Source organism: Serinus canaria, chromosome 1A (assembly GCF_022539315.1).
Source record: "Serinus canaria isolate serCan28SL12 chromosome 1A, serCan2020, whole genome shotgun sequence".
NCBI classification, from domain to species: domain Eukaryota; kingdom Metazoa; phylum Chordata; class Aves; order Passeriformes; family Fringillidae; genus Serinus; species Serinus canaria.
This window is the reverse complement of record NC_066314.1, coordinates 39,655,766-39,799,944: the sequence shown is the minus strand read 5'-3', so window position 1 is coordinate 39,799,944 and position 144,179 is coordinate 39,655,766.

The window sequence follows — 144,179 nt, the reverse complement described above, 5'->3', positions numbered from 1 at the left end:
TTTGTGACAATCCTGATCCACTAAGCAGATCACCCTGTCATCAAGGTCAGGCAGGTCAAGCAGAATCCTTCTTTTTTAACCCCCCATTGTCTGGGCCTGATTCCCTGATTTTCCTGCACATTCTGTGTGATGGTGTCACTGCAAATGCAGGAAAAATAGAGACTCACCAGCAACATCTTTTCAGTGTTAGGGAATTCAGTAATTACTTTATTCTGGCTAGGATGTGCAATAGAATTTCTTTCATACACACATATCTGGGTTGGGCAGTGAAAATCATTCCATCACACATAGATCTTTATCCTATTTTTCCCATATTTTTACAGACAAAACCCAAAAAACTTTGTTGATCTTACACAGTTCTCAGTATATGATCTCCTGTTGGTTATTGATCCCTTTATCTTTGATGCTAATTTGGTCTTCTTATCAATCTTTTCCCAGACTGGATGTTTCTGATCCCTCCAGGGGGTGGTGTTCCTTAATGGCCATTTATGTCCTCTGTATCTTCTGGCTACTCCCAATCTATAAATCTTGAGCTCACCTCCTAATCTATAGATCTTGAGTTTATCAATCCCACCTGATGAGCAAAGGCTTAGGAAGAGAAGCTTCAATTCCCTTTTCCAGATTCAGAACTATAATCTTGTCCTTTGTCTTCCAACTCAATTTGTGTTTGAATATGAACCACAGACATTCCCTCACCCCTGCTTGCTTGTGCCACATCTCCCTGTTTTTCTGGGAGTGCTGTAGGTCATTTACTGTGCAGGGAAAATACAGCAGCATGGAGTACACAGAGGAGTGGCAACTGCAAATAATGTTGAGGAACCTGACAGATGAGAAATGTTTTTTAGTTGGAAATCACTCTTTTAGATCAGAGCATGTCTTTGTACCACTGCAAAGTAGCAAAACAGCTTTTGATATTTTTCACATTACAGACAACACCTTGCCATCTTGCCTTTGGCTTCTTCATCTTTAGAAGATGGATTTTCATACAAAAAGGTCAAGCATTCAAATGGATTTACTATGTCCAAAATTTTTCAGTGTTATATGTAAATATTTTTTCATAAAATAGAAATGCAGAAATTATATTTTCATACAGATTTTTAAATAAGCCCATAAGTTACATATATCCCAAAATGTATTTACTCATGCAGCAGTGAAAATAGCACTACCTGTCTGAATGCTTTCTGTGTAAAAAATTTATATTTTCATACTTACATGGTAATTTCTAATCTTGCATTTAGTTGGTTCAATACTTACATTAAAAGCAAATGTAAAACACTAAAGTTTGCACCTGATATGGAAAATACAGTGCTTGTAGGAGTGAAAATTATTTTCCTGTGATAAGGAAGCTAACAGTCTCTACAAAATTGCTTTAATTGCTTTATAAAACCAGCTGCTCTTTCCACTGTAATTTTCTCAATGAATGCTACATCCTCTTGCCAGCTACCATTGACAGCATTAACTGCCTTGTCAAAGTGAAAATCTTTTTTTCTTTCCTAACCATCTGGGTCTTCTGGTCCACATAGCTTTCCTCTGTTCTACATTTCAGTGTCTAAATGTAGAATGAAAAAATTGGCAACATATCAAAACCCTCTTCCAAACACAAATAAATCAGTCCTTAGTTCTATAAAAAAAGATTTTCATGGACTTGTCAGTAGTTCAGGAACAAGATAAGGACATTTAAGGAGAATCATCTGGACTCTTTCATCCTTTCTCCAAGTTATTGCTGCAAACACACAAACCCTGTTTTTGTTTTTTTTATCATATCTACGTTTTCAGAGAAATACATTTTCATGTGCATAATAAAAAGTATAGTATAGTATATTCCTTTGAGATGGGTTTCATTCAAAATCGACTATCTTCTGGATTGTGTTGTTGAATCATGTATTCAAGTTCTTTTTCACACCTTTAAAATTTTTTTCTGAAGAGTTTGTTTGGTTTCACAATGAAGAAAAGTCAAATTTATGTAGGTATTCCTTCATTTCCCCCTCTGTACTCTAATTGGTAATAAAAAAGTACTGGTTGAGGCCTGATTTCCATAGTTATACTGGCTTTGCCATACTATGGCTCCATTTACCTCAGCAAGGTTACATTTAATTGGCATCACTGTAATGGAGCTATTCTCATCCAGTCCTTTTCCAAATGTGTATATGGAGCAAATAAACAAGGAGCTGAAAGTCTAGTAACAAGAAGTATGCACTCTTTCACTGTGACATTTTAAAAATTTTATTCAAAGCTGGGGAAAAAGGAAATACATCTTTGGCAGAAGCAGTCTCCACTTACAGCTTATATTCTGTTCTCAAGTCTGAAGGGTCCAGGAGCTGTAACTCCTACATATTTCCCCAGCTGTTTTCTGCTGGGGTACTTGAACTGGCAGCCTGGGCTGCAGTAATGAGATGAGACTCACCACCTGCAGCACTCATGGAGGAAAATCTGCAATCCTCATCTTCATCAGCTTGGGAATCTGTCGTGGGACATATGTTATCCTGAGAAAGGTTAGATAATCGGAGTGCTGTTTATGTCAGGATATATCTTATGTCTGTTCTACAAGCCAGTGCAATCTAAAAATAACCTTAACAGATGTAAAAACTAAATTCAAATCCATTATTATATTGCAATTAAAAATATGAAGATGAATTATTATAAATCCTTAACTATGTGAGTTTTTAAATTCTGTTACTTCAGCAGCAGGTTTTTTTAATGGATTTGTTTCTATGCAAGCAGAGTCTGTTATTTACTAGAAATGGATTAGTTCTGTACTTCCATGTTCAAAGAACCTGCAAGTCAGTCAGAATACCTGGAACGTCCTCATCATGTAAATACCTATGAATTGTTGTGACATTATGGAAAGCTACAAAGGACTTGAGGAGAAGCGATAATGCAGTAGAAGTCTTTTTTCCAAAAGTCCTCCAGACATTTCCACTTAAGCTTAGAGTAAAAAGCAAGTTACTAAATAGCCCTTTAAAATTATTGGTCCATTATCTTGGAAAAAAAAAAATTCCTAGAAGGAAAAAAAAAAAAAAAGAAGTGTCCAAAAGTATACCCATGTCCTCTTTGTCTTCATATATTATCTAATTCTAGCTGATCTGGTCCTTCAAAACATTGATCAAACCTCTTGAATCAGAGAATGCTTCCCATTAGGTCAATAAAAATTAAATCAATAAGATTTCTGTTTATTATTAAATAAAAGTCAAACTTGTTTTCAAAAGTATAACTCAGGATATTAATTTAATGATTAAGCATGCATATCAGGGTTAGTTATATTTATGCTCGTCCCTATTTTGGGGAATTATTTTTTTCTTAGAATTTCCAAATGTTCTAGTCTTTAAAATGTAAAATAAATGAAATAAATTAAATAAACGATAATTGATGATGATGACAGTGATGATGTGATAAATTTGACTTTGGTAATGAGGGAGTGATGGTTTAATTTATATTTGATTTGACTGTTTAAGGTTTTTTGGGGTTATTTTGATGAGTAAGATAACAGTACCTGAACTTAAGAAGAAACACCTGTGTGGAAACCACATATTTTCTCCTCTGAGGAAGAGCATGGGTCATAATAGAAAGCCTGGGTATTAATCTGCTTGATGTGAACCAGGGGAGTACTCCATTTCCCACATTAAGGCCTGAATTTTTTGCTACATCATAATTCCTACTTGGGACAAAGCCCTCCTCAGCCTGTGGTTTCCCTGCAGCAAAACAAGATGTGTATCAGATGCAAAGCATGACTTTAAGCCCCAAACATTTGATCTGAAAAAGGAACCAGCATCCAAGGGTCTTGCATTCCCCATCCCTCATCAGACAGACAGAAGTACACTGTCTCTGGTTTTAAAGTGAATTTGTCAGCACTGCTGCCATTCTTGTTTCACTTTTACAAGTTTACTGATCTAAATGTGATGTAAATGTAAGAGTGAGACAACTTGGCATTCAAAAAAGGATGTGTCTTTGTAAATAATTTTGCAGTTTGTAAACACAGTAATAGTATACTGTATAAACTATATTATATAATATATTTATGGAGGAAGGGAGGGAAGTGGAGAGAAAGGGAGAGGAGGGAACAATCTTTCCTCTCCTCTCTCTTCCTCCTGTTCTCTTCCTTAAGAGAGTATAGAAAGTTTGTTTTTGTTAGGTCTGACTCCTGCAGTGCAGTCACCCAGAGACCACTAAGAAGGCAGTAGGAAATCTAGATTTCATCTTTCACTTGAAGTGCTGTGACCTGCATCTCTCCCTGGACAGAACTGAGTGAATTTGCCTGAAACACTGCGTTCACACCTTCTGTTTCACACCACACACGTAAAATAGTGAAACTCCTGAAACAGAGAGTAGCATATAGTTACCTTACCTTGCAGGTATGTGACAATGATCGTGCCATGTGTGCATCCAAATGTGGCCATGATGAGTACTTGAACTCTCATGTTAGCTGAACTCTTCCCATTTCATATATTTACTTCAATGCCCATTGTGCCAGGAATCAAGGATGTGAGGACGACTGCAGCCTTGCAGTTGGCATCCCAGAACCACAGATTAGCCTGGGCTGGAAAGGACACAGAAGGATGCTGGAGCCCAGCTCTTCAGTGAAGAGCCCAGAGGGGGAGCACACCTGCAGCCTTGCACCGTGCTCTCACCAGAGGAGCCAACCTCAGGGCCAGTGCTCGCCAAAGAACTGAAGCAGCTGCTTTCAATCCATAGTTCTAGAAACTGCTATTTACTCCTCTGGATAATGTTTACTCTTCAGTATTAAGATCAGAGGGAGAATGGCATGGATTCTGGAGTGCACTCTGACCTGATTGATCTCACTGGAAATATGAGATCAGGATTTAAAGAATTGGAATATGGATCAGTACTGTTTCACTGGAGGCCAAGTGCATTGACTTCTTGTTTATAAGGAGATTCCTCCGGCAGTTTTGTAGTGGGTAAAGGGGAAAAAACAATCTCTAAATCTTGTACATTGTTTCATAGTTTAATAAGATGGCTAAATCCATGTTTAGGGGTAAAAAAAAAAATTAATGCTTTATCAAATATATTCAAGATTCCTGAATCATTGCTTTTGAGAGCTCTGCATTTAATTAATTTCCTGCATATTGCCATATTCTTGCATTTCTAAATGATAATTTAATTACATTCAAAGTCAGGGAGCACACCTGCTTCTCAGTTCAGATTCTGTTTCCTTTTTCTTTTTTAAAACTTATTCAGGAGGAATAATAAAACAAATAAACACAGTAAAATTAATAGCTACTCTTTTATTCACCAAATTTGGCAGTGAAGTCTGCACAGTCTAGAGGGATGTATGATTTGGAGTATGAAGCCCACTGGTGACTCACAAAGGGGTTCAAGAGCTTTTATTGATTACAGTGTTTGAATAATTTGAAGATAGATCTGTGTTTGTTTGCTGACACAGAGTACAGAGAAGAACAGAATGATAAAAGTTTTTAAAAAATACTGTTTTCTCCTACCTGGAATTTCTGGTAATTGCTTTAAATACATTAGGAAATCTCTACAGGTAATTCTTACTATATATATATATATATATATATATATATAAAAAAATTATTAATATAAGTATTTTAAACCTAATGGTCTCCTCAGATCCCTTTCAAACAATCAAGCAAATTTTTTCATCTTTTTTGTTTAAAGTAGTGTGCCAGAAAAAAAAAAAGTCAATTGTACATTTTTCAGATCTTATATCAGTATAAATTTCTACAATAAAACCTTTTCTTTTGTGGGTTTTGTAATGCTCTATAAACATCTACAGGAGCAAAGCTATGGAGATCTTATCAAAATACTTGAAAGTGATGTGTACTTCTCTTCTGCAGCTAATATTTATTGAGCAAATAAAATTTAGCAAGCAGATTGCAAAAGTCACTGCTGTCTGTTCAACACAGTACACAGACATCAAATAAACAGGTTCTTCCAAACAGGAGACTGAGGATATTTCATAATTTTGAAAAAAACCCAAATCCAGTTCTGAACTATTTGAATCTATGACAGGTCATTGTCAAAATTGTTCTTTAAGAGGAAGGTGTGAAGAAGCTTAACCACAAAAGAAACTTTAATAAAATCTAGTTACATCAGGAGCTGTTAAAGGATGTGGAAAATCAAAAAGATATGATACAAAAGTAGAAATTAGGCAAATTGTCCAGGAAATAAAGTAAGTGCACAGAGACAAAACCAGAAACCCTGAAATTTAATCTTAGCTTCAATTAGTAAAGAATACAAAAAATAAGCAGGAAAAAATTTCTACTTATATATTAAAAGGAAGATAAAAGTAAAGGCATAGGAAAGTTTAATTAATTACTATGACTCTTCAATTATAACAAATGAATCAAGATGTTTGAAATATTCAAAACATTCATACTTCCACCTTCACAGGAAAGAGAAAACAAGAAAGAAAGGAACAAGGAAGAACACTGGAAGTAACAGACCAGCTGGCAAAACTTTCTCTCCTTCAATACTTTTGGAACAAGTTATTAAACAATTTTCAATTAACAAAACCATTAAGAAATAGTGACAGTAGGACATGGTCAACACAGACTGTTCGAATGTGTTCACTGTGAAACTCCCTACTTCAACCCAATCACTGACATGCTCTAAGGGATAGTCAAGGTTTGCACTAAATCTGAAATATAAAAATAAAGTCTATCACTCACAGGCATAGAAGAAGGACAAGCAAAGTGAAGATGTATTTTAGGTCATGATTAAGTCAACATTTTTGAAAATGTCATAGTTGTTGTAGAAGACAAAAAATTATACTTCTGTGCATCAAACAAGGCTGGTTTTAGAAGGATTGTAAGTAATTGAAGACAGGATCATAATATGATCTTTTAAAATTTAGACTTCAAATTAAAAAAAACCAAAAATACACAACATAAAGGAGAATTTAAAGAGCTATGTTTAAGAATATGAGCTTGAATCAACTAATATGAAGAAGAGAAAATATCTATGTATGTGTAAATAAGACAAAAAACCAGTAGTGTGATACATGAAATCAACTCCATAATGCTACTGGAGAACCTGCATGTACAGAGAGAAGTCTGTAAGTTTTCTCAGGTGTGGTCAACCATGGTGTCTAGTTTTTACCCTTACTGTCCAGATATTTTAAAAAACGGGAAATTTTTGAAAGAAGAGCCAAAAATTTTAAATGACATGGCTTAGTAAAAAATTTTGGAATAAATGCTTTAATTTCAGTTTAGAGATGAAAATAGAGAAGACATTTATTTTAAAGAGCTCTCATATGGTGTTGGTGAAAAAGTGTTCTTGTGGCCTTTGTGAGACTCCTTCCAACCTGTGGTTGTATTCTTAGAGGTCAGAATCCTAGCAGGTTTTATCTGTACACCAGTGCCTCTAGTTCCCTGAATGACATTTTGTAACTTTTCAAGATACAAGATAACATTCCACTAGTTGGAGCAAACCGGTATGGCTCAGATAGTCTGCTTAAATATCATTATAGTGCCCTTTGACTCAAACATTCAAACAGTCTATCTATTTCTCTTCACCTGACATGAAAACCACATTAGGACTTCCTGAGCCTCTGCCAGTTTTATAGTCAGAGAGAAAACACTGGCAAGAAAGAATATTTAGCTGATCATAGGCACTCACTTCCTGGATGTGTTCCACAAGATTTATCTGGAAACTGGCTGGAAGCTCAAGAATGATGTCATCTATGTTTCATGTGTCTTAGTCTATTGCATGGGGAGACCTTTTATATTCCTGATGCCAAATCTTGCAAATGTTCAGTCACGCATTTCACTTCAACATGGAGCAACCAAAAACATCAGATGAAAGTGTCTGTTCTTCAGAACTGAAATATTCACACCTCAATAAGGAGCCAAGATCTGGTACTGGAGCAACATACGAAGGAACTGCACATTATGTCAAATATTCACCAACAGTTTGATCATTTCTTACTGTCTTTTGGCATGCACCTTTGTGAATGGAACAAGAAAGAACCATTATGGAACAGTCTCCAGCTAGTTTTACATTTACAATTCCTAAGCAATTTCATAAACTAGGCCTGGCTGACATGTCCCAGCCACGTCTCTGAAAAGTCACAGAACCACAGAATATTCTGAGTCGGAGGGACCCAAAAGGGATCATCAAGTCTGTCTCATAACTGAACAGCCCAAACTGGGATCAAACACACAACCTTGGCATTATTAGCATCGTGCTCAAGTCATTCTATTAGATCACAACCATGTATCCAAGATTTCAGGAATTTATATGGTCTGTAATACTTGCTTTTGGAAATAAACCCTTCTGATCAATATAAGCATGATGCAAATACCCAGCACATGCCTTCCGATGTATTATTGAATTTTTTTGTTAAATATTTTGCAGAGGAAACTTGCCCATGTTAGAATATTTTTAATTACTCTTATGCCTTTTTTTTTATCATGTTGTACTTCACTATTTCTGGATTATTTTTATATTCTGTATCAGATAAAGATAATACTGCAGAGTTATAGTCAAGTCTATGTATGACAGGGAACCACAGCTGAGCAAATAACACATCTGAAAACTCAGGTCTATACCAAGAAAATTCACTGGAGCTATATATTCAAAATGGATATTGCAGAAATGAAAATCCATAAGAAGACACAGATGGTTCAAAACAAAAAAAATGCTCTGATATGAAGAGAAACTGAATACACTGAGATTCTTCTAAAAGCCTGGGGAAGCGGAGACAAATCTGTGCAAGACATTATGAAAGGCAGATACAATGTGGTGCACTAAGATACAGTGTAAGTTAGCTTTTGAACACAAAAAGAAACACAGGAGCTGGGGAAAAGATTATTTTACTTTAAAAATGAGCAGAAAGGGTCTGATCTGAGGCAAAGAGACTAGGATTACAAAATTGTTTCAGCAGCAAGAATCCTTTTTATACAAAGTATCTAGCTTTGTTCTAAGTATCAGTAAGTGCTATTTTCTCCCTGATACACTTTAGTAACCACTATTGATTTTAACAAAAAAAAAGATGTGCATGAAAAATACTAGTCTTTTCCCAGAAAACAAAATGTGTAGGACATGGTCCCTACTGATTTTGTTTGGGCTTTAATTCGTTTGTTTGTGTGTTTTTGTTTTTTCTCCTGAAACAGAAAAAAATTACATGTAAAATCAGAAAGAAACAAAACAAAAACCCCAGAAAGATACATTTTTAAATTTCACATTATGTTCTTTCCAAGAAAAACATAATCAAACTGTATTTTTCCAGTTTTGTACTTGTTTATATGGGAGGCTTTTATGAGTTTTACGTTCCGTCTATTGCCAAAGAATATGCTATAAAAGCCTTATGACAGGTCAGGTCTGTTGAAGAGGAAGCAGACTTGCTAAAGGAAGGGGAATTTTTTTTCCTTTGTGTTTCAGATTTTCTGCTCTCTATCTTTCCATCAAATTCAGCTGCTTCTTGCCAGTGAGCTGTTTCAGATGGATGACTAATTTAGTTTCTCCTTGCACGCAAATGAAATTTGACAAGCTGGATCCAGGCATCTAGGCAAATTACTACACTGAAAGCCCTGGCAGAATTTTAATCTAGAGTAAAAACATTCTTCTAACCAAACATAATTTCATAATATGAATGGTTTGCCACAAATACTCCTAATTTTTTAACCAAAACAATTCCATGCCCTATGCCTGGCTTTACATTTTGTTTTGACATCTTTTTTTTTTCTTGAATTTATTCCAAAGCCCTTTGTATTAAGGCTTATAATGACAATATCCTTTGACTTTTGAAATCCACAAATACATGTAAGTAGATTTTCAGATTCTTTTGCCATGTTTCATTTAAAAGTCAAAATTATTCCTTGGAATACAAGAGCAGATATTTCTTGTTTTGCTGCCTTTATAGAAGTTGTTTAGAAATCATTTAAAAGCTGAAATCCCCTGGATGACAGACAGCATTTAAAATATTTCACAAAAAGAAATAGACCATGAATTTAAAATTTAAAATTCATGGTGCTATTCTTCTAATTAATTCAAATATAGTGTCTGTGGGTCATCCTCTAGTACTTATTATACAGTGATAGCAGAGAAGGGGAGTGCAGCTCTGCAGCATTATTATGGCTTTTTAAAGTAACTAAGAACACTGCAAAACTGAAGAATAATTTTTGTATTTTACAACACAAACTATGTGATATAATTAGATAACTGAATTTGATACCAAATTTGAACTCATGCCCATGCAGCTACTTTGCTGTGGGTTGTGTGTTCTGGAGAAATCAAAAATCAAAAACCTTAATGTGTGTTTCCATTAGCACTGCTTTCTCATAAAGAAATCAAAAGTGCATAGAATTATGAGGCTGAGGCCCTGATTTACCCAAAACTTTTAGTCAGTCTCACTTCCTTTCAGAGGATTTAAATATTTACTGAGTGCTTTAATCAGTGTTACAGGCCTGCTGCATTGAAAGGAGACAAGCCCTTCGTTCTTTGATCAGTTTGTCCTGACAGTTCCTAAAATCAGATAAAAGAACAAAATTACTGCACACAGGTGTCTGAAATGTTCCATGAGGCACACAGAACACAGTGGCAAACTACTGGAAATTGAACACCTAATGCTAAGGGAACAAATAGAAAACACAGCCTAAAACAGTTCATTGGTGTTAGGAATCAAAACTTAAGAAAAATCAAGACAGAACTATTTGATATATTATCAGGTATCATTAGGTATCAGATACAATATCAGACAAGATATCATATGGAATTTTTTATATATTTAAAGTTCTTAAATATTAATTTTAAACATTTTACAGCACTTAAAGAAGATATAAAAAAATAGACCAGTTCACTTGTGTTAATATTTTCCTCCTCCCAAAAAGCTTGCTTTGAGAAGATGGAAAAATTTAAGTATTTCAGTAAAACAACAAGCTTAGAGATATTTAGGGTTCTTCAGTCTATTGTTAAGGAGAATCACTCAGTATGTCCTCTTAGATCTATTGATTGGGAAGTCCATACAATTTTATTTCATGAAGGAGCCAGAGGTTTATGTCAGTGGTATGGGCAAATACCCTAGTTAGGGAAAAGGAAGGGACATCTCTCCTAACTTCCATTCTTCAAGGAAATTAATGAATGTGCATTCCATTCGTTGACTCCATTTCTAATTTCTTTTCATTGACTTCAAGACAGCAATTCTCCACATCCTTTTAAAAATGGTACTAAAAATATTATATATGTCAGGACAACATGCATTCTGTAAACTGGTTCACATATGTTCCAGATAATGCCAAGAAGAAGTGAAGATTTGAGTCCTTTTTCCCCTTGGAATTAAAAAAAATGTGCCTAAATTAGATGTAAAATTTTAAAACCTAGCCTTCAATCCAATATTGAACTGTCTTTTTTCTCACTTCACACTTACCATCTCAAGTCATATAATAGGGGGCACTTTAAATGCATAGTATGTGAGACTTTTCTTTTGGTTTGGTATCTCCATATTTTCTCTTGGAAATAAAAGAATTTTATATTCATTTGAATGTTTTTAAGGCCTTTATATAATGTAATCATCTGACATGTTTCTAGTGCATTAACTTTCTCCACTTCTCCAATTTCTATCATATAAAGGAAATAATACTCCAGACATAGAATGTGAATTTGATTATTGTTCTGTAGAAATGTATTCACACAAATGAAGAATAAATGGAATAGAAATATAACTAACATATTGATTTCATTGTTTTCAAAGTATATTAAAACAGAATAAAAAAGAAACCTTGAACTTGCAAATATTCCATTAATCAGGCACCATTGATCCCATATGCTTTCCATAAATAACATCACTACTGAAGTAAGAATAGTCAGTGTCATTAATTATACCAGGCAATCATTAATTTATAAGTGAACACCATGCACTAATATTTTCCTACAATAAATATTACTGCATGTGTATTAATATGTGCATAGATATACATACACATGCACACACACACATGTGCTGGTGCTGCCATCTTGGCTTCATTTTTATTCACTTTTTGCTAATATTCAGAGGGATATTAAATGTTGTCCTCACTGGGAGGTATGTTGTCCTTCTTTCATCTTAAGATGAGGAATCTTCTGATTTTGATACCTTCTTTTATCATTACAACTTTTTTAATATATTATGATTGAAGTAGATTACAGTTTGGTAAAGCATAGAAAAAAATTGAATGACGGTTATTAATTTATTTTGGAAGACTTTCTGGCCTGTATCTGGTATTAAGTGAGCTGTAACCTTTATTTATTTATTACGATTTATTAATAAATAAATAGAGAGATTAATTATGAAGAAAAAAAAAACAAGACAGAAACCCATACTTCAAACCACTGACCTTCCATATTGTTATTTATATTTTGTTAAAGCAAACCAGTTCCAAGACAGAGCAGCATATTAGGAAAACAAATTCCTCCCTCAGAAGATCTCAGTTGCTCATCTGTCTATATAACATTCAATATATTTCCAAAAAAAGTGGATGCATCATTGTGACCCCTGATATTCAAAAACTGGCCTCTCAATAAATATCATCCATAAATAGAAACAGAAATGGCACTAGGAAGAACAGGGGCAGATCCTCCACATCTCTTTATGATTGATGGATATTAAGACATTTTTTGATAGATCATCTTCCAACACAGGCATTCACGAGGACAAAATAATTTAGGTTATATTACAAGCAACAGTTCTGTGTGCTACTCCTGGTCTTTTCATGCTTGTTTAAAAAAAAAAAAAAATATATATATATATATATTTCAAGCTGTATAAAAAAATCATTTTTATTTTTACATGATAATAGATGCTCAGTTTTGAAATCAAGCAGCTTGATGATGAAAATCAGAATAGTGTTCTTTTGGGACATTTATAAGCTACTAGAAAGATAATTCCCTATGGGATTATTTTTGCAGACTTTCCACAAAATAATACTCATCATACTAAAACACTGACGGAATGGTTTAAAATGAAGAAAATTAAATGAGTTTAAAGAATCTTTTGGAAGTTTAAACCTCATTGTAATCCTGGAGCAGGGGCTACAGCTTTTAATTTTGATTAATCCTAGTTGTACCTTATGTAAAAGTAGAAAAGTAAAATTAACTTCCTTTCTTTGCAGTGTAAAATGTAAAATCAGCATTATATGTCATGAAGGAAATACAATTTCTCAGGCTTAATATTTAGTAGATTTGGCAGTATAAGATTAATGTTAATATTATGAAAAATTAGATAAATAAAACACTATTGCAGAACTGCAATCTGTATGAGCTTTGCTTTGGTAAAGGCACTGAAATTGCAATTTTTATGAGGTGTGTTCCTGGTTCTTTTCAGTATAGGTACCATGTCATTGCCAAAACTTGAAATGCATGTTTCAAACACATTGTAAGTTACATTTTAATCACTCTTGTTTTATCTCAGAAGATTATTACTGTCCTTTTTATTTTAGTGCAATTTTGCAAAATTCTTAAAGATATTAAAGGATAAGATGAATTCAAAGTTCAATTCGTTGCAAAAGATTCTGGACACATTTAAACATACATAAACTACCCATCTGGTAGCTATAAAAATCATCTTTATTGTTACTGACTGACTAATTATACACTGTTCTCCTACACAGTCATGTCAATGGTCATCAAAATGTTTCAGTAGATAAATTTGCCAACTGTCACTTGTATTACTGAAGAGACAATGGTGATTAAAAAAAGAAGTTGATGGGTGACTTCAGCAGAGTGACAGAGTTTATCTTGCCACCAAACCAGAAAGGCTGCCCTAATGGAAAGGTACGGTTTTGATAAAATCCATTAGTGTCAAAGCCTCCAGGAGGGTAAAGCATGTCCGTGTTGATAAAAAGACCTTTCATGCCAGTCAGATTCAGTAAGTCTTCCTGGGTGGATTCACATTTATACTAAATGGTGTGTAGCTTTTTGGCTAAGCTTAAACATAAGTGACATCAGCCTCTTTAGCCTAGAGTAAGAATGTTCATAAGAGGAATAATAGTTTAAAATCACATGTCACCCGAATAATTTAACTGATGTAACTCAAGTCTGTATAACTTCCCCATATATTTGAAACCTTAAGCAATTTTCCAGGTTTTCAGATTTTAAAAGCTTCAATATGCTCAACAAAAAACTTTCAATAGCACCAAGACAGGAAAAAAAAAGTATTAAATAAATAATGAATAATATTCTGTCTGTCATGAACCCCAAATGCAAAGATACCAGGTAGTTTAACCTAGGTTAGTTATAGTATATTAGTAATATGTCAAATTGACAAGATTTGGTCAACTGTGTTAATGATTTATAATTTCCTTGGTCTTCAACACATACTAATCTTTATCCTCCATGCCACAAATCAAAATATCTTGTACTTTCCAAGTCTGATAAAGAATAGATAAATTTTTAGTTTACAGGGAACACAGGACAGTGAGCAAGAGTCTCAAACTCTAAAGTATTGTCTTTTCCAATATGGATGACACTATTGTTGACCACAGATTTACAGTCACACTGATGAAAGGTGAATATGATTGACTTGATTAGGTAATCCCATAGCAATGCATTAGACTGATATGTCAGAAAATAGCAAACTGATCATGAAAGCCTTGACCTAAATTTTCAATAAAAGAAAATTAGGAATAATTTTAGGTGCCACTATAAATATAGCTCTAAAATCTGGTATGCTGACACCTGGGAGAAAATGCAAATGAAACAAGCAGATGGCCTGGAAACTTAAAAAGGCAACATCAGCTGATTCCTGACAGCAGGGAGGTAGAGATTTGGCAGCTTTTACAACCTCCAGTTGCTGTTTTCATTCTCATTATGAGGGAGGCCAAGTCTTTCTCTCACCACAGGCTGATATGAGACAAGGTTCTATACTGGCACCAGTTCATATTTCATGTGTCATCAGGTCAATAGATAGGTGAACAGGAATTATACATATTGCTGAGTGATTATAAGGTATAGAAGACTGATTGATGTATATACTTGAATTTGCTGACCCCTGAAGGTGGTGCTATGATTGCCTTTTAAAATAAGGGTTTGCTGATACAAAGGCAGGAGGTATGGGTTCAGTAGGCACAAAGACAATGGTCCTTAGCCTGGAGCCAAGGCTGAAAGAACCAAAGAAATGACTGCCAGCTCTTCCCTTCTGCAGAGATATCTGCTCTGTGTCAAAGTAGCATCTTCTTGAACGTGCATTCTCCCTCTGAACCTTTCTGGTATTTTCTTTCCACTCATTCTGCTGATTGCTGACTGCTCTGTGTTTACTGCTGTGTTTATTTATTCTGTAATTCCTCGAGAACAGCACAGGTGATGAACGCTGAAACACAGACTACAGAACCTGCCCTCAGCCATAAAGATGACTGAGGAAGACTCTGCTGTTTGGATGCAAAATTATATAACTATAGTCCTGGGTTTCCTGCTTTGCATGGAAAGAAAATCACACCTGCTACTGAAAAGCAATATAAAAACATGATAATTTAGAAATGAAATTTGTTAAAAGTCAGAGGCTACTGTTCTAAGTTGTTTGATAGAATAGATAAGCATTTTTCTCTCAATTTTTTGAATTTAACAGACTTTATGGGTCCATTAGGGCTGTTCTGTTTTGTTGCATGTGAACAATCTCCTGCAAGCCCAAACCTGAAGAAAATGAAGCCAGGCACCTGTCTCCTCAAATAAATTAGCCAGAGATGAAGAAAAGGCCAGCAAGTCTCCTACCCTACTACCCTGAACATTTTTTTTTCTTGTTTATGACTATTGTTGCTTACCCAGTCAACAAATCAGATATTTTACTTTTAGTTCAGACTCCAAATTAAGTTTTTCCACTCACAGAAAGTTCCAATTTTACGTGGAACACTCAAGAAACCACAAAAGATTATGAAGCCACATCATAGTTTCATTGATTTGCATTGAGATCTGTCACAAAAATAAAGTTTCATTTCCCTTTTATTTTGGTTTATAGGAACTTAATCATATTGTGGGTTCATTTTTTTTTGCTTTGAAGATAATGTCTCTGAAATTGTATTTGAAATCTCTCTTTTGGTTTAATATACATTTTACTGTGTGCATAACTACCTTTTTCTCCTTTTTCCTGCATTTATTTTTCCTGGGATTTTGCTTCTGTTGTTCTCTTTTTCAGTTGATTGTTTTTTTTAATATGCAGACTGATATTGTCACTGAAAGAGATGTATTGTAACATGGCAGTATTAATAGAGAAACAGAGGTACTTTTTAATTAATTCGATAGTTTCAAGGCCAGAATATCAAAGTGGACAAATAAAATATAAATTATTTGCACATTTTGAACTATTAAAGCACAAAGCTCTTTAGGCTTTTCTAATGACAACTGCAGGTTTATTAGCAGTGATCTGTTCTTTTTGCCTTCAAGGAACAGGGAAGCTATGTTATTTGACAAATTTGTTCAGATAGTTTCCAGATTAGCAGGCAATTTCCTTTAAATGAAGTCTTTAAGTAAATTTATATTGTTTACAAGTACTTCTCAGTACTTTACAGGTACTTCTTTAGTGGTCAAAGTAAATATGAATATAAAGTTAATGTTAATATGCATCAACAAATATACCCCAACTTTAATTGCAAAATAAACAATTCTTCTCCAGGAAAGACTCCCTATCTTTGGGAAGGATGAACTTGCCTATCTTTTTCCCATTTCCATGTTAAGTGACATGCCTCAGCACTGTAAACCCAGCTGTTCTGCAGATGCTTTGTTAACTAGCTTTGATTCTTTGCACATTGATTTTTGTTGTAACTGTGATGGTGCTTGCTGAGTTTTGACACTCTTCACACGTCTGCTCCAGATCCTCTTCTCACCTCCTGCCTTTTGAATAGAGGAATTATATGGGATTTCTTGGGGGCTAGTTCTTCAGTTGCTCCTATGTGGTAACTTAAATATTACTGTGTTTTGATTTATTGGATTTCATACTATGACATCATGGCACATTAGATGGCTGTAATGTGTATCTCCAGAGACGTGTTCAGTGTAGCCACACTAACAGGAAACAGGTTCCATCTAAAAATATCCATGGATTTTACTGATCTGCCCAGTTTCTCTCAACAGCATAACTATGGAAGCAGTGGTAAAACAGGGTGAGCAGGGTATTAACAGGGCTGTGTTAGGAGTTAGGGAGTGATTGTGCTATGAAATCTGAGCCATTGTTCACATCTGAGAACAGCTTTTGTGCATAATCAACCCCTTGGGTAAACTAAATACTCCCCACCCTCTTGTGGAGAAGGACAAGTCTGAGCAATCTGAAGTTACCATAAATATTGATTAGGGCTGGCAATGAAGGCCAAGTCACCAAGTCCTTAATATATGAAAATTCCTAACTTAAGTGGGAATTTTACCTGAATTAAAACAGGTGAGCTAAATATAACTAAGAAATAGATAAAGTGGTTTTTGTTTAACAGATAATAATGAGGTGGTGACCTAACTTGTTCTGCTCAAAATAAAAATAGTTCTCCAAGCTATCAGACTTTTCCCAGGCGAAACAACTTATACAAAAGAAACATGAGTATGTATACAATAAAAATGGGGTGCCTTCCCATCTGTTAGCATCTTTCTGTTTTCCTTATTCTAAGCTGTTTTTTATTGTGTCACTAATAAATGGCCTTTTTGTTTTGATAAACCATAATATTCACGTTATAGTATGGTTTAAAGTACTAACCTGAAACTGCTATTAGGGCAAAAGTTCAATTTTAAAGATTCTTAGGGTTCATAAATTTAGGGAGAATTCTGAATTTAAAAAAGTTTCTGAAAAATAGTCCCTTATTAAAACCCAAACCAAAAGAATTTGATTGCAGAAGCAATTTACAAATATATATTACAGGGCAATCAAAGTGCTTTTCTTCAGTTTCAGCATTTTGGTTTGTTATTGCAGTGAAATATAATGCAAAATTAAAAAGAAATCAGGGAAAACAAATTTTGGTTCCAGAAAGGTTCAAATGAAAAGGTTTGTTTGATGTGGTAGCAGAAATTTAAATGCAGTTCCTTATGTTAATGTCATACAGCTTTGTCAATTATAGGTAGGCGTGTGATTCTCCTGAACGAGCGTATCTGTTTCTTACAGATGTTAGTAGAAATCCTTCTCCAAATATTTCTCTGAATAAACACTGGAAAATTTCTGTAAATGAGCTGGATTCAAAAAACCACGTGTGGGACTGTGATAGATAGCAGTCATTCATATGAAGAAAACCTTCTGCAATAGTAATTGAAATAGTAATTAAATTCTGTTTAAAATTCATGTATAATAAGTTTCTGGCAGCTATCAATGGATCACTTTTCCAGTGAAAAAACCACTACATAGTGTTAACATCACAGCTATAGTATCTTCATGCATGCTAATATCATGGTTCTCATATTAAAAAACTGACCTGAAAAAAAGAGCATGTCCAAAATCCTCTCCTCTTTGTATGCAGTCAGCACCAGTTTCAGCACTATTTACTTACATTTGCAGGGCTTCTATTAGGGTGAACTTACTCACGTGAATATTTTGAAATTATAACAAACAACAGGCATTTAAATTTGTGTTTTCTAAAGAAAAAGATTTTGAAAAGCAGGAAACTCAAATTGTAACACAGGATGTTGCCAATCTCTGTCAGCTTAATTTATTTCAGTGCAAAACAACAGATATGTGAAGATATTTCCATCTTTAATGGGCTTTTTATTATACCACTGAGAGGGCTCCATCTTCAATTATCAGTGAGATTCTCTACTCTCAGAATCTGAAACAATCAAGTAGCTCAGGAGATGGCCTTTCCCTGGGACTGAAAACACACAGCTTGCACCATAAACAGACTGACAACCCTTCCTCTGACAAAGGAGAGGTGTTCCATTTTAATCGTTGCATGGTGATTGAAAACAAAAAGAAATATTGACTATTTGACTACTTGGTATGACTTTGAAATGCTCCCCCTTTGGTTTTGAAAGTGTCTCGAGGTATATGTGAGGAGATCAAAATGTCTTCTGAACTCATTAGCCCTAAAGGGCATTTTTTGAAGGATGTGTGAGAGTGACATTTCAAAGGCAGGACTGATCTCACTTGTCTTCTTTCCTAAAACAACTACATATGTAAAACAATGCAGAAAGTCTTTAGGCTTATCTCTTTAAGAGTATTTGTGTTAGCTCTTACATTTTTTTTTTTTTTTTTTATTTCTTTCTATGAGAATTAATTATATTCACAGATCTACAAGAGCTACTTTCCATTATAATTTTGGACAATAATAAAAATTTGCTGTCTAATCAAGGGGAAGACTTTTGGCAGGCTGCCAGTCAAACTCCCAGTACTATGCTTTTTCCATGTTTTTCTCTTATTTATTCAATCACCATAGTTACACACATTAAACTTTTCACACCTGCAAATGATAAAAGGCCAACTTTCTAATTTTTTGGCATCCCTATCTTCAGGAAAACTCTAGGCCAAAATCTGCCATTGACTCCATCTCTATATTGTTTAAGTCAAGAGACCAGATGTTTATGTGTCTGCTTAAATCCTGCTTTACCATTGTCCAAGTTTCTTGATTTCAGAAAACACAAGTTAAATAAAACAAATATTTTTTAATATGTATATGCATGTATTAATAAGAACATAATTTTATTTTATGGTATGTCAAGGCATATAACTTTTTAATACTGCTAAATATTTTGAAACTGTTTGCAGAAGCCTTCAATGGCTCACTAGACAAGATATTTATAATCTCACTTGAGATGTTAAGGGCAGCAATATATAAATGATGATCACATACAGTGTAGGAGTTCCTTGTAGCTAATGATCCACTGACTGAGGTCTAACCATCCTTTTCATAACTCACACGTGAAGACCAAGTTCACCACACAGACTTTGTGGAAGAATATTTCAAGACTACTACATAAATTAGACATTTTGTTTATTGAATTATCACATATTTTCTTTCTGATCAGCAATTTAAGACAAGTTTAAAAAACAACCAAAGCAACCAAAAACCTCCAAACCAAACCAAAACCAAACATATTAAAATTTTTTTCAATCACTTCAGAACTGTTTATCTAAACAGGAAATAGTCTGGCTTTTTTAAAGGAATGGTTTTCCCAAATTTCCCAGTGTTCAAAATTCTCCTTGACCAAGATTTTGGATTAGAGTCCCCTAGACAACATGAAACACTAAAAAAGATATTATTAGAAATGCTGTTTGGTTCTAAGGCATCTGTCTAACTAACTGCATAACAGGATAAGGCAAAAATGGAAAAAAATATTTGATTCCCATCAGACTAGATTTTAGAAAGCTAGTCTGGTATATTTTCTTTGTCTGACCACTTGGATGACCTCCTTCAAGCTGCCTGGAGAGTATTTTTAACAGTCTGTAAAAGACATAACGTGGGGAAAGACAGAAAAGAGAACCTCCAGGGTCTCAATCAAACCTGCTCACTGTAACTGAGTTTTTTTTCTGAAGTGAAAAGATTTTCTTACAGTAAACTTAAGGATTCTCTTAGAGGACTTATAGAATCCTGGAGGAAGAACTCAGCATTGAATAAAGTTGCTCTTTCTGAGAGCACTTTCCAGCTAATAATTTGCAGTCTTAGATATTTCAGAAGGATACCTGAGAGCATCTCACTGAAAAAATAGCTTTTTAAAAGGGTGAGAGTTTTGTATAACAGTATTCAGAGCATACTGGCAATTCGTGAGCAATTCACGAATTTAAATGCACCACCAAAATCACACTTAAGACTAAATATAATTAAAATTAAAATGACTAGAATCTGGGGGTGATTAGAAAGTGTATGTTTTGCTATGGTTTTGATACTGGTTGAAACATTTGAAAACCTGGTGGTCTAGATCCTGATGTTGCTCATTCTCACTGTGCTTTAGATGTCACATGAGAGCAGTTCAGAGGTGTGACCAATAAACTTTGTGCTGTGTGGGGAAGGTCATATTGGAGCTCACATTAGAAGTAATTTCAAAAAAACTCACGGGGAAGAAACACATCCTTATCCATTTCTACTAGCAGACAATGTAGTCTGCTAGTCAGTAGTCTGTAGTCTCTAGTCTCTAGTCTGCTAGTTAGTTTCTATTGGCATAAGATGATAACAGGTTACCTACTTTGGCAAGACAAAGAAAGATTACAGCTGCTCCCTGGAGGAATAAAATATATAACAACTATATAGCTTATTCCTTTTGGTTTACGTTTCCTTCTACTTTAGTCTTCTTTGGTAGCTGTTGATTCTCTGAATAATTTCAGATCAGCACTCCTTTGCAAAATAAATATAATCAGGGAAAGTTTCCTTGTGACCAAAAGAATAAAGATGTTCACAGTAGGTATGGGGCAGTAGTCTACTGGCTAAAACCCAAGAAATGACAATAATACAAATATCAAGCGATTCTCTAATCCCATCTCTCTCCCTCTTTTTTTTTTTTTAACAATCTGATTATTGTCTTTTCTTTCTCATTTTCTTTCTTTTCAGTTGAGCAAAGTCAGCTTGTATATCTTGACAAAAAATCCCAGAAGAAAGGAGGTAATAGCTTCACATAATAATGGAGGCCCAGCTGAAGAGATGTAGGTCAATGGCATTACAGAAAGGAACTTGCAAAAAACAACATTAAAAGACTTTGAAAGAGTATCCTGGAAAAAATAGGAACACTTCCTTCCTTTTTTTTTTTTTTTTTTTTTTTTTTGTGAAAACAAAAAATACTGATCTGAAAAATCAGAGCAAACCCTTGTCATTTTGAGACAGTCAGTATCATTTCCCTGTACTTTTTCCCAGCATGGGTGAAAACACTCCTTTTGTAGTAGGGTCATTCCACTGATGTCAGGTTGTTTTGGTTGCAGCAAATAAACTGTATTTTTCTGTGCAGAACTTAACACATGCTGAATCTTTGTGTGATTATGCTCTACTCCTTGCAGAAAGAAATAGGTGATATGAATAAATGTAAGATTAACCATTATTTACGATAAGATACTGAGTCATTTCATAGTGTTTTTTATTCTTGAGCATGTCTCCAAAAAGAGAAGATTGATCCCCTCCTATGTTTTTACATTTCTTCTTCCACATGGAAAAGAAAACAATTTTGAAAATCTGCTTGGGGAATTGATTTTTTTTTTTTGTTTTTTCTTGTTGTATTTACAAAATTATCTATTTGGATGAGAGTAAAATTCACTTTATATTTAGAAGGTTCTAGATTTTATAAGCTAGTGGGTTGTATGGGCATTATTTCAAAAGTTTCCTTCCTCAGCATTTAAAGACACATCCCAGTGGAAATCCCTCCTATGCAATTAGCTTCCCTGACTGCACTGATGCAGTTTATTATCTGTTTATTTTATATCATATTTTCTAAGAAGCAAATCTTGCCCTTGGATGCACAAATGTGGCTTCCATTAATGTAATGAAAATTGCATGTGTGCATCCAAGGGTCAAATCTTTCCTTAAAAGTGAGATTTATCTTCAAATTAGCTGCTCTGAGAGCCCTGGCTAGGACTTCAACTACATGAATCAATTTTATTAAGAAAAGATGAACTGTACTGGAATTCTTTTTAAACCCTACTTGTTAAAATGTGCAGAGATGAGATTTAGATACCAGCAGAAGTCTAAGTCTATAAACATTTTCTCTGTTGTAAATCTGGATAACTTCCTATGATTCTTTCTGATGCTTTGGCTCTAATGACCTTTAGGTTGGCTGTCCTGGAAAACAATTATCTTGTGTCTTTGCAAAATCCTTTTGAAGTTAATGAGAATCCATGTGCATAAAACTCCCTGTGCAAGATTAGATCCTGAATAACCAAGGAATTTGGATGGGTGTCAAGGACAGTAAAGAAATGAAGATCTAAAATTCTTCTCTAGACATTTCAGTTTCTTTTATACTTCTTGAAGGAGACATACAGTTCTTCATTTGTGAGACATGGCATGTGACTACTTGGTGGGTTTGGGTGGATACTTAAGTACATTTAAATAAATGTTACATATATTTATAAGAGTCAATTCTGCCTATTGAACTGGTTAACACCATTGAATTATAGTTCTTTAGCTTAAAAGAGTAATGATTACTTTAGGAATGGAGCTTATTTTGCAAATTATGTACAGCAAGATCTGCTATTGTCACTAATGATCAGAACAGTTAATTCTGAGCTTACTAAGCTAAAATAAAACTGACTTCCAAATCGTCAAAGTAACCAGATGGTTCACATTTAGAAGTACTTTCAGAAGCATTACTGTGTCTTTTAAATGAAGACTTTTTAAAATCTTTTTCTCTTATGCAGACGGCTTAAGTTATTTTTTATTCTTTCCTGGAATAGTAACACATCATTATGTACAAGCATAGAGAAATTAAAAGGAGTTGAGAGGTGGGTGACTTTTTATAGGTATCTTAGTCAGAAAATTAAATAGTTGTCTTCTGTTTCTGTCCATCAGTACATAATTTACTTCTAGCTTGTTCAAAACAACTTGTACACTAATGTTTATTTTTTACTTCATAAAACTATTACTGACAGCTAAATTTTACAGAGTGCATATAATTCCCATTTTCAGCATAAGTTTACTTCATTCCCCAGTGTTTCAGTGTGTTGAATATTTGGCCTATAGGGAACTCCAGATCTGGTGGTCAGAATACAAGTTTACTTTCTGCTGAGTGCTCAACAGAGATAGGCAGATCCAGTCTCCATCCCACCTTGGATCCTGAGCTGCATCTGAAGACATGTAAATAGAAACACTGCATATGTTAATGACAAAAGCATCCTTGAATTAAGAAGAAAAATTAAAGACTCCCTCTTCTTATAAATTTGACCAGTATTAGATCCTCATCATTCTATTAAATGAACTGTAAATGGAATCCCTGGACATGTGAACAAAGGAAGGAAGTAAAAAGTAAAGTAAAGATACTTTGTTTCATCTTAAATATTATATATATAGTTGGGGATTTATTCCTTTATTGAACATATGCTAAATTCTGCAAAAGAAATTGAAATCTTTATCCTTAAAGCCCAATTTTTAATCACATAATTTCAGTGGATATAAACACATTTGCATAGTTACTGAAGCATATAGGTAATATTCCTGGGCTCTTAATCCTTTAGCAGAAAGGTTCAACTCCCACAGCCTTCAGACTAACAGAATACTGATTTCTAGGGTTAATGATTATGCAGCAGAAATGCAATTTTCAGAAAAATAACAAATTTTAAGTAGGATAAGACAGCTTCTATATTGGTTTTGGTTAGGTTTTTTCCCCCTTCTATCTTTAGTTCTAAATTGAGTAAACATTAAATAAAAATATTTTAAAGAATTCTATGGCTCCAAAAACATTGGTTTAAAAACTAATCTCATTTCCTCCTTCCATCTGTTACTACGTAGTAATTATAGACCAAACTCTTCTTTTCTCTTGAACAGACCCCCTGGTTAGTGTATATATTGTGTGACACTGAAGTCCATTTTTTTCTGACAGAATTACCTATGGTATTTTGGGATAATGTGGCTGTAAGTATAGGAGGGAAATAATAAGGAGATCAGTTTTATAAATGATAAAGAAAGCACTTAGTAACAAAAACTGCAATTTTCATGAAGAAATCTACCCTACCAAAGAGATTGAGTTTGATGAGAGTGACTTAAAAGCCAGTACAATATTAAACAGAGTAGTATAATATCCTTTCTATATTTTTTTATTCTGTCATCGGAATAATTTCCATTGGAAACTAAAAACAATGAAAAATGTTGTTGCAGTATGAACTTTCATTCCATTTCAGGACTATTTCAGCACATGATGATGTACTCAATGTCCCACAAACTTGCAAATTCACACTTTCCAGTTATCTCTGACAGCTGAGAAGACAATCAAAAATAATCTGCTCTTTTACAGACTTGTTCCAGGGCTATTATATTTGAGGGAAGATTATATGTGTCAGATGGTGGGGTGTCAGTGAATCAGAAATAATGACAGCTAAATGTGGATGTCTGCACAGATGTATCTGTGACTGAGCCAGGTTCTTAAGCTCTCCCTGTTCAGTGATCTCAGAGATGTTCAATGTCATTTCGGATGCTCACAGGGTGAATTAATTCTCCACATGGGATTATTTGTGTCAGAGGACCCACATGAGACCAGAGTAGGCTGGAGCAGCAGAAAATTGTGGCACTTTGGGGCATCTCAAGCAGCCCCAGAGCCTGAGTGGTGGCATCAGAATTGCTCTGTTTATAACAGAGTGACTCTTCCACCTACTGACTGCCACGGGATAAATTCAAGGGCAATATGTCCAGCTGAGGATAGGAACAGAATTGGCAGGGATGGACTCTCTAAATCCTGTAACACTAAGCCAGAGAGTTACAGGGGCATAGAAGAGAGATGGACTTCAAACAAAAGCAGCCAGAATTTGATGCTACAAAATGAGTCACTTCCCCTATTAGGCTGCATTAGTACTCCCACCAAGGCCAGGGCACTGGCACAAGTGGATCATTGGTGTAAGCCTGCAGGAAGTTTCCCTTATCAGTGAAATCTTTTTTCAGGGTCTGTCAACTTCACTAACTCAATCTTGAACATATGAGAAAGAGACTTAGTTCACATATAGCTCATATTCACATGAGAACAAATGGGTCTAGATGTCTGAATTTGAAAGTGAATGCCACAGTCCATGGCAGTCAGTAGCTTGGAAGGAGAGAAATAGAACATCCTCCTGCTTTTCTTAAATGAGATTTCTCCATTTGCAGAAAATGTGAAAGATTTCTTTAGAGACATTTCTTGGACAGTGTGTAGTGGCCTCGTTCCTGTGGGACAGACTCTAACTGAAAAGAAGTCCATGAGATGTTTCAGCAGAGGCAGACATGCCCTTTGAGGTTACTGTGTGTTAGAATGGATTTACTTTTTTTTCCCTCCATTTCTCTCTCTTTATAATAACCAAATAATCCCATGCTGTCTGTTATTCACAAATGTTGTTGCCTAATCATGTTAGGGTTTTTTAATGCTACTATAATAATACAAACAGAAATTGCTTTTGCCCTTTCAGAGGTGTATTTTCTGAAATGAAAACTGAGATATCTTTTTTTCTACAACTATGTGATTCTAACCCTTAACTCCCAGTGATAATGCTTACAGAAAATTTCCTGGCACGTTTGTGATTCATTTGTCTCAGAACTCATTTTTATTTAATTTTGACCTGTATTTTTTATTCCATGAAGTCATGTAGTCAAAGACATTCATTCTGCTTTCTCTTCTGAATTCTCTCTGGTACTTTAATAATTTTTAGCCTCATTATGATGTAATTCACATGTATATTTTATTGGACAGGGACATGAAAGTTAGATTCCTATGGTAATTTTCTCTTTTAGGAAAAATTAGATGATAGCTATTTACTTTAAAAAAATACTTTGTAGAAAGATTGGTAATGTATAGCCAATATACATAATTATTGGCTATATAAGCAGGATACATAAGTATTTGAAAAATAAAAAAGAAAATTAAACAGAAAACCTATTAAAAAGTTGCAAAAGGATTCAGTTCTGGGTCTGAATGTGTATAAATCATTGCTCTGGAGTTTGAGGTGTCTATATAATAGAGAACTGCAAAAAAATTAGACTTCTGTTGTTAGCTACAGAATCTATGATATGATAAAGTCACGGTTGCTAAAAATCTAACACAGCAAATATCTCCAGGCCAAATTCAACAAATCTCCATCTGGTTTCTGCATTGTGGAAGTGCTCATGTTAAATTCAGTGATGGGCTTTGGAGGTGGAGTGAGTTTCTTCAGCCTTTGTCAGCTTCCACAATGCGAGAGTCTGAGTTTGATTTAATCTGTCTAGCACCTATCACAAATCAGAATAAATGAACAATCACAGAATCCATCTATCATCTTTTCTCTATGCTTTAATTATAAAGTCTGATATATTTTAAACAACAAAATGAAACTGTCTATTCTATAAATGTGTTGGAAACCATTTGCTTGATTTACTTACCTACAATTCTGTTATTTTCACTGAGGTTTTTTGGCCTAAATTAACTGTTTTTTTCTTTTTCATCTACTTTGTATAATTCCTCATTAATGACATATATGATCATCACCTTAATAACAGGAGAGAGGGTAGAAGTGAAGGAGTATGTTAATTATTGTTCAAGTTTAAAATAGAACTTACTGGTGCACATTTTACAAATACAGAAAACCAAGTAGTGAGATCTATTGTTTTCATGCAACTGCAGAAAATAAAAGTATTTGACTTTGCTCAGAGTTTAAATCTTACAAGATATGTCCACTGGCAGAAAAGAAATATAATCAATGAACACTTTTTCTCTTCCTCTGAAAGACTGTATTTATTTAATATTTGTATCTTTTTCACTGAGCAAACTTATCAATTTTAGTTGGGAGATTATTATTAGAAGGCCACTTATTTTCATTAGCACAAGAAAATTATTGTGAAATAATTTTAGCTTTAAAGAAAAAGATATAGATGTGGATTGAAGGTCAGGCAGAAAAAAGGGTCACATCTATACAAGTCCTGAATCTGCAAATGTTTGCAGAATTTTCATTTTTGGCACTTAAAAAACAACTTTCTAAACAACTTCTTAAAAAGGAAGGCTGAAAGCTGCAACTTCACTGCCAATTTATTGTTCTAACCACAACACTGATTCTGACCTTCAGAACTGGCTTTGCCTGCTGGTGTCTTCTCAGACCTGTGCTCTTCCTTGCTCACTGCACACCCAAATTTATCTAATCTCAGATATTGGGTGATTGATATTATGCTGTAAACAACTTTCAAAGTAGATTTGGGAAGCCTCTATGAATCCAACTCTTATAAATAACAATGAACATCTTAAAAGTATTCTATGAATCAATTGTAAAATATTTTTCTCTCTAAATTTTTTTAGCTTTAGAAACTCAGAATAACACTCAAAATCTCTAAGTCTAGAAAAGACATGGAGTTGACGTGTTTGAAAAAATCTTTGGCTTATTTTATATTCCTTGTAATGACATTCAGAATTGTTCATTAAACATCCATTTCACTGCTTCAATTTCTTCTGTAAAAAGCTATTAGTGCAATCTAATTTTTGTCTATGACTGTCTGGGAAAAGGATATATTCCTTCAAAAAAAGAACATAAAGAAAGATATAAAATATCATAGTGATTTATTTTTCACTCATTTTAGTAGCATTCAGCATTTCATTTTCTTGTGGATTTGTTTTTAGATTGCTGTTCCCTGTCATTATTTATTGGCAGCCAAGGTAAGGGATTCATAAATATCTGTCTATATTCTTGTAAGGTCACTGTTCCCTCCAGTGTCACAATGAAAAACAAGCATAGAAACCATGTTGCAGTTCTTCTGATTTAAATTGATGCATTTCTATTTCTTCTACAGCAGGTTTATATCCACTAAGAAAATGTCACATTTGCTCTGGTATCCCTCAGTACCTGGAATCTCAAGACAGCAGTCTGGGTCCAGTTACCATCCCAAAAATGTAGATCATCAGTGTAATTTCTTAATCAAGACCCAGAAGAGAGTCACATGTATTGAATTTTTTGATACATTTAAGTAAAATTGGGACTTCATGTGCATGATATAAGGAGATGGATTTTCAGTGGAACACAGTCCCATGGACATGTGAGTTAAAATTTCTCTAAAATTTCTCTTGTTCTCACTCACCTAGTAAGTGCCAACAAGTCTTTCGAATTTGCCACCGTCATTGGCACAGGAGTTGAATAGCCTTGAACAATCAATAACATCTTGCAACTTTTGATTTGCAGAGAGATTAGGTGCTTGTCTGTTTCTTGTCACTGACATGACTCATGTATCTAAAACATGAGAACTTCTCAGCTGTGTGGAGTCACCTCAGAGCATCTGTGTGGAGCAAATCTGGTTTTCCCTCTCCTGTTTCTTGGGTCAGCCTGGGGTTTTTAATGAAGCAATAGAGCAGCATCAGAACTGCTCTAAGCTACCCCTGGCTGTAACCAGCTGCCAGGGAGAGTGTAAAAGTAGTGAACAAAATCTGTCTTCTCTAGCTCATGTTTTTCATCAATTAGTAAAACAATGACCTATCCTACTAAACCTACTCACCACTTGAGTCTCATTACATGGAAAGAAGTCAAAAAGAGTAGAGTTTTTCTACAAGCAATGTGAAAAAACTCTACTGATGATTTATGATATTTTTCTGGCATGATATATGAACAGAATGCTTCAACCTCCCTCCTTCTGAGGTTTGGCATACTGATGGAAGTTTGTGTCATGCTAAAAGCTCCATTTTGAATAGCTATAGTCTAGAAAATTACTTTTTTTGGAAGAGCCTATGAGTACTTGAATAAATATTCATATATCAAATGTGATTTTAATTTCTCAGATGACATTTTTAATAAAAGGGCTTGAGTTTCTGGTAGATATCCACAGAAATACAATATTAATATCAATAAAATTAAATGTACATTTTGTTCCACAATTAAAGATACAAGTATAAAATTCATCTAAAGACTATTAAAATGACAAAAAAATTCTAAATATATGAGAATTAATATATATGTGTTACCAAGTAACTTAATGTGTAAAGTAGCCATTACTCAATACTCAAGGAGAGGATTCACACCAATTTCTGAAGTGCAAAGGGACTATGAAAATAAATGGGTGTATTTGCACAATGTGCACCACTCTGGCACATAATTGCTGCTGGGAATAACTGATTAAGAAAAAAGGACAATGACTGCTTTGTCCTCTAAAGTGCAGGCTTCTAGCCTAGTTGAAAGATGTCAAATTTAACAAGAATTAAGGTGAAAATATTTTAAGAAATACTCTATGGTCAGGTTGACAATTCTCAAACTGAAGGGGCACAAGCTTGACAATGTTTTGAAACATTTCAGTAGTAGTAAATCTTTTTCATAAAATACAAATTATAGAGCTACAAATGAATGCCAAGCAGCAATTCAAAGTTCTGCAGCTAGCTATCTCTCAGTCCCTAAATGCGCTAGTCTCAACATCTCACTAAATTCTACTACAATCTGTCATGACTATGACTAAGACTGCCAACTTAGGGAAAACTACTGTTCTATTCTGAAGGAATTTAGTGCAGTGCAATTTGGAGTTAGAAAAAACACACTTGTTTTATGGTTCAGAAGATAGTGAGCTGTTTCAGTTGAAATAAGGACAATTCTGCCATATTTATTCCATTCCTCAAACGAGACAAAGTTTATGTTTGCATTAATTCAGAGTGACTCATATGCCATTTTGTCCTTCTTCCAGATTGCCTATATCAAAATAAAACACTGAAAAATCTTTATTTCTCTCTAAGAGACAGAAAACCTGCCTAGGATAGACTGATTCCAAGGCAGTCTGATTCCACTCTGATCTGAATCTATGACATTATATTTGTGCTTCTCATTTTAAAGAAAGAAAAAGTATGCCAAAATTAAACTTTAAGCTTCCTATTAATATTAATAAATAGGAATTATTAAGTTATTAATATAAATAGGAAGCTAATTTAATTACTGTTATAAATTCTTTTGCCTGTTAGATCTTGCTTAGATCCCATCTGGTGCCTCACTGTCCTTTTTGAGACAGTCTGACTCAGAGCATCTATCCCTTACCAAGTTTACATCTGAAATACTCAATGGTCCAACCATGCCCTTGAACTTGGTAGATATCTCACTTGAAGATATTTTCTGCTTTGTTCCAGGAAGGAAAGTAATTTCTTGAAGGGCTGTTTTTTTCCCATTTCTGTTACACCACCAGTCCTTGTCAAATACAGAGCTCCAAATAGAGAATAAATCTTGAGAAGTCCATGAGAATAACTTTCAGAATTCTCAGGCATTAGTAAATCTGCAATTATATGTCTGCTATGTGCTGTTTAACAGTCACTCCTCATCCAGGCATACAGGCAGGTGTTTCTGAATGTTGCCCCTCACTCCAGAAAGAAGAGGCTGCATTTTCCAAAATATTCTGGGTTCAGAAAGTCTTCTGAGTAAATGAGAATATTGAAGAAAATGTAGATTGCCGAACACCCTAAGTCCTTCGAAATCTATTTATATTTTTAATCATATTTTTCACTTCTAGTGATAACATTTAAAACTGTGAGAAAAGTACTTACATTTTAATTTCTCCTGTGAATAAGCTTACTTTTTCATAGTGTTATAATTATTTGTATGTATTATTTAGTCAAGGTCTCAAGCATGCCTGAAGTGTTTCAGGTAAATTGCCATTTACAAAAAAAAAAAAAAAAAAAATTCTTGGTTGATTAATTCCAGTTAGAGAACATGCCTAAAAATTCTCATACTTAAATAAATACAGAAAAAGCTCCAGGTGTCAAGAGGTATATTTGCTTTTTTCTCATTTTTTTCTACTTTTATGAAGAGAAAAAGAATGTAAAGGATTTCTATTTGTGTGTGAGTAGTGACCAGACTGTAAAGAAAGTGGGAAAAGTGACCTCCTCTTTAGTTTAGACTGTCAGATCAGAAACTTGGAGGTCTCAAGTGGAGAGGGCATAAGCCCCAACTGTGAAAATCTTACTACTCTGATATATTTTTACAATTTGAATTCATAATTTCATGAAATAACAGCCATAGAGAGGCTATTTCTTTTTTTGCAAGAAATAGTAAAATGCCTGTTATAGGGAGCATAAACACTAGAAGAGGCCATACAGGTGAAACCCCTAGGAAATAATCAGAAAAAGAAATTTTTTCATACAGTTTTATTTAATGTCGTAGTAACTGGGTTATCTGTCATGATTTGCAAGTCAGCTTTTATTTTCTTAAAAGAGTAGTACAATTTTTTAAATGTAAAGAAAACTCTTCTCAAACCTGAATATTTATTTACTGTTAGAAAAAAAAAATGGAGGCTCATAGGACATTTTCACAGCTTCTAACAATGTCATCTGGTTACTTTATATTATTTACTTTTTGCTTTCTTACTCTTTGATTACTGTCTAAAATATTTATATAATATCTTTGCAGAAAGAGATGATGGAAAACGAATCAAATCTAGCCTTCTGGTTGGCTTAATTACTATTTAAATATTTCACTTTTCTACATCTTCTATGCCCAGTGCCACATGCACGTCTCCTCCCACCCTACCATCAGTTAAACACCCCTACCACCATCAGCAAGAAGAGTGTGGATGCAGATCATTTACCAGTAACTGGTTGGATTTATGCCACAATCCTGAGAACACTCAATGCCATGTCAATGCTTACTCATGTGAGCCTTTCTAATGAATCATGGGCAGTGCATGCACATATAATAGCAGATACTTGCTTAAATATTGAAGGGTCAAGGTGTTATACAAGGATACTCATTAATTTCAAAGAGGTTTTGGGATTTAAGACACCCCTTTTAATTTAAATTTTCTATTTCTGTTTCCTTTCTTCCTTTCTCCATTTTAGCCCCTTTCATCACCCAAAATTCTGTTGCACAGCAAAAAGTTCATGGCAAAGAATAATGATGCAACCTGCTGACAGAGAAGCTCATTATGAATCGTATTTACCAAAATGTATGTAGTGGCTTTACTAAATAGTGACATTTTCCATATTCCTACATCATCCAGAATAAAATATCTAGGAAGAATATACAAATTCTGGGTAAGTATGCAAGGATACAAGAACTGATTTCCTTATTTCCTTTTATGACAGGTTACTCACCTAGGTGATCAAGGGAAAATGGTGATGTAATCTTTCAGTAAAACTTTTGATAGAGTCTCTCACAGGATCCTTCTGGAAAAAATATCCAGCACACAGCTGGATAAGCACATCATGTGATGGGACAGCAACTGGCTCACAGGTCAGGCCCAAAGAGTTACAGTGAAAGGGGTGACATCAGACTGGGGTCCTGTCACTAGTGGGGTTCCACAGGGCTCCATTCTCAGCTTTGTGCTCTTCAACATCCTCAGAAATGACTCGAAATGCAGGACTGGAAGGGATACTACATGAGTTTGCAGATGACACAGAACTGGGAAGAACTGCTGACACCCTGGAAGGCAGGGAGTCCCTGCAGAGGGGCCTTGACAAATCAGGGACGCAGATGGGCAATGACCAACCATGTAAAGTTCAACAAGGGAAAGTGCTGGATGTTTCACCTGGGATGGGGCAGCCCTGGATGTATGGACAGGCTGGGGAATGCGATGCTGGAAAGCTGAGCTGTGGGAAGGGACCTGGGGCTCCTGGTAGATGACTTCAGTCAGCAATGCCCTGAAAGCCAGGAGGGCCAGCCCTGTCCTGGGGACATCAGGTACAGCATTGCCAGCTGGGAAAGGGAGGGAAAGTGTCCCACTCTGGTCTGCACTGGGGCAGCCTCACCTCGAGTGCCCGGGGCAATTTTGGGTGATCTAAGATCTAAGATCTTAAACTATTAGAGAGTTTCCAGAGGACAGCAATGAAGATGGTGAAGGACCTTGAGGGGAAGCTCCATGAGGAGCAGCTGAGGCCACTATGTCTGTTCAGCCTGGAAAAAAAGGAAGCTGAGAAGAGCCCTCATTGCAATCTACAACTTCCCTGTGAAGGGAAGTGGAAGGGAGGCACTGATGTTTTCACTGCGGTGACCAGTGACAGAACACAAAAAACAGCCTGAAGTTGTGTCAGGGGTGGTTTAAGTTGGATATTAGGAAAAGATTTTTCACCCAGAGGATGATTGGGCACTGGAACAGGCTCCCCAGGAAAGTGGTCCCAGCACCAAACCCAACAGAATTCCAGAAGGGTTTGGACTGTGCTCTCAGGCACATGGTGTGACTCTTAGGGATGGTGATGTCCATGGGAGATGGACTTGATGATCCTTGTGGGGCACTTCCAGCTCTGCATATTCTGTGATTCTGTACAGATTTTTTCTGAGTGTAAGTCCCAGTAACAATGTTTTAAAGAACCTGCAGCAGCTTCCAACAAGGGATGAAGAAAAATGATGTGGAGAATCTGCAGTGCTGACTCGGGTGCATTTTGATCCAAAGCCTGTTGGCTCCAACAGAAAGAAATTCATCTTGATGCTAATGGTTTGGCATAGGACTCACATTATGATACACCTCAAGCCAGACATGGACAAAACCTCTGCAAAATGCAGTTCTGAGACCCCAAGAATAAAAGTTTTCTACCTGTCCTTTCTTTGATTCTCAAATACCAAAATACTGTTCAAAGCACGAACTTGTCTGTGTTTTCTTTACCCAGTTTGAGAAGGAGTTTCAGCATTGCTTCTTCAGAGAAGATGACATTCTTGGTATCTATTTCCTATTTGAACACAGTTTGAAATTAGAGACTGATGAAATATCTTTAATATTGATATATACCAAAAATGTGGTGATATAACCATGGTCTTCATTACTGTGATTTATGATCCCTGAATTTTTTTGCAATTTAAAGTAAAAATATGAGCCAAACACGTGTGTGTTTGCAGATATGTATGTTTCTATATCTAAGTGTATTATTAAAAAGACATTTTGAATTAGATTGTTAACAGTAAATAGTGTAAATATCAAGAATTATCTTGTAAAAAACATACATGCCAATAAAGATGTATGATTTACACTAGCTGATTGTATTAGCCTATCTGATTAAGAAAATATCCCTGCAGCCAGGATAATTTCAAATTTGTAGTCATTCCAGCATCTTTTTTTTCTGTTTAATTTTCAGAGGCTGTTGAGGTTAGACAGATTTCCTCCTCAGCTCTTTTAAGAAGAAGCAGGAGGGAGGATGGGGCTAATGATTTGATATCTTCTTAAACAAAGACAGAAACCTCTAATGAATGTATTACATAAAATTAAGTCTGTTTTTGTCTTCAATCTATTAAAAAATTGTCATAAATTTAACAGAATTTAAAATGCAAGCTGCAGTTGAATAATCTTAGGGCAAGTAACAAGATGAGTTATTTATTTCTGTTGGGCTTCTTAACATCACTTGACCTAATTATTTTGACACTTCTACAGTAACACTTAGGAATAAAAATAAATTGACAAAAATGTAATATTTTTTTCCCCTCAGGGATAAAAATAAGAGGTAACACTTTTCTAAAATGGAATCAAAATAAGCTATCTTTAAAAACTGTAATGTAAATATTTTAATTTAAATTTCTTATCACAGATTGAGAGAAGATCTTTTCTGAAAGATGAGAGGAAAAATGTAAAGCCTTCTAAAGAGAAAAAGAGATTAAACCTAAACTCTACACTTTGATTATTTTCATGTCAAATTGATGTTATATAGATCAAATGAGCTGAGACTATAAAGCAAAATGGACAATTTGGATTCAGAAAATGGTCATAATAATATTGTTACCAGGAAAAATAAACACAGGTGTCTTCCTTCTTTAACTAAGATTATAGACTTACATGTACAAGTAGAGACTGAGTGACAGGAAAGGCTTTTTTTTTTACCAGCAACATGCTGTCAACTTTTCAACAGATGCCAGAGGTTTGGAAACTCCAACTCCAATCTTCAAACCAGTTTAGAGATATGAACTACTGGGGTGCTGTGATGAAGCCTAGGACATTAGTGGGCAGCCAGCATCTTTGTTTTAAGAATAAACATGCATTTACATACAAATATAGACAGACTGACACCTAATTATTCTGGTTTTGCAAGGGAAAAATGCATTTTTTAAAATGTTCTCCTTACTTTGTTGGGAAGGAAGAAAATTAGCTACTTAAAAAACAGTGCTGCCAGGAAAATTTAAAGGAAAGTGGGTTTTAAACTATTGACATTTTCTTTGAAGTTATAGACATTCTTCCTTCAGGTAAAGAAACATTTAGGAATAGTTTCTTGTTCAGAAAGTGAGATGAAAGTACCTTTTTTTAAAAAATATGTATTTGTGTCACTCTGATATCATTCTACTACTATCAATTTTTTCAAGACATAAGTTTTGATGATTGTTCTCAATCTCCTAAATGAATCCCTCTCATGTAGCATAGCACTCCCATCACACATCATCTTAACCAAAAGCTGAGGCCAAATACAAACTCCTCAATTTAAAGCAAACACAAAACAAATCAAAAAGAAGAAAATAATGTTGATCCTCATATGAATATTGCACTTGTGAATCTGGAATGATGGGAGGTCAGAAATAACATAATTTATGACCTGTCCTTGCCTCTAGCTAACTAGTGTGAGGAACAGCTTGAACAGTATCAGCAGACCAAAACCTCTGAAACTGGCACACCCACAAAGATAAAGGCTGGCACTGAGTTTTACACCCTTTTGACTCCACTGGATTGCTTCCAGAAGCCCATACAAAGTCTTTCAGATGCTTTTGTCCAAATATATCCATCTCTAAGGACTCTGTCACTTTCTTTTCTTCTTGCTTTGTTGAATGAAAGGGCAGCACCACGAGGAAATGGCCTTGCCAAAAAACAGTGAGCAAAATCCTGCCAAAACCTCTAATCTAAGCTTTTAGGATCCCAGTGATTTACCTGTTCCCAAACCCAGCAGGTCAGAACCCCAGACATTTAACAGTCTCTGCTCCCTCCATGGCTGCCAGGACCATACTTGCTCTTCCTGTGTGACTGCTACCCATTCATGGCTGAAACCTTAAAAAACAGGCACTGAGTTAGATCACTGGCTAGCAAGGTCAGAAATCTCCTGACAGTCAGATAAACTGGGTAATGCAGCTGATTAACCTCAAAAGGAAATATTCACATCTTGTTCACAAGCAGCAGAGGGTGATGATCCTTTGTCACAAATTTATTTTCCGTAAGAAGATTAATATTCAGGGCTTAAGATACTAATTTATTTTGACAAGCTCAACCTCCTCTCCTGTAGTTTTTTCAAGGCAGAGATAAAAAAATATATCTACTAAATTCTATCCTGAAATGTTCTTGAAAAGGGATTTTATTTTTACATGCTTGATATAAATTCATTCAAATTCTTTTTAGTGGAAATGATAAGGAAAATGTTTTATGGAAGTTTCTACAAATCAAATTCATGTTTTCATATTATGTCACTGCTTTAAGAGTCAACTCATACTCTGCTTTTGCCAGCTTAGTCCAACTGCTTCTGTCAATATCTAGTAATATATAGAAAAGGGAGAATCTTGAGTACAACTATGCAATTAGAGCAGTGTTATGGTGTGATTCCCCTCCTGTTCTCCCTAAGATCCTGCATGCCATGACCTCCCCTTGAATAGGCATGCCTCTCAGGGTCATTCCTTGAGGCTGAGAAATTCCTTGCTGCAGCAGATTGTCAGCTTAAAGTCAAAAACAAATAATTTTTTTCTATAGAATTGTTATGGTGATAAACTATTTTATATTCATCTTTTTACAGGGTAAATATAAAATGAATCATTCTGTTCCAAAATGAATCTTCCATCAGGGAAGATTTTATTTCTTTATTTAATTCCAACACCCTCACACCCCCAACCACTCAGCATAAGTCTGAACATGTTACTTATTCAGCAGTAATGAAAATGACTATTCTGTTTCCATGTAAAAATGATATGAAAAATACTTCTTTGGACCTAATATGTTTTAGAAGACTGAACCAGTCCTGGAAGTTTCTAAACACATGAATCTAAGATTTGAGCTTGAAAAGAATGATTCTCTCCCATTTTGTCCTCTAGTTCATTCACTGTTTCCCTGGGATGATCAGCATCTGCTGAAGGTCATTTATTATACAGCAATCCCTCAACTGCCTTTCCATGTTTCTGCATTGATAATTTTCTCATTTCATTCTTACTGGCTGCAGCAAAAGCCAAGGAAAAAGGATTATTTTAGAAACATCTAATCCAGCAAAACTTCTAAGCACTGTCACACTTAGCAAGATGTAATCTGCATACATAGGCATGGTGTAATTTGTGCTTTTTGGAAATTTCTTTCCAGTGTTTTTCTTTGCATTTCAACATTCCATTAAATTATAATCTGTATCAGTACCTTTGTGCACAGTAAATGCCATTGCTGTTATGTGAATTTCTACCTACTTTTTAGAACAATTTACCCACTCAGATATGGGGGGATATTTTGAACAAAAGTCCAGATCAAAGCTGCAGGGATTAGGTGCACAATGATGGCACAACATTTCGATTTTCTATAGAAAGTCCAAGGAATTTTTTGTATTCATTTGCATGAGTTTTCCATGGGCTAAGCTTTTTAAAATTGGATATCATTTCTGACACAAACAATAAACCCTGTCGAATATACTCAAAGAAAACAACAATATCAAAAACAACAAAAATACATTAAAAAATATGAACCAAACTTCAACCAGATAACTTTCTTGGAAAAAGTTCAGAGGGAGCTCTTACAGATTTTTCATTGGAAATCAATATAGATGCATTATTGCCTTTTCCTGCAGATAATTTTTAAGTGTCAACAGCTGCCAAGTTTCCTACTAGGAACATAGAAATCAACACGAGAGACAGAAAAAAGACTTCTGGCAGAACAGATGGTTTGTTATTTCATCATTGATCTGCAAATGCAGGATTTCAGGGAAGCCATTTTTAGTTTGCACCAGTAATTCAATAAACGTAATATAAATTCACATTTTTAATCCTATAAACTACTGAAGAATTAATAGAAAAGTTCTCATTTTAGTCATTAAACCTTTACTGTCTTGGATACAACATTTGCATTGTGTATTATATTAAAATTAGTCCAATGTATATTTCAAGTAAGTTTTACAGTATGTTGTGCTTTTTAAGCTCTTCTCATTGCTAGACATCCAAGAAATCATTCTTCACTAAAATATCATGTTAATCAAAAAAGGAGGCACCAAGGATTGTACAACATCCTTTAGAAATTCTGAAGCAGTCTTGCATGTCTGATGGACTGAATGCTGAGCACAGAATTTGCATAAGACCTGTCAAATTGGATAGGAAAATACTCTTTTTTCTCTTTAATTACCAGCACCAACACTACTCAGATCTTACTCAGATCTCCTTCCCCATTGCTATCATACAGAGGGAGAATAACAGGAAAATGCATGTGTATCTGAACAGGTAAAGACTAAGTGTCAGCAGATTACATCAGATCAGGTGTTATCACATTATTTTTCCCTCTCTAAAGAGGGAGGAAAAAGAAAGCTGCAGCTTTACACATTAGCAAAGCTGCTGAACTCTATTTGTAAGTAATTCTGTAAAGCACATTGGAGGGATAAAATATTTTAATGTAGCTATTGATGTTATCTCTTCTACTACAGTAAAAAGGGCACTTTCTAGCAAGAAGGGATGTAGAGAAGATCCTTCACTTTCTTTTCCAAATAAAGCTCTCTAATTCCATCATCCCTACAAAATTCTGCAAAGTATATTTGACCTAAAGGAAGTATTTGCTAAAAGTTATATAAAAGCAAGATAGCACAGTGAGATATTAACATATGGAAGTAGCATTTATTGCTTAATGTGGACTACCATCAACTTTTCCCTAACCTGAATGGCATGGAGCTGGGCTAAGGACTAAACACAGAAAATACATAGCATCTATGGTGGTACATTAAGCAGCAATGGGTACCATTGCCATGCACTGGAATTGCCAGCACTAAATTAAACTGTTCAAATGGCTCCTGGCATGCCTTTGTTCCCCAAATTGCAGTATGCCAAGCAATCCCTGGAAGAGCTGGCCAGTAATTGTGGGGCAGAGACCATTAGCAGTAGAAAACTTTATGTGACCACTGGAAAGAGCTCTATGGAGAGCTCCTGTTCTCTGTGTGTCTGCAAAATGCAGTTTTGGTGAGGCAGGATTGTTAACTTTATGTCAGCAACAGTCCTGCCAGACTTAGTTTGGCTCCTACAGAGGCACTTGGGTTTCTGCTTTACTCACCCACATTTGGAAGAAGTAACTCATTAAAGCAAGGCTCTGGCCTTGCCAGCATGGGGTTTCAGCTGATATAGAACACTGCACTAGAATGCCATCTGGAAAGTGCCATCACATTCCTTCTGCCCTAATGGGCACAAAGGATCAGGGTGAAAGACTGCTTCCCTGGGAGCTGGCCTGGCTCTACAACTCAGAGAGTCCAACTGGGATGAGCCTGTGTTGGAACACTCTGACACAGCAGGCTCAGATCCAGGACCTCAAGATGTAAAAGGGACAGTCTTTAAGTGATGCTAGTTTATTCCTTGTGCACTTTCCTGCTGAAGACCCATGTATCCCAAATCCTCTGGAAGCAGTACAGCTGTTCACACACAGCTCTGACCCTCCATTAAATTCATGGGGGTCTGGGCTCTTTCTGGGCAACTAACTGCATCATTAAACCATTGAATATGTTTCCCAATTGAATGTTTCAGGTATTTAAATACATGGGAAAAAAACCCTTGCCCTTTCCCTCCCTGCTTCCTGAGCTTCAGGAAGTTTTAACTAACATGATAAAAACGTGACAATATTTTCATTATCACATGGTTGCTTAATCAAAGACACCCTGAGCAGTGCTGAGTGGACTTCCTTTCTTTTCACCTGAGAAATTAAAAGCAGATTCAGAAGCAGAGGGAGAAATAATGGCTAATATTATAATACATATTATTTGCAATTTCCATGGGATAACCTATCAGGAAAACACTAATGATACATTTTATGGATTTATCAAAGAATGTCATGGCATGAAGTGTCTTAGAATGCTGTTGATGGTACAAATTAAATTTCTTTCTTCAGTGTTGAGAAAAAATCAAATTAATAGGTGTTATGACCTCATTCAGATCACCAGCAAATATCCTGGTTACTGAAATATTTGAAAGAGCTAGACAATTTCTAGCTAGACAATTACAGTGCATAAATTCTATTAGGAATTTAAGAGATGGATGTAGTTAATGGAGAAATCTATAAGCCCTGTGTATGTACTCAGAGGTCCTAAACATAGTGCCTGCCTTTTTTTTTGGTGATTTGATCAGAGAAATGCAAAGGAAAAAAAGTGGCCATATGAATGTGTGAAATGAATGAAGAATTGTCCATTTTCAGCAAATAAATGATTCCAGACCAGGAATGCCCTAACATTAATCAATTTTGGTAGGTACTGTCTGCACCTGTTCCTAGTTGTTTGCTACTAAAGTAGTCAGCTATAATTTGCAAATGTTTATAAATCTGGTCTGGCAACTTGTACAAGTTGTTCCTCCTCTCAAAATCATAATAATATTGGACCTAGCAGGATGTCTGTCTGATCTGCATGGAGATTTTCAACAAAGAAAGCCAAAGGAAACTCCTTAGGTAGTCATTTTTATTTTTCATTCCCTGTCATATTAATGAAACTTTTTCCAAGGAAAGAAAAAGAAGTTTTACTGTAAAAAATACTTTTACTAGCCTCTACATGTGCAGAGGAAGATATTTATGCATATTTATGGATTTATAAATTTAAAGTTAGGCTCACTATAGTTGCCTTACAGGCTACATGAAACTGGGATGCTGGCAAACTGCAGTAGAGTATTCCAATGATCTCTGTACCCTTTTCTCTGCCCTCACAAAGGACTTATGGAGGAGTGTTTCCAAGCCAGTGATGTAGAACTGTGAGTATTTGATGCATTTAGGACTCCCTGCTGGATTCAAGACAATGCATAAGACATTTCCAGCTGTAGAAGGTGGAAGAAAACAAATGAAGAAACAAAGAAACATTAGCAATTATTGAAAGAAGGAAGAAAGCATATACATGCTCCTTAATCTTATCCACACAGCTGTTTTGCCGACATTTCCACTGCACTCATTCTGGATTAAGGACTATTGTTTGGTCTTTTTTGTTACTGAGTGTCTTTAATTTGAAAGAGAGAGAAAAATAAATTCTAAAAAATTATTAGTGATTGAAGAAAAAAATTCTTTTCCAGGCTTATGATATGCCTAGAGCCAATATTATTAATCCTTTCAATGTCACAATTGCTTTCATTTCTTTACCAGAGGTTTCCTGAACTTCTTGTCTATATTCTTGAGTGTCTGAGTGAAAGGAACTATTTTCAGTTTTCAGTCTGCGTGGCCATAAAAGGTATATCTGAAAGACTGCCAAATGTAGTTCATCAGGTTATTTCATTTAACAATTCAAGGACATTTTGGTGGGTTTTTTGTGGAAGTTATTTACATTTCAAATTAAAATATATAAATGTAAATCAGTTATCATCTCACAATGGTTTTATTTTGGAAAAAAATAGGTTGACACAACAAAGAAATGAAGTTTTCCATGACATATTGTGCAGTATACAGATTGTGAAAGAGTTAGTCAAAGTAGTGGGTCCTTAAAAGTTGCCTATATCTCTGCTCAGTGATTTTGTACAAGATCCTTTATACTGTAATAAGCCATTACATGTGGAAGAGATCATGAGAAATTTGAACAGGATTCTTTCCTTAAGTATATAAACTTGATCAAATTCTTGACAATGGCAGACCTATCAAAGGACCACGGCCTCCAGCTGGGCAGCAAATCCCAGCCAGCCTCACAGCAGACTGATCCTAAGGCAATTTCCTTGGATGCCAATACAAGCAATGCTAGAGCCAGTTCTTTCCATGGTGCAGCCAGCCAAGCATCCAGATGCTTGTGCTAGAAAAATGTATATCACAGCAGAGCACCTGGATCCTGCAGCTGTAATGTTCAATGTTTAGCTTGCAGTTAAACCTTCTCAAAGTATCTGGGAATAAGAAAGACAAAAGAGGTTATTTTGGAGCAGCAGCAGAAAGCAAATACAGGACTATAAGTGCAAAGTATTTTCCATGTGGCAGAACCTTTATATTCTTATCTTTGTGTCCTCATCTCCTATTATTTTCCATTCCTCTACATATTCCATCCACCCACTAATTCACCTCCTTTTTTTTTTTTTTCATACCTAATTGAGGGGAATTACTTTCTTAGAGTACCTATCAACAGAATAGAAACCTCAAAGTACCCAGCTATGATGACAAAGGTACATTTTCCAGATGAGACCTGATTTCATAATGAGCACAGAGTTCAGGGTTGCAGTTTGAAAAGCACAATGTGTGTGTGTGCCTGCTGGAAAATGGAACTGATGCTTTTCAGCATAGCAACATAACTTGTTAGAAGAAGAACTTGTTCAGCTCTGGGAAAACCTATATCCATGATGGTACAATATTTGAAAAAATGAACTGGTTCTTTTATGACCTTGGGCAACTGAACATTCTTTTTTGTTTCTCTATAAAATAATGTGAATTTTCTACAAACATAACTCCTTGTCATAAGGTTTCAGTGCAAAAGCTTTTTTATGGATTTCGGCCCTATTAAGTTAATTTTAAAATTGTCTCATAAATCCAAGGATGAAGCTACTAGAAGATTCCACCTTTCCTCTCATCTTTCCAGCCTTAGAAATAGAAATATTGTGAAAGTAAAGAGCAATTACATAATATGTCACAGAACTTTCTCAGCAACAGTTCCTAGAAAAATTACATCAGTTTAATGTAAGCTGGAAGAAGATGAATTAGTGAATGTTCTCTGAGTTATATCCTGTTATATTCTAACATTTTCCCTTACTTTCACAAAGTCCCAGGATACTGATATTAGAGACAGCAGAATGTGTTGCAATGTGACTGGAATTAATTAAATACACTTTACATTTGTGATCTTTTGCAACTGAAATTCACACACTGAAGATGTCACACACATAAGAAGTGCTCAGATTTTCTGATAAGTCACTACTCAGAGCTTCTGCCTTTTGCTGTGAAGGTATAAATTGGTTTCTCCTGGTAAATCCCAGCTCTTCAATGACATATGCATGTATAGTGCTCTAGCAGGATGTTCAGAAAAACCTAAGTCTATTTGCCCACTTGCCCAATGGGTTTTTGTATAACAGAAACAGAAAATTAAAAATATCCCTCTAAAATAATAGAAATCATTGTCATCCAGGTTCAGGATAAAAACTAAAAATACAACTTTTATAAGAAAAGGGATTCCCAGGAAAATTTTGGTTTGAAATACCATAAAAAGAAATATTTTGGCTTGAGTCCTGCCCAAAATTCCTGCCAGTTTTACTGGTGGCGAGTGAAATTGCTGAAAGCCTCACTGGCAGAAAAAAAAAGTACTCCTGGTCCCTATTAGCTCACTACCTCTTTGAAATTAACTTTTATTTTCATGACCAAAGAAAAAGAGCAAATGCTTCAAAATTGCAGACTTAAAACATCAATTTTATTGATACTCCCCATTGAAAAGTATTCCAACAGAAAATTTTCAAGTTGTTTTATACCTGGCACAATAAATATCAGTCAAACACTTTTCATTTAGCATTAATTTAACCAGCCAAATATACATGATAGCATCTAAATTGCACTCTTTCACATTTCAAATTTTGTTTTATAAATAAATATATAAAAGGTGAAGGAATACAATAAATAATACAATAAATAATAATACAATAAATAAATAATACAATAATAAATAGAGTGTCTGTTATACAAGAATTTCAAGATTCTTGACAAAGATGGTTAGGCTGAACTTCATAACCATCTAGACAAACATAATTTCCTTCTTACAAATGGGGAAATAAATTCATGTGGGTTGCTCAATTCAGCAAGATCCCACACAAATTCTGCACAGGATGATCCTTTAACCTAAGCTTTCCTCAATTTTGATCTCTCATGTGATCTAGTACATAGTTCATCTTTGTTTTGGCATGGTTTAGATTGCTTATTACAAGCTTCTTGCAGGAAAACTAACACAAGAGTGCATCTGAGAGCAACCTGAGAGAGTCCCTGGTGCCATCCTATAAAAGCTATACAACACATAAAGGAATGCTATGACCAGCTGTCTTTTCTATGCAATTCAACATCTATTTTTTATTAGGCTTGGACACATTTATTGGTAATAAGTTGATCTATAGTATCTAATGCTCCTACTGAAGCAATTATTATATATGTCTCTGTAGATTTATTTCTTCCAATAATTTAGATTCTAGATATGATTTATCCTTTTGGAAAACTCGTTGTTTGTTACAGACAGATGAAATTGACTGGAGAGCACTGGCAGCTGTGAATGCTGAAAACTAACATTGCTTCAGATTGTTTAATTTCTTTCAATTTCATCCTGATCACAAAATTCATCAGTTTCTTTATTTGATTTATTTCATATTAACTTAGTACCCTAAAGAACTCTGTTTCCAAGGCAAAGCAAAATGAAATTTACCAAACTGCAGATATTTCTTAACTGCAAGGGCTAGGAAAGACAGCATTTCAAAAGAACAGACAGGAGTTTAGAAGCTGAAAAGTTAATCAAAAAGCTGACCAAAAATATGGCTTTCACATTGCTTCCTCCTTCTCAGAGCACTAGCCTTTTGTTTGGCTTAGATGGAAAATAAGACAATAATTAACTGCTCCATGGGTACAATAATTGCCTGCTGCAAAACCTGATGGGCTTTGTTTCTTTTTGACATTTTTTGCTCACCCTGGCTGGTTAGTGCTCTGAATTACCATTGCAGATGACTTGCAGACAGCAGAAGAATTGAGCAGAAATCAACAAGCGTAAAATAACAACTTTTTCTTTTATTTTTTCGTTTTTCTGAAGTGAAAAGTGCCAGTTGTTCAGCTTTGAATGCATTTCAGTAATGTTTTTCCACAGCAGCAGAGCAGAAAGTGCAAAGGGAAATAAGTTGCAAAATTAGAGCAGAGAAGCATCTTGTCTGGTGTTATCAGTGTGTATCTCTGTTGGATTTGGGCAATGTTGACAGTTTGGTTTTTTTGCCTAGAGTTTTACAGCTTACACTAGACTGTATGTATTATGCCTGAGGCAGGGTTTTTTAGCTGCTGCAGTGATTCTAAAATTCATAGGAGAGTGAGTTTCATTCATATTTTTTTAAAAATCCTTTACAATTGATAGACTTCTCTCTCAAGATAGATATCCTTCATCTATGTTTTGTAGCATAAAACAAAATTGGGTCCTGTGTGCTGCTGGAAGCTCAGCAAGGGTGCTTACCTCTGTGAGTGATGCTGCTTGCTTCACAGACTCAACAGTTTAAACACAGGGGGCAGACTGGATAGGGTTTTTATCTTGAAGCTGCACCATCAACCACCATTACAACTTTATCATTTCAATTTTTACACTCCTGGTTTAGAGCAAAGCACAGCTAGGGTTTCAACATAAATTATTAAACTTTCAGGAAACCCCAAGAATGTCACCACAGTCGCTCGTGTTTGTTCTGCTCCTACAGGTTTTGCAAAAGCTGCAGCAGCAGCAGAGCACAGTCAAAGGTGATAGTTTAGAAAATCCAGTACTAATAGCATTTAGGCATTTTTCTACAGAGACACAATCACTGAATGAATAATCTTGCACCTGCCAGTTATGGGATCTTCAGGATTTTCATGTGTTAGAAGAAAATTAATTAATGCTTGTAATATTCTACCATTGCTTGTCCTTTATCCATCAACAGTCTTGTGTCTAGCTTAAACCCAGCTGGGTGAGGGGAAGCCACTCCAGTTTAGGACAGCTAGAGTGAATTAAGGACAATTTACTGAAGGCTATCAGTGGCACCCAGTGGATGATGCTCTCATGTGGGATCATTGGAAATATCAGAGTATACTGTCCTGTTCTTCTGGGGAGGAAAAACCTACATTTACACCTAGATTTAGCCAGCACACTTGAAGCTTTGTCTTCTCTATTCAATATGTTGTGATGCTTTAAGGCTGACATTAAGTAGCTGAAATGACAAGGGTTCTTAATCAGCTAAAAAGGCAGATGAGTTCTGCTGTCAGGCCAAATTCAGGAAAATCAGACACAGAAGATGTTAAATCCTTGGAAGCAGTATGAACAATCTCTGGAACAACAACACAGAAATACTGCCAAAGAGACTCTACCTTGCTTTCTGGACAACTTTTCCTCCCTGAAACAGGACATTCTTTTTTTTTTTTGTTTGTTTGTTTGTTTTTCTGTAATTCAGCTTTCCATAAGCCTAGAGGACACTGTTTTGCACATTTCCACAGGCAAACAAAACCCTCCTGTGTGCTCCACCACCTCATGAAGGTAGAAGCAAGAAGACAGTCAGAGAAGCAAAAATCTAGCTGTGGCTGAATACTCCAGAAATACGTTTAGAGATTTTCTTGGAAGATATTATCCCCTTTTTCCTCTTTGTCTCTGACAAACACAATGATTATTTAATGCAGTGTATCACATATGAAATTTTAAATAAAGTTTAATTCACATCTTCCTTTGAGATAACTCAGAGGTTCTTCAATTTTACGAACACTCTTGTCTGCTAATTCCAAAAATCAGAATAATATTTTAAAGGTCTATCAAATGGAAGAGGATGAATGTTCACACCAGGGATGAAAATATCAAATTTAAAATGTGTGCATTAAAAGATGCTTTTTCCAATCGACTTCATAGGTTGAGAAGTACAAAATAAAAAATGGTACAAATGGAGCTTCAGGTTTTCAGAGTTTTCCCTGGAGAAATTTCCAGATAAAATGAAAGCCACTCTCAGTAAGTGCCTGCAGTGCAAGTAATGTTTAACAGGATTAAGGAATAGAAGTTGAAAAGTGCATATAAAATGCCTAATCACAGGAATCCACGTGTGCCCAGATTGTTCTTTCTCCTACTTTTCAAGCTTTTCAGAACAGAAATGAGAACAAATTATGGAAATGCCAGACCTTTTCTTCTTAGATTCTTTACTTGAATGGGGCTTCTTTAAACATTTTGTGTGAAGAAATGTTTCCCAGGAGGTGCCCAGAATCATTTGTAAAAAACAGAATGGTTTTGCTGTATTGAGACACTTCTTGATGATTATGAAAATGAAATGAGTTTGGAAAAACACACATCCTTCACAAAATGCTTAGGGTCCACAGATACATTATTATTCAATTTTGCTGAAGATGTTGCTCATAAATGCACTTTACAGCAGTCAGTCCCTTCTGGCAATTTGAAATCACTCTGTGAATAAGAGACTAATCTTGCCCTCACAGATTGAGCTATTGTGCTATTACTTCTTTATTCCTTATCACAGAAAGCTGCTTTTCAAAGCCTAGGAGAATTTTGGTAAGGTGGATACAGTAATTCTGACAAAAATCTTGGGTTTTGTGCAAATAAAAATAGCTATATTTAACACTGACACAAACTAAACTTCTGAATTGCCCCTTGATATACCCAGAAATTTCATGTAACCCATATTTAGGAGACTGTTATTCTACGAGATCCTCAAGCCTACTGCTACAAAAAAAATTGCAAATTAACTCCAAATAATATTGCTTGGGGGAAAAAAAAGTGACTTTTATAATAAAGCTCAAAGATGGAATGCTTTTCCTTCATATCAATGGTAACACTTGGTAATTGATTCCTGGATCTACCTAGGGTTAACCTTAACACTGAAACCTTAATCTAAAACCATTTTTCTTAGTAATAAGTCAACTCTTACTAACTGGAAGTGGCTTTGCTTCAGGCCTCATGTAAATAAAATATAACTAATTTGAGATCTGAGAAGAAATTAAAGTCACAAAAAATTTTCCTGTTCTTTTAATTTGATGTGACATAAACCCATATACAGTATAGCAGCAGGGAATTGGAAACAAAAGCATAAGAAAACACAGAAATTATACATATTGGAGTATTTTATGTAAGACAATTAGTCATGGATAATTTTGAGATTAAAATGCCAATAGAAATCAATTGGCAAAATTATTTTTTATTATGTTATTCTAATAATGTTGCTGCAAAGTGAGACAATATATCATATAATGCTACTCACACTCTCAGGGTTGTTGAAGACTTACCACAATATATTAAATTTTGTTTTCTCCTACACTATATATAGCTTTGAGCTTGCAACAGGTTCTTTCAATACCTTCATACACTCTGAGAATTCTGACTATACAATTACATAATTTAAATTTAGTAAGTTTAAAAAGAGCAGGCAGATTTTCATTACCTCATATGTAATTATTAATGAGATCCCTAGAGGCTGGTCAAGAGTTATAAAAAGAGATTGGAAATATATTGATGAAATGTAAGTTAAATTGTCTGAAGAATGCACCTAAGAAAGAGTTTCACAGGGCATCTTTTTCTTGATAATGTGACATACTCTTGCAATTTCAGCCTAGGAGGAAAACTACTACTGGATTCTTTCTGCTCAAAATATGCAGCTTTCGGAGTAACCAGTATCTAGGATTACAATTTGGATCATAAATCATATTTTTTAAACAAAGCCTAGGTAATATTTTGACCTGTTCATTTTCAGTTTTTTACCCTTGCAGGTAAAATGGGAGCATACAAATATTTTACATAATTCAGGAGTGGAAATCTTCAATATGGAAAGAAAATACCTAAACAACTGTAGGGATTAATGGTACAGGAACCCCTAAAACAACAATTGAAAAGTGAGGTGATGTCACCTAAGAAAATGATACTGATGAATTCTTTGCTATGCAAAATTTTCATGATTTTTAGCTAAGCCACAGGCTTTTTATAAAGCACATACACAAACAGGAAAAAAAAAAAAAACAAACAACAGAAAAAACAAAACTCAGACCAGAATTTTCCTTGCAAAATTTCTGAACACTTGTAACTTCTGTGGACAGGCAGCAACCTCAGGATATGCTCAGCTTCTTACATAATCTGTCCAAAGGGCTGGATTATAGCATGCAGCAGAATACTGTGTTAATTCTGAGCCCTGATGAACATCTTTGGAGCTATAAATAGGTTTACTACTCATAAATATGTTTATTACATCAGTGGCCAAGATGAGTGCCTCTGGTGCTGGCATGTTCAGCAGCAGAGCATTCTAGCATGGTGCACACAGAGGGTTTCCTGAGGTGGGAGAACCTCAGGGGGAGCCATGGGAGCTGTCAGGAGCCACACACTAACAGGGATGAGACCTGGCTGGAGCCAGCAGCAGCAGCAGCCAAGCCCTCCACAGGCATAGAAAAGGCCTTAGGGATTTAGCTACCAGGAGTGTCACCCACAGGGTGAGCAGACAGGGCATGGCATGGCATTGGGCACCACTGGGCAGGAGCTGTGCCCTGCCAGCCCACCAGGGAGAAAAGGTGTCCACTCAGGGGAAATCCAGGGCACCTTGGAGCTCTGCAGCCAGCAGCACAGGCACAGGGCAGGCTGAGCCTGGCTGTGCTGCCAGGACCTGCTGGCAGCAGTCAGCACAGCGTGGGGTGAGCCCTGTAAAGGAGCTCCTCTGCCCCAGGAGGAGGAGAGTGACAATACTGGGGACAGTGAGAGATAGACCCTGTTCCCCAGGGTTCAGAACTGGGCTCTGTTCTGTTTAACAACTTTCTGTGATGCAGATCAGGAGTTGAATGCACTTTCAGTCAGTTCACAGATTGCACTAAATTGGGTGGAAGTGTTGATCTGCTGGAGGGTAGGAAGGCACTACACAGTGATATGGACAGGCTGGGTCAATGGGCCAAGGCCACTTGTACAAGGCTATGGATATGGTGATGTGTAAATTCATTCAGGTCTGACCCCTTCAGTCACTGCTGTGCTGGAACATATCCAGAGAAGGGCAATGAAGGTGGCAGGGTCTGGAGCACAAACCTCATGAGGAGCATCTGAGAGAGCTGGGGTTGTTCAGCCTGGAGACAACCAGCCTGAGGGGAGACCTTAATGCTCTCTACAACCACTTGAAAGGAGGTCACAGGCAGGTAAGGGTCAGTCTCTTCTTCCAAGTAACAAGTGACAGGGTGAGAGGGAAGTGGCTCAAGACAAGCCAGGGAAGGTTTAGGTTGGATATCAGGAAAAATTTCTTCACCCACAAAATGGTCAGTTATTGACTGTTTGTCAAGTCTAGTTCAATGCAACAAAAAAAAATTCATATATACTTTTACCATACTGAAATTGTTAGAGAGATCTCAGAATTTGTAGAGGTGTTGTGGTTTTTTTAATCTATCCATTGAAGAGCTGATGTTTCAACCGTTTTTTAGAAATCCAAAATCATCAAAGATGAAATAGTCTCACTCTTCTTTAGATAGAAAATAAAAAATAGAGATCATAGAAAATAGAGATCTTTCCTCTTAACAGTGAATGGAAATAAAGTAATTTATATTAGTCAAATGGGCTAATGAGTTCCAGAAAGTTTCTTTTACAGTATGTGATTATTAAAGATAAAGCACTTTATTAACAGATTTAAATAGTGTAATATTTTTCATAGTCTAGAAAGAAAAGTCTTCAATGTGAAGACTCCCTAGTTCAGATGACCCAGTAGCAGCAATACAAAATAGTTTGCAAGACAAAGGACAACCGTTCTATTTTAGGATGTTTTATTATTCTGTCATGTATCTGATTTTTCAACATGGGCTTAGTTTCTAAAATTATTTCCTGAAAATTTAAATAAACTTTGTGAGATTTGCTGTTAAAACTGCAGTGTTGCAGCCAATTTTTTACTGTTAAGAATGCTAAATGAGAAAAGCTGGATTAAGCCCTGCAGATACATTCTGCAGTGTTTGTTGAACAGCTTAGATTTAATATGTGAGTTAGGAACAGATACATCACAGCACACTGGGGACACTTTTAAGAATTGTTATTAGTCCTGTTTATTGGTGTGGCTTTTCTGCTGTTTAATGTACTGCACAGTAGAGTAATTGCTTTCAAGAAAACAGTAAGTATTAACCCCCAGTGAGGGTGTTCTATGGAAAAATATGTTGTCTAAAATTAACAGGCAATGATATATTTTTCCTCTAGGTTCACTTAGCTATTTAGTTTTATCACATTTTATCCTTTTTATGCTTGAAGAAATCTTTTGTATTAATTTTGCTACTTAAACAGGTCCAAGCCATAAACTCAGCTAGATTTATTACTTCCTTCACAATTACATTTATCTGGCTTTCGTTGTGGGGAGCAGCAAATATACACAAATATCTTATTACCATACTTCCAAGAGATGCAAGAACATCAAATGGAATTCTTATCATATAAAGATATAAACATGGTGCAATTTAAAAAACATTTAATTTTTTCAGCAGAAAAACTAAGATGGAGTACCTGTATCCAAAAAGCCATGGAATCAGCTCATGGAAAACTTAAGCAATACTTGCTCCTCATAACCAATAGTGTGCAGGGATATAGGATGACTTGCATCATAATCTGCTGATTTTAACTTCCCAACACAAATTACCATGCTGGATCTTTTGGGAACCAGGCAAGGGTTGAAGTCATCCAGAGAAGTTCCTCTTTAACTGCTCTGTTAAGACAACCTCGAAGTATGATTACTGCCTTAACCTACCTATTAACCAACTTGGCATCATTACCTGAAAAAAAAGCATACCATAAAATAAAATAAGATAAAATAATTACAATAAAGACCTTTTTAACAATACAAAATTGCATCAATTTGTGTTATTTAACAGCATTATTTGACAAAAAGTATTTTGACATTTCTGAGAAAGATGATATGCCAAAGAGTTTTGAATGCTCTTTAATACTGTAATAAAATGCTTACTATTATTATGATGAGTATTTTTTAATGGAACTTTACTTGATATTGCTCACATAATGGTCTTTCACTGCTATAAATTCAGCTCTTAAGTTCCTTCCTATCTGTCAGATGATGCTTCCCACATAAAGACTCAGAAAACTCTGTGGGAGTTTAAACTTTGATTTGTTCGAAGGCAGCATTAGATTATTCACTGAGTATATTTACTTTGAAGAGCGAATGTCTGGCAATTAGGTTGTAAAAGTTGAAAACAAATAATTGAAAAAACTGCTTATCTAGTGAAAAAAGGCTTGTCAGCAAAATCCTTACATGAGGTCACTTCAAGAGCGATTGTTGTATTTGATAATGAAAATCTAGAAACACATTCAGAGACTAAAAAATAATAATATAAGTATAGAACATTTGACAATTTAATGTCTCTTAGGATTCAGGCACTCATTTGCTCCTACTGTCAAATATCTTAACTCATTATTTAGAAATAGTTTATCCTAAAATGAAGGAGCTTTCAGCTGCAGATATTCCTCTTTTTATTTTCAAAACTCATTGAAATCAAAGACATCCAAATTTAAAAGAAAATAAATGTTAAGTTATAGAAGAGCAATCTGTTTTGGCAGCAAACAAGTCAGAATCTTTATATTTTCCTTCCAAAGTGGGACAGGTCATTTTAAAATCTATTTAGTTTTACACTTGTCTTCAGTTTAACTTAAATTTTTTATGAAAAAGAAAAACTTTACAAACTGATATAATGTCTGTCTATTTTATGTCATTCCTTTTTTTAGTTTTCCTCCTGCTGCTGCTGCTCTGTGAAGGAAAACGTGGCCGTTCACATAGTGAGGACATCTTTGGAAATTTTCTGGAAGCAACAGAAACATCTTTTTCCCTTCCCTGACAGCTACCTGAAGAGGGTGGTGCTCACCATCACATTTTTGACAAACACACTAATCCTTCTTCTACTCAGAGATATGCTTCAGTGATAATAGCTCTAACACACTATCTGCAAGAATCCCCCCAGGAAACAGTTTAAAGGTTTACCAAGAACTGCAGTTTCTTAGTTTACTTTCAAAAAAAAAAAAATTTGGTATGCCTAAATCCAAACATATTATAATAAAGCAGCAGTTCAGAATGCATAAAAGAATTTATGCATCAGAGAATTAGATCAATTGGTTTTCTAAGTATCGTGGTTGAGATATCAGTTTAGAAGCAGAGATACAAAGCAGTGAATGAGGCCCAGACACTTTCATTTTTTAAAAATTACTTTTATGGGGTCAACCAAACCTTTTTTTTCCTCATGCAAGAAATTTTTTTTTGTGGTGAACAGTTTAGGACTGTTGTTATATCTATTTAACTAAAGGAGGCTTTTTTGAAGTGTCTTAAAGAATCAGGAATTTAAGGTACTCTTTTGTGTTTAGATTAAGCCATTTCTCAAATTCCTTTAAGTCAAAATCAGTAAAAGTGTCTTCAGCTATTTTGTAGGATTTAAATAGAATTTTCACTTTTAATTCAGTTTCTAACTCTCACCAAAAGGAAGAGGATAACTGTATTATAGCAAATCACTAACTTCTATTACTTTAGGAAAACAGAAGTTCAGAATTATTTCATTGTACCATACATTGCAGAATACATATTGATTTTGTATGCTCAATATTCCTAACGTGAAAGTATCTCAATAATTTTTTCCACTAGATAAAATGAAAATATTTCTTATTTGTCCATGACTAGAACAATGAAGACACCTCTCAAGAAACAGAACTCTTGCTGCCTCTAAGGCCAGAAATCCCTAAACCCAGAAATTCAAATGATTAAGCAAAAATGTTTCCCATAATGCCACTGATAGATATGACTGCCGTTTCATAACAAAATAAATACAACACCTTGCTCTAGCAGTGCATGTCCTCTAGTGCAACATAATCTGCTAGGGTAGTACCAGGGCATAAAGAAACACATAATAAATATCCAAATGTATTCCCTCAGACTGAAACATGGTATAAAATTTTCAGACAACATAGACTCCAAATGATCAGACAAGTTCATGGCTTGAACATCTACCAAAAGCAGATATTTATATTTATTCAGAAACTCTTCAGATCTGAGGCAGATCCGATTTAACACACACTTTACACAATTAACCATCCCACAATCTGCCATCCTGTTGCCACTTGTTTTTGAAAGGGTCTTTACTTAGATATTTTTACTTGCTAAAATTTGTAGCTGGGCTGCAAATATTGCTGTCACTATTTGCTATTTTCCTGCTATTTAAACTGTGAAGTTCCTCAGCCACACACCAAGTGAACAGGGAAGGCATTGTGGATGAAATAATATGTAATTAAATAAATAATATAGGAAATATATGCATATAATACTGACACATAATAAAGTTATGTGTTGTACTGTGCAGTGGGAACACATTCATTGTGGAGTATGGTGACTAAAGAAGGCAAGGTGAGGTAACTTGAGGCTAACTAAGTGTGATCACATCTTTCAGTCACTTTTACCTGATGAGAAATGAGGAAGGATGAAAATAATAAGTTTGTATGTGAGATTGCCATGTGATTCTACAGACATAAATTTATGAAAAATTTGGATCAGAAGATTTTTGAGGTACACACAAAAAACATGATAAGGATTTGACAGTGCAAAATGCAGAAAATTTTAAGGCAGCAGAAAATGGAATAATATTTTTTGAAATATCATCTTCTAAAAAAGATACTAAATTCCCCTCATGCTGTGTATGAGTTGAGAGTCCTCAACAAAAGTACTTAACATGGACAGATAATAAATAAGGCAAAAAGTTGGAAAGAGAATCCAGATTAATCCCACAAATGATCTATATTCTTTGAATGAAGAGAAAGAACCCACACATTCTTTACAAGTGACCCACTAATGAAATGGAAGTAAGTTCATTACAGATGAAGAATCTATAAAAACATTACTTTATTAAAATCCCCTGTAATTATCTACCCTAGAGGAGTGAGGAGGATTTTGTACATGGAAGAAAATCAAGAATAGTACTGAAAAGAGGTAAAAGGGTCACTGCTTGAAAAATTAAAATAGCTCCAATTTTTTACTCAGTTCTGTGAGTGTGTGAACAACACTGGAAGCAGCACAGCCAGAGCGTGTAATTCTCCAAGGGCTAGACTGAACTTGTGTTCTGCAGTAATCTTGCTTTGTATCTATTCTGTCTGGCCATAAATTGATGCTAGGAACAGTTTAAAGAAGTGAGATCTCTTCAGTTTAAAGCTGACACTTCCCTGGATCATGATCTTTTGTTAGAGTACCTTATCAGTATGGAATGAAGGGCTGCACTAGAAATATCTGCTACTTTCGGTCCCATTCACACATGCAGCACCAATATAGAAACCAGAAACATCCTGCAGCTTTGCAGAAATTGAAACCATGATGATATAAGACCCTTTTAATGGATACAATTGTTCACAGATAGCTCCCTATTCAGCCCATCAGATTAATGATGGGTTGACAGGGTCTGCTTTTCTCACTGTAGATGACTAAAATGAGCTAATGAACTGATAAAGACCCTGCAATAATGCTGACTGCATCAAAACAAATAAAATACCAGACTATGCCATTATGGCCCTGATATGAGCTCAAGGCCACCATCAAATCCTTACATATTCTAAATTGCTCCTTTTTATTATGCCTTCTTGTGTGGATTGCCAGAATTTTATTAGACACTTCTCAACTGTCCTGTTTATTTTCACTGAACATATTTACCTGAGTACATAAGGTACAGTAAGCTAAGTGAATACACATTGCATAAATTCTTTTGACTCTAATATTGGAATTTTTTTTCCCATTTTGAAGACACTTTATGCTTTGCTAATACATATTTATGCAATCTCTTTTTAGAAATCTTCCAGAATGCTTAGAAATTCCCACTTCATTACAGTTATCTGAACCTACTCCAGTATTTCATTATCTTACTTTTGGAAAGATTTTCTCAATAGCTTGAACTCCTTCTTCATTGAAACCTGTAGCTTTTTGTGTTAGCTGTAGCAAATTATTGTTTCTTATTGTAGCATCAGCAATGCTGAAATATATTCCTCATGTGATTTAAGTAAAATGACTGATGAAAAGCAATTAACCAGCAATCTCTGAATTATACACACAGAATCAAATTGGGAAATCACAAAGTGTTTGTAAACTTCTACAAATTTCATTAGCCTTGTATAAGTAGTCCCCAGAAATCCTCCCCTCATCTGCTGCCTCACTGGCCAAATATTCTTGGTTATGTGCCCTTGTCCCTACTGTCTCACAGGAGACCTGGGTTACTAATTCTACCCATCACTTCCAGGAGTACCTTCCCTTACTTACCTACACTTTTTGTTAGAGATGGAAGGGTGGCTTCTAACTTTGTGTGCAGCCATGCTGCTCCCCACAACCCACTAATCCTCATACCAGTGAGGAAGCACTCTGAGAGGTCACCTACACAAATCTGATTTGTGAGCCCCTACTTGCTCCCCTCCTTAGGCTCAAAAGTCCATTTAGATTTAAACTCTCATGGCATTCAAAGGGAAATATGTTCAGACAGAGCTAGGAAAATGTCCACATGGAGCCCAGCAGATTACTGTGCTGTTGTGCAATATCCACTGTCACAAATTCCTGTGCTTCTTTTACAAGTCTTTTCAAACTGACTAATTTTTTCAGAAAAAACCTCTCCACCTACAAAGCCTACTTTCCCTTCAGAGACTGGAATTAAATTTCTTTGACTTAAGTATTTTTTTGAAAAACTCAGTATGACTCTTCCTGATCTATTTTTCCCATTTGCTATTATTTTTCCTATAGCTACATATAACTATTTGATTATGTCCTTCTTTAAAGCATATTTGAATTTTCTATTTTTTGTAGATGCTACGGTCAAAGTTGTGTTATGGGTAAAAGAGATCATGGCACTAAGAATCATTATTTGGCCAATTATGGCCTAATAAACATATCAAATTATCTGATTTAATATGTAGGAGTTCTATACAACTACAAAAGTTGTATAAAACCTTCCAGTTATGTATCCCCTTCCTCTGGTGTCAAAGTCAGTCTCCCAAAAATATTCTGGTCCTACTTCTGTCACTTCAGTTTTGCTCAAAGAGAAGGAAGAGGAAGTTACTAAAAGCAATTAGTATGCTAAGATATCTGCTGTGACCTCATGGTGATGACTTCTCCCTTCTCTCTCTGGGAGAAGTGTGATGTAGAAGTTCCTTTCATATCACTTGTACTCTGCCTGGGTTTCCCTCTTTCCCTGTTTTTCCTGAGGGAAAATGTGCTGAAGGGCATGTTTCTTAGATTTACTGCTCTAACTTACATGTGACACATACACATGCTAGCTCATCTGACCACTTCTTGCTCCTCAGAGTCATACACCCCAGCTCTATGGAACAGGGTTTAATTGCAGGAATTTAAAAATATTTAGCCCCCATATTAGGCTGTGTAGAAAATAGGGTGGCATCAAAAAGGGGTGATATTTTTCTAGGTCACAGTCATCAATAAAGAGGAAAGTCTGTACTTCATGAAGGGTATTTTTATGTGGCATGAAGAGCTATGTGTGTGCACACTATTGAATGAACCCTATTGTGTTCATTAGGCCATGCTGTATGGTTTCTCACTACTTGAGAAAAATTCTTCATTGGTTTATTTTAGGACAACATGAAGGAACCTTAAACCAGTCTCTTCCCTATAAAAAAGCCACACCCAGCAGAAATCAGTAGTGGCAGTGAAAAGAACTGCACAGGATACCAATAATCACAGAAATCTTCTATTGACCAATGATGAATGAAATGTAATCCCCAAAGCATAAATCTAAACAGGATGTCAGCTGTGTATATGACTCCTACATGTTCCATTTATTACTAATAATTAAACACCAAGACACCTGAAGAAATATTTAGGATTAGGAAACACATTTTAACTAATAACAAGGGAAATAGTTAAGTTGAATGGAACACATTTAGAGACAGTGAGATTCACTTGTGTGTGGACTCCCTTGAAGAATGCTGCAGGAGCACCAATGTCTTTGGAAACATACAAGTGGAGAGGACAAAGCATTTCAAATTGTGTTTAGGGAATCATTTTTCATTAGTAGTAAGATGAGCTGCATTACACCTTGATGGAATTCTTCCATCTATGAGTCAAATTATCCTAGGTCTCAAGTATATATAAAATATCACTAAGTGTTGAAGAACATTGGCATATACCATGCAGAACCTTAGTTTCTCTTCGTTTATATTTTATTCTTTTTTATATAAACAGAACTCTTATTTTACAGTCTAACCATGAAGACAAAACTGCAGTTTTTAATTAAATTCAATCCACTAAATTATTCTTTCCTTGTCAGAATATAAATTTTTATTTTGAGCTCTCTGTTAAACTTTGTTGTTACTTCGAAAATAGAATCTAAGTTTATGACTAAGTTTATAATTCAAGATACATGACACACTTTTCTAGTAATATTATTAATGTTTTTATTAGCTTTTCCAAGTGTCTGGCAACAGACCAGGGAGCATTTCTATATAAATTATAATTTCTGGCATTCAGACAGTTTTTCCTGTTGTCTTTTGAGCAATGATTATCAGCAGAGTGTGAGATAAGAACAAACCTGTTTAACTGCTAGAAATAACTACCAACTCATATTTGTAAATTAGGGATTATATTTTTTTGTCCTGAACTAAGCCAGTGAGGCATGGAATAACAGAGTATTTTAAGCTGATTTATTAATCTGAAATGTGGGTTTAATTGACTCAATCTGTAAAGCACTCTGCAAAGACTCTTTCACTCAAAAATCTTAAAGTAGCAGAGATGGCAGCAATGTACACACAAGGTTAAGATAATAAACTAGTTTGACTTTATCAGAGAAAAAAAATATTGCTTTAGCACTGGCCACTGAAACATGCACTCCTACATGCTATGACATAATTGCATTTATTCAGCTGGACAGGTTTTCTTATCATCAGCCCTTGTTTACAATTGTAATAAATTTTCATCTCTCGGCCAAATCTTGCAGCAATGGAAGGACTAAAGGAATTGCCTATGACCTGACTGGAAAAAATAGTTACCAGAGAGCAACAAAAATCTTACCAATTAGCATAAATTATTTTTAAAGGGGATATCTTTTCGGGAGCTTGATTGGATATCCTGTTATTCAGAGGTAACTTATTGTAGTAAATAAATAAATCTAACATTTCTAATTAGATGGGGATTTCTGAAATTCTGAAAACCACTTTCTCAACTATAGAGTTTTGAAACCATGTGTGCCTCCTTTCAGTGGTAAAAAAATATTCTACAACAAACAAGGCATAGTGCAGAGTGAAGGGAGAACCTTTTTGGTTGCTATACCAGCTCTCCCTGCATTGCGCAGAACCTAAAGCTGTTCTCTCTTTATAGATAAAGAGAGATCTCTCCCTGTCCTTAAGCAAGGAGCCTTTTCTTGCATTTCCTGTCCTCTGTCCAGCTGAGGAGGGGAGGGACAGAGCAGCTTTGGTGGGCATTTGGATCCCATCTGGGACAAACTCACCACAGGCATTTCAGTAGCCCCAATTCCTTGAGCTCATACAGTCCTGTACTATGTCTCTGTAGCTTCTAGTATTAGATGTGAACCAGATTATACTTTTCCAGCACAGTATTTATATTCCATAAGGCTGCAATTTTTTTTCCATAGCTAAATAGCTAAGTATTCTCTTTGTAGTTCTTTCCAGAATATGTTTCATATTGGACATTCTGTCTGGGACAATAGATTCTTCAGTTTGTTTTTATTTGCTCTGTCCTCTCCTCAGCTTCTGACAATTTTAGCTTCTAAGTTTATGTATAAGTAACAAAACCAAGATGTCAAAAATACATTTCAGTCTAGAATAGGCACAACTAGAAATATTTCCATTGTTATGGGTTTTTTTTTTTTTTTCAAATGGAAGGAAAAAACATTTTCAGGGATTAAAAAACCCAACAACAAACCACTTTTTGACATTAATTTCTACTCTTAGAGAATTTGCAATAAAATCAAAGCAATCATAGAATCAAAGAGTGTCTTGGGTTGACAGGGACCTTAGAGATCAACCACCCTGCTGTGGGCAGAGGCACCTTTCACTAGATCAGGTTATTCAAAGCTCCATCCAACATTGCTTTGAATACTTTTGAGGTTGGGGCACTCACAACCCTGAGCAGAAGTGGTGAGCTGTAATTTTTTCCCTCATACAAGAAGAAAGTGATGTTCTACTGTTTTCACATAAGTTTTTTATTTAAGAGAAGTGGAAAAGGAATTTCTTCTGCATTTGGGCACATCCTAGAGCATCTTAACCATATATATCCCTAGTTTGTTGTATGAATATTGCATGGATACATGATAGCTTTTTAAAAGATTTTTGAGAGCCCTGGAAATGAGGGAGTCTTGGCTTAAAATTTGGTTTACTAAAAGATAATGAACTGATTCCCTTATTTCAGATAAGTTCCCTATACATTATATTACCCCAAAAATTTTTACCTAGTTTGAAGAAAAACAGTATTTATTCTATTCCTTCTTTTCTGTACAACTCTTTCTCTCTGTTTTTATTCTGTGCTTATTTTTCTACCTTCCAGATTTTTTTTCTCCACAGGACAATTAGTACTGCTAATAATATATGAACTGGAAAACCATGTCTCAGTTTTGGAGTCAGCCTGCATAGTCTGCTGGGTTCTTTAGTGATAAGTCTGTGTACATGTTCTGTCACAGAAATTATAATGAAGTGTTTGTTTCCAGTGGACCTTGCTAATCTTCAGAACATCTGTTTCTTTCATAATTCCCACATAAAATTCTTCTGAATAAAGAAATCTAGATGATATCTAAGCTATGCAGGAATACTATTCATCTTAGTGTGTTTCTGTGCTTCTTGGTTTTGGGTAGAAACAAAGGCAACCACAGCAGCAGACATTCCAGTCTTGTTCCATCTAAGATCACACTTGCATGATCCATTCTGATTTATGAAGGTAAGCTCTCAGGAAAAACTTTCAGATTCATCCTTGTCACTCTTTTGTGCTTCCAACAGGAGAGTAAAACTTTAAGCAACCTTATACAAAATCACTCTCTATTATCTCATCTTTATGCCTCTGATCAGTCCTGCATATACTTACTCCATGTCTCTCAACATGAAAATCTTATCACTGCTAAAAAACCCCATGTTTGATGCACTATAGGATATCTAATTTGCATTTTTTCCAGACACAGTGCATTGGTAGCTCATGGTCAACTAATAAGCTGAGGTTTTTGTCTTCCTCTCTTTCCACATTGTAAGATCTCAGTTTCTAATAGAAACTGTTCTTAGTCCCCAAGTGGATGACCCTGGCCCTTGTGCTATTGAATTATATTCTACCTCTACTTCTCCTATCCTCATTTATATCAATAGGAATGTGCTGAAATATTTCCCTATGGAGACTGGGTTTCCTTTTGTGTTCTTAACTTTATCAAAACCAAGGAAATAGTTAAGAAATTTGCTTTGCTTTACATATCAAAATTAATTTGATACCACGTTTGTTAATTTTCTCATCCATAATTCCAAATTTTGCAAGGATCATATAGGCATTATAAGTTTTTTGGATTCATTTAATTATCTCGACTCAAAAACCCCCACATCCTCTCCACCTCCCCCTAAAAGTGCTTACATAAAACAATTATCTAAGGAGTTTTAGGCTACAAAAAACCACATTCACATCTGATGTGCTAATTTATGTACTTTATTTCCCTTGCTCTGCTCATCTGTTCACCAAAAAGCAGGAAGAGAGTCAGCTTCATTTGGTGCCTTAATAACCTCATTTATGATCAGACAATAAAGGTTTTCCCATCCCAATGCATGCTGGTATGAAATTAATTTTCAGTTATTGTTATTTAATGAGTGACAGAAATAAGGCCTTTAGAGGGAAACAGACAAAAACCAGAGAGATTCATGCTTATGTTTACATTATTATATGCCTGACTACTTGCTGAACAACACATTAATTTTTCATTCAGGTGATATGACCCAGCTTAAGCAGTCCAAAGCAGAGATGAGGTACTAGTAAACAGCAGGAACTGTTCCTGTAGGCTCTGGAATGAGTACCCAGGTGCTTTAGCCTGCTCTTTAGGACAGCAGCAGCAGGCACTGTGCTGGGTCTAAGGGTGCTGCTCAACAGCAGCTGAACATGAGCCAGCCTGTGCCCAGGTGGCCAAGAAGGCCAGTGGCATCTGAATCAGCAATAGTGTGGCCAGCAGGACCAGGGCAGGGATTGTCCCCCTGTGCTCACTACTGGCAAGGCTGCATCTTGAGTGGTGGCACCAGCTCTGGGCTTCTCACTTCAAGAACATTCAGAGAAGGGCAAGGGACCTAGGGAAAGGTGTGGGGCACAAGTCTTATGAGAAGCAGCAGATGGGATGTTTAGCCTGGAGAAAAGGAGGCTTGGAGGAGACCTTATCACTCTCTACAACTCCCTGAAAGGAGGGTGTAGCCAGGGGATAGGCTCTTCTCCCAGGTTACAAGTAACAGTATGAGAGAACATAGTCCTAAGTCATGCCAGGGAATGATGAAGTTGGACATTAGGAGGAATTTCTTCAGAGAAAGGCTGATGAGACATTGGAATGAGCTGCCCAGGGAGGTGGTGGAGTCACTGTCCCTGGAGGTGTTTAAGAAAAGATGGGATGTGGCACTCAGTGCCATGATCTAGTTGACAAGGTGGTGTAATGTCACATGTGGGACTCAATGATGTCAAATTTTTTCCCCACCTGACTGATCCTGTATTTCTAGGTGGTCAGGTGCTTATATGAGTTCAGCAGAACAGATGTGCAGGGAGATTCATCCCATCCAACCTTTGTGTTGTGAGTGCCCTCCAACACACAGACTGTGACACACAACCCCATTCAAAGATTCAGTTCTGTGCAGAAGCTTCACCTTTATGCAAAGAAGTCCATTCAATTGGAATGGTGGGGTTTGGGTTTTCTTTACTGATCTCCTGGAGTGTCCCTGTAGTAAGGCTGGTGCACTCAGCTGGTATCTCCTAACCAGTTTTGAGAATACATTTCCTCAGGTAGGGTTACCAGAGACTCAAATAGGTATAAATACAAGTAGTTAATGCAGTAGGTATAAATACAAGTAGTTAATGCAGAAGATGTATCAAATAGGTATAAATACAAATAGTAATGCAGATTTGGAATGAAACAGAGAAGACAGTATTCCTGTGGTCTGAATTTGCCTAGATATCTTAGGCTGATATATCTATATCAAACTGGTTTTGTTTTGGGTTTTATTTTTTTTTTTTTTTTTAATCTGAATAAAATTAGCGTACTTCAACAAGGAATCTGGCAGTATACATAGGCAAATATATATATGCAAATATGTAAAATTATATATATTATTTATTATATAATATATTATATTAATTATGTTATGTTATGTTATGTTTGTTATGTTATGCTATGTTATGTTATAATATATTATAATTACATTATATTATATTATATTATATTATATTAGATTACATATATGTATATTACATTACATTACATTATATTATATTATATTCATTATATTATATTATATTATATTATATTATATTCATTACATTACATTACATTATATACATACTTACATTACATTACATTATATTACATTACTTACATTACATTACTTATATTATATTATATTATATTATATTATATTATATTATATTATATTATATTATATTATATTATAATTTAAAATTAATATATAAATTATCAGCAAATGCCACATTCTGGAATTTAGAGCATTTCTGAAATAAGATCTTTTTTCTTTCTATGACTAGTTTCAGAAATATGCCTTTGACAGGTTAGCTTAACCTACCTCATATTGAGGATGGTGCCAGCAGCTGTTAGGAGTGGTCCAGTGTAAATAAAGCTGAGTTGCAGGTTGTGGAACAATTGTGTCAGAAATTTAAAATTAAAGGCTTGAATTTTTACTACAAACAGTGATTCATAATAAGCCCCTATAACCTTGAAATGATTTTTTGGCTTTTAGAAACAACAGAAGTCAAAATAAAGTAGGTCCTTCACCTACCCTAAATTGGCAATAATTTGTAACTGCTTTTTCAGGGAAGCAGATAATTTGCTAGTGTTATTCATACAGTGAAACTATACATTTCATTTCCCTTAAGTTCCAAAGCTATAGCAGCTTCCATTAAAAATAATAGCCTAATATATTACTTATTTACAGCTAGAAAATATACATAGAGGGAAAATCTGCATCAGGGAGCAAAATGTATATAGGACTTACAGCGAGCCATACTTGGGAAAGTGAGACCATTTTAATTTCTAGTAGCAGTTCAAGCAATACTTAAACTTTGTCTGACCCATGATTTCACACAGTTTTAAAAAAGGAAAAAATATAAAAAAATGCTGCAACAATAATTTGTTAACACAGTAATCTTTCACCACTACATAATTTTGGGAGATAACTCTATGACAGCCCAAATGTACTGCCAAAATAATGTTATTGAACAACAGTTTGATATCTGTTGATTTTATTTTACTAATATTTTCATTGGAAAACTTTGTCAATCATGTCAGTAATAAATGAAAATATATCCACCATAAGACATATTTAAGGATATATTTGTTGTTTAGTCACATACCTGTCATTCTATCAGCATTTCAAGTTACATTACTGCTTGTTAATAATATCAAAAAATAATGCCAAATGTTCTGGAAGGAAGTCACACAAAATACAGTTCTCTAAACTGTGCTCTTCTTTCTCTGTCTCTTATAGAAATTATTCTTTGCTCTGTGTCAGCACAGCGTAATTTTAGAATGAGTAACTATTTGAAAGAAAAGAAAATCTTAGTCTCATTGCTCCTCTTTAGTTTGGAGCAGCTTGCAGCTCATTTTGTCATAGTTTGTTTTCAGTTTTCAATCACAATCAGTAATGTCAATACTGAAATATTAATCACATGTAATCCATAGAGCTCAGCTATATTCTTTTCTGTTGGAAATAATATTTTTTAATTCTTTGATACTAAATAAAGATATACTTGCAGGATTTAGGGGGCAGTTTGTTTGATTTGGTTAGTTGGGGTTTTTGTTGGTATATGTTCAAGTATTTATTGCTGTTTATTTACAATTGAGTAGACCCTTTAGCAGATGCCAGTTCAATTACCTTAATCTTGCTGTGTTGTAAAAGGTGCTCAGAGTTAAAGCTAGAAAGGAAACATAAACATGCTTTCCACTCAAGCTATAATTTAAGTAGCTGTGTGGTCAATATTTTGTTTGTAGATATGTTTTTGTGGGTATTCTCCAAGTCCATTTAAAACTACCAAGAAAGAGAAATTTATCTGCTATAGTCTTATGTTATTTGCTGATAACATGGATTAAGTTCTTGTATCATAGTGGGAGAAAAAAACCTAAAAAACCAAACCAAATATCAAGGAATAGTTTATCTGTAAAATCATAGATCCACACTTTAAACTGGATATTATCTCTACAGTGGAGTTTGAATAGGGCCTTAGTTGCCCATATAAAACCATGTAAAGACTCCTCAGATAACAACATGACCTGAAAGATAAAGTCACTCAGGGTGACAGAAGGATGTGTCACCAGCCTCGCATCCACCTGTCCTAAAGATGTTCCCAGAAAAAGTTCTATGTTCAAGAGTGCAGCAAACTCATCAGCCAGTTTCTAAGTAAGCCAAGGAAAAGGAACTGTTCTTTGAAACCATAAAATGCTTACAGGATTCTATGCTTTGGAAAGCCTGTTTTTTAGACTAATTAGCAGCACATCACAGTGTAAAACTGGATCTCTCCTAGGCACTTGAGCTTTTGTCAACTGTTGAAAGACTGGATAACTTTTGGCATGTAGGAAGGGGCACTGCAATGAAATGGCAGTAAAGAGGGCTGTGAGCAGTGAAGATACTCACAACTCTTGAGGAACATTCTATAAAGGTGCATGTAGAGCCAACACCAACAGAAAACTTCCCCAAAGAGAGATTGAAGACTCATGAATGAACACTGTATAATTTTTGGAAAGATCTTTCAATAGAAAAAAGAAAAAGTAAAGCAATAACAAATCTAGAATTACAGAAACAAGGAACCTCTGTAAGAATAACACAGTCATGGCCAGCTAGTGACTATGGACATAGCTGGAGAGCAAAATTCAGAAGAGGCTGTGTTTTCAGTTTTGTTTTGTTTTGTATTGTTGGCCAGGAGGGAGGAAGTGGGGGGGGAGGATGGGAGGGAGGGAAGGTTTATTAACATGATCCCTTCTGTAAAAAAAAAAAAACAAAAAACATTTTCTGCCCTGTTGTCCCCAAAAATGACAATATTATCACATGAGGGAAAATAAAGTATAACAAATAAACATGTGGCAGGGTCACCAGTAAGGTAATAAAAAAAAAAAAAAAGATAAAGAAATCACCAGATAAAATTTATTAAAAGATAAAAGACCACCTTTGGGGGCCTATCAGCATCATACAATGCTCAAGAGAAATTCTGAGCAGCAGGCATCCAGAAGTCATGGACATATCCTTAAAGTTGCATGTTTGTGTCACTCAAGAGAATAAAACCCTTACTCCATTTTTATTACTTATCTTACTAATAAATAAATGATTTATTTTCTAAATAATTTCTTTTAATTGTTTCTTGTTTTTATAATAAGTCACTCTAAAAAGTACACTAATTAACAGAGTAAGATTTATTATTTTAAAGGATAATAATGAACTGAATATTTGGGAATGTAGTAGTAAATCAAGGCTTCTGGGGTCAACCAGCACCTTCACAGTAATGAGTTTATTCTTAATAAGACCATGATTTTTATTATATTGTAAAATTCTATTATTTTTACCCAGAAAGAATAAGGAAAAATCCTTAAATTTTGAATTTTGTTCTTATTTGAGAGAGTATAAATAAATATCTTCGCTAAACAGCAGATGCCGATTTCATTATTTATGTCTTAGTTTACGTCTTTTTATTACAAATTTGTAAAATAAGATCTTAGATTGTGGCTTAAATTATTAAACCACATGAAGCATTCTGCAACTCTTTTTGATGTGGAAAAAAAAGATTCTCATTCAAACACATAGATGTTCAGAATGGGAAATGCAGACCAAGCACAGTGACACTGCTCTTTATGGAGTGGGGAATCAATGTCAGACTCCCATAATTATATCAACATGAACTCAACAGCTACCCTGTGTATCACTCGCTTCTACAAAGCTGCTCTTAAAACTGAATGAACTCCTCAGAACCCCTTAGAAGCTGAGATCTGTTTGGGTGTTCCTTTTATTTTTTTCATAATTTATCCCAGATTGCTGTAGGTCAGCAGCAGAAGAGAAATGAGAATGGTGAGCTTGCCAATTATTCTTCTGTGCAAGAAAAGTGTTCTTATCTGAGTACAGGAAGTGTTATTTCAGTAAAGGTGCTGAGGCTGAGGTACACAATAGGGCTTTTTCTTAATTCAGCAAACAAAAAGACAAGGCATATTCTACTGACTGCCAGATAATTCCTCTGTGACATTCTCTGTGAAACAAAGAACGCATACAACAGAAATTGCATCTTATTGCAAATTATTTTAGAAAAATCCAAGAGTGCAGGCAAAATTTTATTCTTATAAGAATGACAGAATTGTAGGCATAGAAACCAGCCCTCTACATGTCAAAAGATAACTGCATGTGTCACTGAGAACATTAATTTCTCCCTCTTTCAAGAACTTTTCGGTTCAAAATTTCTGGATGAGTGTGCCTTGCTTTAGAATACCCACTGGGCTTCCATGCAGATTTGGCAAAGTCAAAGTCTGCATTTAGAAGTTCTGCTTACCCCATGATTAAAACCATTTTAATACAGCTTCCCTACCCTTCCCTTTCAAAACAGAAAAGTAAGACATCCTACAGAATTGATAGTTTAATAGGCTTATTTAAAATACCATTCTGAACCTATTCAGTCCATCCCCATTTGACCTGCATTTGTCCATTTTGGGGCAGATAGAATGAAAATTGAGAACTGGATCCACAGTTATTAGTTACCAATAGCATTTATCATGAGTAGAAGCTCTACATTATGCTAGTCTATATTTCTAAAACTGTGTTTTCATTTTATTATTTAATCAGCCATTACTTTAAAATTTAAGTGAAACAAAATTTTCATTTGTTTAATGAAATAGAACTGAATTGTTCTAGTCACATATTTTATGTAGAGATATGCTGATAAACCCTTTTCACCATCGATAATCTCCCTATGTAACTAGGCACCATGCATAGGCAGAACATCATTGTAAACTGGCCAGACTGAGTATAACATTAAATAATTTTTTGTAAAATACCAATCAAGTCTCTTGTCCCTCACTCCAGCATGACTGAGCACAAATATAACACAAAATATGATCTGTATTATTTTCTTTGAATCATGTACAATTGGCCAGAGTTTCCACAAAGGAAGATATTTGTTTCATAAATCCATGGGCATATGGAATGGTGTTTTTTATTTCATTGAACTCAAACGTTTTATATCACATTAAAAGTAAAAAATGTTGAGTATTAATCTGAAAGATAAAGAATCAGAGAAATTGTCTTCATCAATACAGGCAAGTATCCTAGTACCTGGAATAGTCTAAATACCAGACACAAGTTGCATAAACATAATTTCCTTACTAACTGCCTTTTCAGCAATCTTTTATCACAGTGCAGCCCAAGTGAAGCCAATAATTTCATAATTCTGACATATATTATACAGTTTACTTATTTTTGAAGAATATCTATTAGTTTCACAGAGCCTGTCATTGTCTTACAGTTGTGTACAATGGTATTTTTTGTAGGCAAAGCTTGAGACAGACACTGCTTATCAGATTCCATATTAACATCTGAGCAGACATTATTTTTTATATATTACATGTTTGACCACTGATATCAATTTGTTGTAATGTGAATTTTTTTTTTTAGGAATAATTCCAAATATTTATCAAGTGTTTTATGATCTAAAGCAAATCCAAGAAAACAGACAAAAGACTTTATTTTAAAATTACCTTTGAGAGACAACTGACTACAAGTTCGAAGTCACCAAACCAATGCTTCAAAGAATGGATTTTTAAAATTTAATACTGACCATTGAGTAAATCAGTGGAAAATCATAAAAAGAACGTATGACAGGGAATCAAATTTGACCATAAATTGTGCTACTTGGACTTATGGTTACCGATTACAATGTCCCTCTGAAGAATTACAAATGGTCTGTTATCCTTACTATTTCAGATATTGGGGGCTTTTAAACTTGTGAACTATTGCACATCAGCAAATGGGAAATAGACAATTTATGGCAGACAGGAGGATTCAGGAATACTTTATTCATTCACTTACTTTTATCTTTACTGTATTTCAGATTTGTGTCTTTGTGGCCTTCTCCTCCCCTCTTTTCCTTCCCAAGTTCTTTTATGAATGTCCTAAAAGCCCGGATAAAGAGAAGAGTTTGAGCCAAGCTTCTCTTAAAGATTGGAAAATTGTGAGAGCTGACCCAACTTCACCTCAGTTTCCCAAATTTAATAGCATGTATTTAAAAATCAAAGCAGGTAGTGACTAAACAGGAAGCAAATCAAACCAACCATAAACATGTTATTACAGTCAATAATGTCCTAAATACTGAAAATGCACAATATGCAGAGAACTTCTTCCACTTCTTCTACTCCTTCCACTCTTAATTTGATTAATATCTCCAGAGATCTGCCTCCACAGAAGTTTATGGAGGACTGAGAGGAACACAGGTTTTAAGCCAATAGAAAAATTATTTTTTAAACTTCCAGTGAATTATGGAAGAATATTAATAAGTTTTGAAGCTAATATAGGATTGTAATTCTTACAGGATGTAATTCTTACATCCTTTCAACAGATGGAAGTACAGAGTAATCAGTGGGAAAGAAAAGCTGATGAGATGATTGTACAAGAGATTTCTTCTCTATTATCCAGTAAGTGGAAGAAACTCTTTGATTGCAGAAGGCACAGAAAACCTGATCTGATAAAGTCTGGCAGTTAAAAGTTACTTCTCTTTGTTGCTTCTAAGTCCTGATTAAATCAATCTTTCTTCAGATCACTTCCTTCTCCTGTAAAGCTACATAATGTAGAGATACTGCAAAGGTATCCAGGACACATTTGATTCTCTTTGAGACACAGCCTGGAAGAATTTAATTACTGAGAGTTACCCATGGATCAAAATAGTACAATTAGTCTTTAACAACAGCAAAATGGCTGCTCTCACTTAAGTCATCTTTGGTGTCTAACAAGATGATTGAAGACTCTCCATCATCGTATAGTTATGGCAAAAATCAAGTTATTTCACCTCACCATATTTGTGCAGTTTTAAATGGGTCAGAACATACATCTTGCACATTTTTATTTAGTAGCACAAGTGCAAATTGTCCTACACCATCTCTGTTAACAAAGTAGCTGACAGATATGATTCTTTGAAAATGGGCTTTACTTACAGCTTAAAATGTAACAGGTCAAATAGTGCATGTTGACACAAGGTCCAAAGAACCAGCTATGGTTTATGAGTACAGTCTCTTTACAGTGCTTATCTACAGTTTATGCAACAATCTGCTGCCAGTAAGATTTACCTGAAAGCTCCTTAGGAAATCTAAGCTCCTAGGAAATCTAAGAACCAATCTATCTATGGTTGATACTGTTAGATTAACAGTATCAACTTTATGGTTGATACTGTTAATCTAACAGTATCAACCATAAAGTTTGAAACCCTATGAATACAAGATGGATTGGGATCCTTAGGGAGATATTTCAAAGAGCTGGATATTTTACCCTAATTAGTATAACTAGCAGAAGAATGCCAAAGGGGCCTTATCATTTATGTAAAGATGCAAACTTACAGCACATGTCATATAGACAAGATAAAAAAGCTTTCTTACTTACCTATTTAGAGACCAGAGGAGAAATGGAGTCTGGGAGGGGGGTTGATTTTGAATTTTTTTACCTTTTTTTAGTTTGTGGGGGCTATAAAAGCTTCAAGAAAAGGACAGGTATGAAGAAAATGCTCTAATAGGGAAGGAGTGCATCTCAATTAAAAACAAACAAGTGTCTACACCAGACAAAACTGGAAAGATTAAAATCTTTAAGAGACTTTACAATCAGTGACAGACATTTTGCGCTATTGTTTAAAACAATTATTAGTAGTGCTTCTTTCATATAGAATTGAGCACCAATCTGTGGGATCATAGATTCCTGGATGCCTAGGGGTTGGATGGGACCTTAAAGATTACATAGTTCCAACCCCTAGCCATGGGCAGTGACACCTCCCACTAGTCCAGGCCTTTTCCAAACTGGTCTTGATCCCTGCCAGGGTTAGGGCATCTGCAGCTTTCCTGGGCAACCTGCTCTACTGTCTCACCACACTCACAGTAAAATATTTTTTCCTAATATCTAACCTAAATTTCTCTTGGTACCCGTTACTCCTCATCTTATAACTACATTTCCTGACAAGGAATTCCTCTCTGGGTTCCTTATAAGCCTCTTCATATACTGGAATGTTGTTATGAGGTATCCATGGAACGTTCTCTTGTCTGGCCTGAACAGCCCCAATTTCCTCATCCTGTCTTCACAGAGAAGGTGCTTCAGCTCTCTTTTCAACTTTGTGGGCCTCCTCTGGTCTTGTTCCAGCAGCTCCATATCCTTCTGATATTAGGGACACCAGAACTGTACACAGTACTCCTGGTGGCATCTCACAACATGACATGAACATTAATATCCTCTCTTTTTTTTGAGTAATGTTACTGCAGGGGCTTAGTTCCCTTAATTTACATGATTATTGGAGGTGTTTTGGTGTAAACTCAGCACAGATTTATTTCTTTATCTCAAATGTCTCAGCTTTTTCACTTCATTTCAGTGAAAATAAGTATTTGATATAATAACTGGTACCTTATATCTTTAAAAGAAATTCACTTTCCTAAACTGTCCCACCTCTGAGACTTTGGTGGCATGAGCTACTTTATACTAATAATATTTCCTTGAAAAGGAAATATTTGTGTTCCTTAATCCCAGGACATTTAATTAGCTCTTTAATTCACTTTGAGCTATAAAACATAGTTTATAAGTTTTTCTAAAAATCACTCTTTTGGCCATGTCTGTACCACACAAACTCAGTGTTATGTTAAAGATTACCCACTCAACCAGCATATTTACCCAGGGAAGTCAAGGATATGGGTGCAACTGGGGGCCACAGTAAAACTGGATTAGCCTGGTAGTTAGTGGCCAGGCTGATTGACTCCATCTGAAGCCAGCATGAATGATCTGGTTCCCAGCTGCATCTGAACTCTACTGCTCTCCTACACTTTCTCCAACTCCTGAGCAACTTCAGGTGGGAGCAACTCAAGCACTTTGTCCTGCAGTGTGCACACACCCTGAGGCAAAATGTACAGAGCTGTATGACCTCCAGAGCTGCTCCATAACCAGACTATTCCACTGTCAGCCAGCCTTTTCAACATACAGCAAATAATCAGATAGCTACAGAGCTGCCTTCAGGCAGGGTTCCTTTCCCAAACGTGGGCTGCTCTGCACTGCCAGTTTTCAAAATAGATTTGTGTAAAAATGAATGAAACATATTTCACTGAATGATTAAAGACAATGTAATTCTCACCAGTGGAACCATTTTATCTCTATGCTTTTATGCTTTCCTTAGTTGTATTAAACAAACATGTTGATATTCATCCACATGAGGGCTTTTTATGGGATCAGAGATCAAATTCTTGGTGGTATTTTTGCTGTAACTTTTTTTTTATTTAGAGTTAGTTATTCCTGATGTTTGACACGCTGCTCACTAACATCTGTTGCCTGAAAATTTAAAAAAAAAACAAAAACAAAAACAAAAAAAAAAAAAAAAAAAAACCACAAAAAAAACCAAACCAAAACAAAACAAAAAACTTTTACAAAAAAGAGTCTGTGTCCCAGACTTATTTGAGATCAGAGCCATTTTACTATGCCTGGGAAGGTTCCCATAGGCTGTATACTTCAATAAGATTAATATTAATTTAGATGTGTTAAATCACATTTTCTACAAGCGATATGCAATCTGACATAACTAATGGCACTGCACTCCAAAAATAGAGATAGAACAATTTTCTAAAGTGCTTCCCATATTGGATTAATAAGCTGATAGACTGAGCTGTTATCTGGCATTACAAATGTTTTCAAAACTTTCTAAATCCAGATCAAAAGTCCAACGAAAATATATGTCCACCCCTCAACACCAAGTAAGTAGGTCTAATATAAGTAAGTAGGTCTAATAAAAAACCAGATTCATTTATTCCCTTGAGGGTTCACTTTTGGCTGGGTCTGTAGATTCAATTAAATTATTGGAATGAAAATCCAGGTTTTCATTGCAATGCACTACTACCTCTCCCAGTGGAGATTATTTTTTTTGCATAAAACAATTAAACTTTTCAAGTAAAAGTTAATGTTAGAGTTACAACAAACAACCCAGTCAAAACTGGAAGCTCAGCAAAACCTGGTATGTCAGGAAGGATAGAAAAAGAATAATGGATTTTGATAGGTTTATAATTTTAGCAAAATAATGTCACTATAACTTTTGATGAAATACCTTTTAAAGATAGTGTAAAAGACAAGTGGATTAAATAGAATTAAATGAAATTTGCAGACTTCATATAATAATGTCTGTTACTATGAGAGACTGTTTTGTTAAAATGCTTTCTGCACATTTCATGTTTTTACAATTATTTAAAAACCTTTACTTGAATAATTATTTCTTGAATAGTGTATTTAAAACAAATAATAAAAAGGACAAATTTACTTAAAGTTTAATTTAAAGTAGTTGCCCAATTCTTTCAATTAGAAGGCATCTTTCATACTGATATTTTTGAGAGACACAGCTTGTGAGATAAAAAAAAGCCTGAACACAGATGAACATTCCAGTTATTAGTCATCCTAGTTGCCTGACTAGAGAAACTTCAGTATTAGAATTCTGATGTAGAAAATTTTATTCAGAAAAGTCAACTATGTCTTTTACTTTAATAGCACTTCAGGAAGCATAATGTCATTTCTGTTGGTTACTAAAGGATCTTGAACTGTAAGCATTATCTAGTATTTCTATGCTCCTAGACTTTTATCAAGTTTTTAATGTTGACAATCTAATTATTTTAGCCAAAAAGGCCAAATACAATCTAAGAACAAATATATGTTCTGCTTTTGTGATCTTTATAAGTACAATTACAGTTACATTTTGAAAAATAGCCTCCAAACACTGTTAAAATCAGTAGAGACAAAAAGGCACATAAAATCTTATGTATTATGGATGTCTTTTGAGAAGTAATAGCTGTATTTATACATAGATACAATTCTCATTTTCTGACAATTTTCTCAGCATGACAGTCTGATTGATTCTGAGTGGGGTTGCTTGAGAATGTTCTGGTGAAACTCTTTCAGGCAAATGCAATTGTTTTGTTTAAAACATATCATAGATTGGTTTCTTTGGAGGGTCATTTGGTTTTGACAGCATGTGCAGGGAGGAAGCTTTCATGGCATTTAAAGAATCACAAGCACTTGTGTTTTTAAAAGGTTTACTCAAAGCACAGAAAGTGACTGTGTATCTGCCTCTCTCTCCACAGAAGAAAATTCTCTTCACTAAAAAAGACATTCTTGCAGTTTCATTGTCACTAAAGTGGCCAGGAGGATGAATTAAATGAAGAACTGAATGCTTCAAGATTGCCAGAAGTTCCAAGTTTTGGTCCAGCCTAATTTCAGGAGGAGGGAAAGCCAAATCTGAAAACATGGAATTTTAAAACTTTCAAAAATCTTTCATTTGATCCAAATTTTTCAAAAAGCAATATTCCCCCACCCCTCCCCCCTCCGTTTTTTAGCATTTTATGGATTGAGAGGATTGGAACCTGTTCCAAACTCTTTCATCATCATCATCAATGGGGGGGCCTTAAACTGATATCACTAAATTTTGTAGTAGACTCCCAAATGCTCCCATGAAAATATTTCCTTAAAATAGGAATATCTGTGTGTTCAAAAGAAAAGCTACTCAGATTTCAATGAAAAAATAACTTGCCATTTGTTCAGTATACATACTACAAACTTACTGAAAAAAAGAGTAGGATCTTTGATAGATATGGGCAGTGGAATTACCTGCAAAAAATGGGATTCCTTATTCCTTATGTGCACAGTTTACTGTGCTCTAGCTTACTTCCACAAGAAGTATAAATGCATTTACTCTCTTTCTGTCTGAATTTATTTGGTCTTGGATACAGGTAAGCACCCCAGTGATGGGAATTGATGTAGATCCTGTGGCTGTTACCACTCTGGAGGTTTGTGGATCATCAGCCTGCTCTAAAAATGCTTTTAATTCATTCATAGAGGAACATGACAAGGAGACTTCACCACAAATTCTCACATAGAGAGGGAGTGCAAAATGCCATTTTGCATTCAACAGATGGCTAAAGGTAACAGCACATTGGATATACATGACATTAGCAATCTTTCTGCCTCTTTTTTTGAAGGAAATTAAAAACAAAATAACGTCTGATTCTTTCCTAAAATGCTATCTGGCTCAGTTTATTGCAAGTATGGTGAGGCAAAATGCCCGAAAGTTAAATTCTCTGCTTGTTTTCTTTATAATCATATAGGTTGTTTTTCCATGAAATCAACAATTCTGCTTAAGTGGTTTTCAGCAATTTCACTTCTGTGTGTATTCATGCTGTGCCTAGAGTTCAGGGACTCAAGGTATGCCTGAAACTAGCACTCAAGCAGAAACCATCTCTCACACTAATTTACTCTTTACATGTCACTTCCCGCTGTCCTCTTTCTTTTTTTGGCTTGAGAAACCCATAACATATTATCTTTGGCAATTGCTCAGGAACTATAAGCAAAACATCTATTCCAGGCCTGTCCCTTGGTATTTGAAATTTGCATGTTATTCCTAATCTTTCCATTACTGCTCAGAACACTTGCCAAAATAGGAGTAATGTGTAAATCACCAAAAAAACAAAGATGGAACCAATGCACCATCAAACATTTTTATTTTTTCCTGAGTTTTAGGGTTGAAAAGTCTTAAGATAACAGCTTTAATTGGGTTATTAAAACAAAGCACCTCTCCAAATACAGCTATGACTAGGAGTCTCACATTAGGTTTAGAACTTACTAGGGTAGAGGAGTCTTGACCTTGTATGTATAAGAGGCTGTTTGGATGCAAACCCTGTGGAGTATATTACACTCCTTGATAGTTTCATTAAAATTAAAATTTAAAAATTGGATATGAACCAAGGCATTGATGGTGGAGAGTGGATGATCAGACCAGATGACTTTTAGAGGTCACCTTTAACTGTAAGTGTTCAGTAATTTACTATTTATATGTATAGGATTTACCAGTGGATGTTTCTAAGTGCTGTTTCTAACCCTATTAATTTTATGCAACAAGAGCAGGTCACAAAGATGATAAAATAAAGACATGTACAACAGGATTTCTCCTATTAAGTCAAGGGGCAAATAGAAAGCACCTCTCAGCTAGTTGTAAGTCTTTATGAATTGCTCAATATCTCCCACTGGTCGCATTATTATTTGTTTGAGCTTTGTTCTCATCAAAAAGGCATAAACAAATCATCCACATTTTTAAAGAGTCCATTATACTTTGTTACAGTTACAAAAAAATCTGGATATGACTGAAATATGTGAAGCAGGTCTAATGATCGAGATAAAAGATAATAGGTTTCCAACCACCAAAGTTACATTGTTCATGTATATTTTTATCTGTAGAAATTATGCTTTCATCACTAACTTTTGATATTTTAGCATAGCTTTCCATTAATTGAATGCCTATACATCTGACCACAACTTCTTGTTAATTAATTGTCATGTAACTCATGAATTTCTCTTAGGCCTGATGAAAACTTGCTTGTATAAGGTCAGTGAAAGACCTTATACAAGCAAGTTTTCATCAGGCCTAAGAGAAATTCATGAGTTACACTGGCTCACTTAAGTGCAGTAATTGTCCCAGTTTTCTGTTTTGATTGAGTCTGTTGAGTTGACTGTGTGTCTCTAGTTCTGACTGAAACAACAGAATTGCTTTTCTTTGAAACTTAGGGTCGTAATTCCGTGCATAAACTGGAATGGTTGATGTCTGCACATCGTGCTTCAGCTGGTGTGATAGGCTTGTACTTTTAAGGTTCTGGTCCTACTACTCTGTACAGTCCCCCCTCTGCCTGTTAGACAGGTTATAATGACATCCTTGGGAACCACAGCAGACAAGGGACAAGAATATGGGAGGTTTTTTCAGGGATCTAGTGACACTCTTCATTCTGCTGCATACACATAATTACCAGCGAAATATTGCTTCAGCCAAACATAAGAAAAAAATTTTGGCAATAAACAACAGTTTAGGATGATCAGGCTATTTATTCAGTGTTCTCCTAATTCTTGTGTGCAGGTCTGTTTCAAGAGGGAAATGAGGCAGAAAACACGGGTGCACAGGCTGTGCCACCTCTATCAGAATGGGACCCCAGAGGGCCTGAGCCTGCCAGCAGAGCTGGGGGCTGGCAGTAGTGCTTAATGACAGCCCCAGAATGGGTTAACTTTCCCCAAATAGGGACAAATCAAGGCCATCATTCCTCCAGGGTCCAAACTGGGAGCCCAGTGAGCAGGAGCTGGAGACAGGATTGTGGCTGATGCAAGGCAGTCACCTCTGGGCTGGAGACAGCAAAGCCTCTGCCCAGAGCTGAGCTGCAGTGGGGCTCCTGGCACCATGAGCAGGCTTGGGAGTGCTCGGAGAAATTAAGGTCTCTCTGTTCACTCAAGGCCCTGGCAAATATTTGCCCCAGTTTCTTGTGGCTAGAAAGGTTTTATATTCTGCACATCTGTACTCTTTTATATTTACTTAAGCAGAAAGTACAAAGGACTACTCTTGGCTTCTCTTAGAGTTTACTTTTAAACCCACAGGAAAAGGTTTTACACCCAAGCTATAGCTGTAAACATTACTAGAGGTTCCCCAGGAAATTTTTTGGGCAAGTTTCATTCTAAATTTTCTGCTAGGTTGCTGAAATGCTGTCTTTCTCCTCTGTATCTGCTGTTTCAGCAATAGTGGCTCAACAGGCTGATAAAGTTTCCTGTGTCCTGTTTACCTTGACTCAGTCTAAGATGAAAAAGTAGTGTTTTGCATAAAGGAAAGAAAGTATAAAACCCCTCAAACTTCAAGCAGACTGTAGTTTATAGATTTCTTCTTACTAGTGAGACCTGAAGACCCCCATGTTTTATAAAAAAAATCACTTGAAAATGCTCCTTTGTTGTTAAACTAAAACAATTTAATAATTATATTAAATATCAAGAAGTGTATCTGTCATTGAATTATAGTAGTATTCTAAATTTGCTTGGAATACTTCAAAAGCTTACCTAATTAGTTTATAATAAATTATATATGTACATTGCCTTTGATTCAGACACATAAACAATGGAAGTATTTTTACTTTAAATAAAAGTGGGAATAACTTTTCACATTCCTTATTCAAAAGGTTTTTCTAGCCAAAGAGATTTCCCAAAAACTGTGAATTTCTCTTTATAATGGTTATATAATTTCTCTTTTATAATGGTTTATAATTTCTTTTTTATATTGGTTCATCTTGAACTATTATATTTCAATTATAATGTGGGTTCTGATAATCATATGGTAATGAGTTTGGGGAGGCTTAGGCTTTTGTTTTGTTTTTTTTTTTCTTGTGTGGCTGTTTTTTCTTGTGTTTGGTTGGTTTGGGGGTTTTTGTGTCCCACTTTTACAAATGCACAAAGCATAATGAATTTTTCAGAGGACCCATAATGAATCTTTCATAGATAGACTCAAAATATAACACCCCCATTAGATATACACTGCAATACCCTACAGGAGTTCTGGAATGGTCACTAAAACTGCATCTCTTAAGAAGGATCTATAGGACATAAGACCTCAATCTGCTAAAGGACGTCAATAAAAAGATTAGGTGTACACACATCAAGAGGAGTAGCCCAGGGGCTTTTTAAAACTCATGGAAGTAAATTCATATTTTCAGACACAACTAAATTTGACATGTTCTGTGTATCTAGCCTGAACACAAATGACAATTTGCCTGCCTAAAAGTAGTTCTCTAGAACCAATTTAGGCACCTGAAGAGTCTCTGAGTTTCCTGCACAAGGGTGCATTACATAAAGATATGTCTTTTTGCAGCAACAGCTGAAAACCAGATTGGGTGCCATATTGTGTCTAAAATGGCTGTTGAAAATTTGCTTAGGTATGTGATATTTGCTTCTTAGATTCAAAGCATGGAAATATTTAAGACTTCAAAAAGGGATTTCTTGTCCCATCTTTTCCACTGATTGACATTTAAATAAGTAGTAGCTTTATTTTCAAGAGGTGAATCAAAAAAGAGGAAGAAATAGGCATATTGGCACTTAAAGTGTAACATACTAAAATGTAACATCTTTTTGTTTTTCAAAGTGTAAATTTATGCTGTCTGTGATGGAATCCATTATGTAATTAATTTTTTTAAATGAGGTGTTAATACTGCCATTTCAAGTTAATTGCTTTCTAGAATTAATGCATCTTAGATCTTTGCAGAAGTATTTTTCTAACCTTGTATATTAGATGTTATTCATCAATGGCAGCAATGCATCTGGGATTCTGAATTTCTTTTCATTCTTTTATCTTTAATCAGCCTGGCTTCCACTCCACTGAAAAGCAGCTGTTCCTCTCCAACTTTTTAAATCTATTGCCTTCTGGGGAGCTAGGATCCACTTGACAAAATCACAGTCAGTTGTGGAAGGTTTCCACTAGGTCTCTGTGGAATGGTAAATTTTGTAAAATGTCTCTCCCAGAAAAGCAATTTGAATAACAATTTTGAAGGTGCTCTTCCCTCCAAACAGTATTTACCACATTGAGAATATTAACTATTAGACCTGTTCTAGAGAGACAGAAAAAGAAGAGTTTTAATGCTATTAAATAAGGATTTTAATGAAAAGTTGTTACACAAATGGTTTTAAATCTCTTAATGGTTCCTTCACATTTAGAATGAGAGCATGCTTTAATTTTATTTCTGGGGTTTCAAGTCTTTGCTGCTAATTGTGATGTTCTCATATAACCTAAATTATAATTTAAACTGTATCAAAATATGGGCTGATAATAACTTCTATGTCTTCATTCCAAGTTCCAATAAAGTAATTTTAAAGTGTGATAATTTGTTTGTAGCCCCATTGAATGTTCCTTTTTCATTACTGGAATAGCCACAGGCTTTCTATGGTCATTTGGGCTCCTGAGTACAGGTGCTCAGGACTGAAGTGGGCTTGACCTTGTTTTACCTTACTTTAACTGCTGTCCTTCTGCCAAATGCCTGTCACCCTGCCTATTTTTAAAAGCCTGTGAATACCTTATGGGAAAGGTGTGGCAAAGCCCAGACAAGGTGACTGCAAAGCAAATAGTGTCCTTTTGCTTCCTCTGAAACTCGGGGGAACTATTCCAGCCCTTGAGGTAAGAGATGTGTAGGAAGCAGCTTTTGTGATGGAAATATATAGAGGGAGACTCAGACAGACCCAACAGTGTTGAGGAAAAAAGCTTTTGCATCACATTCCTCCCAGAGAGGAGGGCAAAGTCCTCAACAAGAGCTCCCAGTAAAGCCCTGTGTTAACTTCTCCCAAACCTTGTCTCAAGTAATTAAACTTGGACTTAAAGTCCAAGTGGACTGGCACTGGAATAGGACTGGCTTACTAAAGCTCATAAATAACTCAAACCATATAAAATTTGGTAATACTGATGGACTTGGTCTTAATTTTCATCTCATTGCTGAACATGGTTCTGTCACTGCAGTCAGTGTTTAGTTATCTGCCAGATTTCTCGTTGCATGGCAGTCGCTTGAAAATATCTCAATTTTTTTTCCCACAACACAGTTATTTGCTGGATTCATATAAAGAATAATGATAATGTCCTTGACAAATTTATTTTTATAATGTTGGCTTTAGGCATTATGAATTTTCAACACTATTTTGTGAACTAAATAAAATAAAAACAGTTTTAACCAAATTTAGTTTGGTTAATCATGATTCCTCAAACATCAGTTTTCCTTTTGTTCTCAGTCCTGTCTTTAGACTTTGTTATGGAGAAATCCTCTTCATTCAAGGTCACAAAGTTAGTTTTCAAAATCCCTTGACATTCTTGTTCCTTTTATAGTTATATTGCGTTATGGACAAATTACCAAATAATCAAAGACAGATAGTGAAAGTCTCAAATGAGTGTAAGATTTTGGGATTTTAATTAATTTTGACAGGTACATGAGGATTATTATTTTCTTTCCTCACTTTGTCTTCAAATGTCTGAGTCATGAAGCAATATTCTTTTAATATTTGACCTATATATCTGTATATACATTTTAAAATCTAGGTATCGCTCTTTTAAAACATCAAATGCAATACTTTCTATAAGGATAAAAATACACCATGCAGAAATCCAGAAGTATAAATTTAAAAAAAAAAAATTATCAAGATAATAAAGGATGTATAAGAGATATGTGTGCTCTCTCTCTCTCTCACCTCTCTCATAAATTGTATAATTTTTATGAAATTTATACTAAAATCTTGCCTGCTTTTATTAAGGCATCAGTGATTTGTAGAAGATAAGTAGCTGTTTTCTATGAAAGTGTATAAATAAAAATCTGTGACTGCTGATATCTACATCAAAAGCTGCCAAGATATTAAATTTCAAGCAGCACTCTACATTGTTTATTAGACTGATAGTTTCATAACAAACATAAAGCCAAAAAATATGTAAAATAAAGAGTGGCCTCAGCTCTTTGCAGACTACAAGAGCAAAAACAAAAGCTCTGTGAATAACACTCTTCCTACAAATACAAAACCTCTCAGTTTGTGGGGTTTTCCCCAGTTGTGTGGGTAGAATCAAGGATCCTTTGGGGTCACATGACCCAGTGAAAGGATTTGATTAGTGGGAGATATCTCTGTCCAAATCAAGGTGTAAACAAGACCATATACTGAAGTCAATGGCATAGATTTTATTTGACAATAAATGTGAGGTAGAGACAAAGAAATACAAAAGGGGGTGGGAGGTGAGAGAGAGAGAGAGAGACAGAGAGCTTGAGATATCAAGCAGAAGAGAGTCACCACCCATACATGCAGCAGAATTCTTTTGGCTCTTCTCCAGTCTGGGCTTCTTGGTGGTGGGGTCCCAATGTGGTTCAAAATTTTCACTATTTACCCATGTTAGCAAAAAAAGGAATTAATGCTCATTGGCTGAGCTGTTCTCTTGTTTTGTTGGTTACATGATTCCCCTGCTTCTAATGCTAATTAGTCCCATGCTCAATCTTTCTCTTGAGTCAGTGGACTGTGAGTGGGTCACTGTCTCCCCTTCCTGGAACTTCCTCTTCCCCAGTCCAAGCTGTTTTCAGCACAGTTGCTGAGTTGGCTTTCCTTGTGACCCATAAATTCTGCATTCTTTATGTCCATTATCAGTGATAGATTCTTCTCCCCAGCTTGTTAACCTCCCCTAGGTCTGAGATAACACTCAGACAACAGTGTACCACCTTTTTCCTATCTCAAGTTCCCTGTTGGGTCCTTGCAGAGATTTATTTTGATCTCCCATAAAAAAGGTTTATTCAGGGTAAGAGAGTTATTTGGGAGAGAATTTTATTGGAAGAGGGAGAGCAACTGCGTGGCACTTTCTCCTGACATCTTTGTCATTTTCCACCTTGCAGCTATATGAAAGTAAGGTACAAAAGAAGCAAATGTGCTGCCTTACTTTGCTTTTTGAAGGAAGTTCCTTATGGAAATACCCATCCCTGGGGACAGCTTTCAATTGCAAATGTCTTTCTTTCCTCTTGTTGGTGTCATCCCAGCAAAGGTATATTTCTGATGCCTACTGTCTTACATAAATGAGAAGTATTATTAAGAGTAAAAATAAACAATATGTTACTGTCAAAATGTTTTTCAAATGACTTTTCAAAGCAAGATTTAAATAGAGGTTTGTCTGCTGAATGCTGTGTAATTACAGCTGTTTGGTTTGCCTTTTACTGTGAGTGAAAAGTTCTCCTTTTCTGCTTTCTAAACAATATAATTCATAGTTATATAAATAATCGCTTATGTAATTCAGTCTCCATTTATTAATTGTTTTCCCATCTTTGTGCTTGCTACTACTAAGTATCACTTAGTCAGAAGGCCACAAAATTTAAATTATTTATAATTTATACTTAATCTGTTTAGATTCACATTAGTACTAGTAAACTACCTCTTTATGGCCTAAAAGAAGTATATCTCTAAATGCTAAGTGCTAAGTTACAGCTTCCTGGTTCTTCTGTATCTTTCAGACATTGCTCCAAAAAGAACTTCTAACTAAAATATTTAATAGTTTGCATCTGGATCATGAACCCCCAACTAGCATCTCTTCTCCTGAGACCCTGGACATACCATTTTCCTTCCTTTACTGCTGTTGAAAATGTCCTCTGATGAGTATGTCTTTAATGCTGAAAAAGGACATTGATTTTCAAGGCAGCTTGTCCCCATCAGTCTCCTAAATTATTTGTGCAGTTAAAATAATGTAAAAGTTACTTTTGTAGCAGTAGGTTCCAGCACTTCACACACTGAACTAGGCTAAGAAGACACTACACATTGCATCCTGTAAGGATTATCATCTGCAACAAAAATCAGTTGTCTTGTGTTAATTTTCCCCCTCCTTGAACCAACATTTCTGAGAGAAAAAACTCACTTTACTTTTGATGTCAAAATGGGTTTCATTTTAATATTTTTTTCAGACTATGTCTTCAGAAAGTCTAATCTTTAAAAGGTTTTTTTGAGTTTCCCAAAAGAGTCCTGTGGTGGACACTTGAAGTAATTTTGAGATTTTGAGTAATTTTAGACTTTTTTACATTGAATCTTCACTGTTTCATATTAACCTGCCAAATTTAACTATGGTGAAAAGAGCTCAATGTATTTCATTGTACAACAGGGCTTTTTTTGTTTTAGTATTACTAGCACACCATTTGCTAACATGAATTTGCAATCTAAAAAATATTTGTTTTGCTCCTCAGATGTGGAAACTTCAGATTTCTTTGGTGTCTCCATGGGTTAGGGCTTGGTTTCGTGCATTATAAGTAAATTCCTCTCTGCCTATTATGATTTATTGCATTGAGAAGTGTTGAAAGTTGAATCATGAAATCTGAAGTCTGGATTTGGACCAAAAACACCACAGGCATATATTTTGCATTAGGGATTCTATAAAAATAGGACATTCTGTTGCCAAACATATATTAAGAACCCCCCCCCAAAATGTTCACTGTCATAATTTCACACTCCAAAGGTTAAGAACTTCTATGCTAACTGTCAGGAGATGTTTAACTTGGAGCTTGCTTATTTTACATTGTGCTTTGGTTCTCTGACTCTCTGTTGTTTTATTCTGATGTATTTCCATTGTGTAAAATTCTAACACTTGAACTATAATGACAACCAGAGTAAAACAGTAAATAATGACTAAAACAGTTATGTTGGGTTTTTTGTTTTAAAGTATTTTAACTGATTGAAGAATAAGAAGTAAACTACTTCTTGCATTTAATTAAATGTAAGTCAAAGAAAACATTAAAAAATTTAGAAATGCCACACTGACAATTATTCACTGCCTTCATATAGGTCTGTATCAGAACCACAAAATGTTGAAAAGTGTTATTTTTGATACACCCAGAAAGATGCACCATTCATTCCTTAGTATTAGTACACAACACTATATAATTTATATGGATGATACATTCACATTTCATCTTGCATGCTTGGAAATTTTGAAAAACACCATATGTTAAAATCTGAAAACTAATTACTTTTCTCACACAAGACAATGTAAAACTGTTGAAAACTCTGTGCAGTGTTTATTGAATTATGAGATAATTTGATTAGCCAATGCAATACCTATCACAGAGTCACAATTACTTGATAGATTTTATAGCTAAGAAAGCATCCCAAATACTAATGTACCTCAAGCACTGGTTAACATTATTTGTGTAGGTAAAACACCAGAAAGTTGTGTTAATTATTCAAATTATTCAGTTCTTGCCTACTGAAATAGACAACTAAGATCTACAGCCCATTTTAATTTTAGTGTTGTAATTTTATGTAGTTGGAACTCAACTAATTTTTCTGTCCTTAAATCCATGACACAAACAGAAACACAAGCATTACTATTGACATGAACTACAGTAACATCATAAAAATTCAGGGTTTGAAGATGTTAACAGCACTTGTGCTAGAAATTAAGAATCTAACCACTTTAAAGAATGAAGAAAAGAAAACCTTTCAGTAATAAAAAAGAAAAAGAAGTAAAATAATTTCATAAGAAGACTATTTAAAAATTATAAATTATATCCTTTTATAGGCTTCTTAAAAATATTTTTAAATATTTAAAAATTTAAATATTTCCAACATTCACTATTAAGGTTATTTGATCTAAAACAGAAGTGGGGTTTTTTTCCCTTTTGAAATTTGCCACTAATTAAATGAAAAAATATTTTAAAGTGCAGTGCATTTTGAGTGATTACTCTGCATAATAAAATTAAAAATTGTTGATTAAAAATCCACAAGCTGTGCAATAAACTTCTGAGATTGTGGTGACATGGGTGTATGGTGTAGAAATGAACTGAAGGACTAATATTTTGGTACAGTTCCCATTAAAAAAACCAACAAAGAAACAATAAAATGAACCCAACACAGAAGTGCAAAACCTCTCACCACTAGTGTCAGCAGTAAAAAATACTTTTCATATAGAGAATAATTATACCTGTAAGTGTGTGTATGGGCTGCACTGTATGTACATGTCTGCATTCAATATTTCACAAATATAAGTTTTACAGAGATGTTTATTTTTTAGGGTATTTGGGGGAGAAAATATTTTGATTTTTTAGAAATGAAATATTAACAGGGGAAACAAAAATATAAGAATGTTTGGAGATACAGTGGAATATCTACATATATTCCTTACTGAGCTACATTGCAAAGGTCACTCCCAGCAGGCAGCTTGAAGGCACTCACTGCTGTAGGGGCCAGGGGAGTTGATTGGAGCCACCATGGGCTACTCTGGGCTACTCACAGCCAGCTGGCCTGAGAGCCACCCTGCACTCCTGGGCACACCTGGTGCCTGCTCTTGTAGCCATGGACTCCTTGTCCAAGATGAAACCCTGTCTGATCCTTTTGCCAATCCTCAGCAGTGCACAATAAGGGTCTACCAGTTAAATAACCACCACTGGTTTACTGTGTGCAATACATCAGGGAAAACACAAGGATTCTACACACTGAGTTGTTTTCACAGAATCTCATCTTTTTAAATATATTAATTCTGGTAAAGCCTTCTCTCTCTTTGGAGTATTTGGGGCTTTTTCACCTATGTTCACAGCATCTACTTAAAAAGCATATAAAACCTGTTTGTTAAAGCTATAAAATCACTGAATAAAAATCACAGAAATTATGTATATATGGAGAAATCAATGCAGGAGCTTGGTTCTGCTCCCTACACTGTCTGTCACAGGTTTACAGGACTCAATACACATTCTTATTTTACAATTACGTTTTCTTCTGAAAATGAGCTAAAGATTTTAGGCAAAGCTGCCTAATTGTTTCTCTTTACAGACTTTAGAAGTCAACAAGGAAGATCCACTTTACTTCAAAATGGTAATGTCTTTTATGGATTTTTGTGTTGGTTTTGAAAAAGATAATGACATTTATTCACCCTTTCTGTTCTATTCCATATAATACCATTTGAATTATTATATCATTTTTTAAAAATATAAAAGTTTGTTGTGACTTTTTGTGCTTGATAGGCAAGAAATCAGACAGAAAATCTGCAAATATAACATTAGACATTTCATATTTAGTCCATTAGCCATAAATCTCATCTGTTCTGTAAATAAAGGAATTCCTTAAAGGGACCATGAAGTAGAAGTTCTTGTTTTACATATTTTGTCTCCCCTATTCTGCTTTTCCCTTGTTTTCTTCCTTAGAAATATAGTTGTTAGGCTCAGTATGTTTTCCAACTAGAAAAAGAGCTTGCATCATGTTCAGCTGTTATTTTACCATCTCTCTCTCACACAGATACAGATGAATTCTACCTATAACTCTGAACTAAATTGGTCACAGGGGAGCATAGCCCAGGGATATCACTTGCAACCCAACCCCACATGCATTAGACAATTCTCCAGGGGAAATCAGCTCTGGGGTTGGCAGAAGTGCTTCCCCCTCCTCCACCACCCTCCCCTGGCTTGGAATTGGTTGGAGTAATGCTGTTTGGCTTTATTTGGTGTAGTGGTTGGAAGTGTCCTTTTTCTACAGTTTTAGTAAAGTACTCAATCCCTTTTTTGGTTTCCCTTGGGTGTATTACCTGTTGTTTTGTTATAGGTTGAACTGCTGAGAAGATTATACACTCTCTGTCTGGTCATTGTAGAAGACACTTCCTCTAGAAGGAATAAAGAAATCAGCAAAATGTATCTGCAAATATCTGCAGCACCAAACTCTTGTTAAGTAAAAAGGAACAAAGGAGGAAACATGAACAGCATCTACCAAGTAATGCAGCAGCTCAGCATCTCTTTTGAGTTAAGGCTTATGTGCAGGTGCACTTGAAAAATATCCTTTTCAGGCACAAGCTGTTAAAGGATGGGAGTTCAGAGGCCACCTCCTTCTGTGGGAGTAAATCTTCTCAGACAACAGCTGAATCAACTGCCCTTAGAATTCATGTACCACAGGCTCATAAATCACATTCCTGGGGAATCATCATGTTGTCACCACTGATGTCAGCCTCAGTTCTCTGAAAAAAAATCACCATGTCCATGTGCATGTATTCCATTGCCCAAATACAATGATATTTAATGCTCTTCAATTTATATATATATATATATGTAATATATCTAATATTACTACATTATCAAGAATTTATTACATTCTTCAAAGTCAAAATACACTTTATCCACTTCCCAGTGTGTACCATACATTTTATGACTGCAGAGCTATGCACTACACAACTTTGTCCTGACAAGAATTTTTTCTTTTTCTCCATGTAATAACTGAAATCATGGACATTCAGAGACAACAGCAGTGTTAGTTGCATCCTGAAACTTTTCATAAAAATTGTTTTAAAAGAATTATTCACAAAAATTAATGAATTTCAGAGAGGGCTAAGTTAAGCCAATTAACTATTAACATCATGTTCTTGTTCCCTTTTAAAGTTACTTAAAAGGATTTTAACTTAATTCACTTCTAGTGAGGATCTCCAGGTATATATTAGCATTTAATTTCATAAATTTTATTTGCAATAGGAGCCATAGAGGGGCTTCTACTTGTGACTGAGATCTTTACAATTAGCAGGATAGACTTGAGTACAAGACATTAAATTGCATTAAATATTATTTTATTCTAAATGGGAAGGACTATTAAAGATATTTAAACCAGTTTCTGCAAAGTTTTTTCAATTACGTAATTATTTAATTGGGAATAAAGGCTTTTCTACCAGGTCCCTACAGATTGTCTTTAATAATTCTTAATATTTCAGGAATGGGTTTGCCTATTCAGGTTTTTTTCCCCTAAGAATTTTTCTCTTTTTCAACTCTTTGCCTTTTGAAAATTAACAAAAGCCCATGAAAGTGAGGCAAAAAATCTCCATAAAGACACATTTTATGAGAAAATAAGGATCTAAATTAAAATACTAACATTAGAACTTAATTTATGCATATAAAAGTTGATGAAAATATTGCTGTTTTTTTACAACACTGTCCAAGGTATTTTACAAAACAGAAGCATCAATACTCACACATGGTTGTGAAATATCTGAACAAGTTTATATTTCTTAAGACAGTCATTGTAGCCTAAGTACTTTTTATTTTTCAGTTTGTCATCTGAGTTAAACAATATTTTTCACTTTAGGGACCAATGTCAAAGTTTTCCAAATGGCTTTAGGTGCTCATTTTTATGGGATAAATACTGAGAGACCTTTCAAGTAGGCATCTTTTAAAAATCAGGGCCACTAAATTGTTTCAAGCTGAACAAAAATTCCTCAGATTTTTTTTTCTGTCTTGACCTGAAATCTTTGCCTTTACAAACATAACAAAACTCTCAAATGTGGAACAGATTATCTCCAGTGGCTATCTAGACATGTATTACATGCTCTTTACTATAATCTTAGGATGATGGAGCTCCAAGTATAACATATTCATGTACCATACATTATTCCTGATGAGGTTTCAAGAGAATTATTCTGAGCAGGGAATGTCATGCTTCACATGCATCTGCTCTAGATTTGGAGAAAAAGCAAATCCTTGCTTTTGGTTAGAATGTTCATGTGTTCATTTTTTTCTACTCAGTAAAAGGGAGTACCCCTAATTACAGTATATCTCCTGTTCTAACAAGTGCAGAATCTCCACAGCCAAAAGCAGAAAACTGTTCCAGCCCAGTACATACTTGGAATACACTCCATTCCAACACAGTGCAAACAAGCCTGCATCAGATTCAACTTTTGGAAGAACTGCAACCACTAACTGGGTATCATTATAGAGGCTGTATCCTGTCTGGGTTTGGATACAGAACCTGGAATCCAAAAAAGCTGTCAGTCATGGAAATGCTTATACCAAGTCCTTGTGCTTAAAGTTATACAGGAGGTGACAGAAGGTGCTAACATTTTCTCCTCACAGGAAATTAGGCCAGCAGCTGAAACTTTTGAACCTTTTTTCAGTGTAAAACCATTTTAAAGCTGATTGTGTTCAGCAATGAGCCTATCCATCACTGTGTTCTGACAGAAATATACTGAATTGCAGTGGGATAAGGATGTTCCATCTACATAAATTTATCTCTTTGAACAGTTACCTGAAACAATACTTTGTGTTATCACAGTCATCACAGACATTTTAAAAAACTCCACCCAAACCACCTCCCTATCTCTGCCTCTTCCTCATGGCAAGTTGCATTTCATATGAGACATAAGCACCATGAAACTTGCAACTGATTAGGCTGTGGCTCAGTGGCTTACTTGTGAATTAAGGTCAAAAGTTTGCAGTGTTACCAATTTCTAACTGCTTCAGAACTTGATTTTTGTCACTGAGCAGCAGGCAGGATAATGTGTAAAACCGAATTTTTTGACAGAAGATGCCAATATGTAAAGCTAATATGGTTTTTGTAAAGAATTTAAGGAAGAGAACATATTTTCCTAAGGACTGCTTTGTGTGTTGACTGTCATCCATGTCATTCATTTTGTTGCCTAAAAGTAATTTAAAAATGTTTATAGAATTCAATATGTATGCTTAGAAAATTGAACTGTCCTCTTTCTTTTCTTTGCTTTTTTGCTCATCGTTTCCCTCTCTTGATGCAAAATATCCATGGTTTCTATAGAAATTCTTCTTTACCTTGGACCTTATTAGCCAATATGTAAAATTCTCATTTATGAAAGGCACAATATATCACTACCAGAGATGCACAGAAAAATGCTTTTATGATTATTAGACATTTATAGTCAAAGTACACTTTCAGTAAAACATTGCTGTAAAAAAATTGAGTGAAACAGGTTTTAGACCTCCTAAGTTACTTTGCACTGCTTCATCACTTTTTCAGAATTTTTGATTGGTTTCACACAGCAAGTAATTTTTATGCCTACAAAGATTCTTTCATTTGCAGTTAAGGCTATAACAAGCCACAAAACTCCAAGGGACCATGTCCTTGGGATGTTATAACAAAATAATTTTGTATTGCATTCAGAAATGTTGTGGGACACAGATCACCAAGACCAAATCTATGGTTCATGCTTCTTTGCTCTTGTCAAATATGAAATACTTGAGTGTGGTACAGTAGTAAGTTATCTTTGATTGCAGAGAATGCAAGTCTGCTCTGGCTGCTGAAGTGGAATGTCCTTGTTCAAGAAGCAATGAGTTGCCTGCAATGAAGTTTTGAAGGAGACAGCTATAAATATCAAAAACTACAAATTCACAGCTCTTTGATAAAATAGGTCATGGACTTGGGAGGAAAACAACTAAACAAGTACACATAGAGTTTCCAACCTGGAATTTAGTTTGCTGCCTACTAAAACTACCTCATTCATCTGTTAAGCAGTGAGATACATAATAGAAAAGGGATAAGAAGAAAGATTTTTAGAAGTCAATAGAAGAAAAGAATATTGTAGTCTCCTTGTCTGTGTTTCCTGAACATCTCACACATGCTATTTCAGCAGGTATCCTGTGAAGTTTCAACTCCTCACTGCACTATAGATATGATTTTTCAGTGATTTGAAGGACGTTTTTTTCTACTCCCAAAGCAGTTGTCCACAGCATCTGTGCAGAGCTGGCAGCATAGAAAGCAGGTTTTCATTACCTTAACAGCTGCTTAAGAAATCACAAAAACACGACTTGGGCTGATGTGATATTTGGAAAAGAGATCCATCTTCATACAAAAAATAAATAAATAAATTATGGCATTCACCTGAGCCAGTACAGATGTTAGTAATCACATTAACTTTATTCCAGATGAAAAATATATTTGCTGAATGTCCTGCATGAGGTTGCACTAAAAAAATCCCCATATCCAATGCTGAACAGTTCATGTGCAGTCAGTGAAATTCTTCCATCAGCTAATTTAAAAATTGCAATGTATAGAATTCAGGTAACCTGAGAATTTCATGTATGGGGGGATATTCAGACAATAATAATTAGAAGAGGAACTAGAGAAACAAAATGTAATAGTCATGATCATGAGATCCTAAAAGAATACTGCTAAATCATTAAAGGATGAAAATATGAAAAGTAAAAACCTCTAAATAATATCAGTAGAACTTTTCTGCGAGAGAAAATGGTGACTGTGGCAGAATGAATGAGAAAAAAAAAATTAACTTTCTTGCATTTTATGAGGAGCTATTAAAAAATATTCACTCATTTGAGACATTTGTGAGGCATTTGTCCTTCAAGACATTTCTTCTAAGACATTTCTTCTTTTCTAGATGGTTACTGAAGAAGGCTGTTTTTTGGTTGTTTTTTTTTTCCTCCCTCCTTTTTTGTTTCTGACCTCTTGCAAGAGACAGCACCTGACAGATTGGAACTACTTCTTCAGAAACACTGCTGAGCATTGATTTCAGTGTGCCTGGTCCCTGGGTGCAGCACAGAACCCTGAACTGCTGGATTGGGTGGTCCAAGCCCGCGCTTGAACAAAAGCTCCCTCCTTCCATGCTCCATCACTCTCTGCCTCTGATGTGCAAGAGGATCCAACTCAATCTTTAAGCTGAGCATTTGAGCACAGATGCAGAAGAGCAGACCAGTCTTGATCCAAGACCTGAAGGCAGCTGCACCACAGTATGGAGGAAACGAACCATTTTCGTTAAATTCTTCTTGTTATTCTTCCCCTGGTGCTAACATCTCTACAAGCCATTGGACAGAAATAATTTCACCAAATCAGAGTTCCCATAGTAATTGAAAGTGGCAGTACTTTCTGAAATCCTATCTATCTAAAAGCCCAATTACACTGTTTCAAACTTCTTGACATAGAAATTAATCACAAAAAGATTCAAAAGAAGATATTAGCAGAATTTTAACAATGAAACAAGCAAAAGGTCCTGATGGACTAATTTCATATCACCCCCTGAAATGTTAATAAATAGTTATATTTTATTTTATTTATTTTATTTATTTTATTTTATTTTATTTTATTTTATTTTATTTTATTTTATTTTATTTTATTTTATTTTATTTTATTTTAATTTAATTTTTATTTTATTTATTTATTTTATTTTAATCCAAGTGTACCAAGTTTCTATTAGATGTGAGAAAAGCGATCAGCTTTTAAGCATTCAGACTTACATATCTGGCTTCTGAAAGGCAAATATTTCTGTCAGAGCATGCTTAATATGAGTTGTTTTTCTTATTTTTTCTTTTGCTTATTTATCCAAAATCTAATCAAAGTAAAGACATCCAGTGACAAAACTCTTTAAATCCTTTTCTTATATATACAGTTTTGCTTTGGTACAAGAGTATTCTTTTTCTTTATTTTCTTTCTGTTTTCCCTCCTTATAATGAGCAAGCAGTTCTTTATTAACAATTCATTTGGGCTTAGATATGGATCTTAATTACAGAAAAATAGTCAGCAGGCACTAAATCCCTGCCCAGGAACAGAAAAGAGTCCCGATGGCACAGGTTTTCCCAGCATCAATTTAATGAACTGCCACTATCTAAATAGAGCAGATGACCAGGAGAGGATATGTCTTTATTAGACATACTGCTCGAAATATGCTGTGTGACTAAAAAAACTAATCATCATATTCTATCCTTTAGGAAGGATGTAAGCTTATACTCAAAGAGAATTGTAGAAAATGAGTTATACTATATTCTTTAACAAGAGCAAATGATAGAAGAGATTGTAGTAAGATCTGACTAATATTCCAGCCTAAACATTTTTTCCTCTTCTATTTAGAGGCAACATTAAAATTTTTTATATTTTGTTTCCTTGTTTTTTTAGTCCAATTCCAATATCTGTATGTGAGCTGTATAATTGGCTTCAACAACCAACAGCCGGATGGTTTCACTTAGGATGGCAAGTGAAAGAAATCAAGTTCAAATCAGGAGAAAGACAAACTTAAAATACTGGCCTTCTATGCAAGGGACATAAAAACTTACCTATTGAGGTATAACTCAAGAAACACAGTTAAGTAAAATAAATTCATCATAGCTTTGAGACATCTCCAGGAAAAAAAAAACAAACCAAACCAAACAAAACAAAAAAACACCAAAAACAAACAAACAAAAAAAACAAAAAAAAACCCAAAAAAAACCACCAACCAAAAACTCTAAAAAAGCCAACCAAACAAGAAAAAATCCAAACCAAAACTGAAACCAGACTCAAAACCAAACCCAAAACCAAAACAAAGAAGCTGACCTAAGAATGCTTCCATGGGAAGATTTGCTGTCTCAGATCTGACATTTTCTGACTGAACTTGGAGTACAGGCATGAGGAGGGACCATCCAATCTACCAGAACTGCCTATACTATAAATTATTGTTGGTACTGTACAGAGCCTTAGTCACAAGTAAGGTTTCTTTGTGTTGATGTATAAGACAATTTAGCTGTGCTTTCCTAAGCTAGAAGTTCTTTAGATAGATGAATTCAATTTATCACACAAGGAAAATAATAAATTCTACTTTCATTATTACATAACTCAAAGTTGAATTTTCAGTGCAACTCAAACTATTATGTCCAGTCTGAATATCCACACCATTTTTCTCTTTTTGAGTTAGAGTACTGACATAGACATCCTCAGCTAGCAAAAAAATTGCATTATTTTAAAAGTGTTGGGTGTTTCCTATCCTTATGTAATTTTCCACTGCCACTTGTTTTGTAAAAGTTGCTGATAAGCTTTTGCTGATGCAAATTGGGCAATTGTTTTTGTCACTTTGTTAAAAAGGCCAGATTCTACAATAGGAACCTGGCTTGGAACAGTGTTTTCTTGTCAATTCTTCTAGTGTACCCCTTTACTTCAATGAAAAATGTTTTCTGTAGCTTTTTTTTTTTTTTTTTTTTTTGGTAAATTAAAATTGGATTTTTATATCAATTTACTTACTTTTTTCCCCCCAGTATTTAGGGATATTATATCATATTGGGATCAGGCAAATCTGTTCTTTTTAATCCACTTTTTCCATCATTTCTCTGTTATAGTCAGAGAGCAAGACTCTTATTTGAGACCTGGACTGAATAAATTTTCCAGATATTCCATATTTGCAACTTTTTCCCACAGTTCTTGGGAATTTTGTGATGTAGATTACTTGACTTTAATAGCCCAAGCACACTATTTTCTTTGAGTTTTCACTGTTTCATGGAGCTGTCAATTCTTCATTTTTGTCTAGTAACAATGGACATTTCCATACAAATCTCCTGCAAAGTATTCATCTATTTTTAGGAGCACTGAGAGATTATAATTTTTATGATAAATCTTTTTCTGTAGTGCACTACTGTTTTACTGTGAGTTATCTTGGTTTTCTAATCAATTTCTAAAGCTCTTAGAGGTTTTGCTCTTAATTTTTCTGCAGGGTCTGACACCTCTAAACTTCTTGACCTCTGACTCTGAGGACAGACTCTTCTTTGCTGGTTTTTAATACCCTTTCTGAAGTCCTGTTCTACAGTATGCCCCCTTTGTCCAAGATAAAAATTCTAATTATTCTTTTATCATCAATGTTTTAAATAAATTCCCATCTTAGTTTCAGTCTCTAAACTCAAATGAGTTGATTCAGTTGAATTAGTAAAAAACTTCCCTTATTTTCTAGAGGGCAACCTTTTTGAAGGCAAAAACTCCAAGTTCTACTTGCTTGAATTGGTAAGTCTTTAATTAGACTGATTCTTTGGTTCCTCAGCTTAATCATTTTCAATTGTTTTGTCAAATATATATATATTATGTCATCACAAAAATGAAATTACATTCTTGTGTTTTGACTCTTAGTCTTGATTTCACTGATGCCATTATTAGCAAAATAATCTAGGAGTAAACTTTCTAAATTATTTGGATATTCATCTGCATTTGAACTTGGGAAAAATATTTCTGGACAGTCAGATATTATTTTATGTCCATAGATATTTGTTGTAAATAATCAAATTCCCCTGTCAGAATCAGTAGCATTTCCCCTTTTTCTTCTCTTTTTTATTTCCAACTTTCTTGCAATTATAATTGTGTAAATACAATTTCAGGGGGAAAAAACAGAAGTGGAGCTGCTGAAATGAATTATGAATAACATTTTTTTTGTGGGTATGAAAGATCTGTGAGCATCTGTGAGATGCTCATTCTACTGCACATAAGGAAAATGAAAGACACCACTAAAATGTTCAAACTCATCGTTGGAAGATTCTGACTGTAACAAAAGACAAAACTGTGCCCCTCATTTCACAGGCTTCCAAAGAGAAATAATTTCAAATTAGAAAACATGAACACTTCTCTGTCTAATGTCCACATTAGAGTTCTCTGCAATTCCTGTTGAAACCTGGACTCCTGGGGACAGCAAACTCTGCATACTGTCAACACTATGTCAAGAGCTTGAGCTACAGAAACATGCCAGCATCTTGTTGAGCCTGGCCTTCTTAAGACATGTTCAAACTCTGTGACAGAATTCAGAGCAAGATAAAGGAATGCTTTCAGATGCTTCCTCTGTTAGAGACCTTTCCTAAAGTAATTTGTGACTATAAGAACATTAGGTTCCACAAGTAAAAAAGTCTTGCCTTCTGGGAAGTGAATGCAGCAGAAGCTTGCTAACCTACTTATAAAAGACATCAAAACCAGTCTATTATGGTTCTTACTTTTAAGTGTACATGATTCTTACTTTTAAAACTAAGCTAGGGTATACCTGTCCTGCTTTGAAATGAAAACAATTAAGTCTTGTAGCAGACCATTACTTAATTTATTAATGTAAATTTATTGAATGATATTTGTTTTAGATGTAAACATGTGAAACAAGACAGACTGATAATAGTTTTTTGATTCCTTGGCTAATTGCAACATGATGTTATAGTTTTTAGCTGGGACTCCCTAAAGTGTAATACCAATAAACTGCAAGCCTTTCTCGTGATGAAAGGTTGATCCAGTCTCCAAACACAATCATTCCTGGCATTGTTCTTGCAGACACTGCCAACAGTATCAAAAGATATATTAGTTTTAGTCTTTAGTTTTTCTGCTCCCCTGGGACCTTGGATGTTTCAAACACTTCTCATTTATTCTTGAAGTAAAATTAAATCCTTTCAAAGGAGGAAAGCTGTTTAGATAAATCCATTGAGTTACCTTGCGCTGTTTTCTCATTTAGCTCACTTTTGGAGCAGTTTCCAAAGCCGTGAGCTTTTAATCCTGTAAGACTACTAAAAAGAACTGAATCTTACTTTGTGTAAAGAAGCTAAAACACATCTCACTCTGAGATTAACCTCCTGCTTTGCAAGTTTGAGAAGAATGCTTTAAAGGCAGAAAAAGCTAAAGGTTTACTCAAGTGGAAATGAGAAAACAGTGCAGAAAAATCCAGAGGTGAGGGAAAGGTCAGGAGGTAAATAAAAGAGGTATTTTGTTAAGATATGGCAGGTTAAGCAGTATTTCCTTTCCATTAGAAATACTTCTATCTGATCTGTTCTTAAGTACATAACTACGTACACACAGAAACTTTAAGAAATTATTTATCATTTCAAAGTACTCTAATTCTGAATAGGTATGGGAAATCATCTCCTATTAAGGCACAATATTCCTGAGACTTTTTTTTTTTTTTTTTTTTTTTTTTGGCATATTGCTTAGAATTTATATAACAGAATACTCTGTACCCCAACCCAAAGTCAACCAAAGTCACTGAGGTCTACCGAACATTTAATTTCTTAAGTCAACAAAAGTGCTTCAACAGGAGGCATTCATAAAAGTTCATCCTAAAATCCCAACAGCCAGTGGAAAATGTAGAAGCTGCAGGAACATAGAAAGGGCCAGAGATGCAGGTTCAAGCTATTTCTCTGTATATCTCCAGACTCCTGAGCAGTCAATTAATGACTGTGATATGATGCCTCCCCCACACTAGAATTTAGCCCTTTTAAGTGAAAAAGAGATAATAATTTTCACTGAAGAGTAACAGCTATCTGAATTTATTTCTTCTGAGAAGTGACCTGTAAGTTTTTCACCTCCACTGATATTTGTATTATTCTGTAGTTTCAACTGGTTCTTGAAAAATATATGACTAGTAACATTTTTGTGCCTTGATCCATTAACTTTCAAATTCAGAAGGTGTGTTCTGAAGAACTCTTCAAAGCGTTCTTTATCTTAGGCAACTGGAAAGACAGTTGATTTTGTTTCAATTCTAAATGGAGGAAGACTCAGTCTTGCTTCATTTAGAGAATTGTGCCAGATTATAATCAATGTACCTTAGCCTTGTCCTACCAAAAAAGAATTTGAATCTGTTTTATAGGCTATTATGAAACAAAAATTGGAGTCATTAGACACTACAGTTATGACAAGTTCATAGACTGCCTTCCCTGGTATTTGTTGCTGGTCATTGCAAGCAACACCCAGTTTTATTCACCAAAATCAACAAAATACATTTCATAACTGATTACTTTATAAACAGGCATGTTTCCACTTTTTATTAGAGTATTAGCTTAGCTTCTGCAATGAGCTAAGATTGCAATTGCAATCTATGCAATTTTTTTTTCATACATACATCCAGTCTCACTTCAAATCTGAAAAACATCTGCAAAATAGCATAATTGAATTTCAAGAGATGCCTTTGCATTCTAAATCTCTTTTTAAATTAGTTTGAAAATAACCAACTTATGTATTCATATATATGATAAAACATGAAATTTATGTCAAATATGAAGTGATACACAAGGAAGTTTAAAAAATGAACAGTATGCAACTCAATTTCACTAGGTTCTTTGCTTTCCTTTTTAAAAAATACTGCAATATCACTGATAAAGAATTACAAAACCATGGCTGAAGTTAAGAATTCTGAATGCTGCTTCTTCAGACAAAGGTAAGTAATAACATGAGCAGGCATACACACAGGGAGCAGAGAACAGCAAAATTCTCAGTTTACAGTCCTATTTTTCTGGGAACACATAGGAGGAGTTAAAAATAAGACTGCAACATGAAAAGAAGATACACTTTCAGATTTAAACATGTTTTGGGTTATGCAAGACAAAAGTGTCAAGCTGATCTGGATGAAGGGTGCAACAGCAGCAATAAAATTGACTCCTAATAGCCAAAAGGAGGTGTCATCCTAAGTGTCTTCACTGACCAGTATTGTCCTCTACAGCTGTTTAATTACATCAGAGCATTACCAACAGACCAGTCAGGTCATCTTGATGTCATGATATTCTATAAATCTATCAGCTATGGAAATAAGTCAGTTTGAAGTGTCTCATCATTTTAACCAATATTCCTGGCTAACAGATCATGTTCAAGCTGTAAATACTTCACATCTACTCTACTGAAAGTTAATCAATACATTCAAAAATAAGACTCTCAGTCTATAAGTTTGTCATTGTTTATAAACGAAAACTTGCAGGTTCTATAAAATATTTTAAAAGAATTGAATTAAATTAAAGTAACAATCTGTGCCAACATCTCTCCCTTCCCACAGGCTTAGCTCCTGATCCATTTAATGATTTTTCTCAATTACATATTAATACACTGTGAAAGGCTGGCAATCCAAGCATCTTCATAAAACATATTTTATATTACTTTTTACTTACTGACATATCTTTAGCAGTAATCTGTAATATAAGGATCTGAGGATAAAAAAAAATTGAAATAACATCTAACTTTGCACTTTGTAAATTTGTGAACAGGACTAAATATTTTTGCACCCTTTGATCCAAGTATCAGCTATCTAGTGTGCAAATATGATTTCAGTTTTAAGACGTGCTCTTTGTTGCTGCAGTGTAGTTTAATTTCAATATAACCTCTTGCAAAGGGTTATCTAAATTTAAATTCAGGCCTCAACCAAATTTGAGGTCTAGCAAAGGAAAACTTTCTTTTAATCACCTCATAGATAAGAAATTTATCAAATAAGAAGGTGTTTTGTAAAGAAATAGAAGTAAATTTAATAGAAAGAAAATACTATTTCTAGAATTCTACTTTATGCTTAAGAGGAAAAAAGTGTTTCCATATGTGAATCATCCTGTACCTTATTGAGCAGATTAAGCTATTTTAAACTCTCCTGTTTAATTACATTTGATATTAAAACTTATTATGTTGTTCAAAATGTCAGTGGTATGACTTGTCAAACTTTCATATTTAGTAAGATTTGGTGATGAAACTTGGAGTTAGCTTTGAACAGAAACACTTAAGAACAGAAACTGTGAATCACTACAATCTACTTGTAATTCCTTCTTAAATTTCCATGTGCAGACAAATTATGGAACACAGAGAGGCTCAAGTCTACTTTCAGACTGCAAGCCTGAGACAAAATTATGTGATTAAGATAAGCCATCATAAATCAAGGTGGAGAAAACATATGTAAGAGAGTAAGTCCCTTTTACATAGCATCATAGAGCCATAGCACATACAACAATCACCTTTCTTGGTGTTAAGTTTTCAATACATGCATAACATCAGGATGAAAGAAGTAATTGCTCTCCCACTGCACCAGACACACAAACCTGGTAACCATTCTTAATCCTTGTTCCTAGGATAGCTTAAGAGGATTGTTCTCAGATCCTCTACCAGGTTCTGTAAAGAAGGATGCAGCAGCATTTTGTACCCTTTTCCCCTTCCTCTGCTTTAAAGTATCATATGATAGAAGGCAAGCTTCTTTTGACCAAACCTGTCAATTTTGCATTTCTTCTGCTGTGCTTACTTCTAGACTTGCATTGCATAGATGGGTGAAGTAGTTGTACAGTTTCAGTCCATGGGAAAGTTATTAAATTCACAGTTTTCTTTTCTCACTTGTAATTGATTCCAGAGAGAAAACACACACATTAATACATATTATCTCATTTGCAGTGCAGATGCCTGATCACGAAATCATTCCCTATGTGCAGCTCCCATTGAAGGCAGTCAGAGTCAGGCCTGCAAGTGACAGCAGGTCAGATGCAGATTTACTTTCATAATATTTTTATGCATCGACAGACTGTGTTTACTTTCTAATACATTACAAGGAGTGATGGGCAAACCAGAAAGTTTCTCAACACTTGGAAAACCACCAAAAACTGTGGATGCTCTTTTGAAATGTATTCCAACTGTCTAAAGCCACTTGATTCTCCGCAGCTGGGCTGGAAGATTTACAAGATTAGATATTTCAGCACTTCTGCTTCCCATCCTCGCCAAGTGAAGACAGTTTAAATTTGAAAAGAAGGAGGTGGGGAAGGGGGAGAGTCGAGAACAAGACCATGGCAAGCAGTGTATATGAACTTGATTTCCAAATATTTGCATGTTCTTAATGTGGGAATCCCAGTGACTCTGGCCCCAGATCATGCAACACTTTGTTTCCTCACTTACATAACCTGTAGAATATTCACTTATACCCTAGGTTGTGGGTTTAGATCCCAAACAATTTGGTCTGATAGTGACAGCAGGATGTCAGAGTCAGTGAACCCATAACTCACAGACAGACTCCTAATGATGCTGTAATCATGGCAGAAATGAGATCCAGTCTCAGTTTCCTCTTAGTTCCCCTGAAAGTAAAACAGAAGAAAGTGGAAAGTTTATTCCACTTTCTTATTAAGGATGGTATTCTTCTAGATACTGGAAAATAATGTGGCTCCTGGAGGAAGCTTTGTTGAACTTTTCATGGAACCCACTGTACCAATCACTTTGCATCTCTTATTTTCAAATACACATGTTAATCAACCTGAAGTTTAAATAAGCCAAACTAAGTCATATCTGAATTGATATGTTGATACTGATTGTTCTTCATGACAGAGCTATGCATCAGATGCCATGTGAAAGAAAATATTGCACTAGATTAGCAGTCTATTTCTAAATGATATTGAACTGTTTCTTGGACAGATGCTAGGAGAGGCTTATCCTAGCAGATACTGATGATTTTATTCAAAACACTTACACAAGCAATCTGGCTGGCTGCTTTAAAGCTTCGTTACAGATATAGGAAAAGTTCATAGTTAGAACAGCTGATTTTCTGCTCTATTGCTATCAATTAGAGTATTTCAATAACATGAAAAACTAAAATCCCAGAATACACACCCACTAATTATTTCTTTTAATACCTAAGCTCTTACACTAAATATTTTAGTGAAACTGCTACTAGCATTAAAAGATTGACAAAAAAAAAAGGATACTTGGGTAATTAATTCATATATTTTCAAAATATATACTCTTTACACTAAAATTTACTATTTGCTTTAAAAATAATTTCTTCAGAAAAAGTATTCCAGCTGTCAGGGAGCAGCAGGAGTGGAGCTGCTCTCAGACAGAGATGAGCCAGGAACCATGATTACCTCAGCACTTCAGGTTGGGCATTGATACTTCCACAGGCTGCCATCCAATGGTTCTGGTCAGGAGTGGTGGTATCAACAGATCCAAGGGACAAACCCAGGTAAGACAAGGCAGTGCATCAGCACATCCAGGAAGACCAGTCAAAAATAGCTGGAGACTGGACTGGAGGCAGGAATAGGTTCAGGAAGACCAGTCAAAAGTGGCAGGAGAGTGGACTGGAGGCAGGAATAGAGACAAGATTACATGTAAATAGAGTCCAAGCTCCATCCTGCAAGTGCGGCCAGGAGGGCAGAACATGTGTACTTACAGCATCACTTGGGAAGGTGAGAGTGTGGAAACCTTAGCTTAAATTCAGCCCACAAATCCATAGGCAGGTCCCAAGTGAGGGTCAGAGCACATATGGCCTTCTGGTGCTCTCTGGGACCTAGCAGTTCTCATTACAATGCACTGAAAGAAGAAGCAGGTCCCATATCCTTGAACCCTTATGAAAAACATCTCAGTGCTGTTATTTTTCAAGGCTGGAGGAGGGGTAATATGTGGGTTACAATACCAGGCAGGAAGGGAAGCTAAGTACTTTTGAAAAGATATTCTAATGCTGCCCAATCCTCACTAACAAAAACTTGATGAGCTTACTCCTGCTGTCTCTCCAGTTATTTGACTCTACAGACAGTCACTGAATAGGTCATGGCAGTTTCAACACAGCTGAAGAACCCAAACATCTCAGAACCTCAGAACATCTCCTTCTCACCTAGGCTCTAGGAGGGCATTTTCCCACCTAGAGCAGATAAAACTGTCTCAGGCATGCTCAGAGGAAAGAAGAAAGTATGGGGTAGAAATGAACAGCGAAAGGAAAAAAATCAAATGCTGAAAATGAAATGTTTTTACATGATAAACTAATACAAGGCATAAGTACAAATCAAAGTAATGATATCTGAATCCAAAGCTTGCTTTAAATATCATTTTATCAATGAATTAAGAAATATTTCCTTGAATTAATTATCCTTGGATGAGTTTATTTGTTGAGAATTTACTACAGTATGAATTTCAGTTTAAATTTTTCCCACATAGGTGTCTAGCTGCTGCAATGTATCTGAACTCCTCAGTGTCAGCTCATGCTATAGTTTTTCCCCTGTGTGGGAGTCTTAATAAGGTTTCTTTCCTTTATTTAGTTATCTAGTTGCCCAAAACTTCCAGGATTTTTTTATATTTGAATTTCCCATCTCTCACCCACATAGGAACTGGAACTGGCAAAAGGCTTCACACATTACTGAATACACACTTTAAGGACAACATGAGTGCATAAGCATTGTTTCCAAAGAAAACCAGGTAAAATAATCTGGTAGCAATACCTAGAATGTTCACTTAACTATTACCATCAAAATAGCAGTGGTTTGGGCTCTTTTTTAGAGCCACATCTTCAAAGGCCTGTTACTCTTTCCTAGAAATTTGATAGTTAGCAGCTCAGATAAACTGTTTCTACTTAACAGATGTACCTCAAACACTCCTATATCTCCAGTTTATAATGGTCTAAATAATTTTGTGGCTTTTATGCATTTGTGTATATGAAACCATTCTCTATGTTTATAATCAAAAACACCAATAGAAAGAAACTAAATCTTGAGTTTAGAAACAGGAATATACACTTTGGTTGTTGTGGAATGTTATGCTCTGTGCTGCACTTACTAAATAAATTTTGGATGTAAACTGACATAAACTAAGTCTACTATTACCTTCCATTTTTGTGTCTGAGTCATTTCCCTCAAGTTCTTCTACCAGCTCAGTTACATAACATTTTAGTTTCAGGAAGAAAAACATCCACCAATTAATGTCTTAGGATGCAAAGAAGATCCAAAATACCAAACCCAAGTATTTGGTTCAGTCAACATAATTCAATGTCTTATTTAAATCAAAGAGAATAGTGCAGACTGAAAGAATCCTAAAAGAAAAAATGCCATGACAAAGCAAAAATTTTGGAAATGGCAAGATTTATTTCAGCCAACACTGTAATCTTTTATTATCATATTCAGTCTTTTCATCCAAATGGAAATTTGGCCAATTTGCTATTAAAGAATTTTAGAGTAAAGACAAGGCTTGTGGTTGATTCACTCAAACACCCAGTCAGTATTCGTAAGATTCCAATTGCTGTTAAGAATTACTACAGTATTGAAAATAGAATAAATTTTGGTGTGAATGGGAATAATTAATGGAATACTGAAGAATGCTTCTGCTAGAAAAAGATAGGTAAACTAATTTTAAATTTTTAACCTACTTGAAAATTCTGGGCTTGAAATGTCAGCTCAGGCTTGAGTGATTTGGCTTGGGCTTTTCTAGGGAAAAAATGAGATTAAAGGAGGAATGAAAGATAAAAAGCTAGGGAAAACTAAATATTGGGAGCAGGAAAGAAGACAGTAGGCACAGTAATGATATGGATGTGTTTTACAGGTTTTTAAGAGAAACATTCTGCACAGAAAGAGTATTTCTAGTGAAAGCATTAAGTTCCATCTAAACTAAGGTTGAAGTTGGCTCATTTACTTGCTCATCTCTATCTCAAATGTCCTCCAACTAAATCACAATTTTCCCTGGCATTCTTGAAGGCAGCATGTGGGAAATATGTTTAAAACTACTTACACACAAAGTAAGCATCCTTCTTTGAATAAATCTTTTCACTTTTGAGTAAGGATGTCTCAGTAATTACTGTTGTACAACTTTTAGTCCTTTCATACCTTTTTTTTGGTATTCACATCTTGGTATTTATTTTCTTAATTAATAAGAAATTTTACTGTTGTGGTCTAGCCAGCTTGTGCGCTGACTTTTTTTTGGTTTTGAATCTGGTCAATACAAAAAGCAGTGACAACCTTACTAAAAAAAATCCCTAACAAACAAACAAACAAGCAAACTAAAAAAAAAAAAAAAACCAAAAAAAAAACCCAGCATATTTTTTCTATTAGATTACTTTCCTTACTTTCCCAGCTTATGCTCAGATGTAGAGGAATTTAAATTAGGTTCAAGCAAAACCAAACACCTAGGATAAGTTTCACTATTCTACAAAGAATCCTAATATTTTGTAACATTACCAAAGATCTAAGAAGAAATTTAGCACTCAAGACATTTAACTTTTGACCTAGTACTTCTAAAATTTGCTTCTGCAATCAGTTAAGGGTCTCAGATTCTCATCTCAAATAAATAAGTGCAAGTCTGAAGTTTCTCAGATATGCTTGGGAGCCTATTACAGGCTTTTAACCACAGTACTTGGTTTTAACATTTCTTCTACTTCAGCAGAGGGTTTCAATCGGGCTTTGATACCTTTCATACTAGGTCAGGGGAGTTTCAATGAATACAGGTCATTAAAACTTCTAAGGATTTACTTACATACTGATATGAAGATGAAAGCAATTTTTTTTACTTTTCTTACATCCCTGCCTCAAAAAATGCTGGCACTTTAACTTTCACATGGAGCAAAATACCGTGATGACTTTTTTTCCATTTTTACTTCATTCAATTGAATGGAAAGTGAGTTTCTTGACCAAAAAATATATATAAAAATCCCTGCCTATGTTTTGCCTTCATTTCCTTTCTCTGGCATGTATTTAACAATCTAAGCAATATTGTAGGTTAAGACAACATTTATTAAATCATTTTTACAGAAGCTACTTGACTTGCTGAAAACTTTCAAGTGTCAAGCTATTCCTGAGTGATCAAACTTGGATAACATAGTTTTAGTTTTCAGTTCTGAGTTTGGGGGTTTAGGGTTTGTTTAGACAGATCTCAGGATCTGTGGACCAAACCATACCAAAGGGTACAAACAGATCTCAAATGGCAATCCACCCATCCCAGAAGTGGAAGGACAAAGTGACTCAACAGTGGGCCCAAAAAAGGACCAATAAGAGAATGGGCAGACTCTCCCCTCAGCTGTGATACCTGTAACAGTCAAATTAGCCAGGTGACTCCCATGGAAGTCCAAGGTCTCACAGAGTGGTTTTGCAGGACTCAGCCTGCACAGGAAGGGAAAAGTGTGAGAGAGTGTGAAAAAGGCTCCATTTCAGGGAAAAAAAAATCCCTCTTATAACATGGAGTCATACATGGTTGTAGAACATCCTACTTTAAGCAGCCTACTTCGATGCTGTAAATTCCTATTTTTCACTTGTAACAGTTAATAGGCAATGCTATTTCCTGTACTTTCAATCCTGTTTTGTTTTCCTAGACTATTTTCCATTTTCTCAGGAAATAAGTTGCCATTACTGCTGTGTTTTCCCTTCTCAGTGGTTTCTCAGATGTCACAGCTTTCTGCATATCCTGAGTGCACTTTGAAGAGGGCAGCTAAAATTTTCAAGGCTCTTTCTTGCTCCAAGGCCTGGTTGTCCGGTTCCCAGTTCCCAGTGTTTCTGTCAGTACTTTCAGCAGACATTTTCTTCTTCATTCTTTATTCTCTCCTTCCTGTCTGGCCATGCTTACATGTGCTCACATCAGTGTTCTCCATGGTCAGCAGGTCCACTGCCCTGTCATGGAGCACCTCCTTCACTTCCTGCCTTGCTGCTCGTTTTTCCCAGTGTTTACCAGCTTTCTTCAAGACATTTCTCTAGATGAGGCTGAGTTGTGGTGGGTGCATTGGCACTGTCTGGAACTGGCTGTGATGGGCCCAGAGCAGCCCTGGTTTGTGCTCACCATGCCCTGCAGCCCCCCAGCTCAAAGGCACCATACATACATACATACATACATACATACATACATACATACATACATACATACATACATACATACATACATATATGCATACATACATACATAATACATAGATAGACATGTGTGTGTGCATACACACATAAATGTACGTATATACCCAGTGCCTTGGTCCATCAGCTTTTGATTACTGAAACTGCTGGTGGTACCTCAGAAAACTGTATTCCCACAGAACATAAGGATTTAATTCTGTCTGTTTACAACAGGAAAACCCAGTGCAAAGATAACCACCAATGTGTTAGTTTAGGAGAAAAACTATTCACATGCTGCAATGTGTTCTTCCCTTGAGACTGGGTCTCAAAAGAAAAAGTATTTCTCACAGACACAAAGATACACACACAGAAAAAAGTAAAATTCCAGCTTATTACAAATAGAATAAAAAAATAGAAACCCAAACCCCTATACCAATGAGGACAGTTTTTGTCTACTTGCCGTCTAGTTCTGGCAAACTATTCTGCTCAGTAACTTTCCTTTATTACATAATGTAATGTAAAAATTCCAAATCTTGGACAGTTTTAAATTTATACTGCACATAATACTGTTCTATGTCTTAGCCTCTTAGCCTTTTGCACCAGCAAAAGGTGCTTTTATAATTTTTTTAAGCAGTTTTATGTTAAAATCCGAAAGAAAAATCTAGACAAGGAAATAGTTTCCCATTTATGACTATATCTGCAAGGTGCCATTAGATTGTTAAATTATAAATGACACTGATGATACAACATGCCCTATTAATATATTATCACTTTGAACTAAGGTTCATTAGGACAAGACTGGACATGACATTGCTGACTTCATAGTTTATCAATTCTCATTTTTTAACACTATATTTTACTGATAATTATGCACTCCCAAACTAAGATACTCTGACTTAATAACCCCATCGTAGAGTAAATATTTCACAGTTATTTCTTGTAAAAACATAAAAGTTCTTTTTGGAAAATGACATAATTGAACACGAGGTTTCATATAGTGCTAACCACTTAATGCCATGTATAGTCCAGTAAAATTAAATATAAAAAGAGATGTTCTTTTCAATTTATGCAGGCCCTTGCTGAAGAAAGCCAAGAGAGGTTAAAGAGTTCAGTGTTTTCCTGTCTTCTATTTCTACATTCCCATTCCCTTTTTTTTTGTAACAAGCTAAATGTAGCAGCAGATTGAGTTCTACTTAAAGGTAAGGTGTCCTTTCTAACTTGAATCTATTTGTTGGCAAAGGAAAAAAAATCTTCTGACAATGATTTATGGTGGAAAAATGCATGAGAAGTCAGTTAATGAACTGAACCATTTGTTATTTTCTCAAGAATACATTCTTTCAAGTTTGAGGTTTTTAGAGAATTTTTCACTATTTTTGTTGAACAAAATAAGATTTGTATTAATTAAATTTTATGAAGTATTGCAAATCTTAAAGGATAGATATATCTTCCTGAAGATTCCCACACAGAACAGTCACATCTGATTTCATAAAAAGAAGAATATTACTGTCAGTTGACTCTAATTAACACTTCATGATTATTTAGAAATTATCTTTTGTTCTGTCATAGTATGGTATAACTATAGTGTGCAGGTCAATAAAGAGTCTGTTGCTGTAGTTAAGAAGTTAAGCGGTTAAGGAATAGGATAAGCTGAAAGGGAAGGAGGTATTACAAGTCAAAGTAAGGCACAAGTCCTGTGCTTTGGTCCACTATTAACTGTCTCAGACTGCCTTAAAATATGACGTTTTGCATACAGCTATGATCAAGCACTGTCTAAGCAACTAATTCCATACACACTCCTGATGTCTAGACCGTTCCTGAAAGCAATTTAAATTTGTCTGTTTTATTTTGCTGTCAAATGTCTAGTTTCTTGAGACTGTTCTAGTATCTTCACCATGATAATTATTATTTGAATACAAAAAGACCACACCTGACATGGTGCACTTACTCTTTCAGCATCTTGGATACGGGGGGGAAAGAGAAGGAAAAGGTGTCTTGTCCCCCATCACTTTCACACATTCAGATGCCATGTATGTGTAAGAGCATCACTGTGATGTGATGGTTTCCATTAAACTAGGACCTGTTTCCACCAAAGTAAAGGAATTAGGGACTATCAAGAACAAGGCAAGATTTATTGGCTGAATAATTTTTTTTTCAAAGAAAAAGTTCTGTTGGCCAAGGGTTCATATGAAAAGCATCAACGTCTCTTAAACAACCAAAAGTGCAGATTTATAAGGAGTTCACATCAACAGAATACCTAAATCTCTTGAAATTCTCCCATTCTCACAGAGTAGTAAAGATTATCTATTGAGAAAATGAACACAGGTAATGTTACTCTTTATAAAAATCTAATAATCTGATCATACACAAAAATAAAGGAATAAGAAAACATTTGTGACATATTTTATTACTGAATATACATGACTGCGAAGTAGGTGAGCAAATAAACATTTTGACTAAAGATCAAAACTGGCTGTCTGGAAAAACACTTTGGAAACCAAAATATTACTTTTGAAATTGTAAAGATTTATATATATTGAAATCACTGCCAATTTCAACTATTAATCAAAATTATGAGTCAAACCTCAGATAATCATAGGGTCAGCTTTAAAATAGAAACAGAAAAATAAATAGCCTGTGTTTCTTTTTACTAACCCTTTGCTTTCTGAGATCATACAAATCACTCAGCATGCCCTGCCCCTGGTGGTATGGGGAGAAGGATCTGAAAAAGGTAAAACCCATGGGTTGAGAGAATAAAATTATAATGATAATAATAACAACAATAATGGTGTAAAGGGAGATAAAGGAAGGTGGTCCAGGATAGTGAGGCACAATAAAACTGCTTACCACGCACTGACCCTGTCCATTCCTGAACAGGGATCAGCCTTCCTTTTTCTACACTGAACATGAAGTTCTGTGGTTTGGGTCATCTGTCCTGGCCATGCTCCCTCCCAGCTTCTTCCATGGTTTGGGTCATCTGTCCTGGCCATGCTCCCTCCCAGCTTCTTCCATGGTTTGGGTCATCTGTCCTGGCCATGCTCCCTCCCAGCTTCTTCCATGGTTTGGGTCATTTGTCCTGGCCATGCTCCCTCCCAGCTTCTTCTGCATCTTCTCATTGACAGAGCACGGAAATTGAAAAGAGTAAGTACTACTGAACAACAACTCAAACACAAAACAGTGGTTGGACTCGGTCATCTTAAGGGTCTTTTCCAATCTAAACAATTCTATGATCAGTGTGACATCAACAGTATGCCCATAATAAATCCAAACCAGAGCACTGTACCAGCTCCCAGAAGAAAATTACCTCTATCCCAGCCAAAGCCTGTTATCTCTTAATTCCTGCTATGATGACTTTATGAAATGACTAAACATCATCAGACTTTTGGTATCTATCTATCTATCTATCTATCTATCTATTTATCTATCTATTTAATGAGGGCTGGTAATGCAGAAAATTAACCAGCAATTTTGAAGACACACATTGACAAGAGAAATCATAAAAGAACACATTCTTAAAACTGTTTACCCATTTTTTTGCACTGGAGAGACTCAAGGATCTTTAAGAGCTGACTCCTTAATTACTGGGAAACAGAAGTGATGGCAACTTTACTAAACTGATGGAGGAGTAGATAGGCAGTAGATAGACAAAAGTAGCCCCTCTGCCAGAAGAAAGGAATCCAGATTAAAACCACAATCTTCATGCCATAGTTATGCATTACTTTGATTTACTACAGCTGATGTCAGAGGGACCTGTGAGATCACAGGTCCCAGCAGACACTGCACACCAGCCTTACTGCAGCCAGCCTTGCTTCACCCAAAATACACTTCCTTTTCACCTAAATATAACATAAGTGATCTCTGGCATGTCAGGCAAACTCTCCTTCCCAACTGTCCTCCTTCTTCCCCACTCTTCTCCACCACCAACCTTCACCTTATTGGGAACCTTTTTACACAGTAAGTTATAATGATATAATAGCAATGTAATTTTAAATACAAATTTTCAGGCATCAGCTAAACCCCAATAGCTCAGTTTTAGAGCAGGATGACAGAGTATAGCCACAGAATATTGGAGGAAAATCCAAGCATTTAGACAGTAAGATCTCTAGAGCAAAGAGTTAAGAATCTTGAACAACTAAGTCTTAAATATATCACTGAGTATACCTCGATGATATTCTAATAATAGTAATATTAACTGTCCAAAATATACATTGGAAAAAGAAGCAACTCTGTTTTGTTTTCCATTACATTTTAGTGGAAGGCAGTTGATATTTGCCCCCCCTTTTTTTTTTGCAATCAAAATTTCAAAGAAGAAAACTTGGGAAGACCATTTCTCTGCCAGTGCTGTCACTAACACTTAAAATTCTTCAAGTGGATGACAAAAATGAAGGCAATCATCATGGACAGTATGGGATGTTATCTTGATCTACAATGTCTGATACATGTGCAGAACTTGAAATTGCAGTCAGCTCTACCACTTGGAAAGCCACTTACATGTGAATAAATGCACTTTTATTACTATTTTCCAAACTGCAGAGGAAATTGGAGAATTGGCCTTCTAGTCATATCTCAACATACATAAAAATAATGAGAATATTGCTTCATTTGCTATATATTTCAACACTTCCTCATACAATCGTCGAAATACAGTAAGATAAAATTTCATTATTAAAAAAATAGCTAAACAACAAAGTCAAAATTATGAACAACACAGTAGAAATGCAATATCTTCTCTGTCACTCTTGCCATCTTAGGTAAAAAGCTCTAATTTATCCTGTTCCTGTTTTAATTTGTATGGTTTTTCATCTCTCTGTTCTCCCTCCCATTATTTTCTGGGTTATCTTGTCATTCTATTTACCTGACATGCACACAAATGTCTCCTTTGTCCCAAATATAGAAAATTTTGATTTAGTTATTTATTTTTGACATGCTGGTTGTGTCTTAGTGTTTTGAAAAGGCAAAGGAAGAAAAGAACTTTATAAATGAGATTTTTAGTATTATGGCAAATCTGTGAGAATGCAGAACACTGACAGTAGTGGAGGAATTTGTGTTAGCACCCCAGCCAAAAACCACTGTGGAAGCTTTTTTCTGTGGAAAGGCTGATGTGGCTACTGCATAATGGAGAGATTCATGTCACAAAGCTGTCATTACAGTCATGTGCCGCATTATGTCATAGAAGTTACATTATGTCTGGAGGAGTTTTAAATCAGACAGTGCCCATGAGCACTAATGAATTCTTTCAAAATCACATAAATCTAAGAAATTTTGCTTGCATATCTCATACTATTTCTTCAGAGATAAGAAAATAAAAGTTTAATTTCCCTCATTTTTGGAGATGGTTTTCCTTGCACTTACAAAAGATTATATGCAATAATATTGGTGTACACATTATCTTAAAATGTAAGATATTTGGATTCTATGGTTTAAGATATTTTAGGCTGAAATCTTAAATGTAAAAATCTGTCTACTCTTTAGTCAGAGAATGATAGAAAGTGTTGTTGGAAGAGGCTGGGAAGTTTTCTAATATCTTCAAAGTCAAAATTGATTTCAACTATGTTATGGTTTTCAGATAGTTTTATAACCTGTTTTTAATATTTCCAGGGCAGGAAGCTGCATCATTCCTGTTCATAATTATTCTTACATTTCTGAGAACCTCCCTTAGTACAAAAAAAGAATTTTTTTCTCATGGGGAACAGTTTGCTCCTTAGCTTTTTGCTGGTACTGGAAGTTATGAAGCCCCATTGTGAACACATTTCAGTTGTTCAAGATGAAACTGAGATCACTGCAATGTGGAAATTCAGAATTTCATGTTGCAGGGCTAGAGTGAGAGAAGCAGCCACTAGTGGAGTGGGTAATATTATTAGCAACATGTGGTTGGACAGGCTGTGGTTTAATTCCTAAAATGTGTTAGATTTACTCTTACTTCCCCACATCTGAAACAGGTGAGCTTGCAGCAAAGCAGTCACAGGATTATCAACAAAAATCAGTCTGTATTTTATGAGTTCTTTGGAGAGTTTATGAGGTTTTATCACATTTCTTCTAAGAATTGTGATGAATAAGGAGCTCTAGATGGGACTGGGTCATTCTATTTTGCAGTGAGCTAGGAAACAATGTGACATTATCCATCAAGGAGCCAGCAGGAAAGGTAGACCAAGCCAGTAATTTCCTAATGGGTCAGTCCCTTATGTTCTTCCAAAGTGACTGTGATCATAGCTCATGACTGCTGTCGCGAGGCCATTCAGAGACTAACAAAAGTTGTCAGTGCTGAAAATCTTTGGTGAAATTTCCAAAATTATCTGTAATAGCAAAGAGTTTTCTGATTTCATTGTCATTTATTCTTACTCTTACTTGTTGAATTCATTTTCACATTATCTAATTTAAGGTAAGGAAAGTACCTCTTTGATTAATACATTTTCCAGAAAACTTGCACTGATTGGTACATTATCTCAAGCTAGACCCTTAAGGTCTCTTAGAGATTTTTCCTGTTAAGCATGTGAGCAAGAGGTAGATGCAATGATTTCATGTTCTGTACTAATTGTTTTCCAGAATATTTAATCTTGAGAAGCATCAGTATGAATTAGATGGATAGTTCATATTGATGAATCTTTTAAACCCCAATTTTATTATCTCCACATTGTGCTGTATTTCAATATAGCAGAGTAAGCACAATAACTAAGTGGAAAGTATTGCTCTCCCTCTTTTATTAATGATAAAACCAAGGCTTTATCCTAGGACTTGTAAAGAAATCCTCAAAAATAGATCAGCAAGAGAGAAAATATAACCAGTCCTTATGACAAAATAATTCAGAGAAATACCTTCTCCCATGTAAATGGAAAGAGGAGTTTTCTTGCTATCAGTAGAATACTAATGGTAATAACTAGGTCCATATCATAAACAAAGGCCAGTTCTCAAAAGGAAAACCATCCTTGGACTCAAATCAGTCTAGGATCTTCTAGAGAATATTCTCAGCCAGAAAAAAAAAACACTATCCCTCTTATTTATCCAATGTAATTTATTAATTTTCTCCTATTCTTATGGAGAAGTGAAGGCTTTGAGGAAACCTAATTGTGGCCTTCCAGTACCTTAAGGGGACTCTACACCAGCTATCTAGAATACTTTTATAGTCAATGGAGGAAAAATAAGCTTTTCTGCATTGTAAATCACATGACCTGCTTTAGATTTATGGTTTTTAACAGAAATAGATATCACTCTTGAAAGTTACTTTCCTTCCACTGATAATAACAGAAGTCAAATGGCTTACTCAGACAAAAATGTGAGATGTAGATGGGTGAAATTTTATATATTGCTATCTGAAAACTCAGTCAAGAATAATTTGCCAAGGCAGAGCAAGAGGTCAGTAAATTATTCATTTGCTGAAATAAAACCAAAGTTATTACACTCTTAAAGTGCCAGCTGAGCTAAGGGTCATCACTGACTCCACAGCACAGTAACTTCAATTTTAACATTGTCACTCAGTACACCTAATTATGCAGATATGCATATCTCAGCTTTGCTCATCCTCAGTGAATTGGGTGTTGGAGTGAGCAGTGGTAGGAAAGGACCATCTCATGATGTCAAACAATGGACAGAAGCTGTGGAGTGCAGTCTGGAATCTTGTTTGAGCTTGTACCCTGACACACTGACACCAGAACCTCTTCACCACTCTACACCACAGCATTTTTGCTTTCCCTTTTGCTTGCAGTGGATCAGTGGGGTGAAAAGGCACTGCAAACTGCAGCAAGTGCACTAAGGGCACTGACCACTGAGGAGGATGGATAAGGAGTTGGCCAAATTATTTTAATGTTTGCTAAATCTGATGTGACCAAACAATAAGGTTCTAGCACACTTTTTAGACTTCAAATTTTTATTCCACTTCCATTGCTCTTCCCTCACTTCCAGGCCAATAATTAAAAAATTCCAATGGCATCACCTAAAGCCTGCATGCTACACATCTTTAGTCTTTTTTGTCCTTTCCTCTCCTTTTCCTGCTGCAACTATGCTGTACAAAAACAACTACAGAAGGCAATCTGTAACAAAACATGCACCTGTCAGAGTTCAATTCCACTTGCAGCTTTTACTCAAATTGGTTTCCTATCTGTTACAGGGAGCTCCTGGAGTCTTTCATTTTCTCATGCCAGGAGACTATTCATGAAGTAATTCACACAGCTATTTCCTGACCCAGCTGACCCTTTCACCCTGCACAATGGGACTTCTCACCTAAAGAAACTAGTCAGAGCAAAGCACATCCCCAGAGTCTTGGTATGTGAACTATCAGCTCTGCAGAATTCTTTTCAGCTATTAGATATGCAGACTGTTTTTACAAAGGCAGTGGCTGAGGTGGCAGAGGCTTGTGTGGTGAAAACACCAAATATAAACCATTCTTGGGTGGTTTATGGAAAATATGTTATATAACAAGAAAAACTATCAAACCTGAGACATTCAGTGAGTCTGAAAATTCCAATATCCCCTCTCTGCAAGTGGCCACTACCACATGCTTTAAGGGAAACTCTAAGAAAAAAATGAAGGAAAAGAACAACCTTTCCTCAGAAGAAATGCATTTTTTGACTCACTCTTGGATGACTGCTTATGCTCAAAATCACTGAATGTCTGTCAGAATAATAATAAAAAGAAAAGCACATCCTATGGTTAATTTTGTGGATGGTCCCATGGCTCACGTAAATGTCTGATTCATTTAAAGTCAGCTACAGTCTCAATCTCTCTAATAGGCTGTGCCATTCCTCCTGAAGGGAGGAATTCCAGAGGTTAATTATATATTATAAGTTATATCCCTTTTCTGCTTAGCTAAATTCTGCTTTCCCCCACCCCCACAAGCTTTCCTCCCCTTCACTCTTTTGTACTTTATCATATCTCTCTGACTTCATTTTTCTTATTTCTAGCATATTTTCCCATCTTGTTTTTTGTTTTTATGAAAAGCTGCAACAAGAAGAAAGACTCTAGGGCTGCACCTTCACTAATTCTGGAGATATGGATGCAAAATACTTATTTGGTCAATGCAATCTTATAAATTTTAGTATCATGCAAATTAAATCACATCCAGGCTGTGAAAAAATTGACATGGACTTGATTCCAATTAATAAAACAGCCATAACAATAACTCTGAAGTAAAATTTTCTGGATCAATAAATTCATCAATTATGAGAAAATTTCTTTTCCAAACAATGCACAATGAAATGATCACAGATACATCTGGCAGAATCCCTAATGAGTATTTTGTTCCCATCTACTAAGTACCAAACAAATTTTCTCTTTACAGTGATGCTGTTAAGATTTGGAATATGGTCATTGTGTGTCATGTGAAATGTATCTTATTGCAGTGTTGTCTGAATGAAGGTGAAATTTATACTATACTATCCCAGCTATTACCTTTTTGCAAAGTCCAAATATAATAACATCTGCATTTATTAGTCTTGCAAAAGCATCGAGTAAAATCCTGGTTCCACTTTTTGATGAAAATATAGAAAGCTTTATAATTTTTTTTATCTGACAGTGGTATGTGTTATTATGCCAATTTCTCCATTTTAATTTGTAAGTGCTTCAGGCCTTGGGGTTTGTCTTTTCAAAACCCATTTAGTAGTAATGACCTGGATACTAAATGAATGTTAACACATCAACTGCTTCCCCTTCTCCTCCCTTTCTCTCAGTCCAATAAAGATTAAAGAATTAAAGCATGTTTTATTGTATGTTTTCCTCTTAAAAAACAAAACTAAACCAAACTAGATAGAGCTAGATAATTTGATACTAGGAAAAGAGCAGGGAAGGAAATGAACATAAAGGGCAGAAGCAGAAAGTAAAGAAAAAATTAATGCAAAAGGAGTGAAAAAATGTCTTTTCTTTCATGACAAACATGAAAAATAATTATTACCTGAGAGGGCTGTTGAAGCAGGACTCAGAGTAGTTGCAAGACCTGAGAGACATGAAGATTTTTCTCTTACCATAACTGTATTTCTCAAGGTCAGATAGCACAAACGTAGGGTTAAGGCAATTATATGCCTTAGAATTGTCATGATTTGGCATTATTTTATATGTTGTCATCCCAGCGAGTATCTAATCAATTCTCTTAGTTCTGTATTGCTAATGTACATATAATGGTCATTGAAAAAAGAAAGAGTCCAGGTAGCTTTGATTTTAACCTGTATTCTGAATATTGGTTAATTAATAGTTATTTAGTTAAATGGCAAGAGATATTCTGAGATACTTTTATGTGCAGCTTCTCATCCTATTAACTGTGCAGCTTCTCATCCTATTAACTGTTCTTCAGTCTGTGTTCTTCATCTGAGCAGTACCTGCAGATATAGTACAACACTGAAACCAGCTGATATTATTCTACCCATAACTTCCCTGGCTGATAAATGAGAAACAATTTGAAAGCATAAAACACATTACAGTGATTATTATAGCTTATTTCTGGTCTGTTTTTATTGCTTTCTCCTTTACATTGTAGAATTAAATTACTATTTGTTCCACAGTCATATCCCACAGAGAAGAATGGAAAAACAGAATTTTACCAAGAAATAGAACACATTCACACATATTGCATAGGAAAAAATGAAATAACACTGTTATGGTTTTATGAGGTGTAAGTTGTGCCAAGTTCAGCTAGACAATGCATACAGATCTAAAGCTTTAAAAAGCTCCATCTTGCAGAAATGCATTTTATGTGAGTTTAGAGCTATTCAGTAGAACTAACCCTCCAAGGAACACAGTTTCTTTTATGAAAAAGAAATTTAACTCTTAGAATTTTATGCATAGTATGGTTTAAGAGAACTGAAACCTTTAGATAAGCACATAAAGTTACAGTTGGAAAAGTCTAAGAGCAAAAATTACTTCAGTTCAGAGATCTCTCTTCATCCATGCTGCTCTTCTGCCACACTTGTTTGCCTTCCTGTACAAAAAGGAGAATTCTTGCGCCATGAAGAAATGATTCTTGAGGATCATCCAACTCTGCTGGGCCCTTTTGTTCTTCAGAGCTACCTCCTAGGAGAGTCTCCAAGTATTTCCACAAAAAAGCATAGGTCAGCTCTGATGAGGACAAGAGCTGCTATTCATTTTCACAGGCTATTTGAGGTTTGCTGTGACATCTTTACATTGTCAAGTCTAGCCTCTCCTGCTGAAGCACGGCCAGCACAGGCAGGTTGCCTAGGACGCTGTCCAGCCCTTACCCCTGCGTCTTAGGATTTTAAATTAACACAATGGAAGCTTCCATTAGTCTCCAAAACCTTGACTATTTTTCCTGATTTATAAACAGCAGGTCCTGCAGAGCATGTACCCTGGCTGGCTTGCTAAACTCTTTTCTTGTGCCCTGCATGTCAAGCAGATAGCAAGTTAAAATTTCTCATGAGTAACATGGCCTTCGACCAGGAGGCTTCTTCCTCTAAGATCTATAAAGACCTCTTCATCTGTTTTGTCCTATTGTTCAGGTCCTCTGTAGGGAATGTTATAGGGAAATGTTCTAGGGAAGTGTTTCTCTCCTGTTGGTTTCCATTTTTTAGCCTGTCTGCTTCCAGCTATCTTGTTACTCCTCCCAGAGCAAAACTCTACACAGTCAAATGCTTCTTGAAAATTTCCATCCTGTCTTCCTGGCCTGCCTCTCCCAGAAAACCCACATCTACCAATGTACTCAGTAAGATTGTATATTTCTGAGTGCACAAGAACTTCCAGTTTTACTTCTTTGCTCCCAGTGATGAACATATTCATGAACAGGTGCTTAGGACAAGCACACAGATGCACAGCTTTGTTTAGGAAAGTGTGAGAGCTTCCCACATCATGCTGTCCTTGAGAGCCTCCCATGTTCCATACCATTCTTTAATTTTTCCTTGTACTTTATGTACTCTTCCATTCTCAATCTCCATTTAAGGCCTTCAACATCTGGTGAATCTATGTCTTGTCATTTAAATATAACCTCAAGCCATCTGTCTTTTGATGTCATATGGATTTGGGACTTTTTTGCGCCTACAAGGTCTCTTCAAAGATCCTTTCTGTGTCCTTCTCCTCCCTGATGTTACACCATGTACTGAATTTCTCCCACATCTGTTTTACTTGCCAGCCCTGTGACTCTTAGGGTGTACAACCCACAGCTGTCAGCCCTGAGGCAGGAGAAGCTACAGACCCCTCTGTCATCCTGGTACTTGGTCAACCTTGTCCTTCCTCAGGAGATGTGTCTTGGTCAAAGCCAGGTCATCCTGGACTGGAAGGTAGGGAAGGGGTGTCAGTGCATGTTCTGTTGGAAACTACAATCTCTGATACACCTTTGCTGTTGTAAGACCAGCTCTACTAGTCCCATGTGGTCACTTTCACACATCTCTGGGTGTCCTGCATGTCCTAATCTGTCAGCACCCACTGCTCAGTGCTGATTAATATCTTCTCTTGATATTCTCCTCTTCTACAACTTGTTGGACCTAGACTGTCCTAGGAAGGAAGTCAGGAATTACCTGGTGGTTCCAAGCAATAGGACAAGAGGCAATGGGCAGAAACTGATGCACAGGAAATTCCACCTGGAAATGATGAATTTCTTTACTGCATGGGTGAGTGAGTACTGGCACAGACTGCCCAGAGATTTTGTGGAGTCTCCCTCAATGGAGACACTCAAGAAACATCTGGATGCAATCCTGTGTCACATGCTTTAGGGTGACCCTGCTTGAGAAGGGAGGTCAGACCGCATGACCCATTGTGGTCCCTTCAAACCTTTCCCATTCTGTGACTGTGAAACCTGGTTCAGATTATTTTTGGTAATTAACTTCAGCTGTGTAATTTTTACAAAAACAAATCCAGTGTTTTGCAACTGAGAGAGAGCAAGAAATGAGGATCTCCCTGCAACACAGTGACAAATGGTTCTTCAGTGCTAAACGAAAATTTTTGCACCCACCTCAGAGTGTTTGAGTTTACTTTTTTTCTTTTACTTTTAAGAGATTTGGGATAATATATATAAATAGAATAATCAGCAAATGTGAAATATTTTAATTTTTTTCTTGGGAAATCTTCTTGACTGCTAAACTTAATTTCCATTTATTTAATATGTTCTAGCCTGTTTTGAGATTTTAGAGGACAGATGCTCCCCTGCCCTTACTTCTCTAGCAGTTTCAATGAAATGTTTTAAAATGGCAGCTATATGAATAACAATTTTCATCAACAAAGAGCATAATTTTGTCTTGTCAGAAATTGGCACTTACTGTACAAGGTCTGTTACTACAAAATTAATGCAAGGGCTATTTATTGTTCTTGACTATGGAGTAATTTGGATTGGATGACTTGATGCTAGTCATAATCTTCTATAAATAAAAGTTAGGCTGAGAATTATTAAATATCAGTTTTAAAATCAACAAAAGGAAGTGGAAGATATGATAAAACTATGGAAGACTTTTTCATAGGATATTGTAAATGCCAAAACATAGATTTAGGAAGGATTAGGAATATTCATGGAAGAAAATTCTGTCAAATACAGTTAAACACAAATGTACAGACTTCAGCTCAGAAAATACTAAAACTGCAGATTAACTGCTGGTTTCTGAAAGGGTTATTTGGAGAAGTATCACTAGGGGATTACACTGACTGTACTGGCTATCGGTTTTTTTCTAACATTGAATCCTGGACTAGATAAATTTTTGACATGTTCTAATATGGCCATGTTCTTATAAATTTTGTCTCAACACAAACTCTCCTTGGTTGATATAGACTGAAAAATCTGCATTTGCTGTTATCATTTCACCAACATTCCTTTGCTCCAATCTGAAGTGCATAACTTTTCTAATACAGAAAGGACGTCTGACTGGGACGTTTTAAAACCACTTTTGAAAGCACTGATTTGAACTAAGCCAAATCTCATTTCATGTATATCACCTCTTAGGTGACTAAATAAAAAGGACCTTTGTGACAAACATGCCTCTGAACTACTGCTTGCAGTGTACATGGATGTTACATAACATAGATATGTCCTCAGTTTGAATCCTTATATTTAAACTAACCTCACTTCATTGCTAACACACCAGGTTCACATTGCACAGTCCTATGATGCAGTTCCTGGCATTTCATTTACACAGATACATTCCATGCAATATGCTAAATATTTTTTAATCCTCTAACAAATCAGTATTTCAGCTAGGAAGAACAGTATTGAAATTATAGTATTAATATTCATCCTTGAACTGAAATAGATTTGTTGCCCAAGAAAGCAAGAAGTATTTTGTGTCTACTCCAAATGCCAACCACTACAAAATGAGTTGAATAATTTCTAGGGCTGGATGAACAGTTGCACTGACATTCCTAAAATTTCAATGAATTTTAAGCTTGCACACTTGAAGGCTCACACCAGAGAAATTATAAATTATATGAAATATCACAATAAATAGAATAGTAAGAATCCTAAATCTCCCAAATTTTTGACACAGAGGCAATTAAGAAAGCCAGGAAAGAATATGCATCCTTCACTATAACTATAACACAAAGACTGCACAGCACCTTGGCATATTACATTTAAATCCTGTACTAAGCAAAAAAATACTGCAGATACATATTTTTTTTTCCATCAATATTACCTTTGGAAAGGCCTATGTCACCTGGAAAGGTAAACCTGTAGCAGTTCATAACATTTTCTGAAGCTCTTTTCTGATACTGCTCATCAATTTTCTTTACTCTGTAAAAGATTCAGGGTTAAAATGACTACTGTAAGGTATGACAAAGCAAAATGTGCAACTGTCTCTATTTCACATTATTGTACATACTGCCAATACAACCATGTGTGGCAAAGCCATGGCCCTATTGAAGACAGTGGAAATTTTGTCACATATAGTGATTTTGTTCTTCACAAAATATGAACAGTTTGAATATATAATGTCTTTTATGACCTTAAAAATAATTTTAACAATGATCTGAAACTGGATTAATGTATTTTTAATATAATGTTCAAAATTAACGATTAAGTAACAAATACAACAAAAATTTCTTTTACAATCAATTTCCAGTAAGTGAGAGGAAATCATGTTCTTTCAGAAGTAAGTAGATACAATGATTTCTAAATTACTCAGGTACCTTTATTTATTTATAATGTCTAAGATGCCTTTCAGCCTATTTCTAGACAATTTTCAGGGCCTGAAGTGAACGCTCAGTATTTACGATCAGTCACAGAAAAAAAAACCCAGCAAATATAATTTTCTGATGCACATTCTCTAGGCTGAATCCAAATTAGCACCAAGTTTAATTTCTGAAGGATTTTCAGCTCTTAACAACAGCATTAAATTAAATTCTGTTTCCTGTACATGGATTGAGTAGGAAGAGAGGGAGGGGATTTGGGTAGCAAGTAATCCCATTTGCTGGTAAACCCCACGAATTTTAATAGGAGGATCAGAGAAGAGATACTGAACTAACTTCTGATTTGCCACAATGTTATTGTGTTACTTTCTATTTCCACTCACAGTATTTCCTATATTCTGAATTCACATTTTACAGTCATTTTCTTCTTTGTCATATGAGTCAATGAGGCTGAGTTACCAAAGACAGAAAGATATCTGAGACAACAATAAGGAGAAGTTAGAAGTGAGCATTTCATTCCTTGGAAACTGTATGTGATCTACTTTTCTGAATCAAAATGAATAGCTCTAATGACAATTTTAAATATGACAAGAAGCTGAAATGTCATTATCTAATTTTCAATATTCATGCAAAGCAGTCACTTATGATTATATATGCCATTCCATATAATTCAGTGCATTTAATCAGCAAGTATATATCTATCTTTAAGTGTCTTCCATGTGTTAATGTACATATCTGTAGTAGAGAACCAGAACAGTCACTTATGATATGCTTACAGCTCTTATCTGCTGTGTTATGCCTATTGGAAGTTTTGCTAAAGACAACAGCTTCATCTTTGAAAAAGACCATTCCTAATTCTCTTTATTACCCCTGTCTTTCTAATCAATGATACAGATTAAAGCCTGCAAAGGTCTTTTCTGGCTTTTTCCCTTATTAAATTTCATTGATACCAAGCTTGAAATAAATACATTCATTTTAACCAAAATTAGTCCAAACATAAATACTTTCTGAACAAAAGAAAAGTTCTCATATCCAAACTACTGGCTTCTGTTGTGTATTCAGATACATCATTAGTGCACCACTAACAAATTCCTTGGATGAAAAACAGCTGTTATGCTAAGAAAATGTATTTTGGCACCCTCCTGTTCTTTAGTTTCTTGCCTATACCTCATTGGAGATCTGCTGTTTCCTTTTTTGAGTGAGACCAGTAGAAAATGTGACTGTTGGAGGTAGCAGGAGATCTGATATACTTGGTTCCAGTGAAGTACTCTCTTTAGAGACATTTACCTGACATTTTCTGATTCAAGAGTCTCAAAAGCCATGAGAGGTTCACAGAAGAAAGGATTGAAATAGTAGCTATTCAAGATTCTGAGATTATTAGGAATCCTTTTTACAGAGCAGCGAGCTGGGAAAAGATGGGGAGGCATGGGACAATAAACAGCAGGGACACAACAGACTCAGGCACACTGGATACACTCAAATCCCTGGAAAAAAGTGGGTTTCATACAAAAGAGCTGAAAAAGCTGGCTACTGAGGTTTTTGAATTCAACTGTCTGTCATCTGCAAAGAACTATGATGATGATGGGGAAGTGGCTGACTAGTGAAAATTAGGAAAAATATCTAATGTTGTGACAATTTTTCCTTTAGAAAAGGCGAAGTAGCTCATAATGGGTCCAGGGAATCAACATCATGTCATGATTATGCTGACTCCTAAAAAGGTCACAAAACATTTACTCTTAGATTCTATTCCAAGCACATGAAGGATAAGTGTTTCTGGAGTAGTTGGCACAGATTCACAAAGAGCTTGACAAAGTAAAAACTTTCTGCTATGAAACAAATCATTATGTTGATGAGGAGACATTGGTGGACATGTTCTACCTTGTTATTAGTAAAGCTTTAACAGCATTTCCATTTGGAAATTGTGATAACACAAACCTGGCTTTGGAAAAATGAGCTACTAGATTAATTGAAACTTGGCTGTTCCACCAGGCACAAATAGTAGTGATTATTGGCTTAATTTTGGCTGACAGCCTGCAGCCATAGAGGTGTCCAGAGGCCAATTTTTTGCCCCATTTGTATTCAACACCTTCATCAGTCACTTGGGTAATGGCATAAAGTGTATCCCCATGGAAATTTGTAGATGAGGAAGTTGTTGGCACAGAATATTGGACCAGAGGTAATTAAAAAAAAATTCTGGTTTGTGGTTAAGACAAAGTTCAAAGTCAGAAACTATGATGGAAAATCCTACACATTTTTATGGACTAGGAGCTAACCACCAAGGAAGAAGGAAGAGTTTTTATTGTGTTCCCATGAACAGGTTTTGGTAGGTGGGGCATGCAAGGGTGAGTTCTGTGAGAAGTCGTCAGGGGCTTCCCCCATTTCTGGCAGAGCCAATGCCATCTGGTTCTGGAATAGGCACACTGCTGGCCAAGGCCAAGCCAATCAGGAACGATAGAAACACCTCTGGGATAAGAAATGTGAGAAGGGAAAAAAGGTTAATGTGCATATGTAGTTTTGGACAGAGAATATGTGAAAGGAAAAACTCTGCAGTCAGCAAGGTCACTGAAGAAAGAGGTGGAGGAGGCGCTCCAGGCACCGGAGCTGAGATTCCCCTGCAGTCCATGGTGAAGACCATGGTGAAGCAGCTGCAGTCCTTGGAAGTCAGTAAGAGCTCAGAGATCCATGAAGGAGATTCCTGCTACAGTGATGGGTGCCTGAAAGGAGGCTGTGGTCCCATGGCAACCCTGTGCTGGAGTAGGCTCCTGGCAGGGACCAGAGGTATTCCAGCTGATATATATATATACCTATACAATGGGAGGTAGGGTCAAGATGTGCTCACCTCGTGTTTTGGCCTAAGGCCCATTCCAGGCCCTTCCCCCAGGTGGGGTTTCCAGCCATCTGGCCACTCAGTAGCTGGGATAGGTGTCCAGGGTTGGGATGTGGAGTGTGTGTCTGGTGTGCCAGTGATTGGTGAGCATTGCAGGGCTCTACTAGAATACAGGTGCCAGGGGTGGGCTGTATGGAGAAATGCATCACCTCAGCTGGGTCAGTTTGACTTGCCTCTGTCCCCATACATGCACCTGAAATGTTTTAAGGCAGCAATCTTCTCCAGTCTCTCACATGGGGGGAAATGTTTTTAAGATTTTATTTGCTTCTCATTATCTTTTTATCTAATTTTGTTGGTAATAAATTCAGTTAATATCCGCAAGTTCAGTCTGGTTTTTCTGTGATGATATTTGGTGAGTGAGTTCTCCTAGTCCTTAACTCGCAAATCTTTTGCTATATTTTCTGTCCCCTGCCCAGATGACAGAGTAGCTTTGTTGGGTACCTGACATCCAGGCTGGGTCTATCCACCACAGACTTTGAAGATTATAGTGAACCCCTGAGGGAATAGTGTCATTGCATGGGAGACAAACAGTGCTTTGGTCTGTGAGGAACACGGCTGGAGGATCAAGGGAAGCTGCTGCTCCCTGTCTGGCTCTGATGAGGCTATACCCAGAGTATAGCACACAGCTTTGCCTTCCATCCAGTTCAAGAAAAATATGGAGAAACTAGAGAAGTTCAGCAAAGGGCTTCTGTGATGAGCAGGGACCCAGAGCACATGTGCTGTGAAGGGAGGATGAGCGAATTGCTGTTCAGTACAGAAAAGAGTGAGGAGAAATCTAGGAAATGTCTACGGCCATTTGCAACTTGGCAGCTGCAAAGACAATAGAACTATGCTCTTCAAAGTAGCACCAAACAACATAACATAACAAAGATGCCATAATTTATATATTTGACATTTTAGGCTGGAAAAAATATTAATAGGCAGTGAAATTGCCAGCATGATACAGCATTGGAACTTATTGCCTAAGGAGGTCAAGGGACTTCTTTCTGTTCTTGGAGATTTTCAATGCTCTGCTGCACACAGTCATTGCTGATCTGGGCTGATATTGGCCATAGTCCCACTTCAAATAGAACATTATACCAGATGACCTCCAGAGTTGCTAATTCTTGTTCTTTTATTGCTCATCTTATCAATTTTTATAGGTTAGCAATGACCTGAGATCAAGATCACAAGAGATATTGACCACAAGAGAAACACAACTTTCATTAAAAAAAAAAAAAACCAAACCAAACCAAACCAAACCAAAACAAAAAAAAAAAAAAAAAAAAAAAAACCAAAAGAAAAAAAAAAAAAAAAAAACAATAAAACACACCGAAAATCAGACCTGTGGAGAACCTTCATGCAAAACAAACAAACAAACAAAAAAAAAAGGAACCAAAACACAGAAAATATTTATAAAGGAGCCCACCTGAGAAGTGTTCTGATATTTCAGATATTCTCCTGGTATTTAAGAGCCTTACCATGTTCTGTGAAATCCAAAATCCAATTAATGCAAATCTAATGCAGTATGCAAGATCATATTCCAGCACAAAAGTGAATGTCATGCGTCAGAAACAGACAAGAAAAAGAATAATTATTTAAAGTGATTTTGTTTGTTTATTTTTACTCATATATAGACAAATTATTTTTTGCATGTTGGCTATACAATGAAATTCATACATAAGGGTTTTCAAGAAAAACAGCAGCATCCTATGATGTTCAGAGGCCTCAAAAGAAAGAATGAGGCATTAGATGAGGTAACATAAATCTGTCACCTCATCAAGCGCATTATAAAAAAGAAATTGAAAAAGGGGTTGTATTACCCAAAAACATTATTTTCATACCTCATTATTATAAAACTTTTTCTGAGATCTAAAATGATTTAATAAATATGTTCCTTCATCTTGTAGGATGCAGTGGCACATGCAAGCAGCTTGCACTGGAGCTCAGATTTTGTCCCAGGTAGTTAGAAATGTGGAGCAGTAATCTGATATTTTTCTGAAGCCCGAGGACATCAGGCTTGTCCAAAACTGTGCAGAATGCATTTAATAAAGGTGTAGTGGTAGTAGATGGAATTGCTCTTGATTCTGCCTGCTCCTTTTCAGATGATTTGTTTCCAGGAGCCAGCAAGCACCAAGATTCCTGTGCTCATAGGAGCAGACATCATCAGCCTTGCACAAAGGCTAAGCAAAGAGCATTCTGACATTCCACTGCATTTCTGTTTGCCAAAACTCCCTTTAGCAACTATGGTTGACATCCACTTTTTTTTGGAAGGCTGCCCACCACAAGATGTGCAGCAGGGTTTATATGACTTTGCATTGTGTAAAACTAGGGTGCAATAAATAAACTCTGTTTTCCTACTTTTCAATTTACACACAGCATTCAATAAGTATTACCTTGGATACCTTTCTACTATATATTTCTGGCAAAATGACAAATGATGCAAGTAGAAAATCAAATCCTGATGTTTAGTCTGAAGCCTGAAATTTCTTTCCCATAGAAGCAGATTGAATGGGAGCGTTTCCAGAGGTTTTGGCAAATTTTGGCTGCTAATGTAAATTTCTAAGTACAGTAATAAAGAAAATTTGAAACTGAAGACTGGCAGAGTGATTGCTTGCTGTTTGGCTTCCTGTGGTTGCAGTCAGAAATGACTTAATAAAGCAGCTGTGGTTCAGGCTCTGCTTTAAAAATTCAGTGCTATCCGTGAAGAAACAACATTATAGCTGTCTGTTAAATTGCATTCCCTCATCTGCTCCTTGTTGCAGCTTTGTTGTACTGTCTTCTTTAAGACACAAAATGGAAAGAGGATTGCTGAAATTCAGAGAGGCACTGTCAGTGTCAGATGAACTGAAGGAAGGGAGCTTATCACCCAGACTCTGATCCCGCATGGACTACTTGTGCTGACTTCTCCCAGCTGTGATCAGGCCATGCCTTGCAACTGAGACTCTGCACGGTGTGAGCCACCGAGGAGTGCAGCCTCACCTGCAAGCTGGGATTGCTGGTATTCGACAGTCTGGGTGTGCAATGTGTGAGATAGATGGGATATGGACTGAACCCATTGGGGGGGAAATGGCAGCCCTTATCACAGCCCCATAGAACGGCTTGGCTTGGACAGGACCTCTAAAGATCACCTACTCTAACACTCCTGCCATCAGCAGGAATGTCTTTCACTTGGTCACACTACATCCAGTGTGACCTTGAATGCTTCCAGGGATGGGGGGGTCATCTTTTAAGAATGAAAAGATTAATTTTCAGAATTTCCATATTTTTCAGAAAAAATGATAGATAAAAGGGTAAAAATACAAATTTTTCAAGGGAAGAATTCAAGTTAGAAACATATGGAAATTTATAATACGTAAATATTAAATAAAGGCAGTGGAAATACTTCAAATGTATAGCAGATAAATATAATGCAGAAGGTTAAATATGCATGTTAAGGATCTCATTTTATGAGAACATTTCTCTCAGTTCCTTTGCACAGAGTATTTCATTCTGGAAAAAAATCTGTACATTGAAACATAAACAATTCCCTCTTTTGTTGTAAAGATAATATATTCAAGGTAATAACTTCCCTTCTTGTAAGAAGAGTTAGCAAATCACGACTCCCATTATTGCAAGTTGTACTCGAAACTTCTAAGAATCAAAAATGCTCTCTGCTACACTGATAGAATTATTTTTTTTCAATGACTGATCTACATTATTCTACATTTACTGTTTCCAGGTTTGCAGTGTAGCTATGTCACTGGCAGCCTCCTTTAATGTGCAATATTAATGTAATTGTCAGTAAATATCTCTTGTACCTTATTAAAACATTTACAAAACAGGTGATTCTCTGAAAAGAGCAAAATCAACAATATCATCTGATCCTGAATCAATGAGCTCATGAGCTATGCCAGTGTGCCAAAACAGCAGCCCATTGCTACTAGATTTAAATACATAAAAAAGCATTTGGAAATTGTCCAATTAATTTCCTCAGAATCTAAAGGGCTTTTTTCCAATATACTTGGAAACTTTAATGTCTCCCTGTTAAGAGACACAGCACTATGCCTGCTCACAAACCTATGTAGGCTGCATTTCAGTTCTGTCAGGGGGAAAAGAAAAGTTAGATCTGACTGTGCTCAGTCATCTTATCCAAGGTATTTTTTCTTCTTTTTTCCTGACAGCAGCAATTACTCCTTGTGACTTCCTTACCAATAACTGGAGAACTCAAAAATCATGTTAACTGTGCAGCATTCCCTGATTCAGAAAATCTATTACTATGAATATAACAACATACAAAGGTCTATTCATAAAAAGAAAAAAAGAGGGAATTTTTGGATACTCTTCCATAATTGATTTGAAAATGTCTTTCATTTTGGAGTTGTGCAGCTGAGAGCATTCTTTCCAATTCTACTTTGGGTTCAGTCTTTTAAGTGTTAGGACATTTTTAATCCTCCCATTGAAAATTCTAGTGTCTTTGAAAGAAGTTATTTTTAAGAAATTAATAAAACAAATACCTAATGTTTTTATTGTTATCACCCTTTCTGCTGGTAATTTTTTTTTCCTGTCCTACTAAGCAGAAGGTGGGGGATTTCTGGGTTAAGATTCTTGCTTTGTCTCTCTGTCTGCTCTGGAGTACTTGGCTTGCTGAACTGTGTCACTTTTGTGTATGTTCTGCCTACTACTACAAGGACTGCCATTTTCCTACTGTAGGATTTTCTCTGTTTCTGTGCAAAGGAAGGATTTTCCACATTCTTAAAATCTGGTGCAATTCCAGGTGGTCCCCATGAGCAACTCTTCAGAAACCTAGTTGGTACTTTGTTTCATTAGAGTTTTGCTCCAAGACACTTCACATATATGCATTAAATAGAGAAGAAGAGTGTTTTCCTTAAAAAAAAACCCAACCAACCATAAAATCAACCAACCAACCAACCAACCAACCAACCAACCAACCAACCAACCAACCAACCAACCAACCAAGTCATTTGGTATACTGTTTTTGAAGACTGGGTGATCTGGTTCTTTGTTTTTCCTCCCCATGTTGCACTGGTTGGCACCAGATAACATGAATCAAAGGCTGGTTTTTGTTGCTTGTGCCCTCACCATGTAGAATTTGATAAACTGTACTGCTAAGAAGTCTCACTGATTTGTATTTCTTGATGGTTTTTTTTTGGACTAGCAATACATTGAATTCTACATATAACATGGAAAATGACAAGCATTTTGGCTACAATAACTAACATTCCCTACAGACTCAGTCCCACTATGAGTAGGAATTCATATAAATTTTGTACCTACTTTAGTGCCCTCCAGCCCCATTTATTAAAAACCACAATACTGTACCTTAGTCTTCTAATTCTACTCTTGGACACATCTAGCTCCTGAACTTTAATAATTTTCAGACTTTTTATAATGCTCTCAAGTGTTTGATTCTTTTTCCTGTTATAGTTTTCAATTTTTCTCAGAGAATACATTGACTGTACAGTTTAAGTTTATAAAATTTTCTTCAGATTGGTTATCCATAAATATTTTATTTTCTTATGTAGATTTTTTTGCTTTGTTGTGTCTGGGGTTTTTGCTGACAGTGTGTTGAGAGCTGTATAATACAGAAAAAATGTTGAGGATTTTTTCTAAAATAATTAACAGTCTTTATCAATACAGGCACTGATACAAATCAATATAGGCACTGAGACAAATAATGAGGATTTTTTTTCTTCATTTTGTATTCATTATCTAGTCTTATGTGGTTTCTATACCCCCTATTTAAAATTATTTAATTTTTTTATTTAATACCTCCTATGTGTACTGAAGTGGCTGTAGTATGTATATATAAATAATGGATATTGAAAATATGAATTAAAACACTTATTATTTCCTTAAATGCCATAATTTCCAACAATTTATAATTCTTACATGGGATCAATTTTTCACAGCAGGGATTTTATAATTCTAGATAAACCGCCCACATATGTAAGTACAAAAACACAGACACACACAAATTATTTCGTGTTTATGGCTTTGACCGTATTGAGCATGAACATTTCCCCATTTAGTAGATCTCATTGTATTGTGGCAATGGAGAAGGTATGAGTGATAAAAATGGACACTGATAACTGTCCAGAAAAGGTTAAAACACTACTGAAATTGTTCACATTTTTTATAGATGAATTGTTTTACTTTGGGTTGCTTGGTTTTTTCCATTAACTTTAAATCCATTATTAAAATGGAGTTAGCAGTCTTTCTTAATTTATAGTTGAAAGCAATAAAGAACACTCTCATACACACACATCTCAGAGAGTTAATGGAAAGGGAAGTGAAGGAAATGAAAACAGTCCCCCTCAGTGTTAAAAGAAGGCACAGTGAGAGAAGTCTCAGAAGGCTTTACTCACCCTGTTGCTTTTAGATGGACAAAGAGCAATTAGCACAGGTCAATTGCAGCATGCCTGTACAGGGAAATAGTGAGTGGTCAGGGCTTTTTAGAAGCAAAAACCATCATAAAACTGTCTCTGGTTGATTCCTATGGACAGCCTGTCCACATTATTGTGTGTGGTTTTACTACAACAGCGCTGGCATAGGGGCCTCTTTTAAACCCATCATTTGTCATATTTAACAAGAACTACCAATCATAAAGTTTTGATTTTCAACTGAATACAAAGGGACATAAGGAAGATTTGAATTCATAGATGAAAACTTCCTTCTTCACCTTCATGGCTACAAAGATGGTCTAGTGATGAGAAAAGTCTCAGTTTGTGATAGGTGCAAAAAAATTCCCACTCTATCTAAGACATATTCCTTCCTCTCTGATGCTCCATAAGGTCTTCCCATTACACAAGACTACTATAACTGTGTTAAAGGACTTGGGTTTGGAGATATTTGAAGGAGAAAGGTGCAACCACTCCTCACTGAGTCAGTCCTAGCAGACTCAGTCATGATGCCTGTTCAGGCAGTGTTAGGTTACTCTGGAGCTCCTGCTTCATGCTGCCAGTCAATAGTAAGCTAACTCTTAAGCTAATTGTGGTATTAGGTACTAGTGCTATCAATCCTGCAGGTAGATGGCAATGTCTTGCTAAGAATGAAACTTCTTTCCATCCAGTTTAGATTTGGCAGCTTTGAAATATCTATTACTGGCTTCTGCATCTCAAAGATCAATGTATGAAGCTCTTTCCCTGCCTCTTCCTCATTTCCCAGAGCGCTGCTCAGTGTAATTCCTTCCCATTTTCCGTCAATATTTTCTTTAGAACATGGCACTCCAGCATTAGTTTGTTTTCACAAAATTGCATTGAATAACAATTAATAAATCATCATGGGCAGTGGTCCAGTGGCCTGGTATATATTAGGAGACACTCCAGCATGAATTGTGCATATGATTTAGGCACACCTTTGATTTTTCAGGAAAGCAATTCAGCCAAAATCTTTAAACTTGTAGTAAAGCACCAGACTTCCATTGAAATATCTGGATACAGCTTTCATATTTAAGATATATTTGAAAAACCATCTTACTTATGCCAATTTCAATTGATATCACAAGGGCAAAAAGTACTTAACACCTTCTAGAAGTTGTTAGTTCTTACAAGATTAAGCCAATGATATACAGAATGATAGTAAAATGGAGCATGACTGCAAATGTGGCATCTGAAATTCTTTTTATAAATGAATAGACATTCTCTAGTTTGTACCTGTAACTTATTTTTTGCTTTCCTTTCAAATATTTCAAGCTCTAAGGGTAGCAGTAAAATTTCTCTTCACAACAGCACCAGGAAAGAGAATCAAAAACCTGAAAAAAGTTAGTTTGGGGAAATTAGGGATGAAATACATATCTATGCAATGCAACTTATCAGTCGTCATCTTGTTCTTAATCACTGACTAAAACAAGCTCCAGAACTAAATTTACACATGCAATTTGTAAGCCAGATTTTCCAAAATACTGAGCATTTAGCAGCTCCCATAAATTCTTGCAGGAGGTTGCTAAATTCTTGGTACTTGTAAGTATTAAAACCCATATGTCACTGTCTAAAATAATATTTGGAAACCTAGCTTCACACATCTTTTTTGGAAAATTGTATTCTCTTGCTGAATGCATCATGGGGTGATGCAGTCTTGATTTTATTCTTTGCAAGGAATAAATAATCAAGCGCTTGCTAACTGAGAAGTGAATACAAATTTGTAGTTCAGGAGCACATCAGGCTTCTAGAACATAGAAAAATGCATTTCTTTCTCTCTTTTTGGAAACAGCTCATTGAAATAGAGATATTGAAAATACCATTATGAAGTTTTGAATTACAATTCGGTTTGGCTGTGTGTTGGTTTTTTTGGTGTTGTAAAACATGTCAATTTACATATGTTATTGTTTTATGAATCACTTTGAAAAAGAGTGGTCATTTCTTAAGGACTCTTGTTTGTAAGAATTGTAACAATTGTAGGTATTGAAAAAATTGTAAGGTTGTATTGTTTTGAATTAGTATATTCTGAAGACTTAATGTAATGCAGCCATGGGAAGAAAAGGAAAGACCCTTGACAAAAAAAGCCCCACTGAATCTTCAAATTCACAATAGTTCTCACTGCATGCCAAAATTCTTAACAAATAATGAAAAAATTCATGAGAAGGGAGAAAAATAAACAAGTACAACTTCAACATTTTAAATGGGATGCAGAAAAATTGCAGGTTTTTTGCAATTACAATTTGGAGTCCGGGATCTGTGCAGAAGATTCTGTTATTTCTAAGAATTTTACAGGCAAATCTTACTTGTGGTATCCTGGTAGCAATGAATCATTTCTGTATTTTCAGATCTATTTCTAATGAGAACAGCAATCTTTTATGGCTGTTTAAGGCCCCCAGAGTGATCCTATCCAAACATCCAGTGCTGTTGGCAATGGCTATTTCCTCTCACTACAGACTTAAGAGGCAGTTTCCTAAAGGACCACTACAAGGGGTGACACAAAAATTTTTCCTCCTCCACTCTCCTTCCACAGGTACCCTAGGGTAATTTTCAAGTTCTCTTTGGCTTGTACTATATTTTGAAAGTTATGATTGATTTCAAATACAAAACTATTCAGGGCTTATTTCTATGAACATTTATATTCCGGGTTTCTGTCTGAATGTCTCCTCTACATTTGTATATGTAGGATTTGCCTCAACTGATGCAGGTAAAACACCTTAAAACAGCATTGAGAATGTAATTGTCTAAAAGTATACAAAATAATAGCAGTTAAATATCCTTATCACTGAGTTTCAAACTTGTTTAATATTACTTGATGCATAAAACCCCAGATAATAGATGCCTTTTCAGTCTTGTTTTCGTTTCCTTTTTCCTCTTACTTGCGCTACATTTTAAAATTTTATATCCTTTCAGAAAATAGACCCCTTCCATAGAGTTTTGTTTTAATGATATTTCAGATACCTGTTATACAATTTAATAAATGCAGGTTCATAACCTCCCACTCTTTTGTGAAGAGTAGCATTGAATTATGAGTGTATGAAAAATCTGTAAAGAAGAGAATTTTCAGGAGTGTTTTGCTGATATAGAAAGCTCATATATTAGATAAATGGTGGCATGTGAAAAGAAGAAAAATGAGAGAAAAAAAGAGGTGCTAAATGAATTCTTTCTGTACAGTCTGATGTCTATAGTACGTTGAAATGACTGAAATATTAATTTCTCATGAAAATGTCTTAAACTGAGTGTCATGTTTTTTAAACAAGCAAATAAAACTCAGTACTAATTAAAAATTTAGAAAAAAAAAGTATCTCTACTAAAACTAAAAATTTTACAGCCGATTCTGGTTCTTCTTTTTTCTTTACATCTATTTTTTCCTTGAAAACAAAATACTGAAAGAGAATAAGAGAAAGTATAGTTAATCATCTGGAGTAAAGATTTTCATTACAATTATCTAGTCTTGTATTTAGTATGTGCCAATAACTTTTGAAAGCAGAAACAATACAAAAAAGTAACATATAAAATGGATTTTAAATATATGTTTTTCACTTTTCTTTAGCTAAGTATTTCATACTTATCTGAGTTGAAATGAATACATAAGTCTATGGAGACATGTCCCTCACTATTACTTATCAACACTAAAATGCAATCAAGGATTCTCTGTGGGAACTGCATTCCCATCAATATGCTATTAAGCAATCAATTATTTAAAGCATGGCACATGACGTTGACATCGTTCATTATTTTATAAGAGTCATTAAGCTTCAGCGTAACGATTGCATCTAATTGTATTCATCCTTGTCACCAGTGAACACTGCTTTCCCCTTACAGCTCTCTGAATTATGCAAACCAAAGAACTTGTTGATACAGAACAAGACTTTTCAATTTGGTCCACAAACCATTTCCGTTCAAATAAATGAACATACAACTTGGGTATACAAGAGATATGTAGGTATCCATTTATGTCTCTAAGGAAAAGTTCCAGAAGCCATTGAAAGATGAGAAATCTCTCAATTCCTGTTGTTTTGCATGTATTGCATGATATCTGTTTTAATAGGATTTTTTTTCCAGTGTTATCACTTATCTTTACTTTCTACCTCTTAATTTTGATCTTTCTCCAAAAATTGGAAAAGCTCATGATGTCAAATCTTGATCTCCTTTAGCCAACAGATGAGTTCAAGCCTTTATATTGAACCTGTTATTTGAGGACCAGAGAATAACTTGCTTAAAAAATACCAACCTTCTTTTTCAAAGAGACCTCAAAGCAATCATTTTTAAAACTTAATTTCCTTGCACTTTCTCCGTTTATTAGCTATATTCCCTATATTCCTGTTTATATAACTGTCACAATACCCTTTTTTTCTCCCCTCATAACATTACATTAGGAGCCCAAAATCAATAACTGATCTTTTAAAACCATCAAGTCACAAATTTCCAGGCTCTAGTCTCCAGCCTCTCCAGTCTTCCTTCCTGACCTGCAAGTTTGGTTTTTTGGATTTTCCTTTTTGGAGGCCAGATACCTACCAAAGCTGCTCTCTAACTCCCCTCCTCAGCTAGGCAGGGGAGGTAAAACATGAGGAAAAGTTCATGAGCTGAGATAATGAGAGGGAGAGGTCACTCATCTAAAATAGTGTCACAGGCAGAACTGACTTGGGCTTCTATTAGTTAGAATCATAGATTATCCTGAGTAGGAAGGTACCCAAAAAGATCATCCAAGTCCAGCTCCTGCACAAGACAGCCCAAGAATCCCACCATGGGCCTGAGAGTGTTCAAATATTCCTTGAACTCTGGCAGGCTTGGTGCTGTGACCACTTCCCTGGGTACCCTTCACCTCCAGGGGAAGAACCCTTTCCTAATATCCAACCTAAACCTCCCCTGACACAATTTCAGGCCAATGCCTTGGGTCCTGTCACTGATCACCACAGAGAAGAGATCAGTGCCTGCTCCTGCTCTTCTCCTCACAAACTGGCCTTTGTGTCTGCAGAGCTGTTGCTCACATATATTCACACTCCTCAGACAGTTATAAGATGTACTGTTAAATGAAAACACTTCATCAACAAGTGTGCCCAAGACTGTCAGCAAGCCATCCCTAATCATTTTTTTTTTTCTTTATGGTGCTCTACTGTGGCTTTTCTTTCACCTGAAAATTTTATCACCTTTTTTTTCTTTATTGGCCAGGACTTATTTATATCAGCTCAAGCCTTCCTGTTTCTTAACAAGCCATATACTTGTCCAGCAGTATTTGGAGTCACCCAGAACTATAGAAAAACGAGAACATGCCCTATGTATTCTTAGCCAGCTCCTTAAAACACTTGGAACTGAGAGCACCAAGGCCTCTGATTTGATTTATCTTCTCCCTAGGGAAAAAATGGGAAACTGGACAAAAATGAAGGCCAACCATGCAGGACCACCAAACACAGACAGTGAGGGGAAAATAATAGCAACCAGCAACCTGCATTCTGTCTTTCATGGGCCTCTGGATGACTGGTGGGTTTCTTCCCTGAGGAACTAAGAAAAACAAGCCCACAGACAGTTAGCTTAAGTTCAGTGAAAAAGGAAATGTATTTCCACCCAACTTTTCTTTTAGGGAAGCACAGACTGAGAGACTTGTATCGAGAGCTGTATCATATACCAGTTGTTATTCCTGAAAGGAAGACAGCAGGAATGAAAGGAATAAAATACTCTTGAGTCATGAGGAAAATATAGAAGCAACACTGATTGCATTTTCAATAATCTGTGTAAATACATTAAATAAGACTTTTTGATTATATTTACAGGGTGAAATATAATGAAAAATAAATGGGAGGAAATCACAATCTATTTATAGAGAAGCCACAAGGAGAATAAAGGACTAACTTAATCATATACATAATTTAAAGCAAGTTATTCACCCAACTGTCTCTTTCTATGTAGTGCTGTTTCAGTTTTCCATGGCAGTTTAGACTGAACAGCCACAGCTGTCTCTTCTTCTTTTAATATTAATAGAGAGGGAGCTCTTCTGGAGGCATGGTGGCTGACCCAAGCACAAATTGTTTATGGCCATGTGTGATGTAGGTGTCACATTGTGTTTATAAACACTCCAATAAAATCATAGGGTATATGAAGACAGACTGGGCTGTAGTAGCTGTTTGTATTTACTTTTTTTTTAATACTTTAATCTCTGGAAGGTTTTAGGTTTATTAGATTTTGACTGAGTTGTATACACTACTTTTAATCATGAGTCAGAAAGGCAGCATAGCTGGAAGGTATTACTAGAATCAGTCTTTTATCTTTTTCTCTTATTATTTCCTTAACTAGACCAATTCCAGGATAATTTCAACCCTTCCTTGTTTTGAATATCATCTGGAAAAGAATACTCGTTTTTGTTTTTTTTTACACCTCACATCAAGAACAATTATACTCCATGCTCCCATTCGTTAGCTTTTCTGTTTTTAAAACAATTTCCTAAAGGAAAATAAGACTGATTATACCTTAAAATTAAGTAACTAAGTTCAAAACCAATACAAGTGGGCATAAAACAAGAACACCTCCATTATCAAGTAGGATTTGACTGCAGTAGAGATTTGATTTCTAAATTCAAACTCATTTAGGAAGGTTATTCAATTTTGTTCATATGTCCTCTAAGCTAACTTCGAGTACTCTCAGAATGAATGAATAAAGAGATACTAATTAAACATTCTTTATGTAAATTTTTTCACTAAGCTGAAGCATCATTCTTTAAATTCATTTTTGCAATCAGATTTACAATTTTTTCTGTTGAATTTCATTGCACCAGTTTGACTCTCAAATCTGTTGTACAGTGAATGGTGCCAAACATACTGGCAATGTTATCTGATAAATACATATTAATTTAAATAAATAACAGATGTTTTACTTCCCTCTGCTTACTGAGCAATTTGAGCAATCAACCTTTTTTTACATGAAAATTACATGATGTGGAATTAAATTTCAATCTATATTGAATCTTAATTCCAACTTTAATAGAAGGCTGATTCCAAGAACTGCAAGAAATAACCATCCATAACCCCAACCTCTCCCCACAAAAAAACCCCAAAAAAAACCCAAAAAAAATCCCCAAGAAAACAAACACAAACCAACAACAGAACCTTTGCTAGCTACAATTTATAGATAAAGCAGTTTTTTTTCCCTTAGGAAGCCACATCTTTTAGATGTTTTAAGATCTTAGCAAACATTCATTTATTAAGATCTTGCACTGCTAGAAATTGGAACAAACCTATTTTTTCATTAAATGTTCAATTAATTATCATTCAGTTCTTTCAATGCCCAGTCTTCATATATTTAATGTAATTAAATATTTTTCAAGTTTGCATTTCCAAGTCTTTGAGTTAAATACAAGGTTAGCTGAGACAGATAATGCACAGTTTGGATTAAAAATATTTTTAACCTGTCAGATAATACTATTTTAACCAAAAAAACTAACTGTATACAGTTACACACTTAAACCCAGTGCATTAAAATATATATATATATACTTCACTTAGCACATATTTCAGAATTATTGTATCTTTATGGATACTCTTTCAGGACATTTCTTATCTCTTTGGCATTCTGGCAATAAGATTTCATGTTCATCTCCTGCTTTCAGTAAGTTTGTCATTACCAAATTCTGCCTGCCAGAATTTTATTTAACTTCAGACTTTATTAAGCCTGGACACACATGCTTCTTTATATGAATGCTCATGGGCTGTGATCAGTAACCCTGCTTAATGCCAAAGTACCATTTATTTTGAAGATAGAGCAAGGTAATTTACTCTGCTTTTAAAACAAAGTCAACTGTCTGTCTTCATTGAAATCTTATCTTGTCGAAGTAAATTAAGCCAGCTTTTGTTCTGTAATCATTTTCTTTGCTAACACCTTGTCTTCAAGAAAGTCCTGTCTTTACTCTGCTGTGTCTGTTTTCCCTCCATCATTCAGGCTAAGATCAGCACCAGATGTTCATCAGTGAACTCAACTAAAGCACTCAGAACCAGTAGCTTTTGCCATAGCAAATTATCTAGTTAACTTATATTGGGGAGGGTCTGTGGCATTTTTGCCTACCTTCATTCTGCTTCACTATGTCAGGTTCTATAAATATTATCATAACAAAGGTATCCTAGCTCCCCAGATAAACTTACACTTTAGCAAGTTATTTTTGGCATCTCCAAATGTATCAATACCTAGTGATCTGCATGCCTTATTGTAAGTAAATATCAAATTTACTTAGAATTTTTCAACAAAGTTGAAATGAACAAGTTCTGAGGAAAGCGTTGGTTCTCGGGAAAAAAGAAAGACAAATTTAAAACCAAAAACAAACCAACTACCCCACCCCCACTGCAGCAAACAAACAAACAAAACCAAACCAAAAAACACTAAGCAAAGATAGCTGAAAAAAGTATTTTGGTTTACCTAACTGGATTTAGGGCATTCATTTTGAGGAATTCCAAAATGAATCCATTCCTACTTTACTAAATAACAGGGTGCCTTGGTAGAATAGCATAGGCATCTTACATACATGGATAAAAAAGGACTAGTAATTAATGAACATAAAATCACCATGAAACTATGGCACATCTCAGAAAAATATTTGCATTGCTAGATTTTCAGACATTTGACTAGTAAAATGCAGTTGTTTTTCAACGAGGACAGAGGTCCCAAAATCATCTAAACTTTCATTTTACTTCTGGTAAACTAAACTTGACAAGCAGACAACACTGAATCACAAAAATCCATACACCAATGAATCACAACAGACTATCACAAAAATTATTGAATACCTCCAGACTCTGAGCACCTAAGTTCATTGGTGAAAGCAGTAGGCTTTCAATGAACTTTTAAGTAAGCTAAACTTAAGTCTTTATCAAACAAAGCTTGTGAAAACATGCTATGAATCTGCATTTTCTGACTATGGCCTATCAGAAAGTTATTCAATCAATTGAACATAAAATTTCAGACATAATTAAAGTATAGGTTTTCTTTTGCTAAGTCAGTAGGGGAAGAAATTGTTCTCAAACAACTCTTCATATTCAACTCCAAATTGCCTTGACAACCTGAATCATACATTTCTGGTAAAGCCTGTAAAATGTTTAGAGCTATGGGGCTTTTTGACAGTTGTGCAAACCACCAGATATTGATGACTGGAAAAAGTAACAGATACAGCTGTAATACAGATTAGGTCACAGTAAATTACCTCATGCTGTCATTAACCTTTCAGTTCTCAGCTGCCTAATGGCTGAGCTAGAATTTATATATTTATATTTTTAGTGGGAAGGTATATTAAATGGAGATCGTTAAATTTATGTCTCATTTCTATCATCAATGTTGCTAAAAATAATGGGCAAATTAAATGTCCCTATTTACAGAAGTGCTAAAATCTTCCTCCGAGTTTCTCTAGCTCTAACATCTTAAGTTTTTTATATTTGAAATAAAATTTCAACCTTACAGGTAAAAGAGGCTGTCTTCCTCGAGCTGGCAAATTTGGAGTGTTTGACATGGTGTTTATGGTCTTATTGTTTCCAAACAGAACTGTCATCTTGGAGTTTTTTCTCAGTCTAGTCACTTAAATATGCTCAACTGAGAATTTCAAAGGTTTTGACATCTATTTTCTGACTCTATTGCAAAAATAGAATATGTACTTATTTTTACAATTTTAAATACCATATACAACTATATATATTCTGGATAGAATAAAAAGTTAAAAGTACAATAATAAATCAATTGACCCAGCCATGAGACAGAAGAATCTGGGATTAAGAATTTCTATTACATATTGGGAGGATAATTTTATTTTGGTGATGTTACCTGCAATATCAAATAAAAACATGCTCTGATGCAAGATGAACTTGCAAAAGCTTTGGTATAGCTCAGCAGAGAATGGAAAGAAGTTCTGGAGAAATCTTTTCAGGATTTCCTTTCTTTCCATTGAACTCTGGTGTCAAAGGTAGAACTCCCTTTTCAGAAATGCTTTTTTCTTAATGTGAAAACATTCCAATCACTATTGAACTTAGCTGACCTGTAAAATCCTTTGTGACAAGGTTTTTTTTGGGAGAGTGTATTTAGGGGGCGGTAGGAGGCATAGGGTAGTACAAGAGTATTTCTAATGAAACTGAAATCAAATACTTCATTATGAAAATGACTTAAGCAAGAGATAATAGGGACATAATTCTCAATAAATTATTTCATTTTTAATGCAAAAAATAAATGCATTTAGCAAAAGAAGAGGTTTGAAACCTGCTTCAAAATAAGTTAGGCTTCAAGTTTCCTCAGCTAGCATGAGAAGTAGGAACAAATCCAAACCTCCAACCAGAAATAGGAGTAGCACAAGCTCAGCACTAAAAGTGATATCTAAAATCAAGACTCAATAATATAGTCTACCTCCTTCCTTGCAGTCTGCTACCAAATTGGACACTTCATCCTAAGACTGAAAGAAGTACTCTGTCAACCTAACCTTATGACAAGGTATGCTTCCATGAGTCAGCAGCTTTGGAAAACAGCTGCATCATCCTATAAATATTCACCAGCTCCAGCTGCAGTTAATCCATGCAGTCAATCCATGGCAGGTTGACTTCAGTTTTATCCACTAAAGTCATGCTTTGAAATCTCCTTGGAAGAATTGTCATGGTAGATCAACTTCATTTGACTATGGGGTGTGTTTATTCCTTGACTGACCAATCAACAGATCAAATATACAATAACTTTAAGAGCTTTCTCTGAGGAATAAATCTGGTGCAACTTTTGTAAGTAGGATCTTTCCAGAAAATTAAGGTGGCCTCAGTATTCCCTGCTTTTATTTGATTAGTTTTACCCCATGGGAAATTTATTATCTTTTTTTTTCTAGAGTATTAAGAACTGCAAGACATGTGTTATCATCTCCATAGCTTTGAAAATGCAAATGTAGAAAAAGATTAGCTACTTGTGTAGACTTTTGCATTTCATACAACACTGGATGATGTGAATTTCCTGGGTGATTAAGGGACAGCCTCAAAATTCTATGTATGGCAAAAGGATGGCATTTTGTATCGACAACATATAGAACATTATTATTGTTAAAAATGTGATATGAACCAGAGCTACATGAGAAGTATCAGATGCCTTTGTTTTCTAATAATAAATTTCATGTAAATTTTCTGAATGGAGACCCTTTCATACAACTACCTGTCTAGACTCCTTCCTGTTTTATGAAAGTTATGACATAAATTTCCCTAGGGTGAGTACATATTTTTCTCTCTAGACCGATGATTCTGAGCTAATTCATCCATCTCTGTAGTATATTATCTGCAGTGCACAGCTGCCACAAGACTTTATCATCTGTTTTTCCTCATCACAGCTGCAAAGTTGTAGTACTTTCTTTCTTCTCTAAGTTTCACTTAAATCCCATATTTTTGCTCTTTTTTACCTTACTTCCGTTATGTTTGGTTTGTGATTTTTATTGAGGGTTAAGTGAAAATATTTCTGTACTGGAACTGCTGCAAAATATATAAATTCATATTATTTATTCTTGGTATGGTAATACAGCCAATCAGCATAAAATAGGCTAGATTATGAATAGATGTGATAGTTGTGTGCAGAGTAATCTCTTCTATAGACAATTTTAGATAAATTTGGAGTACAGTAGATCAAAGACATGCCACCACAATGACATTAAGAAAAAGTTTTGGTCAAAGCATTTTGGTCAGATAATTCTTGTGTAATGCCAGCTGGCTTATAAAGTATGAAGAACACTCTTGAGGTAAATGAAAAATAGGTTTTCAGCTGCTTTTTGGAAAAGATTTTACTTTCATTGTTTGAGGTATCTTTTAGAGCAAAGATTAATTTTGTATTAAGTCTCCAAGATTGTGTGTATATTCTTTAAAAAGTAAGCTGCAGACTTATATATGCAAAGGTATCAGCACTGAAATGCCTCACCAAATAGACCATCATCTGTATGTGGAGACTTGTCAATGTTACAGGTATACAAACAGTAATTGAACTGCACATGTATAAAATCAAGTCATTATTGTGTTCCTCTGTCTACAATGTGAGGGATTTTCACACTTCCATGGGAGCTGCTGGGTCCATGAAAGAGTGCAAAGCATCTAGAAAGTGCACTGCTTAATTCAGTGACATGCATTTTCAACAATCAGAACTAGGAGTATGAGGTAAAATGTTTTTCTCTTCTTACCAGGATCTAATTTCTATTAATACTTGCTATGATCAGATCCTCTTGGGGCATTGACCAGCAACAGCCAATCCCAGCTGGTGTTTCTGTGACTCATTCAAAAGAGGTCTGTCATGTGGTTAGCTCATGCCATGTTGTTTCCATTCTTTCTTCAGGGTATCTGACATTATGTTGAATTATGGTCAAAAGTAGAAATGAATTTTGTTGAACTGTAAACCAACAATTCTTTTGAAAGTTGTTGTTTTGCTGACTCATTTAATCCAGGGAAGGAAGGGAAAAGGACTGGAACTAATTTGGGGCATTTCTAGTTCTTTATGCAGATTCCCAGAGATGCAACAGAATTATTAAGCAATATAAAGTAATAAAGTGTTCCAAGAAGTTAAGATGGATGTGCATACCTATCAAGTATATTTTTTTAAGTTGGAAGACAAAATTGATTGTTAAAACCATAAGATTCAATTCAAAGTAACACAAACCTATATAAAAAATCTCCAGGATATTACAGAGACAGTCTGAGAGCATCTATAAAATATGAAAATAACTTAGATGTAATTCAAAACAAACCATTTAAAGTCACCAAAACCACTCTAGAATGTTCATAAAATTCCCAATGCACGACAAGTACTGTAAGTGCAATGATTCTTTGTAGAGCTCCTGAAAGAATCTCTGACTCACATACAAGGTGAAAAATGAAGCACTTGTATTATTGAAGGACTTGGAACATTCAGGTTATCTACTGATGTGATTTTTACTATCTATATAATATTATAGAAATTTTAAAAGGGAATAAAAAATCTGAGGAGAAAATAGGAATAGCATAGGAAAATCAACATAACTTTAAAAGGTACTGCTAGAAATGAAATTCATACAAATCATTAAAATCATTAGTTTTAATGGAAAACTGTAATAATTACAGTGAAAAGTGTGGTAGTGTCCACAAGGGTTCCAGGATGAGGGAAGAGATGAGAAAGTTGACTCCATGTATCAAAAGGCTTGATTTATTATTTTATGATAGATAATATAATAAAACTATACTAAAAGAACAGAGG